Below are 103,910 nucleotides of genomic sequence, written 5' to 3'. Positions count from 1 at the left end.
AGTTTACATTTAAGTGTGTGCATGGTGCATGTGCACAAGCGAGAGCGTGTGCGCTCTGACCACAGATGGGAACCGGTGATCTATCAATGGAAAAGGTGCATGCGTAATGAGCCGACTCCAAAGACAAAGATGTGTTGCCATGTATCCTATTTAACCATTTTGTTGACAAGGTGTCGTGTAACATAAATCCAATGCTGATACTTTAATAATCGCTGTCTCCTCTCCAGTGTATTCACGCATTAAAGTCTCATTCTGCCAACAGTCATGTTGCGCGACAAGCGGGAGCAGTGCCACAGCTTTTACGCACGGCAGATCGGTTCACTCTGTAATAATGCTTGCTTTATGAATGATTATACCTTTATGTTGTTATGACTGCACTAGTATCTCAACTTAGCTATATTCTCTCAATAATTGTAATACTGTTATTACTCTCATTGCAAAGTGACATTTTTAAATCACACATATCTGGTGAGACGTGAAGACGAGGACATGCTTACTTTGGGAAGCAGTGACAAAGCCCGAGTCCTTGTGTCACATTTAAAGTAGATCCCCCAGTTCAGTCTTCTGATTCTCCTCTGTGTAAATCTCCAGTATCGATGAATTGCTTGACTGTTCGCTGTCCGTGGTGCTGAGCAGATCGTCTCCGCAGCAGCTCCCGGCTTCTCTTTCCCCCTCTTCAACTTTCATACAACACAGATAAGAGAGGGTGAGAGAGAGAGAGAGAGAGAGAGAGAGGGGGGAGAGACACAGACAGAGAGAGAGACAGAGAGACAGAGTAAGATTCAGAGAGGAACAGAAAGAGAGAGAGAGGGGGGGGGGGGAAAGAGGAGAGAGAGACACAGAAAAAGAGAGAGAGAGAGAGAGAGCTTCAGCATTAGAGGTAAACATGAAACCAAGCACATTTAGTTATTTTGTCGGTTGGTAGTTTGTAAGGTGATATAATCATCATAAACATTCGGATGCGCTTCAGATTAACACTAAATAGTCACAAACTCAGCCACAGGTGATTTAAAGGGGCAGTGTGCAGGATTTAGTGGCATCTAGCGGTAAGGCTGCAGATTACAATCAGCGTAATGGCCCTTCTCTCACTGCTCCCTTTCCAAGCGTTTATGAGAACATGGTGGCCACTGGGCGTTATGAGAACATGGTGGCCACTGGGAGTTATGAGAACATGGTGGCCACTGGGCGTAATGAGAACATGGTGGCCACTGGGCATTATGAGAACATGGTGGCCACTGGGAGTTATGAGAACATGGTGGCCACTGGGCGTAATGAGAACATGGTGGCCACTGGGCGTTATGAGAACATGGTGGCCACTGGGCGTTATGAGAACATGGTGGCCACTGGGCGTTGTGAGAACATGGTGGCCACTGGGAGTTATGAGAACATGGTGGCCACTGGGCGTTATGAGAACATGGTGGCCACTGGGCGTTATGAGAACATGGTGGCCACTGGGAGTTATGAGAACATGGTGGCCACTGGGCGTAATGAGAACATGGTGGCCACTGGGCGTTATGAGAACATGGTGGCCACTGGGCGTTATGAGAACATGGTGGCCACTGGGCGTTGTGAGAACATGGTGGCCACTGGGCGTTATGAGAACATGGTGGCCACTGGGCATTATGAGAACATGGTGGCCACTGGGCGTTATGAGAACATGGTGGCCACTGGGCGTTATGAGAACATGGTGGCCACTGGGCATTATGAGAACATGGTGGCCACTGGGCATAATGAGAACATGGTGGCCACTGGGCGTTATGAGAACATGGTGGCCACTGGGCGTTATGAGAACATGGTGGCCACTGGGCGTTATGAGAACATGGTGGCCACTGGGCATTATGAGAACATGGTGGCCACTGGGCGTTGAGAACATGGTGGCCACTGGGCGTTATGAGAACATGGTGGCCACTGGGCGTTATGAGAACATGGTGGCCACTGGGCGTTATGAGAACATGGTGGCCACTGGGCATTATGAGAACATGGTGGCCACTGGGCGTTATGAGAACATGGTGGCCACTGGGCGTTATGAGAACATGGTGGCCACTGGGCGTTATGAGAACATGGTGGCCACTGGGCGTTGTGAGAACATGGTGGCCACTGGGCGTTATGAGAACATGGTGGCCACTGGGCGTTATGAGAACATGGTGGCCACTGGGCGTTGTGAGAACATGGTGGCCACTGGGCGTTATGAGAACATGGTGGCCACTGGGCGTTATGAGAACATGGTGGCCACTGGGCGTTATGAGAACATGGTGGCCACTGGGCGTTATGAGAACATGGTGGCCACTGGGCATTATGAGAACATGGTGGCCACTGGGCATTATGAGAACATGGTGGCCACTGGGCGTTATGAGAACATGGTGGCCACTGGGCGTTATGAGAACATGGTGGCCACTGGGCGTTATGAGAACATGGTGGCCACTGGGCATTATGAGAACATGGTGGCCACTGGGCGTTATGAGAACATGGTGGCCACTGGGCGTTATGAGAACATGGTGGCCACTGGGCGTTATGAGAACATGGTGGCCACTGGGCGTTATGAGAACATGGTGGCCACTGGGCATTATGAGAACATGGTGGCCACTGGGCGTTATGAGAACATGGTGGCCACTGGGCGTTATGAGAACATGGTGGCCACTGGGCGTTATGAGAACATGGTGGCCACTGGGCGTTATGAGAACATGGTGGCCACTGGGCATTATGAGAACATGGTGGCCACTGGGCGTTGTGAGAACATGGTGGCCACTGGGCGTTATGAGAACATGGTGGCCACTGGGCGTTATGAGAACATGGTGGCCACTGGGCGTTATGAGAACATGGTGGCCACTGGGCGTTGTGAGAACATGGTGGCCACTGGGCGTTATGAGAACATGGTGGCCACTGGGCGTTATGAGAACATGGTGGCCACTGGGCGTTATGAGAACATGGTGGCCACTGGGCGTTGTGAGAACATGGTGGCCACTGGGCGTTATGAGAACATGGTGGCCACTGGGCGTTATGAGAACATGGTGGCCACTGGGCGTTGAGAACATGGTGGCCACTGGGCGTTATGAGAACATGGTGGCCACTGGGCGTTATGAGAACATGGTGGCCACTGGGCGTTATGAGAACATGGTGGCCACTGGGCGTTGTGAGAACATGGTGGCCACTGGGCGTTATGAGAACATGGTGGCCACTGGGCGTTATGAGAACATGGTGGCCACTGGGCGTTATGAGAACATGGTGGCCACTGGGCGTTATGAGAACATGGTGGCCACTGGGCGTTGTGAGAACATGGTGGCCACTGGGCGTTATGAGAACATGGTGGCCACTGGGCGTTATGAGAACATGGTGGCCACTGGGCGTTATGAGAACATGGTGGCCACTGGGCGTTATGAGAACATGGTGGCCACTGGGCGTTATGAGAACATGGTGGCCACTGGGCGTTATGAGAACATGGTGGCCACTGGGCGTTATGAGAACATGGTGGCCACTGGGCGTTATGAGAACATGGTGGCCACTGGGCGTTATGAGAACATGGTGGCCACTGGGCGTTATGAGAACATGGTGGCCACTGGGCGTTATGAGAACATGGTGGCCACTGGGCGTTATGAGAACATGGTGGCCACTGGGCGTTATGAGAACATGGTGGCCACTGGGCATTATGAGAACATGGTGGCCACTGGGCGTTATGAGAACATGGTGGCCACTGGGCGTTATGAGAACATGGTGGCCACTGGGCGTTATGAGAACATGGTGGCCACTGGGCGTTATGAGAACATGGTGGCCACTGGGCGTTATGAGAACATGGTGGCCACTGGGCGTTATGAGAACATGGTGGCCACTGGGCGTTATGAGAACATGGTGGCCACTGGGCGTTATGAGAACATGGTGGCCACTGGGCGTTATGAGAACATGGTGGCCACTGGGCGTTATGAGAACATGGTGGCCACTGGGCGTTGTGAGAACATGGTGGCCACTGGGCATTATGAGAACATGGTGGCCACTGGGCGTTATGAGAACATGGTGGCCACTGGGCATTATGAGAACATGGTGGCCACTGGGCATTGTGAGAACATGGTGGCCACTGGGCATTATGAGAACATGGTGGCCACTGGGCGTTATGAGAACATGGTGGCCACTGGGCGTTATGAGAACATGGTGGCCACTGGGCATTATGAGAACATGGTGGCCACTGGGCGTTATGAGAACATGGTGGCCACTGGGCATTATGAGAACATGGTGGCCACTGGGTTGTGAACATGGTGGCCACTGGGCGTTATGAGAACATGGTGGCCACTGGGCGTTATGAGAACATGGTGGCCACTGGGCGTTATGAGAACATGGTGGCCACTGGGCGTTATGAGAACATGGTGGCCACTGGGCGTTATGAGAACATGGTGGCCACTGGGCGTTATGAGAACATGGTGGCCACTGGGCGTTGTGAGAACATGGTGGCCACTGGGCGTTGTGAGAACATGGTGGCCACTGGGCGTTGTGAGAACATGGTGGCCACTGGGCGTTATGAGAACATGGTGGCCACTGGGCGTTGAGAACATGGTGGCCACTGGGCGTTATGAGAACATGGTGGCCACTGGGCGTTATGAGAACATGGTGGCCACTGGGCGTTGTGAGAACATGGTGGCCACTGGGCGTTATGAGAACATGGTGGCCACTGGGCGTTATGAGAACATGGTGGCCACTGGGCGTTGAGAACATGGTGGCCACTGGGCGTTATGAGAACATGGTGGCCACTGGGCGTTATGAGAACATGGTGGCCACTGGGCGTTGTGAGAACATGGTGGCCACTGGGCGTTATGAGAACATGGTGGCCACTGGGAGTTATGAGAACATGGTGGCCACTGGGCGTTGTGAGAACATGGTGGCCACTGGGCGTTATGAGAACATGGTGGCCACTGGGCATTGTGAGAACATGGTGGCCACTGGGCGTTGTGAGAACATGGTGGCCACTGGGCATTATGAGAACATGGTGGCCACTGGGAGTTATGAGAACATGGTGGCCACTGGGCGTTGTGAGAACATGGTGGCCACTGGGCATTATGAGAACATGGTGGCCACTGGGCGTTATGAGAACATGGTGGCCACTGGGCGTTATGAGAACATGGTGGCCACTGGGAGTTATGAGAACATGGTGGCCACTGGGAGTTATGAGAACATGGTGGCCACTGGGAGTTATGAGAACATGGTGGCCACTGGGAGTTATGAGAACATGGTGGCCACTGGGAGTTATGAGAACATGGTGGCCACTGGGCGTTATGAGAACATGGTGGCCACTGGGCGTAACATACCAACATGAAACGCTGCTGACAGCGTTGGGTTTGTCCGTTCTGCTGCAGGACTCCGTGATGGAAACAGAAACGGCTCATTCTAAAGTAATGAAAACACACGATTCTTTGTTTCAAGTCATTATACAATAATGCAAACTTAGCTATGAATATTAGATTTCTTTCAATAGATCCCCACCATACACACTGGACATTTATAGGTGCTTTTTAAGTGGAGATATCGTATAAACAAACAGTTGTGTTTACATTCAGTGGCACATGTACAAGTTTGCATTTACAACAGTAGAATACAATCAAAACAGGGACCCATTCATAACAACATGTCCCCATAGTAATGCAGTCATCTCCAGTATGAACATAAATAAAGTATGAACTATAGGAGTAGTTTTAAATAATATTTTGGGTTTAAGGATTTAACTAGACTTGTGTTGCATTTTGCCTTCATGAGACATCACAACAGAGACGGACACAGGAACCATAACATGCACCAAAGGTTGTTGAAGTCAAACCCGGGGGGACATTGCAGTTAAATACGGTCTGTCCCTTTAACCACACCCTGACCTGTGACACACAAGGGCTCTTCTTCTTAAAGGACCCATATTATGCCCATTTTTCCACAAGTTGATATGGTTCCTTGGGGTCTTAATGAAATGTTTGTAACATATTTTGGTCAAAATACCACAAGAATCATTTCGAACAGCACCCTTTTTACCCTGTCAAAAACACCTCCCCACAGATTAACCTGTTTTGAGTGCCTGTTCCTTTAAATGCTAATGAGCCCCCCCCTCCCCTCCTCCACGAGATGCGCTCGCCTAGCTGCTGCCTGCCCAGCTAGTCATGACCTTTGTAGAAATATGGCTACTGCAGATGAAGATAGCGTCGTGCAACCATATCGTTTTGAACCAGAGTCAGACCCTGAACAAGAAGAGGCTCCCGAACAAGTTCGAGAAGTTAGGGCTCAACAGGACGTTTCTGAATGTCACTTCTACATTTTTGTTTGTTTGTACATTGGCTAAGGCCTCAGTCTTGTTAGCGGTTTTGAGAGCATCGTGGTGCTAGAGATTCGAGTACGTGAATAGTTTGTGCATGTATGAGTATGTAACAAATACAGTGTGTTTATGGAAGTTACTGTTTGTGAAAGTGTTTGTGTAAATGCAAGTCACGGGAACGCCATAAAGATATAAATGCTACATGAGTAAAGTTCCATCTGTAAACTAAATTGTTATCTGACAACAGTAAGTGACCAAGCAGGGGCGGGGGTAACGTTTTACCTCCATTAATTAGCGTTTAAACCTTGTTTACTTATTAAATCGTTGTATTTGATGACTTATGACTTATTTGATGACTCATGTCTGTAATATGAACACAACTTTCAAATAAACTTTACCTGCAAAGTTGTGGTGGGGGGCGGTCCAAGGCCATGTAGCCAGACTCCCACATGGGTGTGCTTCAAAATCTACGTAGACGTTGGTGGTGATCCCATTGGACGCACTCAAGCATATCGTTTCTGACATAGAGGAACCACAACAAGCCGCGTGAGTTGTTTTTTTCCAGCGTTTTTGTGTTGGGAGACATGCCAGATACCCAAATTAACGTATAGAAGCACTAAAAAAGTGGAATTTTCATAATATGTCCCCTTTAATCATTATTATTTCCCACAATAAACAAGAAGAACTGTCATCTGTTTCTTTTGTTCCTGCCACGACAGTGTACCCGACATACTGTTCACGATTCGGAGTCGTGCTTGCTGCCACTTTCCATTACAGTGAAGAACCAGCCATCTGGTAATTGGTTCGAATACCAGCAGGGCAGACACACATGGGCTCTGTTCATTGTATTCTTCCTTTTATTGTATTTATTCCAACACTGCAGACAATATCCCACAAAATGTGGTTTGGATTGCAGCTTATGCGAAAGATTGGATCTAGTCTATTACCCCTACAGTAGGGTGGAGGGACATGGAGCGAAAGCAACGCAGCAATACTGTCAGTGCTTACACCGTCCTTGAGATAGATATTGTGTGGTGTTGAAATCAATGTCGGGAGGACATCGTTCTGCCACAGCATTAGACGTCCACTGCCACATGCTATAAGACGGCCCAGTAGACAGGAGAACAACAAGTTGTGAACAGTTTCCTTTCCATGTGTAATGTGAACATGTGAAGCGTGTTTAATATCGTGCAGGTGAATTGCTTTAACCGATGTCTCACGCATGCTAAATAAGATTTTTAAATAAAACCACACAGTCATTCCTGGAGGCACAGAAACACAGAAGCATGTAGATTCGTTCAAATCTCTGTTGATATTACTATTTGCAAAGTAAAGACTTTAAACTCGCAGTTCACAAACATCTGAATGTCGAATATTATTATATACGGTTTGTGCTGTTGTCATATCATTTAATTCATATTAGATGGCTCACATAACCCTTTCTACTGCATGTCAGATAATGTAATTGTAATGCCCTGTTCCGTTTCTCCTGTTTCTCCGATGTGTCTCCTCTGTCTTAATTGGTTAATTCCCTTCACCTGCCCTCTGCCACTTCTCTCTCCTTGATTGGTTAATTCCCTTCACCTGCCCTCATCCACCCCTCTGTCTCCTTGATTGTTTCATTCCCTTCACCTGGCCTCAGCCACTCCTCTGTCTCCTTGATTGGTTAATTCCCTTCACCTGCCCTCAGCCACCCCTCTGTCTCCTTGATTGTTTCATTCCCTTCACCTGGCCTCAGCCACTCCTCTGCCTCCTTGATTGGTTAATTCCCTTCACCTGCCCACAGCCACTCCTGTCTCCCTGATTGTCTCATGCCGTACACCTGTGTCCCCCCCCCCTATATATTGTGCCAGTCCTCCCCTTGTCTCCTGTCGGTTTGTTGTCTTTATCTCAGTCTCGTAGTGTCTCTGTTTCGATGTCTCACTCTCATGCCACATTTACACATAGCCGGGTATTTACAGAAACAAATATTTCTGCCCCTCCGTTTTCAAAAATAACGTTGTACACACAAGGTCGTTTTCAAAAAAGTTTCTGTTTATATGAACCCGCATAACTTCGCCCGGCGCCATCATAACTATGCCAAACCTGTAGTCGGCAGTGTAACGAGAAGGATAAAGACATGCAAACCAATCAGAATTCTCAAAACCAACAACAACTACGAAAAACACGATCAACTTCCTTTTCCTTTAGAGAGTAAATATGGCGCGAGGTTCATTTGTATGGACAGACAGCGAAGTGGAGCTGCTACTTCGAGTCGCCTTAGATTATAAGGCAAATAAAGCACTCGATAATGTGGATTGGGAATCATGCCAAACTAAATATAGGGCTATGTTGACATTGTTCTTAGAACAGTACCCGTCCGAGACCTCCGAGGAGTATCCTCATGTCAAGGAGGAAATAACTCGGGCGCACCTCAGCAAACTAACTGTAAACATAGGACGCTCACATGACGTGAAGCATTTTTAGTCGCATACTGTGACGTTTGACAACCTAAAACTCCGTTTGACTTAGTTCACACGCAAACACAAAAACGGAGTTTTCAGAAATCTCCACTTTGGCCGGAGTTTTTAGAAATGATCGTTTTCCGTGATAAAACCTCAGTTTTTGTGTAAATGAAAGGCCAAAACGCATGAAAATATATGCGTTTTCCCATCGTGTAAACGGGGTCTCAGTCTTGGTTTCCATGGTGATTCCTAGTGTTTTATGTAGTTGCTTTCAAGCAAGAGTTTTACCTTTTTCCGAAGTAAAGTGTTTTTTGTTTCACTCAAACCTGGAGTCCAGCCTGTCTCTCTGCACCTGAGCCTCACCCGGTGACAAACCCGTGACAGTAATTTATCATTTTATGTCATTGCATCCTTTTAATTCTTACTTCCTGTCACACTCTCCATTTTAATTTAGATTTAATATAACTGCTTGTTTCATGTGTATGCCTAAATGTCAGTCGCAAAGATGTGTATCTAACAGACTATTTCTGCCTGTGACTCTCCGCACACACACACACCTCCACACACACACACACTCCTGGACTTAGAGCAGCAGTCACATCATCTAAATCAGGATCCTCATACGCTTCACTCATCATTACATTGTTACTACCGTGTTACCTCTTGGTATCATAAGAACATGGTTGAACACACACACTTAAATAGACACACATTCTTCAGTTCGTATCGGAGTGAGTGTTGGGTAAAGACAGGAAGGCTATCTCGAGAACAATCCCCTGCGGTGAAGCTCACACAAGCCAAAGGTTGACCTTACCAGCCTGTCAGAGGACATAATTGTATTGTGGTCAGTGTGGGTGTGAGAGAGAATAAGACACCGCTGGCCATCTTACATCAATATATTAATCGAAAATATCAATGTCAGTGAAAACACGAGGGTGGCAGCTCAATACTCTACTGCTGGAAATATAAAAATAGAAAGTGTTTATTGAATATAGGCAAATCACAAAAAAACACAATAAACTACTGAGAACATGCCCAAGCCTACAAAATGAGGAATTATATATATGTTTAGGACCTGAGGATGACATCTTTGGACAACATTTGAACATCTAAAGGCTGAAAATAGTTGAGGACATATAAAATGACATTTAGAAAATTAATAAAAACACAAATTGTTGGAAAAACTAACTTAAAATGTTCACTCTTTGTTTTATTGCAGCCATTTTCTAAAATCAAGAAAGTTCATTTTATTTCTCATTAATGTACACTCAGCACCCCATCTTGACAGAAAAAATAGAAATGTAGATTTTTTGGCAAATTTATTAAAAGATGATGTGATATCACATGTGATATTTCAGTTTTTCTTTTTTAATAAATTTCTACATTTCTGTTTTTTTCTGTCCAGATGGGGTGCTGAAGGGGTCTGAATATTTTCCGTACCCACTGTACATTATTCTAAAATGTCCGTTGTGCATAATGAGTACTTTGATACTTTAAGCGTATTTTACTTGACTAAGATTGTTTTTCTACATGGTAGTATTTCTACTTTTGCCGAAGTAAAAGACCTGAGTACTTCTTCAGGTATAACTGCTGAGGAGATAAAGATGTATTTCACTGTTGCATTTCAACTCTTACAGTCGCCATCGCCTCTTTGTAAGATATTTTCTTCTATCCTCTCTTCTGGTTTCTCTTACTATCGTTGTCTCCCAATTCCCTCAATTCCAGACGACACCTCTTCCGTTCCTCCACCTCCCTCGCTCTCTCCGGACCCTCCCCCACCTCCAGCACCACCCACCCGCCTCTTTCTGTAGCCCTACAATAACACAGACGGAGGCCTCAGTAAGTGCTGTTTTCCTTGCCGAGCTGGAGGACCCTCCCCATAACCAAACAGGAGCCAAGCTCACTTTACCTTCACCCAGGCCAGCCTGAACCGGTCCGGGCCAGACAAATGCAAAATACTACATTTCATGTATTAGGATGAAGTGGTTCAGCAGTGCAGCTTCATTATTTGACTTTTTAGTGGTTGGAACAGGATGAATTAACAAGTATAGGCTGTTAAATGCATATCCTGAAACTATAAAGAATGTTCTGGTATCCATCTACAGTATGTAATCACCAGAATATATCTAAAATCAGACTTCAATAACTCATTGTGTTGTTTCTTGCCAAGCTAGCCACCACTTTTTTTTCTATTCTGGAACAACTATCAGATGGATTGCCATGAAATGTGGTAGAATCATCTCTCTCAACATGAGCTTTAATAACGTTGGATCCGTTCACTTTTCATGTTGCATCATTTAGTCAAAATTGGAATGTGTCTAACACTTTATTTTATGACCAAATATCTGCCAAAAAATCAATCATTTCAGTAACACTTTTATCTCTCTGTCACAAATCCTGTCAGACCTCTTTCACTCTTTCATTTCCTCTGCCTTGTTTCCATGTCACTGAACAGGTCTTGTCATTTCAGACCCATCTCAGCCTACCTACCTGTAAAAATTAGGATCCTGTAAGTCAATATATCTCATAATTCTGAGATAGTAACTCAAAATGATGGGATAGTATCTCATGATTATGAGAGTTGGATCACACTGATACAAAATATATGAGCTATGACAGTCTGAAATATGGTTTTAATGAACTTAGAGAGACAAAACTTATTGACAACAGTGTAAATTCATTAGTGTCATATACTCGCTGTGAGTTAAATGAGTTATTTGGCCTGAAAACATTTGATCCACTCCCTCTTCCATTCACACATGTTTTGCTTCTCAAAGTATAAACTCTGCGATGAAATCCTGCCAATGAGGATAAGCACGCACATGAGTTATTGTGGGACTCTTCTTTTCTTTGTGCAGAGCACCAGAGGCCTGCAGCGAAGATGGCTGGGCCCTGGCCAACGCAAATACACAGGAAACACCTCACACGTGCCCTGCACTGCTTCGGGAAACACTGCGGAGCGACAAGGGAGGGTGAAAGTGTGTGTGTGTGTGTGTAAAATAAATTCACTGTCATTTCACAATCAAATCACAGCAGATTTGTGTCATTTCCTCACTCCAGATGAAGAATTCCACATCCGTGTGGGTGAAGGAGGCCGTATCACTGCCTCGAGATAAAGGAATGCATCGTGGTCTCTTAAAATTCATGCATTCTTATGCTTTTTTATTTTTTGTAATTATGTCAGAATCCATGGAGGCTGTAATAGGGGGCACAACTTTCTACCACTGACATATAGTTCTTCTTCTGCAGCGATATTGAAACGCACACGCACACACAGACGGATTGTAACACCCTGTTCTGTGTCTCCTGTGTTCTGTGTCTCCTATATCTCCTCTGTGTCTTCTGTCTTGATTGTTTAATTCCCTGCACCTGCCCTCAGCCACTCTTGTCTCGTTACTGTCTGATGTCGTACACCTGTTTCCCCCCCTATATATTGTGTCAGTCTTTCCCTTGTCTACTGTTGGATTGTCGTCTATAGTTCTGTGTCCTTTTCCCGTCCAGAGAGCTGTTACTGTTACTGTTATGGGCCTTCTGGAGCACAGCACCATAGTGAGGACAAACCTTGTGATTACAATTCACATTTGAGTCCATAAATACACATTCTGTCAATCAGATGTTGTTTTTATTTGTATTATATGTGTTTGTATTGCTCATGCTTTTTAACCAACACTGGGTGGGATGAGAGAGCACAGTTAGTGATTGACGGATTTAATGAAATTGAACTTTGCACTTTGAGCAAGGCTGGATTATCAACTGCGAAAAGCAGTTTAGTGCCCCAGACCCTCAAGCCCCCTAAATACTATAATATTATTCATTGGATATCAGTTGATATGGAGAATCGTATTTTTTTAATTTGGTCGGGGAAATTCGGCTACTGTTAATATCAGTGGAAAGGTCAAAGGTCAAGTGTTAGTTTTTTTGTCTCACCAGACTTGCATTAGTCGTAATAAAAAAAAATTTGATTTTATGATGAGGTCAGTATTTGATCGTAATCTGTATGTTTATTGCTTTTTATGATGTTTCTGTGATAACCTTTTTCTCCATTAGTGAATAAATAAATGTAATTAATTCAAATGAAAAATATCAAATTGCAACATATTCCTCAATAAATATGTGATTAATCATGGATCATATAGTTTTTGCCTTGAGGTTCATGGCCTGTTAATCCAATAACTACCATGGTAAAAAAGAGACAAGCACACACACTATTAAGCAGAACACTGATTACATATGTTATATACTTCTTTAATTATGTATATTTTATTTTAAAATTGTGTTCAATATATGTGTGTGAGTATTGTAGATTATTAAAACAAAGTGCGTTGACATTGAGGAAGGAACGCGGGCCCATGGAGCAGCGTGCGGGCTCGGCGCCTAGCGGCCGCTCAGGGTACTGCATGCAGGGGAAAGAGGAGGAGAGAGGAAGTTCTCTCCAACTTTTTTTCTCCCCCTGAAAGAAATTCTGGAGAAGCTCCGTTAGATTTTCCACAAGAAGAGAACCCGCAGAGGAGATACCGGTGATCCCTTCTTCCACCTTTTTGTTGTTGTCTCCTCACATGAACGCCGTGGGAAAAAAGGGGCACGCGCGTGTTTGCCTTTGTCCAGTGCGCTGTGCTCCTTCCCAGACTCGAGAGGACTTACGCCATCAGAGGCGATGAGATGTGACTGAGCTATGCCTTGTGGAAATGGACAGACTTTATTATCCAAGCGAAAACATGGCGTCTGCGTCCCGAGGTTCAGCTTCTTCTCCGGTGTGCTGGTGGCGCTCTGCTGCCTGGAGGCGTGGGGCTCCGGGCCGCCGGGGGACGGCGGCGGGAGCTGCAGCCCCTGTCCCGTCAACTGCAGCTGCGCGCCGGCGGGGCCCCAGCCCCAGTCCTGCGTGGTCAACTGCTCCAACATCGGGCTGGAGAGGGCCCCGGCAGCGGCGGCCATCCCGCGGGCCACCACCGTGCTGTGAGTACAGTGAAGGGCGCGTTGACTCCAGATCATGGAGGAGTTTAAAACTCACTCTTATGAGGATGAAAACAAACCCCAATGGGCCACATTCACTTACGTTAACGTGACAACGTTTCCACTATATATGTGTGTTATTATTTTTGGACACATACATATATTTGACCTGTGGTTTGCCATGTGCTGACCTATATAACTGATGCTCTTAGACTGGTTCACCATGATTATATTTTGAACATGAACTTTTTTGCATCATTCACAATTGAGAGAAAGATAGTTTTCTATTTTCTATTTTTTTTTTTTGTGCTCTTGTTTTTTTGGTGTCACGCCTGAAACCAAAATAAACGGGTTGATCAGTGCAGTGCATTGATTGGTTCGATTGACTGAAAAAAAGCAGCAATTTTGATTATTGATGAATTATTATTAGTCTTAAATGTGTGTATTCACTGCTTTTCATCATTTTGTATCTTTGTAAATTGGTCATCTTTGTGTTTTAGAATGCATTATAATATATATATATATAATTATTATTAAACTTATGTATTTCCAAATGCTGTGTGTTTTTTTAGAAATATAATTTATATGTTATACAAATAATATATATATACATATATATATATATATATTAAATATTATATTACACATAATGATTAATTGATAAGATAATTTGCAGATTAGACAATAATGAAAATAATAATAATTTGTTGCAGCCAGAGGCATATATACTCTGACAGATGTGGGGGTTGGATAACAACAACAACAAAAAGTGCACCAAACCTGCACACTGGTGTATGTTGTTAAAAAAAAAAAAGAGAGAAAAACATATAAATTATATTTCTGGAAAAAACACACAGCATTTGGTTTCATGTAAGTTTAATACAAATTTAAAAAAGAGTAGGACTTTCTTCATTAAGGTTACGTGTGTGGCGCAGGCTTCTATTAAGGCCAGACTGCGAGTGGCCCTGTTTGTGTGTGTGTGTGTGTGTGTGTGTGTGTGTGTGTGTGTGTGTGTGTATGTGGGTGTGTGTGTGTGTGTATGTTATGTGGGTGTGTGTGTGTGCTTTAGTTTGGTAGCTTTTGTCGAGTTGGTCACCAGAGAAGGGAAGCTGGTTTTCATGGTGCAGATCAGCCTTCAGCCGCTGGTGCTGCTGCAGCGAGAACATTCTGTTATGCACCGACGGAAGACATATGTTATCAATTATTTATTTCCCCTCACTCTACCTTCATTTAGGTTAGACATTTACCTTAAACCAGGGCTAAAAGTCAAAGCACATAATTTTGGAACTTGCTTACTCCAAAAGACTCGACTAAATCCGCATATAAATATCATGTAAATTTGGATTTATAAGCAGATAAATAACTCACCACGTCACACTCTATCGGAGCGCTAATTGCGTCAGTCTAGATAAACTTCCTCGGCAGAAGCCATATGTGGAGGTGACTCACTGTGAACATTCCTGTCCTCACTAATTTGGCCTCTTGTCTGCTGCTCCCACCCTACACGCAGAAGCAGGGAACCAAAATCAGATTTTTAAGTTCATGCCATGCAATTTCATGGCTGACCGTGGCAGCAAGAGCAACCAGCCAAGATCCAGTGGGGAACTTCACTATATTCATATTATCATGCTGCAGGCAGGGCTTAACCTTCCTTACCCACTCCATATTTAAAAAATATGAAATATAATTTACTGACAGGGTATTGTCTGGGTAATATATTAGATATAAGCCCTCCTAAAGTCTATAGAGAACAGTTTTCCTTCTTATTAAGGCTATTCTGAATCTCTGCAATGTGTTTTTAAAGCTCCAGTAAATAGTGTCAAGTGTTTAGGTGTGGCTATAGGGAAAAAAGGTATGGCCTAGAACTGGAAAACAAAAAGCATTATTCTTTAGCTTTCGTTTCCATGAATATGAGTAGCGGGTGACATCATTAGATTTCACTCTTTGTGCTTTCAGTCCAGTTTCTCATTGGAACTGTTTTGAGACTTTGAGGAGTGAACAAACTGGATCTGCATTCGGTTTGTTGTCAAATGTTCTTCACGCATCAGACGAGGGAAACGCTGCACAAGTTGCGAGAGTGTGTGTTCATGAAGATTGTGTGTGTGTGTGTGTGTGTCTATTCACAAGCGTGTGTGTGAGAAAATGGGTGTGCAAGCCGTGAGCAGGCAGTTGACTTTTGACTCAATCACTAACTCGATCACTCACTCACTGTATCACTCATTCACTCGATTACTCACTTTATCACTCACTCGATCACTCACTGACTCGATAACTCACTCACTCACTTGATCACTCATTCACTCGATTACTCACTTTATCACTCACTCGATCACTCACTGACTCGATAACTCACTCACTCACTTGATCACTCCCTCAGTCACTTTATCACTCACTCACTCGATCACTCACTTATACTTACCCAATGTGAGGCAAAAATAATCTGTTTAATACCACAATAGGCCACTAAATATTCCCTTCACTACCCAAATAATATATATGTTTACTATCATGTGAGACAAAAAACTAATTGAATAATTGTGTCTCCATTGCAGACAGAGATCACACACATCTCACCTTATTAACAACGTAGTTACTCTACTGTGTGTCTTATTGAAGCTGAATTAACCACGTAGCTTATTACAAGGTGCTTCCTCTAGAAAACCATGGAATGGTTGTTCATCAATAGTGATTTAAATGTTTTGCAGGTGCATTATTCTGTGGTAAAATTATGAATTTATATATTTTTCTCGACAAAATCCACATTGGGATGTGACCTTCACGTGTCTGTCTGTGCGTGTGTGTCGGCGGTAGAGCGGGAGAGAGAGAGGCATGATTGAGTTACTGCTGAATTTATTTATATTTTTAATAACTTGTGCATGAACATTTAAACATTTAGACTACCCAGCAGTGGTTATTTAGCCAGAACGTGTGTACTTGGACTCTAAATTAGTCGGTATTTGTGATATAAGATTAAAATATATGATCATTTTATATTGTTTTAATAATTTTTTTTAGCATTTTGTAATCTTATGGCATTTATTAGAGGCTGAATTTAACTTTGAAGGTATTTTTCCTATCATAAAATATCCTGGTTCATGATTATAAAAAGTCAAGGATTCTAAATATTGAAACGTTAATACTTAAATATGCAGACGTGCTCCGTCGGCCTGGTCTTGTTTTCTGTTTAATGTCACAAAGTTGTTGGTAACCACACACTGCTGTCTAGTTTTCCTTTTAGTGAACAGCAACATAATTCCATCTGATGAGTGGAAAGGTTAGACGGTAATAAAAACAAAAGGGACCTAAAAGGAGGTGAAAGCAGTGCTCTTCTTCTTCTCCTCTACCTCGCCTCACATGAAAATGTTTTAGACACATCACCGGTAAAAAGAAAAGAGAATAATCTAGGGAACTATGTTAACATACCACAGAGAGCAGTTGGAGAAATTCCCATTACACACCAGTCCATCAGTCCCAACCCACACACATAAAACATATCTCTTAACACTTCATACGGACTGTTTATGCAATTCTGAAGTTACTTCTGGGAAATGCTTGTTGATTGCACTCCAAAGTCTCTGCAGTCTTTGTTTGGTATGCACATTGCTGTTACACAACGCATTGTGAGTCTGTCCTAGGAGATTTAGTCGACATCCATCTGAAAGTGCACAGCTTGGAACACGTAATTGAATGTTTTTTGACTTTCATTGCTGTCATTTTCCTTTTTAAATTCATTTTTATTCCTATTATCTTTATTTAAAATGCACCATGTGCAGGTAAAACATAAATGTCACCATTTGATGGCCTGTACCAGATTGAAGCGATACAGCTCATTTGCATATGTAGTCCCTCGACAGACCATAACAAACATAAAACAACAACAAAGAGTACAAGATAAGACACACGACAACAGTATATGTGGTGAGAAGATCACACAATACACACAATGCAAAGCTACAGTACAGCACATTAAAAGTAAATAACAAGGACAAGTTCTAACGGCTGGATCGCCTTGGCCATAGGTTATAAAAACAATAAAATATCCGTACGTACTTATGATAGTCTTTTAACCCTTCACACATACAGCACCTCCCAAATAAAGATCAGTGGAGTCAGTCCAAATAGAAAAGAACCCAGAGGCCAATGCCAGAGTGGAAGTGCATCCTTATTTTTATTACATTACAAGCCACAAAGACTTTTCATAAAACAAATACACGCCCACCGGTGCTCTGCACTTGTTGAGAAACAAACAAGTACGTGGAAAGCGCTGGATTTATTTGACTTTGTCCGACTTGAGTCTGTCGTCATCAGACTCTGCGTGGACCTTTTTGCCCTGCGCTGTGTCTGCAAGGAACAAAGCAAACTATTAAGTTTCCGAGCTAACTCTCCTGATGCTGGTGAGGACTTGTATCCGTCTTGGGATGTGCACCGTCTACCTGATCCGTAAACGCACTCACGGTCCTATCAGGAGAACTGTGTGGTGTTACCAGGGCAGCGATAGGCAAACACACACACACACACACACACACACAGTGCACACTCGGTGATGCGCTTCTCAGACACTTTTTTATTGCACGTCTTTCTACAGGCAGCAGCAGATTTAGGCTTTGGACTTTGTGCTGAAGCATCACAGCTGTTAGACGGACTTTTTGTGTGCCTTTCCTACCTCTGTTCCTCTCCTCCTCCAGAGGTGATTAGCATCCCTACAACCCATACACACACACACACACACACACACACACACACACACAGGCTTTAATGAAGTGGGAAAGGAAAGATTGAATCTACCAGCCATATGCGAGGAGGGAATGTGTTGTGTTACCATGGCGATCGTAACTCATGACATCACTCTCAGAAGCACAGACATTCCTCAGGGAAGGAACAGGGAGAGGAGAAGAAGACGAGACAGCTCCCATGCTCTCCTCCTCTCTGTGTGTGTGTGTGTGTGTGTGTGTGTGTGTGTGTGCCCATGCACTTAGCAATGTTTAACTGCTGGTAACATAAATGTCTTGGGTTATTATGAACTCATTTAAGAATTGGAGGTGATTGCACAGACTGAAGAAGGAACTCATTTTCTCGAGAAGGCCTGTTTGTGTGTGTGTGTGTATGTGTGTGTGTGTGTGTGTTAGTATTTTGCTTTTGAAGGTTTCTTAAACTTCTGTTTACTTTTTAGCACTCGTCTCTCTCTCCCTCTTTTAGCTCACACCTGCCGACACCAACACTATGACGACTGCCACAAAACACGCGTCTCTGTGACAGACCTCCGTCTGCATGTGAGCAACACTCGCATCGCTCGCTCTCTATCTCTTCCCACCGAAGCTTTGCCAGATGTGTTGTGTGATCACAGATAGAGAAGCCTAACAAAGAAACGGATATACAGACTGGGAACTAACAGGGTTACGTGGGATCAAATATGTGAGATAGTTTAAAGCAAGTGTTTGACAGTGAGAAACGTATGCTGTTAAATAAAAAACAAGTACATGTTAATTAGACTGTTCATGCACTACGATATACAGAGAGGGTTTGACATAAATAACTGTACAACACCTCTTCTGTAAAGTGATCAGAACATGCAGTATAGACGTGATCTTTGCCAGAGAACAGCAGCAGTGTCTTTTAAATATAGAATTAAGAGAGGAATCAGATAGTGACTGTAAAAACATATCCATCGAATCACTTTTGCAGCATAATGCAAAATACATAAGGAAGAGCATCATACAGCTTTTATGGTTTAGCTGCACTTTGCTGGACAGTGGAAACGTGTGTTGTTATGCTGGGGGAGCGGTTTGAAACGTTCTGAGAGGAATCCATTGAGACTGACACATTTCACGCCACCTTTACAGCCTCTGTTCACACCAAGAGAGTGTTGGACACTGAGAAGATGGAGTATCACTTCAAGAAGAAAGTAGCACTCATGGCGCATAGAAAAATGGCCCACATGTAGAATATAGACATGTAATAATAATACTTCCAATGTATCTATATAAATATTCTAGACACTCAAAGATGTTATAAACAAACAGAACACAATTAAATAGAAAGACAAGGAGCAAACATAAGAAAGAAGAAAAAGAAAAAATATATATATATATATATATATATGCAACTTATAACAATCTAAAAAACAACATAGATAACATAAATAAATGTAACCTATGACCTACAATAAAAATAAATTGAATGACATCTCATGTGCAGTCTAATGAAGTATGTAGCTGTGCGCCATTCAGCCAATTTGTCTTGTTGGCTTTCTGGTAATGAAGTAGAGATAAATTTAGCATACTGCCAAGCAACTCTGAAAACACAAATAAGTATGCTTACAGTTGCAAAGAAGCCCCCAATTATTATTGTGTTGGATTGTCTTTGCATAGCATTTTAGGAAAGAAGAACAACACATTTTAAATGAAAGATTAGATCTTGATTAGCTTTATTTTTCTTTTACTTGTTTCATGAAATGTTACCCTTTGGACTGGGTGGTGGTCAGAGTGAAACAGAGTGTGTGTGTGTGTGTGTGTGTGTGTGTGTGTGTGTGTGTGTGTGTGTGTGTGTGTGTGTGTGTGTGTGTGTGTGTGTGTGTGTGTGTGTGTGTGTGTGTGTGTGTGTGTGTGTGTGTGTGTGTGTGCGTGCATGCGTGCTTTGCAGTAAAATATGGTATCTAAATGTCAACCAGGGCCTTTAAAGCTGAAAGTAAGTAAACAAGTATTGTTAATTATATTTCCTCTAAATATGGACTTAAAACCTGCCAGAATAAGATGCTGCAAGTCGGTAGTGGGTTACATTTTCATTCAAAGTCACACCATCATTTAAATATGTAACTAAAAAGCTAATTTAGCATTGTCAAGTGATGGAACTTTTTTTGCTAAGCAGGAATATGTCCCGTGTCATTTTTGGACTGACGGTAACTTTTTTCACAGTTGAGAAAAATGCAACTGAAACATGATCACGAGAATAATGAAAATCCGTCCTCCGATTTATTCACAGAGGATCAAGCGACACATGAAACGGCAAAATACAAGTAAAAACAATCAGAAAGAGCAGAGAGCACATTGAAGGGATCAAAAGATGAAGTTGCGATTACCTCGCTCCTGGGCTGAGCCAAAGGAGTCTTTTCACTGGCTTATGGCGACCTCTGGGCTTTGCTTGTCTCGATGGTGTCGGAGGCTCTTTTACCTGCTGACATACTTCATTCGCGTTCTCACTGCTCTTTCTGTTTCACTTGTTGCATCGGTTATTTTGTATTTTTGCCTTTTTACAAACATGAAATAATTTCGACTACAGTCCTGCGTACACAGCCCAGTTGCTTCGGGCCAAATGCATACAAACCCTGCGTAGATGCAAGGCTTTAAATGTACATATAAACTTTGTCACTGTTTACACAGCAGCGCTAACATGATTTTGTTTTTAAAAAATGGAAACATTGTTCGTCTGTGTTTATCTTTTCATTTTTACCAGTTGATCTGCTGTTTACATGTAATCACCCCTGCTCCTCCCATCTTTAAGCCCCTCAGAAAAAGAACAAGGAAGGCCATCACCATGTCTGTGTGGCATTGGTAAGGTCATCAAAAGACACTAGATTGACACTTATTGCTATTCCTAGATACATTTTAAATATGTTGCTATGCTAGCAACGGGGCTTTGTGATTGGAAGGTCGGTGGGTCACTTAGTCGGTCCATCTTTTCATCCCAGACTAATATACCTCCTCAATTTGGTACAGACATTCAAGTTCTCCTACGATTGTTACTTTGGTGATTTCGTAAAATTTCATCGAAAAAAAAGAAGAAGATAAATGTGCATGCTAACACACCCAATTAAAATGGAGAAGATAGGCTATGCGACAACATTTACCCTCTGCACTTTATTTCCAAAGCATCTAAATTATGAGTAGATTCATGCAAATAGCTTCTATAGTGCTCTAAAAAGGCTATAGGGGAAAAGACTAACCTTCATTAAAATCCCACAATGCAATGCTTTGCATTATATAGATGCAAAAACAAGGGCTGTGGCGCTAAATGTCAATGCATTAAGTGAATGAGGTAACGAGGAGGAGCTTTCGGACACAGCCTTGGAAGACGTTATACCTGCTTAGCATCACAACGTTAGCATCACAGTGTTAGCATCACAACGTTAGCATCACAGCGTTAGCATCACAGTGTTAACATCACAGTATTAGCATCACAACATGAGCCTGTTGGCATGTTGCTCAAAGCAAAGCTGTCGGCCTCACGTTGCATTGCATTGTGGGACTGCTCTCACAGCTGGAGACTGCACATGAGAGAAGTTTCTGCCAGAAATCTCAACAAACCTCCCTTTCGGGGCAGAAAGCGCTTGTTTTTTGATTTGTACTTCCTGTTCTCGTTGAGTTTGAATATGCTCTATGCATCCATTTCACCAGAGAGCTAAAATAAATATACAATAAAAAGATTGTCTCCACAAGAGGTGTGTTGACAAATGCATGATTTTAAATACTATACATGAGGTCTTAATCATGTCATCTTGTCTCTACTGCTTGAAGATATAAGCTGAGCGTTGATAAAAACATATTTCATATTTGACTTTGCTTTCTTTGCTCATGAATTACACAACATTTGGGTTTAATTTATTGTCTCCACTGCTACGAAGCAACTACAAAGTCTGCTTCAGGTTTCAAGCTTAAACTTTGGTCCACCATCCTGCCATAAATACAAATAAAAATGTGAACAATTAGTATTAATGAGCAGTTTATTCATGTTTTCACTTGATATTTGACATAAAATAAATTATGTTTGCATTAAAGCATTAACATTGAACTAGCACGCCTCAGTCAAATGTGAATTGAAGGGACCAGATGATGTATTATAAATGCAAACACACAAACACATATGCCATAACTCTTATAGAAAACAGCATGTAGTGTGAGAATGAATGCCGTGAATATTTAGAGTGAAGTGGAGGCTGACAAAAGGAAGCTGGATATCCATTATTATTTTGTTCAAATTGTTTCAGTAAATGTGTATGATTTATAAATACACTAAGGTATTTACAAAATTGCCAACTAAATACACGTTTATAAACTTTAATTTATTATATTTGTGTGCTAAATTTGATTATATCCTATTTACCTTCTTGCATCAATGTGTGGAAGATGGGTCTACGATGTTGTAAATGAAGCAAGACAAGTAGAAGTAGAGTCTTCTAGTGTTTGCAAAATTAAGAAAACTCAAACTGGACTTTTGTATTTTATTTTAAATGATGTCATGACTTTTTGCAGTAAATGTCAATAAAATATAGTCACCACCTTCAATTTCTGTCATTGAAATTATGTGTAATTTAATTAATACAAAATGAATTCACTTTTTGAAGCCATTTCTCAATGCGGCCCAAAGTTTAGGACTTAGCGATGTGTTGGTCTCACACATTTACCAGAAAACGAGACAGTGTTACAGAAGTTCTGTTTACTCTTGCATTAAGTGACAGCATTTAAGTGTGTGTGTGTGTGTGTGTGTGTGTATTTGTGTGTACGTCTGTACATTGGTCTTTGAGTGTGTGTGTGTTAAACCGCTGCACTTGCCAGCTGGACACCAGACGATCCAGGTGGCAGCAGCTGGAAAAATGGACAGAATGTTCTAAAGAGGAGACGAGAGGAGAGGAGAAGTGAGGAGAGGGGAAGAGAGGAGGTTAGAGCAGTGTGCAGGAGACTGGCCGAGCTAGGACGGGCGCCCACAGTGTTCTCCAGACCTGGCCCGTGTCGCTCACTCACACATCCTCTGCTTTCCCTTCACATCTGCCTTATTCTCCTCTGACTCCATCATCCTTAAACCCTCCTTTGCTTTTATCCCGCATGCCCCTCTCGTCAGACTTGTGTACGTCTGTCCAGCCTTCGAAACATAAACAAAGCGGTGGAGGGGGGGAAAAAAAGTGTGGGGGGGGAGGAATTTGGAGAAGTGACTGGGAGAGGGAGGGAGCAACGGAGGAGTCGGGCAGGGAGGCTGAGGGGGATGAAAGCCGCCGCAGAGCAGCCTGTGTTTAGTGGGTTAGAGGAGCGCTGGCCTTCACTTACGGGGACTTGGACCACTTCGCCACCACGATACAGCAGATACCGAGCTGTCCGGCCGTTAGACCTACATCACAGTTCGCCTCACAAAACTTATTTTTTTTTCTCTTCTTATTTTTGTGCCTGTGGAAGAAGTGAAGCCGATATATAAATCTCGTCCTGTGGTTTACTTTGTGTTTAGTTTCTTCCATCGCTCATTCTCTTCAGATTTATTTTTTACTTTCCAGAGCCCGTACCCACTCCTCCTCTGTCGCTCCCGCTGCCCAAGCACAGAGTAGTCAATGAGGACTGTGTGTGTGTGTATATGTGTGTGTGTGTTCTCATCCTCCAGCTCAGAATAAGTGGCACCAGACAGGCCTTATAAGGAGTGGTTAGATCATTGGCCACACCGTTAGTAAAACAGAACCATATGTCTGCTGCATGTGTGTGTGTGTGTGTTTCAGTAAAACCTTGTGTGTCAAGAGGTAGCTGAGAGAACGGGAGCTTGTTACTAATAGACATAGTGAAGGTCACATTAAATGGTCATGTTAAACACACACACACACACACACATAAATACTCTCTCTCCACTTGATCCCCTCTTGTCCACGAGGCGTCGGCCGTGAGGTCAAAGACACGTTTCTGTGTAGTTAGTTAGATTTTGGCGTTGACGTTGAGATCATCACAAAAGGCGAGGTGTCACCCGAATGTGTGACTGATCAGCTTTTAGAGAGGAGGCCTCAGTGTTGTCCTGTTTCATCTGCTGATGGGTTTAGCAGATCTCTCTCTCTCTCTCTCCCTGTCTGTCTCTCTCGCTCGCTCTCTCGCTCTGTGTGTGTCTCTCTCTCTCTCTGTCTGTCTGTCGGTCTGTCTCTCCCGCTCTCTCTATCTCTGTCTCTCTCTCTCTGTCTCTTTCTCTCTCTCTCTCTGTGGCTCTGTCTCTCTCTCTCTCTCTGTCTCCATCTTTCTTACACAGCTTGTCTGGAATGTACAGATGTTTCCTTTTGGGAATGGGCGTCCTGCTCTGTTCACACACACACACACACACACACACACACACATAAAGAAAGAAATAAAAGAAAGAGAGAGAACGGGGTGTGCATTCCCATACAGTCAAACACACATTTCCCTCTCTTAGACTTTGATTTTTAAAATTGGAATTAGTGTAAAATGAACACACTTGATCTGTGACACACACACACACACACACACACACACACACAGGTCCACTGGCAGTCTTTTTTCTCTCCCCTTTGTTTCGTTCTCACACACAGTGAGAGGCACACTCAGGATCCCGAAGCCGCTGTCCGGCGCTCGACTCCCTCCCTCCTCTCTCCTCGGTTCAACCAATTCAGTTTTCTCATTTCCTGACAAGCTTTTCTGCCGGTGCTTCACTGACTCCCGGTGATGAGTAGAGAGTGTTTAGTTTCTGTGTTCATATCCTACTATAAACTGGTCTTAGTTTATTGCAGATTAAATGTATTGCCAATTTATAAATATTTATAACCTCACAATTATAGTTGCAATTGGGGAACAAAAAAATGCAATTGTCCTGAAATTATATTGATTCTGTCTCAACTGCATTTTTAGTCCTCACATTTGTCAATTTGAAAGTAACGTAAAGAAATACAGGACGTTTCTGAATTACACATCCCTGAGATTATGTAACGTATCAAAGTGAATCCCGTCTGATGATTCTCTTCATCTGTCTCCTCCCCTTCCTTCTTCTTGTCTCTGCTATGTTGAACAATGTGAGCATGAAGTGATCGATTGTTCCTCCCGTGTGTGAAAACAGAACCGAGGATTGAAAAAAGACGTAAATAGAATCCCTGAACAGAGCCAACCTGCTCTGGTATGGATCCGTTGTGAACATCGCAGACATTCTTCTCAGTCTCTATTTCTTCAATTAGGTTTCTTAACGAATCATCTCCAGATTATTTATTATATTTATGTTTATTCATAGTTGTAACTTGTAAATATACAATTTTAGTTTAGTATATTGCACTGTAGTACATAATATGCACCTAAATATGTAATTATCTGACTTAAAAAAAAAAAAATCATGTCTTGACAGCATTTTAAAAGACTCCTGAAATCACTTCTTCTCTAATCAATCAGTATTTTCCATATGGACCACCCATATAAGCCGGGGCCAATCAATATATAGCAGTGTCATACTATTCAAAAGGTCTATTATGATTGTCACCTGTAATACATATGCTACCTGGAGAAAGTTTTTAAGGCAATTTCATTTAGCATTTCTATATTTTGAATGTTTTTAAATATACAAACAAACGTAGAGGAAGTCTGTGACATGATTTAACCCTGATGACAGCGTAGTGATGTCATCAGCACGGGATGTGCGACTTTTTTTCAAACTAGAGGCTTATTTGAAAGAAGTTGGCACTTACAAGGCAGGGAGGGGCATACACATGTTTGATATTGCATTATGGGAAATGTAGGATCTTGTGTTTGCTATACGAGGAAAGAACATCGGCCTCAGGGGGTCCCCGAATGTTATACAAGAGTTTCATTCTTTTGATTAAGGAATTGGCTGTTACCTGTTGAAGGGTCTTGGTAGCTATATGGTCTAACACACACACACACACACACACACACACACACAAATCATCTGGGGACAATTTCTGTCACTCTCGACTAAAGGCAAAAAAAATAAAAATACTTCTGACTCGTGAGCACATTGACTGAATGAACAAAAGACAAAAGAACATCTCAAACAGGTTTATGTGATGTTGTATTATCATGTATCATAGTGAAAAATATATATATTAACCAGAACATCCTTCATTGTTCTTAGTATTGTGTTCTTTGGCACATCTACGTCATATTGATGTGTTTCTGGTTGTATTGATCTCCACCTCTATCCGTGTGGCATTTATCTCCTCTACTCCTTTGATCTCATCACGTTTCCCCAGCACTTAAACATCCACATCATACGGTCGATTACTTGCAGCGCCTGTGAGTGTGTGTGTGTCTGTCTGCAATCATTTTGGCATGCATTTTAAACGTGGACATGTTGGTTTGTTCCCTCAGAGATCTTTCCAAGAACCACATCTCCTCCCTCGACACCAGCCTGCTAGAACGTCTCACTGGCCTCCGAGAGCTGTGAGTATGCACGGCAGAATATGTTTGTGTTCACGCCATTTTACCCATATCCAATATATCTCTCTCTATATATATATATACACAATCATTAAGATATCTTGTAAATCAATCAATCGATCAACCTTTTATTACAGACTCAAAGTCCAGATAGTACAAAACATTCAAATATAATAAAATACACAAAATCACAAAGTAAAAAACAAACACTAAAGACTACACATGCATTATAAATAGACAGCTGTACCAGTGTATCCACAGCTGGGACTGGTAGCGTGTAGTGCTGAATTTTATATTTAATAAAAACATGATGATCTCATTTTCTGAGTCATCAACCCGGCAGATAAACTTGTACATTAGATTTCTTAAAACCGCTTTGAAAGTATTGACTCCTGCAGCCACAAACATCTCACTGGCACTAGTCCACCTCGGTCTCTTCAAATATATCTCTGTCTATATATTTGACTATATATGTATCTTTACATTACATTACATGTCATTTAGCAGACGCTTTTATCCAAAGCGTCTTACAATAAGTGCATTCAACCTAGAGTACAAACTAAGAACAACAAGAATACAGAAAGTAACATTTCCTCAACATAGTCGAACGACAAAAGTACCATAATAAGAGCTATTTAACCCTTGTGTTGCCTTCGGGTCAATTTGACCCGATTCAATGTTTCACCCTCCTGTCGCCTTCGGGTCAATATGACCCGATTCAATGTTTAACCCTCCTGTTACCTTTATATTTACTAACATATTTTACCCTTGAGGTCAATATGACCCCAGCTATTAAAATCTCCAGAAAATTATTAGAATTAATATTGTTTTCCAAGTTTAAGTGTGAGGTACTTTATGTTTGTTTGTTGACTCCCGAAAGAACACCGACATTAAACATTGAATCGGGTCAAATTGACCCGAAGGCGACAGGAGGGTTAAATATTGAATCGGGTCAAAATGACCCGAAGGCAACACAAGGGTTAAGTGCCACTGAAGTGCAAATCTGTGTTTTAATCCAGATATCTCTAGATCTCAGTATCTCTATATCTATCTATCTTTCAGGTATCTTCAAGGAAACCGGATCAATGTTCTCCCCAGAGGAGTTTTCTGCTGCGGGCCGCTGTCAATCCTGTGAGTACGAAGTCTGAAGAAGAACCCCAGACGGAGAGGAGAATGAGGAAGATGAAAAAGAAAGCTGTGGGAGAAATGCTCGGATTAGTCTGGATTTAAACAAGCAGACGTCCCTGGAGTGAGCTCGCTGGACCAGAGAGTTTAAGAAACACACACACTGTATTGCACACACACACATACCCACACAGTGACGCGCACACACCAATCACAGCACGATTACGTTCAATTACAGCTTACCGCTCCAGGCTCCCACTGAACCTCCCACCACCCTCCTCCATCTCTCCCTTCCTCCATCCATTACCTTTTTTCTTCCACCCATTTAATGGGCGCTTAAACATGGTTTGTGTGTGTGTGTGTGTGTGTTAAGAGAGGACTCTGGTGGTTTCCATTAGTTCCTTCCAAAAACCACCACACAACGGCCCCATTATGTAGCCTACTGGAGAGGGAAGAGAGGGAGGGAGGAGGAAACGAGTGGATGAGGAAAAGGGAGGAGAGGAGGAAAGAAAAAGAAAGAGAGCAGCTTGGAAACAAAGCGGAGAGAAAACATCAAAAGCCTGAATGCTATTTTATACTCAGAACTTTGGTTGTTCGGGATTTAGTAGTTTTTTTATTACTTATTTAATATGTTATTATATTGAGTTATATATTTTTAAAAGGTTTTTTCTATGACGTAGGAATGTCCACTTCTTTAATCAACACAAATCTAAAAGTTGTTTTGCATGACGACCGCAATTTACAATCAGATAATAATGTAGGAAAAAAAGAGTTTTATATCTTTATTCATCTGGTGACTCAATTAATGCCTTTAAGAGTCAATTCCCACCGCACGTATCACTCATTTTGCCAAAATGACAATATTTTAGTAATTGCCACAAACCGGTGCAGTAAAAAAAAAAGTGACTAAAGACTTAATGTTGTAATGTCAAAACAGTGATTTGTATCTTCTGTTTCCATCAGCGATCTGAGCAACAACCTCATCACCGCCATCGAAGAACGAATATGTGACAACCTCTGCAATTTAACTCAAATGTAAGTAATCCTATGTCATCATTGTGTCTCTTGTCCCTCCAATAAATATAGAAATATGATGATGTATCAAATATAATTAGACTATATTAAGATGCATTGGCTCAAACAAGCATACACATCTAATTGCACACAAGATGAATGAAGCTGTATGTCAGTGGGAGGTAGTGAGTAGCAATGTTTCCTCTCTAAGCCTTTCGATGAAGGACAAGTTCTCTTCTTGAGCGGAGTGTAATTTAACAGAATAATCGATAACATAGACGTCTTATTGTGTATTACTGAATATTTCTAAAGATTTATCACTATGGCTGTGGAGCAGGTCTATGGGCGGTTACCTTGTCAACCACCGCATTTATGAACGTAGATGATACGGTGAATTATTCCTCTCTGAGCCTTTCGATGAGAGACAAGTTCTCTTCAATTTTCTTCAACAATTATTGAGGATATGTCCACAATAGAGAGAGAGAGAGAGAGAGAGGGGGGAGGAGGAGAGAGGAGAGTGAGACACAGAGAGAGAGAGAGACAGAGAAAGACAGAGAGAAACAGAAAGAGAGAGAGAGGGGGAAAGAGGAGAGAGCGACACACAGAGAAAGAGAGAGAGAGAGAGAGAGGCGATGGCCGAGCGAGCTGTTGAGTGAATAAAGAGAAGCAGCGGCATTAGTTTGAATAAATCAGTGAAACATTGAAATAAAACTGAGTTTTCTGAGTGTTTCACGGCAGTTACGCTGCAAAGTACATATAAATAAATAAAGGCCGTGCACCTCCTCTCGACCGGGGAGGAGGAGCAGGGCCGGGTTCTTAAAGAATGTCTCCGCGGGGCTTCGTCCCGTCTGCTCCGCGTGGCTCTTGGGACGAACGGACACAGCTGCATAATATTCCTTTAAAGTGTGTAATGAAGCTAAATGGTTATGTCGGATGATTAATCAGATGATAAGGACATTTACAGACAGCGTGGAACGTAATACAAATAATAAGAATACTTTCAGGATGAGATCAGTGACTGTGAAGACCTCTCTTTTTAAAGCGTTTTGTACCTCACTATGTACTGCACACCTGTACATAGTCACAACAACTGAACACATCATTTTGTTTTAATTTAAAGGTGTATTTCAAAACTTTTTGTTCGGATGAGTCAGCAAAAAGTGTATTTTTCCAAGTATTATTTGAAAGCAAAGCTGAAATGTGTAACTTTTGTGTGTGTTTTTTTGTTGTGATGTGTGTGAGAGGTTAATCTCTGTCATGTTTCACCGTGACTGATCCCCTTTGACCTCTCCTCTCCTCCAGCGACCTGAGCGGTAACCCCTTCGATTGCGATTGCAAGCTGTTCCGGCTGGTCAGCTGGCTCCAGGAGAACGGCGTGCGAGTCCGTCGGCCGGACGCCATGCTGTGCAACCACCCTCCTAACCTGCGCCACCAGCCCCTCCTCAACGTCAGCCTGCTCACCTGCGGTACGAAAACCGCTGGACGCTCACGACGAAAATGACAATCACAAAAAAGTTCCCTGTTTGGAGTCCTGTCCTTTCAGGTTCATGCTCGCCATCATAGAACTAGTTGAGGGACTTCCTGGACCTAACATGAAGTACACTACCGTTCAAAAGTTTGGGGTCACTTAGAAATGTCTTTATTTTTCAAAGAAAAGCACTGTTTTTTCAATAAAGATAACATTAAATTAATCAAAAATACACTCTATACATTGTTAATGTGGTAAATGACTATTCTAGGTGGAAACGTCTGGTTTCTAATGAAATATCTCCATAGGTGTATAGAGGCCCATTTCCATCAACTATCACTCCAGTGTTCTAATGGTACATTGTGTTTGCTAATCGCCTTAGAAGACTAATGTCTGATTAGAAAACCCGTGCGATTATGCTAGCACAGCTGAAAACAGTTATGCTGGTGATATAAGCGATACAACTGGCCTTCCTTTGAGCTTGAAGTTTGTAGAACAAAATTAATACTTCAAATATGAATCATTATTTCTAACCTTGTCAATGTCTTGACTATATTTTCTATGAAATGTTCAATTCATTTGATAAATAAAAGTTTGAGTTTTCATGGAAGACACAAAATTGTCTGGGTGACCCCAAACTTTTGAACGGTAGTGTATCTCTAGCAAGCTCACAGAGAGACCTCAAGCAGGTGAACTGTTGTAGAAAACTGGTCAAAATAATGAATCCATGAAAATGCATAATAAAAGTATTCAATAGTAGTTTTTTTTTTTTTTTTACTTAGTTTTATTGATTTGATTCAGTTTCACTGGGAGAAAAAAAGAACGCGACAAAACATTGTCACACCCTCCTGTGGACTCCTCCTCCTCCTCCCAGGGTGTTACAATGGAGGTTTGTTCTTGGTGTTGGAAGAGAGTTGATCCTCGTTTGATTTATTTCGCTGGTTATGACCGAGAAGGTCTGATACCGATTCACGTTTCTGTAATATATATTGCACCGCATTGGACCGAACGCCTTTTCCTTCTTCCCCAGACGCCGCTTGTCTCGAGGACAGCAGCAGCGGGGGAGGGGGACGCAGCGAGCTCGTCATCTTCTCGTCCTCCACGCCCGGGAACTTCACGCGCGAGCAGTGCAACAGCGTGTGCTTCGCCGCGTCGCACCGCTACGGCGGCCTGGGGGCGAAGAAGGAGTGCCTCTGCAGCACAAACTCGGGGCCAAACTTCCTCAGCGAATCTCAGTGTTCGGCCGCCTGTACGAACCCCAACGTCATGAAGGTATGCGGCGGCGCCCGGTGTCACCATTGCAAAGAACGTCGGCCGTCAAAGAGCTCCTTTGAGCGCTAGTCCCGCCTCTTGGGTTGTGCCTTCTTTTGTAAACACAGCCTTCAGGATTTCCTCTACGATAACCGTCTATGACCTGCCAACAACTTCCTTCTGTGGCCTGAACGACTTCCCTACATCCTCAGATTAATCTTTTTCCGCCAGGGCTTTCTGAACACAGCAACTGAAGAGAATTTGAATTCAATTCGGTTTATTTCATATAGCCCAATATCACAAATTCCGAATTTGCCTCAGCGGGCTTTACAATCTGTACACATACGACATCCCTGACCTTTGACCTCACATCGGATCAGGAAGAACTCCAAAGAAATAGAAAAAACCCTTTCAGGGGAAAAAAGGGAAGAAACCTTCAGGAGAGCAACCGAGGAGGATCCCTCTCCAGGATGGACAGAAGCAATAGATGTCATGTGACCAGAAGGAAGCATACCATAGTTACATAAACACATTATGACCTGGGGGGGCGTCACCAGGCTGGAGACATCAGACACAACCAGGTCCAATGGATCCTTTGAGACGTGAACTCACAAAGACTCCAGGGTGGAAGCCGAGTTCGAAGAGAAGAAACTGGAATCCAGATGTGTTGATTTGTGAATCCGAGCGGTTCTTTCACACAGAAGCCTCCTCTTCCTCACACGGTTTCCCTCTATGCACAAACAGGACTGCGGCTGGACTCTGGCTCACGACGTGTTCGCGGTGGACTTCGCCGTCTCGCTGAAGACTCTCCCGCTGCAAAGCGTCCACGACGGCGTGCGCTTCTCCGCCGCGTCCTCCGTCACGCCGGTCACGCTGTCCTGGGACTTCGGTGACCTGTCGCCCCGAGTCAACGCCACAGAGACAGGGGTCACCACGGCAACTCACAAATATGGACTCCCGGGACGTTACGCAGTCAGTCTGGTGGCCTGGGCCGGACACAAGGAGGTGAGGGAGAACAGCATTGAACTATTTTTATGGGTTTTTTAAAACAGTTTTTTTACTTAATTCCATGTGATTTTAATATGATGCATATTTCGATGTGTTCAGGTACGTACAGCACGCGGAGAAGTGACCGTGACACTTCCTCCCCAACTGGAGCTGCGCTGTCCCCCTCTCGCTGTGGCCAATAGGAGCCTAGAGATCACACTCGTCAGCTGGGGTGCAGACGGCCTGAATGTAGACTGGAAGATTTTAAAGGACGGCGTCCAGGTTGCCAAAGGTAAGATACACCAAATGACACTAATGAACTAATCATCAAACGGATGCTGAGTGACTCTAAACTCCTCCTATAATCAACAGCCATGAGCCCTGTGGCTCTCTGTGGGAGTTAACAGGTTAAATATCTCATGAACTCCACAGTCACATCTATTATTGGGGTTGTTGTGAATTGTGAGTTAATTGTTTCATTGAATTATCATATATATCGTATATATATGCTTCCTAATAATCTAATCATGCGTGACAGGTGTGTGACAGCTTTGTCTTGAAAAGTCATTGATGTTTTTTAAATTTTTTATCTTCCTTCCATTCATCGACATCTTTTGTATTTTATTGTCTTGTTCGTGTTTGCCTCAACTTCTCATCAGCTTCTTTTTTCTAAATAATTTGATTTGAATGGAAATGGAGGTGCAGATGGACAAACTACTGAGAAAAAAAGTCACAATAGTTAATAACTCATTGCATCTTTATTTAATGTTGTGTCCTCTAGTATTGTTTCCCCTTTCACACATCCGTGTTTCCAATTTCTAAATGTTAGTATGTCTTTTAAAGAGACCGTCTCCAACTGAATAAGTGCACTTCTTGTTTGTACAGTACTGGAGAGTGTGTGTGTGTGTGTATTGTGGGATGAATTCTGAACTTTTTGTGCATTACAATATGTAAAGACATACACACTAAAAACTGTTGTCCCAATTAGGTTATGTTTAACCCAGCAGTTTTTAACCCAGAGTGTGTATAATAAGCAGTCGTATATTATTTTAAAAGCTTTAAAATTCATGCTTTTCTGTCAGATTTAGCAACACAATAACCATTGTGTCTTTCCATAATAGTGCAAGTGTGACTTTAAAACATCCGATAAATCCTGTGAATGTTCTTTGTGCCAGCCTCCCCTTACTGCCCAAAGGACGGGGTGTACCACGCCGAGTCGTCACGCTGCTTCCAGATCGTTCCAGGGGAGTCGAGCTGGACGGACGCTCGCCAGCAGTGTTTAGAGCGCGGCGGGGACCTGGCGTTAGTCCGGAGCGCCGTGCTGCGTAACCTGCTGGCCCCCAAAGTCACACAGTGAGTGTTTCTGTCGGTGTGGGCTGCAGAAAGGAGCTCTCAGCGTGTGTGTGTGTGTGTGTGGGGAATTGTGCTGTTGTTGTTCTTTTAAATAGCTCTGTATGTTGTCAGGTGCTGACAGATCACGATGGGCCTCACATTCTCTTAAAAGGCGTCTTATATTTTCCTCTTAATTAACTACCTGTGTTCAGATAAAAGGATTTATATTTATTTTGTAACCCTTTTAGATTACACAGTCCTCTTGGGTTACATTTGAAGCCTCCCATAATTCAGCGGTCCAATCAAATGTGAAGGATTGGATTTGAATCCACATCGCCCAAAGATTCTGTCACACCCTTTTCACTCACAGTTTCACTGGGACCTTCAGGGAGGAAATACGAGAAGTCAAGTCTCCAGATGCACCGAACGGTTTTTAAACTGCTTTTTCCCCATTTGAACCCACAAAAAATTAGACGCTGAGGCAGATTGTTTATTTTTGGAATAACGCCCCCTAAACTCTTTTTAACCGCTGGTGTTGTGTTGTGTGCAATAACTCTTTTTTTATTATTATACCATAAAAAAATATAGATATAGATAGATAGATATATACTTTATTAATCCCCAAGGGGAAATTTGTCGTCACAGTAGCAGCACCAATAAACTAAACACACGAGAATAAAATATTAAATATAAAATATAAAAAACAGAGATAAAAGATAGAGATGTATACAAGTAAAATATAAAATACAAAATGAAGTATATATATATGTACCGGTATATAAAATGAAACATATATGTATATATATATACACACACACAAACAAATATAATACAAATATAATAATACATATAGACATATATATATATTATACAAATTATACTATACATATTATACATATATATATATTCTGAGACATATAAATATGTCTCAGAAGAACAACAGTAGCAGCGGGAGTGACATTGAGGTACGATTAAATAATCTTAAGCAGCAATACAGAATCCTCTATACGCTTAGGAGAACATCCATACAGAAGAAGCCGAACAGACTCAATATCATTGAAGGATCAATGGACCAATAACATCTTATTTAATTAATATTCCAATCAATAAAATTATTCTAATCTAAATTTGAGTATACAGTATGATATTAATTTCCCCATGTTCCTCAAATGTAATGTTTTCTTCTGTTTGACAGTTTGTGGTCTGTGAAAATGAGACAAAATATTTTTCCTTATCTTGGTAAGAGTGCTCTCGACCACTTTTAAAATACTTAAGAGAAGAGCAGAAATATGCAAACATTGGTGAATATCACGGAACAACGGCTACTAACAAAATAAGAACAGATTGTGGATGCGAACATAAAAAGAAGAGATTTTGTTCTCATATCACTTTCTGCGCACGACTATTGTGAGAGACTCACAACAGATGTGGAGCGTTCACTGACTGACCATCACAAAGTACGTGGTTTGGATGTGTATGCGTGTGTTTTTTAAAGGCAGCACTTCATTTGTCATAATTTATTGTTCCTGAACTTCATGCCTTTAAGTTTTCTGCTTTTAGTATCTTCTCTGGTTTGTTTGTTATTAGTTCTTTGTCACCGTGACCAAAGACCGAGTCATGATAACTGTGCCTCTTTTCACAGAAATATTATAGCTTTTTTCCATCCCTGTACGTCCGTCCGTCCGTTTGTGTGATGTCCTCTGAATTTGGTTTGACTTCGTTGGGAGAGTTTCTGGACTTGTGTCGGTCCGAAAGCCGCTGGCTTTGGTGTTTGGGTCAGAGAGGGTTGCAAAAAAACACATCTGTAAAAGCACAGCTGCATTGTAACTTCTAACACCCAGGGAGGAGTCCACAGGAGTGTGTGTGTGTGTGTGTGTGTGTGTGTTGATGTGAGGGCAGAGGCCCTGCCCTCGTAGGCCAAAATGGATAAAAGAAGAAAAAAAACCTGCTGCAGATGGAGCTTATCCCCTCCTCTCCTCCTCCGCTCATACGTCTCTCCTCCCCCTAGCTTACATAAGGAGCGTCTCTTTGTTATCATCAGGTCTTGTTTTTTCCTTTTGTCTTGTTCTTGTCTCGGAAAATGTTTTTATGTGCCAGAAAACGACCAAGAAACCCAGAATCAAATAACACGTCTAAAATGTTTGACGCTTTTTCCCCCTCTAATTTCTTGTGTCCGTCTTTAGATCACAGTCATAACTTTTCTTTTGAAAAGAAAGAAAGAAAATCCTCTTGCTTCCAGTTCAGAGCTTGACGGATGAAAGCGAAAAAACTAATCTGTGCAGTCCATTAGTGGACTCAGGGGGTTCCTGTAATCACAGAGCGTACTCAATAACTGACATCCCCTCTCTTAACATCCCAGTGGGGTTCAATCAGAGCCCATTTTCAAGCTTTCCTGCAATCATTGATTCTTTGAAGGCAAGCTGGTATTATTCAGAAACTTTAGAGACACACATTGATTCAAAAATAAATTCCTTCCAAACTACACGTATGAATCGCTTCATTTCCCGTGCAATTATTATCATTTTCGGTTTGCTACGCCGTGTTGATATTTGTCTCGCCTATCTTTCCCTCGTTCCAGGGAGAGAGGGGCGTGGCTGGGCCTGAGTGACGTTGACTCTCCGGGGAAGCTGCGCTGGGTGAACGGCTCGGCTGCGCAGGAGGGCGAGGAGGGCCCGCCTCCTCGGTCCACGATCGCCCGCGGCAACGTGTGCGTGTCCCTCGATCAGCGCGCTCAGACCAGTTCTCACCCGTGCAACGCCAAGCGGGCCTACGTCTGCCAGTACAACCCCCAAGGTGTGTTCACACACACACACACACACACACACTAAGGGGAGGAAAATGAAAAATGAGTCACAAATTCCATGCAAATGTAATTAAAACAAAATCTAAATCCCTCTCGGCCTAAGTGGTTTAGCAGAGGGCAAGGAATGTGAAACTATGATATCCATTTCATGTAAATGAAGTGTACTAGCATAGAATGAAAAAGCGAACAGCCCCCCCCCCCCTCGTGTCAAAAACGATTCATAAGACACAAGAATTATAATTGGATGACACTTGGATAATTGATAATTGCCACAAATTGCTCGTCGTGTCAGAAGCTTCCAGAGACCGTTCTCTTTAATTTTCCGCAATAATATTCTGGTAATCCTTATTTTCAAGGAATAACGTTTTCAGACGAGCTGCACAGAGACGAGAGGGAGCAATTCTATAAAAAAGAAATGTCACAGTCGTGTCAAAGTCAGGGCCATTTGTCGAAACCTCTATCTGTAGATACAGCGTTCGTCGAAGAATCAAGCGTTATATTTATTTAAGCTCTTAAAGCTGGACTTAATAATAGACAAATGATCTTGTTGCCTGATTATCACTTCTAGATGTCAAATGACCAACATAATGCAGAACATACACAACCAGGAAGTCTTTCAACCGGCTGTGGGGCCTTTATTTTGAATTTATTGAAGAGTCATCGAATAGAAGACCTTCTTATGTCGTTAGAGTGATATTAAGTAGTTTCTATTACTATTAAGGGGGTACACGTCAGTCTCATAAAGTAACACATGATAATCTGTCTGCTTGTTCTCTCTCTCTCTCTCTCTCTCTCTCTCTAAGCAACCAGTTACAGAGTTGACTGTCGCTGCGCCTTCATTCATTATAAACTACTAAATCCTTGACTCCTCCCTCCTCTCTTTGTCACCTCGCCTCATGCACTGCTCTGCCTCTCCAGTGCGTGTTCCAGATGCAGGGGTTTACACCGTGGGCCTGGCTGTGTTTCCCTCCCACAATCCTTTGCACCGCGCCTCGTCCGCTCTGCCCACTGCTCCACAACCTCCCGCCGGTGTCATAGAGGTGAAGAGTAAATCTAAACCTCATTTATTAACTCATCATACTCCTCTAAACCTTGTGTCCGTCTTGATTCTCCATCATTCCTCCTCTCAGGTGCTGTTGTTCCCAGCTCTGAGCTTCGGCCAGGCGGGTCGTCTGTCCTCTCTGGAGTTTGTCACTCCGGAGCTCCGTTCACAAATCCACGTCCGATTCCAGACCTACAGACCTCACTGTCATCATCCCGGCCTGCACCTGCTGCTTCCCAGTGAGTCAGACACACACCCTCTCCCACACACACACTTGACACGTAAAAAATATCCGCATGTTGTTTGGTGAGTATCAGCAGGTGTTAGAAAAACATAAGCCATCTGCGCCCCCACGCTACCAGTTAGACAAGAGCATACACACACACGCGCACACACACGCACACACACACACACAGACACACTCTGACTAACCTTGTCTGAAGTTGTCAGGTGAGGTCAACATGAAAGTCTCTTTTGAATGTAAACGAAGAAGAGGAGGAACGCAACCACAGCAATGAAGGTCACCTCCCTGTCCTGACACGTAACTGCAGCACGGCTCACGGACAAAACATTGAGCTGCTTTCTGTGTTGTGTTTTATTGTTTTTGTTTTTTCCACTGAGACCTGAGGAGCAGAGAGCAGATGAAGTGATGAGATTATGAGATAATTAATGACACTAACAGCAGGTTACCTCTTCCCTACCTGGAGATGGATATATCAGCCCAGTTGATCATGTCCCCACTGCACACACATTCAGAAGGTCTTTTTTGGGGCTTTTTTTTGTAGATTTCATCTCTGTGTCTGTTTGAAGTGACCACTAATGCACAAATGACAACTCGGCTTTAGATTCGTGGTTTTTTCTGTCATCTTTTTTATTTTTCTCCTGAATTATAGCCTTTTGTTATTGAACAGAGAAAATGATCTATGATTATATACGGATAGACTTCACCTTGTGGTGCAAGTGATTTAGTTTTGAGGTACTTTTTGTTTTCCTTGAGTATTTCCATTTTCTGCAACTGTATACTTCTTTTCTAATATATTTCAGAGGCAAGTATTGTACCATTTCTTCAACCATATTTCAAAGGAATTAGCAATATCTATATATATATATATAATTTATATATATATTATATATATAATATATATATATATATATATATATATAGATATATATATATATATATATAGATATATAATATATATATATATATATATATATATATATTATCCGATTAGATTAGAAAACTTTATTAATCCCCAGTGGGGAAACTTATTTGCCACCAAAAGTCATACAAACAACAATATAAACAGCCCACAGTGCACAAGAAACAAGAAACAAGAAACACACTACAAGGAACAAACTAAACCAGAAGATGACCCATAAAACATGACCATCAGAAAGATGCTGAATCTAAATCTAAAAAAAACCTGAAGGTGTTCATTAAAAAATCAAACTGCTGCTGGAACAAAAGAGTTTCTGAGTCGTTCAGATAAACACTGAGGCATCCTGAGTCGCTCGCTGAATGAAAACACAATAAAAACGCAGAGTAGTGGCTGTCTTTATATATATAATATGTCTAAACTTCAATGAAAACGAAATGATTAAAACCTCTTGTGTCTCAGGTTGTGGGGGGCCGGCGTGTTCCCCGGTGGCTGTTTGTGTCCCTCATGACACCCGGAGCAGTGAGCGGCGCTCTTGCCCCCGACTAGAGCAGTGGTGTCCCTTCCAGCTCCGATGTCTGCCCCTCCTCAGTCCCTGCCGGCCATCTGCCTGTCCTAACTGCACACAGGGTCACCTCCTGCCCCCCGGGGCGCTGAGGCCCAGATACACCCTGCAGGATGAGGTGGTCTTCACTCTACCAGCAGGACCAGCTGCACACATACTGGTGAGAGGATCTACTTGTTATTTAGTGTCCATGTTGTTGACAGCCAGCTTGGTTTAACAGTGTAAGGAAGTGCAGCGGTTGAACAAGGCCGTGTTTACTTTACCCAGGTACAAGAACACCTGGAGGATCTGTTGGTTTCCCGCGGCGATATAATCGCCCTGCAGCACGATGCTGGCCCCGCCTCCCTCCTCCGCTGCCAATCGCCCCCACATTCGATGTGGGGACAACCTGTCTTTGCTCTCAACCAATCAGAGTGGTTCTGGATCAACAACACGGGCCAGACAACAGATGCCTCGGCCCCGCAGCTTGACCTCCAGGCCCGGGTGGAGGGCGGCGAGGGAGGCTGGCTGGAGGAAGTCGTCTGCCCCATCAGGCTGCTCTATGTGGGGCACAGTGAGATTCCGCTGGAGGGGCCACAGTTGTCTGCTGGTCTACCTCGGGCCGGACTCTACAGCCTGCTGGTAATACATCACAGCTGCTTCACAAATCCCAGCATGCAATATTTAAATTCAAGATATTCTGTTCACACTGGCTAATAAATCAGCATACAAGTGTTTGCTGTGCAAATGATGCATTTGTCCTATATTGGTAATTGATTAAAAATGTAATTGTTGAATTCCAGGTGACTTCAGCTGAACCATCATACCCCGCCTCGGCATCATGCCCGTTTCATGTGGTGCCTCCTCTGGAGTTGACGATCCTCCACCCCCCCCCACAGAATGGCACCTTCTACCTGCAGCCCAACGACACCCAGCTGCTGCTGCGGGTCCGCTCGCGCTACCCGACAACGGCCTCGCGGCGTGGCAGTAATCACAGTGTGACTTTCCAGCATCACTGTCCTGAAGAGTTTTCCTCTAGTCCAGGGGTCTGTCAGCCCGGGGCGAGCTCAGAGTCGGGGGCCGAGGGCACGGAGCCCAGCTTGTATGCGGTGCTGGATCTGATCTTGGCCGCGGAGGAGCGGAGAAGTCCAGTGCAGGTGGAGCTGGAGGCCCGTAATAATGTGACGGAGGCCGGCTTATCTGCGGTCGTCCGCCTGGAAGAGCCGCTCAGAGAGCTGGGGGTGCAGCCGCATCCGACGCACAGGGTGTTGATGGAGTCCGTCGTGGTGAGAGTCTGAGTGTGTGTGTGTCGCTCATACCGGATGCACTCTGCATGGTGTCTTATCGTCGCGTCTTTGTGTGTTTTCAGAGCTACACAGCGTCGGTGCTCGAAGGCTCCAATCCCACATTCAAGTGGACAGTGGATGACAAGCCGTACTTCACCTATTACAACACTGTGCTCAACGTCATCTACCAGCACGCGGCCACCTACAAGCTCACGGTGAGCTTCTTCCGACTGCCGGATGTCCCTTCTGCTCCCGTTCATACTGGAATATAAATGTGGTTTTTTTCCTATCAAATTTACACATGGTTTGCTTTTTGTTATGAAGCTTTTTAATCGGTCATCTCTCACAAAATCTTTGCAAGTGGAACAACTTGATTTGTGTTTAGCCTGAGGCGACTTTATATTTCCATTTAAATATATCCCTTGAAGAGTGAGATTTAACTGGGAGGTTCATCAGGACTGTCAGCTCACAGCAAGAGGGGCCCGGGTGTGTTTGCATGTTCTCCCCTTGGCGGTGTTGGTTCCCTCCGGGTTCTCCGGCTTCCCCCCACAGACTCTAAATTGCCCATAAGTGTGAACATGAGCGTAAATGCTTGTTCCTATATGGGCTCTGTGATAAATGATAAGCGGTTCGGCTAACTGAATGGTTTATCATTAGTTTCCAGTAGATTGCTGATTTTTTAATAATGCAATTACGTACTATTGAATATATAATCTGCAGACTACTTCATCAAATAACTGCTGCTCTATAATAATCCTTAAAAATGCCCTCAACTGTTTCCCAGAACTCAGAGAGGTAGGGTCTTGCTTTCCTCTGTCAGCATATACACTTTTCACATTTAAGAAAGTCTAAACATACCATATCTGGCATTTAAGCCTAAAATAATTATTACGAGGATTAACATATTATCTCATTGTGTTCTCTCACAATCTATCGTGCTGTACAAGACTTCAACTTCTCACCAGCTGTCTTCCTCTTGGTCATGTGACATCTTTTCCCAGGTGACGGCCAGCAACCATGTCAGCACCCTGACGGAGCATTTCAACGTGACGGTGGACCGGCTGCAGCCCATGGCCAACCTCACGGTGAAGGGTGTGCCGGATGTGGTGCCTCAGGGCTCCACGCAGACTCTCACCACCTCCGTGCTCGTCGACATGGCCGTGGCCGCCACCTTCCGGTATTGACAGTGGGGGGGATAGATTGTTCTGTTTTTGTGGGATAGATTGATCTGTTTGTGTGTTGACTGCCGTTTTCTTCTTTCTTCACCTCTATCTACCTTTCTCTTTGCTCCTTTCTCTCCTGTTTTTGGTCTTCCGTGCGCCGTAATCGCCGTGCAGCCGTCTCACCATGCAGAGCCCCGGGATTTATAGCTGTGCGGTTAGAGGAGCAGCTTGCGGACAAGAATTTTCCTTTCTGCTCGGCTGTTTCCTTCTGTAACCCACCCCCACCCCCACACCCTATTTTTCATCCACTCTTTCTCTTTTACTTTCTTCTCTCCCACCCTCTTTTACATTTCCTCCCCTCCCAACTATTGCGCACTCTTTCACTTAGTTTTCCTCTCCACACTCACCGTGCTTGTTCCAGAGAGACTTCCTGAGGTTGGAGTTTCCACTTCTCCTTTTTCCAAAAACCCTCCATTTCCTCGTCCGACTAGGTTTCCCACTTTCCAGCTATGTCCAGTGTGTGTGTGTGTGTGTGCGTGTGCGAATATAAATGTTTATAATGCATTCATAGATCTAATACCCATTTGTTTCTTTGATGGTTCTCATGTAATGGTTGTACTCTGTTGTGCGGCAGATGGTCTTTTGGTGACGGCGGATATGAGGAATTTGAATACAAGCCTCCCTACGACCCCGCCCAGCTCTGCCCAGACTCCCCCAATCAGGTCCTTCTAAGCAACAACGTCATCTATATTTACTCTCAGCCAGGTGAGCCATTGACCCCATCAGCAGCATAACTAATGGGGTTATGCTGCCAGTTCAGTTTGACATTGTTTAAATGTACACAAGATTAAAAAGTTTTAACCTACGAGACAATGACAAAAAGCTAATTTCTCGCCCTTTTTTCTTCTGCTCCCTTTCTTCTTCTGGACAGGGATATACACGGCATTGGTGTCGGTGTCCAACCGTTATGAGAACATCAGTCAGAGCATCAACATGAGCGTCTACAGCATCCTCACTCGCGTCGATATACAAACGGAGCCTCTCCTCCTCCTCACCGGCAAATCGGCCGATTTTGAGGCTCACCCCCTGCCCTCCCCCTATGGCATCCACTACGACTGGCACCTTGGAGATGGTTCTGCCCCGCTGCGAGGTCGCCGCGTGGCACACACCTTCACCCAGAGCGGCGTGTTTAATTGCTGCGTATCGGTCAACAACACCATCAGTTCCATGGAGGCTTGTGCCGAGATGTTCGTGTACGAGGAGATCGAAGAGTTAACGGCGGAGAGCTCCTCTCCCACAGAGCTCCACAGCCTCACCACAGTACGGGCACGCCTTGCATCAGGTAACAACATCACGTGGACATTCTCGATGGGAGACGGGACCGTCTACACGCAGTCCGAGCCCGACGTGTCACACGGCTACGAAAGACGGCAACTACACGGTGAACGTGACAGCCGCCAACGCCGTGAGCTCCGGCTGGACGATCCTCCCGGTGCAGGTGTTTGTCTTCCAAGTTGTGAAGATGGAGCCGTCCGGGTGTCTCCAAGAGCGGATCGCTGTCAACTTTCAGGCCTGGGTGTCGGGTAACGCCTCGGCTCACGTTTACGAATGGAGCTTCGGGGACGGGAGCCCGAACGAGACGCACCGCGGCGACCCCAGGGTGTCGCACACCTACTGGACAAGTGGGAACTACCAGCTCTCTCTGCTTCTGTCCAGCAGGGCAAACAAGGCCAGCAAGGCGAGCTTCCTCGACTGGGTGTGTGTGCAGCCGGCGTTGACGAACGTCAGCCTCAAACTGGAGAAATCACACTACGCCGTTGGAGAGGAGATCCGGTTCCAGGCCAGAGCCGAGCCAGAATTTAACTACAGCTACCAGTGGGACTTTGGTCAAACGAAAGACCTCCTGCTTGACAGTGGCTTTGAGAATAGCCTGAAAACGTATAAAAACCCCGGTCGCTACACCGTGACAGTCGTCGTCTTCAACAACATCTCCGCCTGTAACACCAGTGTTGGGATCGAGGTGTTGATGCCCATCGGTCCAATCGTTATCCGACATAATGGCACTAAAAACAACAACCTGACCCTTAAAGCGCCGTACGCCTTCACGACAACCTCCACGGCCTCCAATGTCACTTACGTCTGGAGCTTCGGAGACGGACATGTGCTCACGGGTCAGAACATCCTCCATAACTTCCACATCAGTGGGAACTACAACGTCACGCTGGCGGCGTCCAACACGGTCAGCAGGAATCGCACCACGTTGCCCGTCGCCGTGCTCGCAGCGATCCGCGGGTTGACCGTCAACTCCAGCTTGGTGAACGTGCCCCTCAACGCCTCGGTCCACTTCGAGGCCCAAATGGAGGAGGGAGACGGCGTCCGGTTTTCTTGGATCTTGTGCGACCGTTGCACCCCGATCCCGGGCACGCACACCATGTTCTACACCTTCCGCTCCGTCGGCACGTTCAACATCAGCGTGACGGCGGAGAGCGACGTGGGGGCCAAACAAGCCAGTATCTTCCTGTATGTCCAACGTGAGCTGGAGGGGCTGCAGATTCTGGCGGAGGGCGAGAGCAGAGGAGCCGGACGCGCGGGATCGGACGGTCGTTGCTTCGCTACGAACCGCGTTCTCCGCCTCCACGCGGGAGTAAAAGAAGGAACCAACATGACGTTCACTTGGAGCCTCATCAAAGAGCCGGACGCCCTCAGCTCGAGTTTCAACATAAGCGGGAAGACGGTGGAGGTGAATTTCTCCAGGCCGGGCCCGTGTAATATATTCCTGCGGGCAGCCAACCTCCTGGGCAGGCTGTCCGTCAACAGGACCGTCCACTTCCTGGAGCCGGCTGCAGGCGTGGACCTGCAGGTCAGCGACGACCCCGTTGCGGTCGACGCTCCGACTAACCTGACGGTGCTGAGTGTCGCGGGCTCAGACCTGCAGTACCGCTGGTCTGTGAATGGAGACCCTATGAAGTGGAACCAGCACTGGAAGACCCACGCCTTCATCAGTCCTGGCCTCAAGCGAGTGACGGTGGAAGTGTTCAACGAAGTTAGCTCTCAGGTTCAGTCCAAGACGGTCAGTGTCCAGGAAGTCATTTCCGGTCTCAGATTCACGGCCACGAATGTGACAGAGCAGAGTTATGTGGCGACGGGGGTCAACGTCTCGCTGCAGGGGGAGGTGCTGACGGGATCCGACGTGACGTGGACGTGGCGGTTGAAAGGAAGAACGGAACTGGGAAGGAACACCTCTCTCGTTTTCCAGGAGGCCAGAACGGCCGTCGTCAGTGTCAACGCGACCAACGACGTCAGCGGCCAGGTGGTTTCCAGAGAGTTCTTTGTTCAGGACAAGATTCAGGGCTTGGAGCTGAGGACGAGTAAAACCATCGCGGCGGTCGGTGAGAAGGTGAACTTAACCATCTCCATGGCGGCGGGCTCGGCCGTTCAACTCATCCTGAGCATCAGCGGCGATGCCACTGTTCGACTTCAACCCGACCAAACCTACAGCCACACATTCAGCCGGGTGGATACGTACATGGTGAATCTCACCGCTCACAACCAGGTAACGTCAAGTGGATAGCACACTTTAAGATAATATATGAGCACATTGTTGGCATCCAGGAAGATATTTGACCTTGCTGCTCACTTCAGTCAGTAAGTAGAATGTACCTAGCAGAAATAAGGAAATAATTGTGAACTTTTAAATGTAATTATCACTTAATGTGTCTTTCACACAGCGAGATTTAATCAAACTAATGCAGGGCGCATATTCTGTTCTGCAATATGACAATCCAGGTGAGTTTCAAGAGGCGGCACCTCCAGGTGGAGGTGATGGAGCCGGTGCGTGGGCTTACCATCCAGGGAAGCTGTGCCGCGATCCCCGTGGGCGTGAAGAGATTGTTTGTGGCCAACATCCTGACGGGCAAGCCCGTTCATTTCTTGTGGACCTTTGATCTACACCACCTGCACAAGACGTCGCACATGGGCAAAGAGGTCAGACCCATTTGAAGAATGGTAATAAATAAAAGAAATCTCATGAAAGCAAACAGCTGTTGAGCGGCGATGTGTCTCACACAACCCTCAGGTGTTCTACACGCCAGAGGAACCAGGCTTATTGACCATCTACCTGAAGGCCCTCAACGCACTACATGCTCAGAACGTCACCAAGCACATCCTGGTCCAGAACCTGCTGACGGCGGCCGTCCTGTACGCGGCGCCCGTGGAGACCTTCATCAACAAGACGGTGACCCTGATGGCGAATGTCAAACCCAGGTCTCATTCTGTGGCGTGCTTGTGGGACTTTGGCAACGTCTCTCCTCCCGTTCACACAAACACCACCACCGTGGGTTATGAGTACCGATACCCAGGACACTACTTGGTCCGAGTACGTTTGAACTACATTTCTCTCTATATATTCATCAAAATACGAAGCTGTAAGTGAAAGCTCGACTTGAGATTTGAGATTTCTCTTTGTGTTCTCCCCGCCAGGTGAACTGCAGTAACCTGGTGAGCTGGGTGTTGGCCAAAGTGGAGATCCACATCAGTGTGTTAGAGTGCGAGGAGCCAGAAGTGCAGGTGGCTCAAGCACCTCGTCTGACCATCTGGCGCTACCAGCCCACTCTGGTGGAAGCTAGTGTGGACCTGAAAGGCTGCGTTCGCTACGGAGCTCAGTACCTGTGGCAGATACTCGCCACGCCCTCCTGTGATAATCACAAAGGCCCCTGCATTCCCTCTGCGGGGGCCACTCGGCCCTATCAGTCCGTGCTCGTGCCAGTCGTTCGCCTGCCGGCGGAGGTGGATGTGCGGCGGCTACAGCTGTCGTTGCCCAAGATGTCTCTAGCTGCAGGGAACTACACCTTGGTGTTCTCTATGTCCTATGATGGCGTGCCGCTGTGGAAGGCCGCCGGTCTGCAGCTCAGCGTCATGGCAACCAGGTCAGTGGAGAGACAACATTTGGACTCTTTACTTTTTATTTATTTTATTTTTTTCTAATTCTGCAGAATGAAACTGAAAAGATATTCCACGAAAAGTCTTGTTTTGAGCAAGCCGGGTGCTTTATAGGTCCAACATATTCAAAAGATCTCCTAAATTAGGCAAATCTCATCGAAACAATCTGATGCATAGATCACACTGTCCCTTTAAATCTGGCATTTGTAGTCACTTTAGATTAATACGAGTTACAATAGATTAGTAATTTATATTTATGAAAACCACTCCTGCAAACTGCTCCTGCATCCTTGGGCAATTGAGCAAACCATCATGTAGAAGTCAGGGAACTGAAATCAAGTTTTAGAAATCACTACATACACGAAACGAGCGTAAAATAATTTTGATTTATCATTTGTAAATAGACAGTAGAAGTCATGTTGCAACAAGAAAGGAAAAAAAGAGAACATCTTCCACCAGGAAGTTTGATCAACCAATCAGGAGGTTTGCAAAGACGATGAAGCTGCAGAGGCTCAACGTTTTGATCCGTAGACCAATCACACGAGAACTAGCCGGGGGTTACATGGGTCCTTTATTTTTGTCAGGCTGATGCCCATCATAGAGGGGGGCACATACCGGGCGTGGTCCAGGACTCAGGACCTGAAGCTCAGTGCGGTGCAGTCCTACGACCCCAACATGGACCCCGACAGCCAGTCACTGCTCCACTACCACTGGGAGTGTCAAAGCACCTCGAAGGTAAGGGAGCAGCACCGTCAGAGGAGCTTCGTCTGGTTCAGTTGACGCTGTCTGTCGGCTTTCACACTTTGCATCATGTTTCCATTCACATGATATTATATTGTACGTTAATAAGCATGCACGTCCTCAGCAGGAACATGGCTTGTTGTGGTTTACAGTTTGTGTGTTGTTGTTGATTCTTTACAAATCAAATGTGCCAGTAGCCTGTTCTATAGTCATGACTTTTTATCAAGCGCCAGTGTTTTTTGCTTGAATACTTAATAATAATAATAATAATTGTATTTATCTACTGCTGTTCTTCCAGTGACATTGAAGTTCTGAAATAATGACAGGTCGTTAGAAAAAACTATGTTGTATAAATTCGAGCCGCACCCTGATATCTAATTCTTCTACTTGCTGAACACGTAGTAACGAGGAGGAGAGATGTTTAATGTGGAGATGGGATACAACGTGGAGGCTAACCTTGTGAACAAGGCAAATGCAAAAGATAACACAAAAATAACGGCAGCTACTCGGGTTGCTCTAAATTGCAAGCTTGGAGTTGAATAGGCAGCATCCATCTAAATTTCACTCTTGCACAATGTAACTGTTTTTGCTTTCCTCTGACATTCCTCACAGTTTGTAGTTGATGAGTTATAAAATTAATTTACAGACAATATTTTACATTTTAAATTCAAAGACTACAAAAATATCAGCCGACACATGGGTCTTAAAAGTCTGATTAAAAACAACACGCTTGCAATATAAGTTTAATCAGGGTCGTATTTTCAAGCCAATACAGTATAAAGTAACTTCAGAATACATATTTAGAGTAATTACTCATTGAATATTAAATAACACCTGTGTCCACTTTTTTCCATCCTGATGTCTAAAACTGTGATTGTTTATTGTTTTATTAACTTATTTTACTCAAACTCGGAGTATCCCAAAGTGAACATGGGGCTTTACATAGTTTGCGGGTATCACACCAAGATCTGACATTAAACAACTAAAAGCGGCCTCAACAAAAGTCTCGAGCTGTTCCTTAAGTTAGAAAGTTACAGCAGTTTTAATGGAGCCTCATGATGTCTTTTTTTAAATTTTTCAAATAACATAAATATGCATAAACAAAACAGTCCTAATTTCTGCTCGCAGGGTGCGGAGCACTGCTCCAGTCTGAACTTCGGACTGGGCACCAGCGACCCAGTGCTGGGAATCTCCGGCTCCGAGCTGGAAGCGGGCGTGGAGTACACCTTCAGACTGACCATCAGCAAAGACGGCATTGCACCCGAGTCAACCACACAGACGGTGAGTGCACTCATCCCACTACACACATTGATACATGCATGAACAATTATTATTCCAGGGGGCTATTAAGTGCTATATTTGCATCCCGTTGCTCAGAGGAAATTGCTTTGTGCTTCATCCGTCTTGTGGCACTCTAACATTAACGTGTTGAGCGTGTCAGAAGTGTTTTGTCATCCCTCACTCTGACTCCGCCCCCTCGGCTAAGAGGAGGGACTCTGCTGTCAGAGCTGTGTCTCGCTCTTCATTCGTGTTTTCTTCGGTTTTTAAGAATCAACAAGTGGATCAACTTAGTTTGTCTTTTATGTGTTTTTGGATGTTTGGGATTGGGGAGGCTCCACCGCCGACTATCACTGACTCAAATATCTGGATAGGATATCGGTGACAATGAGGCTCATCTATTCACTTCAATTCTACGTGTATTAACTCTACATTATAGACCGCAATTTAAATTGCTGTGTTGACCAATTTGTTGCTGCATTAAAAAGATTTACGGTTGACTGTTGCTGTTTTACTATTATTGTAATTATAATGAACAATTCAGTAAATGTATATCTATGGATCTATTTTTTACATTTTAATTTACAAAGTTTTTTAAGTCAAGCCTGATGTTGCCTTACACATAAAAGAAGGATCCCAGTCGATTCCACACTGACGCATACATCTCGTTAATGTAACACTGGTTTCAGACAGATATTCGCTATCTGCTGGTACCCAGAGCTCAGGGTAGGACTCTAAAGGTTGGATCGGTGTGTCCTTAGTTGGGATGGCACAGGTCGGCTTTCTTAGTGACTGCATCCGATCCACTGCCTGAATGACCTTTGACCACATGTGTGTGTGTGTGTGCTTGACAGGTGCTGGTCCAGAGTGGCCATATTCCCATGGTGTCTCTGGAGTGCGTGTCCTGCAAGGCCCAGTCCATCTACGAGGTCAGCCAGAACTCATACGTCTACCTCAGAGGAACCTGCTCCAACTGCCAGGGATTTCACCGTGGGGTAAAGGCACACACACACACACACACACACACACACACTCCAAATCACAATCTCTGTGTCACAGCAAGGTGATGTCACTTCTTTTTCCAGATCCGTTCCTCCCTCCTCCTCCGTATCTCTTCTTTATTCAGACTTTCCACAGGATTTGTGATGCGGACAGTTGTGTGTGTGTGTGTGTGTGTGTGTGTGTGTGTGTGTGTGTGTGTGTGTGTGTGTGTGTGTGTGTGTGTGTGTGTGTGTGTGTGTGTGTGTGTGTGTGTGTGTGTGTGTGAGAGAATGAGGTCATAGTACAACTGGAGCCAGAGCCAATATGTTTGTTCCTTACTAACACAGGGGAAAAAAATTTTTAGTCCCTGGGCCTCAAATTGCTCACTTGCTGACATACTTAGAAGTATTCAAACCAAGGTCACTTTTTTTATAACCACACTGGATTTTAATTTCCATACTAATAAAAAGGGATATTTTTGAATGTGCTACTCTTTGCATACATCTCACTAAATATAGTTCAACGTGAGTAGGTAAATATTATTTATATATAACACAAAAGTGCTGAACTTTATTTTATTGTGTCGATCTTGTGCCTTATTAAGGGCCTCTCTTGTCAACTAATTACCCTTTTCATAACCTGCTACCTATAAAAAATAAACACAATAAAAGCATTAAGCTATTATGATGAATTAGTTATGTATTTAATTGTCACTCATGTCTCTAATTGTTTGTTTTGAACCCAATAAATTAAAACAAGCATTGAAACAGAACATTTATCAATGAAAGTCTTGAAGCGGTCTCCTCATTCAAAAAGCATCCACGCTGTTATATTCCTAGATAATCTCTCAACGTGAAATCCTTCTCTCTCCGCCTCTCAGCGCTGGAGCGCGATGACGCTGCAGAACCAGACGCTGGTCCTCGACTCCTCCTCCACCACCACGGGAAGTGACGGCATGAATCTGGTGCTGCGGCAGGGCGTCCTTCGCCACGGAGACTCCTACAACTTCACGCTGCACGTGACCGACGGCAGTCTGGACGGCGCCGGCGCCGCCTCCATCACTCTGCACCACAACATGCCCCCGGCTGGCGGGGAGTGTCACCTGAGAGGGGGAGGGGAAGCGGGAACGGAGTACGGGGAAGACGGCGAAGGCTGGAGGATACGCACGCTGTTGGACCGGGTGCACTTCAACTGCTCGGGTATGAAGATGGACGATATGGCCTCCTTCTCTCACACACCGTGTTACCTTTCATTCTTTCCCTTTCTTAAACATGTTTTATTTTGTTAAATCTCTCCTATCCCTCACTTACTCCTCCCTTATTTACCAATTTCTTGTCTTTCTCCATCTCTCGCCTCTAGGTTACAGTGATCTGGGGGTCTCCGAGACTCCTCTGCTCTACGTTTTATCGGTGACGCGTTGCAAAGACGACTACTGCGAGGACTTCTGTGTGTACAAAGGCAGCAGCCCGGAGCACTCGGCCTTCCTGCCCCCGGGCTTCAGCTCGGCCCGCAATCTCGTTGCTTTATCCATCACGGTGGAGGACCACCAGGGCGCCGCCATCACTGCACTCAACAAGTACCCACATTTTACTCTATTTAAGTTAAGCAACATGGAGACCAACTGGCTAACGTATTACGTATACGGTGTCTGAGGGAGAGGTACCACAAGTCCTTCCTTCCTGCTGCTGTCAGGCTGCACAACAAACTGCAGTAGATCATGGAGATCCTGGCAAAATCAACACTTTACTTTGTTTTCCCCCTGTATATTTAATATTAGTATTTAGTTTTGTGTTAGGTGGGGCAAGGTTTGGAGCCAAACACAGCAGGCAGAGTTCTCAAAAAACACAGGATTTATTATTAATAACTAGCAGGAACAGGGACAAGAACCAGACAGGAACAAAAACGAACAGACACCGAACAAGCAGCAAGACACAGGTTAAATACACTGGGGAAACGAGACACAGGTGGAAACAATCAGGGCGTGGCTGGGAACAATCAGGACCGAAACAGACAAGCACAGGGAAGGAAGCGCAGGGAAACAGGAAACGAGACAGGGACTTCAAAACAAAACAGGAAACACTCAAAATCATAACAGTTTTGTGTTTTTATATTTATTTTCATTGATGTTCTGATGTGCACCGCTGCTGTGATTTTTGAAATTTCCCCACTGTGGGACGAATAAAGGTATATCATATCATATCACATCATCATATTACATTTTTTTAAGTGGTAAAATTATTCCACGGGTTTTGTTTTGTTATGTACGACCGAGCTTCCTGTGGAGGAAGAAACTTATTTTACTTCAAATCCTAATAAGGTTTCGCTGCTCTTGGATCAATTACTAAACCTTTATGGTTAATAAAAGATGATAAATGTTACTGTACATATGTCAGAAAAATTATTTTATATGTATACTGTTTTTGTAAGTGAATTTATTATGAAACCAACATTACTGAAGTCAACAAATTTCTAGAAATGTTAAAATCCATATATTCAATCCCAGTGCTTTTTGTCTAGGTCCATTGAAGTTGTGCTGCCTGACGCGCCACCTGACTACAAGAGCCTTCCCCATTGGCTGTCTGAGCTGACGGACAGCAAGCTCAAAAAGCTGTTAGAGCAGGGAGACTCCCAGAGAGTCCGAGAGTTATCGTTGGCTCTGATCACGGTGCTGAACGAGGTAAAGAGAGGCCTATCCGTGGAAATGATTCACCGGCTGATTATACGTGAAGCGTTCTTATACTTGCGTACTTACCTCCTTCCAGTATGAGCAGACCAGGGAGTCGCCGCGCGTGTCCCCGCACGAGCGCAGCTACCGACTCCGAATCCGCAGCAACATCACCAGAGCGCTGACCGCTCTCGACCTGATCACCGTCAACGACATCCAGCAGACCTCCGCCGCGTTGGCTCAGTGCACGGTGAGCGGGACGAGAGGGAGGGGCGAGGTGGGAAGGAAAGGAAAGGAAAGAGGGCGCAAGAAAAGAAAACAAAGATCTGAGAAAGAAGTGTTCTTGTTAAAACAAAGAATATGCAATTGAATTTATTTTATAGAGCCCAATATCACAAATTATTAATTAGCCTCAGAGGGCTTTACAATCTTTACACATACGACATCCCTGACCTTTGACCTCACATCGGATCTGGAAAACTCCCAAAAATTAGAAAAAAGGAATCATTACGTAAACACATTCAATGAGTATGACAGAGTGTATGATCCAGAAAGGCGGTAGGGGGGGGCGAGGCCATTAATATATATAGAGGGAGAAGAAGGAGACGCAAAAGCAAACAAATGACAAGTTGTATGTGTTTTTTTTCCCCAGGCGGTGAGTCGAGAGTTCATCTGCGAGGAGTGTCAGCACAGCACCCTGAACAAGCTGGAGTCCATGCTCGAGATCCTGCAGACGGACACCAAGCAGGGCACCGTCACCCCCACGGAGATCGCCGACAACATCCTGAACATCATGGGTGAGAGGCCATGTTTTCTGCGTCTCCGGACAGAGCAGGACGTCCTTTAACCAACGTTTCAAATCCACCCGGCTCCCCCGGTCCGCGCGTCAGAGCGTCATTGTGCCACCAGAATCCGAAGCTTCTCCCCTGGGTGCTCTACAAACGTGCACTGCTCCTTTAAATAATCGGGATCGGTTAAATGCTGGGATCACATATTGTTTACAGAACTTGTTTGTATATGACAAATGTAATAAAGTTTTACTTAGGAGCTTTACTTATTGGTCTATAAAAGGAGACAAAGACACAATAGCTTCTGTAAAATCTAAACGTAATAGCTTTTTTATACTGTGCAGCTAAAAATAGAGCTGTTTAGATCTGTTGATGTAACTCTATTTACGCTACTTGTTCTATAGGATACATATTATTTAGCACCACTCTACTTAAAGTTCTATTTTTTAGAAGATGTATAGTTTGTATGGTGTTTCTTTTTGTCCACGTCATATATTTCTTTGCTGTTAACCCGATCCTATATCACCCCCCCCCCCCGCCCCTCCAGGTGATCTGATCCATCAGGTGGGCCAGTCCACATCCCAGTCTTACCTCCAGCTCACCTACTTGGATTCCCACTCACATCCCTCCACGTCCTCTTTCACCTCCGGTGAGGAGCGAGGAGGCCCCCCGTTGGACCCCTCTCTCTCTTCGCTGGAGCCGCACCCCCTGCGAGTGGCGGCCAAGGCGTACAGCCTGTCCTCGGTCCTCATGCGGATCCTCATGCACGCCCGGGTGCTCAACGAGGAGCCGCTCGTGCTGAGGGGAGCCGAGATCGCTGCCACGGGGAAACTGGCGGACACCCAGAGCCTTCTCTGCTACCATGACAACAACAGTCCAGGTGGGCTTGTTGTGTTTAGTGTCTCGTGAGCTGATGGAAGTTATGTTTCTGTCGGTGGCAACATTGATCCTCTAATGTATTCAATTTAATTCAGTTTGTTTTATGTAGCCTAATATCACAAATTACGAATTTGCCTCAGAGGGCTTTACAATCTGTACACATACGACATCCCTGACCTTTGACCTCACATCGGATCAGGAAAAACTCCCAAGAAATAGAAAAAACATCAGCGGTGGTGTGGGGTGCATAAGCAGGGCCGTGGCAGGAGGCATCAGACCCAGCCAGGTCCAAAGGACCCAATGAGACGTGAAGTCACAAAGGGGAGGAAGCAGAGTTAATAAGGTGTGATGGAGAGATGAAAATTCATCCATAAGGAGAAAGAGAAGAGGAGATAGGTGCTCAGTGTATCCTAAAACTTCCCCTAGCAGCCTATAGCAGCACCTCTAAGGGCTGGACCAGGTGAAACCTGAGACCGCCCTAACTATAATCACTATTAAAGAAGTCTACTCACAGTCATACTAATATGTTCATGTTTATACTACCTTATGAACAGGAACGTGAGGAAAGACATGCGTGATAATAGTTTGTTTTCATAGTTTTCATCTTCTCTTCTCATTTATATTTCCAGAGTGCCAGCGGTTCTCCATCCCCCGAGCGTTCAACTCCAGTCTTGGCAGGGCTGCAGCCGGAACCAGCATCATGCAGCTGCTGTTCCAGGTAACGTGATGGTGGTCAGCAGGTCCGTCTTTCAACCAGGGGGTTGGCGGTTCAATCCCCGCCCTAGTCGATGTGTCCTTGAGCAAGACACTTAACCCTGAGTTGCTCCCTGTAGCCGTGTCTACGGTGTATGGATGTAACATGAGCATCAGCTAAATTAAATCTAATGTAAAGCTACTCAGTCGAATACAAAAGGATGTGACACGGCATGACACACACACACACACACACTTACTTCAGATCATACTTTCTCCACTGTGCACCTCCTCTCATGGTTATCTCTCCCTCCTTCCTCTCCTCAACAGGTGGAGTCAAACCCTTTCCCCTTCAACTACGTGGCCAACTTCACCGTCTCTACCGAGGTGGCGTCCATGGAGTTCCGCACCGAGAACGGCACCCAGATTCCCATCTCCGGGCTGGACGACAGTCTAGCCATCACTGTCGCTATTAAAAACGGAAGTAGCGGAGCAGAAGCAGATGCTGAAGGTTCTGGTACCAGAGGAATCCCCACAGCTGGAGCTGTTAACATCAGCCACTGTGACTCCGTCATCGTCAAGGTCAGCACGGGAAACACCAACCGAGAGGCGGGGGTGTTTGTGCAGCTCAACTTCACCACTCTGCCGGGTGAGCGCTCACACTCACCACATGATTGATGAATAAATAACCCGCTGGCTGAGCTTTCAGTGTTCAGTGTTCTGTGTAAACTGTGTGAGGAAGGTGTTTAGAAGCTGTCACAGCGGTTGTGATGTGTCGCCTCGTCATTTTCACTATTCCCACGTTCAATGTAAAATGTTGCTGGGATCAATAAAGATTCGGCCTGTGTTGATTCGGCCCCCCATGCAGCATGTGAGAGGTTTGAAGAGGCTCACATGGGCCACTTATGTAGATCACATACTCCCAATCCACACGTGACTTTGTGCCTGGTTTTGTCCTTTTGTGACCAAACACGCCTCCTCAACATGATTTAATGTTTAATAAATAGTTTGTTAATCCAGTTTTTATACTTTTAATTATGACCCAGATTTATTTAGTATATATTTTGTTTCCTCTGTATATTTAGTATATTAGTATTAGTATTTAGTATTGTGTTTTTTGTTTTGTGTTTTATTTTCTTCTTTTCATTTTTACCTTCGCATTGAAAATGCGGAAGGTTATGTTTTGATCGCCGTGTATTTATTTATTTATTTCTTTATTTGTATGCGTGTTATTCGCATAACAAGAAAAGTTTTAAACCGAATCGCATGAAATTTGGTGGGATGATTGGTTATTATCCGGGGACCATTTGATTAGATTTTGGAATCGATCGGGTCAAAGGTCAAGGTCATGGAAAGGTCAAAATGTTCATTTTAACATAGCACGGCCAATTTTTATCCAATTGGCATGCAACTAATGCCAAAATGTTCATAATTCAATGCCCAATCTTGTGAAATGCGAATGTATGCGCTCTACCGAGTGCCCATTCTAGTTATTAATGCTCTAATGTGCACCCGCTGCTGTGATCCTGAAATGTCCCCACTGTGGGACTAATAAAGGATTATCTTATCTTATTTTATCTTACTCTATTTTTTTCTCCCTCTTCCTGCTCCAGATGCCAGACAGAAGAGTACAGGAGAAGAAGATGTGGAGGAGCCCTACATCACAGCCTACCTGCATTCACATGAAAGACCCAATGAGTTCAACTCCACAGACAAAAAACGCATCACGCTCGGTATGACCAGGGGCCGCGACCTCGACCACAGGAAGTACACCTTCTTCCTGTCGCCAGAGTAAGAGCTCCTGTTAACCCACCGCTGCGTCACATGATGTGTGCTAATGTGCTGGTGGCACCCGAGGGCCTTTGGTTTTGTTTTCCGATCAGAACCAGATTTGTTTTCCTTCCCGTCCGTCACAGGACGTACGACACCACGCTGGACTACTTCATCAACGTGAGCACGGCCTGCAGCCCCGGCTCGCCGCCCGCGGGCGTCCGTCTGGAGGTCGGCGTGTTTGCCTCTCTGTGTCAGTACTTCAGCGAGACTGAAAAGCAGTGGCGGACAGACGGCATGGTGCCGCTGGCAGAAACCAACGCCAGCAGAGCGGTGTGTCGCACCAGGCACCTGACGGCCTTCGCCGCGGGCCTCTTCGTACCGGCCGACGCCGTCAGCTTCAAAGTGCCGGTCGGTACCACGACCACAAACACTTCATTTTTGTGTGCGCAAGATGAACACACTTTAAACTAGAACGGGCACTCGGTAGAGCGCATACCTTCACATATCACAAGATTGGGCATTGAATTATGAACATGTTGGCATTAGTTGCATGCCAATTGGATAGAAATTGACCGTACTATGGTAAAAAGAAGATTTTGACCTTTCCATGACCTTGACCTTGACCTTTGACCCGATTGATCACAAAATCTAATCAAATGGTCCCCGGATAATAACCAATCATCCCACCAAATTTCATAAGATTCAAGAAGATGTTGACCTTGTCATGACCTTGACCTTTGACCCGATCGATCCCAAAATCTAATCAAATGGTCCCCGGATAATAACCGATCATCACCAAATTTCATGCGATTCGGTTTAATACTTTTTTACTTATGCGAGTAACACGCATACAAATAAATAAATAAATACTATATATTTTCCATGCGAAGGTAACTATTTGTTTTCTTGTCCCTTCAGGAGCGTTCTGGGGCGCCGAGCCTGGTGGTGCTGTTGGTGTGTGTGTTGGGCTTACTGAGCTACGTGGTGGCAGCGGCCCTCCTGCACAAGCTGGACCAGTTGGATCTACGGCGGGCCGGTGTGGTTCCACTGTGTGGCCAGGACGGGCTCTTCAAGTACGAGGTCCAGGTCAAGACTGGCTGGAGCCGCGGAGCAGGTGAGTTGGACAGAGGGACAATTTCAGTCAATCTGTCAAGATAAGGAGGACTCCGGGTCAGTGGTTGCCGGTTCAATCCCCGCCCGAGTCGATTTGTCCTTGAGCAAGACACTTAAACTTAATTTGAGCTGTGTCTACGGTGTATGAATGCAACATGATTGTAAGTTGCTTTGGATGAAAGCTAAATGAGATGTAATTTAATGTGAACATGGTAAAAATATATTATTTAATAGCTCAATGAGCATTTACAGTATAATATGTATTCTGTTTTCTGCTGATTAAACTCCTATTGCAAGAGTTGTTTTTTTTAACAGACCAATAAGACGCATGTGTGGGCTGACATTTTTGTGTAATCTTTGAATAAATAACCCTCTTTTCTTCTGGAAGAAAACTATTATTATTATTATTATTATTATCTGAATTGCAAAATCTACATTACTACAAATTAAAACATGATCACAGTCACAATGACACGGCAATAACGCGCCTCTCTCTCCGTCCCTCAAAGGCACCACGGCGCACGTGGGCATCAGTTTGTACGGCGGGGAGAGCCGCAGCGGTCACCGCCATCTCGACAGCAGAGGCGCCTTCGCGCGCAACGCTCTCGACATCTTTCACATCGCCACGGACACCAGCCTGGGCAGCGTCTGGAAAACACGAATTTGGCACGACAACAAAGGTACGGAGTCGCACAACGGAGACCTGGCATCACACAGACTCACAAACCGGCTGAACAAATGTCTCGTAAACCATCGTTTCTTCACCTCCGTCAGGTCTGTCTCCGGCGTGGCTGCTGCAGTACGTCTTGGTCAAAGACCTGCAGACAGGAAGCAGCTCCTACTTCCTGGTTGAGGAGTGGCTTTCCGTCGACAGCGAGAGAACCGACGGACAGGTGGAGATCGAGGTGGAGGCCTCAGGTGAGAAATACAGCCGCGTCGCCCGTGATACGCAAATCCACCGATGCGGGAGGCCGCCGTCACTCCACTGCGCCACTTCCTGTCTCCTCCAGAAGAGGCCGTGCTTCGTCGGCTGCCCCGCCGTCTGCGCCGTGAGCTTCAGAGGGCGCTGTGCGAGAGTCACCTCTGGCTGTCTCTGTGGGAGCGGCCCCCCCGCAGCCCCTTCACCCGCCTGCAGAGGGCCACGTGCTGCGCCGCGCTGCTGCAGCTGTTCGTGATGGCCAACGCGCTGTGGTACAGCGTCGTGGTGGACAGGAGATACAGGTACAGGGAGGGACAGCCACTCGTTTTTTTCTGCGTCCACCTTACCGGTGATTCGTTCCGACGTGTCGCCGCCGTCGTGTGTTGCAGCCCGCGGGCCGTGTCGAGGCTTTCTCCGTTGAACGGAGAGACGGTGGCGGCCGGCGTGGTGACCTGTCTGATCGTCTACCCGCTCTACTTGCTCGTCTTCACGCTCTTCAGAATGAGCCGCAGCAAGGTAACGCAAAACCTTAAACTCCTTCGACGGTATTTTTAGTACCTTCCGTAGGCCGAATATGAAGCTGAATATTTATCTGTGTGTGTGTGTGTGTGTGTGTGAATATTAGTGTGTGTCGGTGGAGCCGGTGCCATCTCAAGTGGATCAGGAGTCGGTGGAGATTGACGACTTCCTGGACGACTCCGTGGCTGGAAGCTCTTTCCTCTTTTTTAACGGCGAGGTAGAAGCTCACGGGGAAAAGAATGGGATGGAAAGCTGAGTCACGCCTGTTGTGTATATTTGTTTTACTTGTAATATAATCAATTCAAAAGGGATATACAGGATTGGTACGGTCATGGAAAACCTGGGAAAGTCATGGAATTTGAAAATGGTTATTTCTAGGCCTGGAAAAGTCCTTGAAAAAAAATTTAAATCACAAAGGTTTTAGAGAAGTCATGAAAATGTGTTATATTCACATGTTCATTTACACTGAGTTTGAAATAATTAATATGTTTTTAAAAGAGGCTCAAAGTATAAGCAGGCACACGCTCTCAGACTCGTGTTGACATAGCAACAGTAACTCTTTCACACTATCATGTATACGCCGAGATCTCACAAAATTTTGTGTCATGAAAATGTGGTTTAAAGTCCTGGAAATCCATCGGTCAACATGTGTATGAACCCCCGGATATAGATTCCACAACTTTTAGGAAGCAATGCAGTCATGTTTTTTTTCTTGTGATTAGTGTGTGTCTCTTTCTCTAAATGTGTATGACATCCATTCCTCTCTGTCTCTCGGTCTCTCAGACCAACTCAGAGGAAACCAATGTGGATTTGCCCACTCCATCAACCAAAAGGTGAGCTAGTCTGTTGCCATGACATTAAGATAATGCATGACTTCAATTATTAGAAGGCAAATGCCAAGTGCGATTTCCAGCTGTCAGACGGAATGAGCGTTGTAGAAAATTCAAGAATAAAGTGCATTAAGTATGTGAAGAAAAAAAATGGAAATAGTTATACTTTCTTGGATGTCAAGTAAGGAAACAGCGATAAATTCTGAAGCCATAATTGTTTCAGCACTTAGTCTGGTATCGCCATTCTCCTCTGAAACTTAACAAGCGTCCCTCGCTCTGTCTTCCAGCGGGGAGAGTTGGGGCATGGCAGAGGACGAGATGGAGGACAGCGATTGGCCAGAGCTGTTGAGTGACGTGTCTGTAGCGGGAGGGGCGGGGCATGGGGCAGGGCTGCCCCGGCTGAAGAGGGGTCAGGGGAGCAGGCACCTAGGCGTCGACATGACCTTTAACCCTGACGACGCGGACCAACGCAACAAATACTTCACCTCTTCGGGTAAATGGAGCGGGACCTTTATTTAAAAGTTAACTTTTTGACTTGGTTTATTGAGTATACATCACAGGTGTCAAACACAAGGCCCACGGGCCGAATGCGGCCCACCACGTCATTTTCTGTGGCCCCTGACGACTTGAAAGACAGATTTTCTTTAAGAAATTTAAGAAAAATATCCTATGCTTTTATTTTGAAGGTTTCAAATTAAATAGATTTATGTTATACTACTTGAGAAATGTTCATTTTATGTGGCCCCTGACGGCTTGAAAGACACGTGATCACCTTTTCTTCAAAAAATGTAAGAAAAAAACATCCTTTATGTTGAAGGTTTCAAATTAAATGGATTATGTTATAATATTAGAGAAATTCTCTTATGTACAATATTTCTACACTCGAATAAACAATAATCAAATGCAAAGAGAGTTTCTTAACAATATGTTTGAGTAGTTTATCGTGTTTTAGTTATATCCCTTTGAGGGCGGCCGTGATGCCGATGTGGCCCACGGTGAAAATGAGTTTGACGCCCCTGGTATACATGAAGCATGTGGTCGTGTCATTACATCATCTGTGTACTGAAATACAAGCCGATGCTCTTTGCTCCCAGACGAGGATCTGATCAAACACATCCTGGCTGACGGACAGAACTTCTTTCCTCAGACGGACGAAAGTGAAATGGCTGACCTGTAAGTTTGATCTCTGAACATTTGTTATGTAATACAGCAAATTAGTTTGATTTAACTTTGGACTGTTTGTGGATTTGCTTTTAAGTTTATATTTATTGTGTTAATAATTTCCTCTGTGTGTGTGTCAGATTGAGCATTTTAGGAGATAAGACGGAAGTGATTCTCCGCCAGAAGCTGAATGAGCCTCTCCCTCTAGAATCTGTGAGAAGAGACCCTCCAAAAACTGCTTTCATCTCAAATACAGGTGTGTGTGAGTGTGTGTGTGTATGTGTGTGTGAAAATAAATTACATAATTAAGGAATAAAAGGTTCTGGGCCCTGAGTGCGCAACATTAACATTTAATAGCCACTTTAAAGTCTTCACATTGATGATCACATGTGAGCTTGAATAGCCAATCAGACACAATATGACCTTCATTCAATAACCATATTGTTTATTTCTTAAAGAAATCAGTATTATCTGAAAGCTGTTCTCGACACATGAATCACCCCATTTATTTCAAGATAAAACTCAAGTGTGAAGTTTGATCATTACTTTTTAAAATGTTTTTATATATATATATTTATTTTGATTTTACAAATTAACAAGACAAGACTTTAAGGATACAATACAAAGGGAAAGGAGAAATAAAATGGTAAAGAACAACAAAAAAACGACAAAAAGTAGCTAAAAAATAATTAGGAAAACCACAGCAAATAACATATTTAGGTTTACATCATCAAATCAAGTCGTCATCGGTACCAGTGTTTTTAATCTGGCAGGGCGAAGTCCACCCCGGAGGGGTCCACCACATCTAAGACCGCTTCCCATATTTTGACAAATCTCTTAACATTGTCATGGAGGGTGTGGGTCAACTTTTGATCATTACTTTTAAAAAGGAAAGCCGAGTAAGACTGTTCTACTTTTATGTGGTAATGAGCGCCGTGCTGCTGGTCATTGTACTTGTGTATTCAAATGAAAGTATTCTTTTCTTTTTGTTACCTGGATGTTTAATTTTTATCATTTTTTGTCAGAGAAAAAAAAAGTGACATCATTTATTCGTCTTTGGGGAACTTTATTGTTTGTAAGTAACTTTATTCGTGCGATGGACTTGTGGGTAAATAAAGTGTGTAACAATGTATTTCCTTTGGTAAAGTACATTTATTAAAGTAGATTATTATGACAAAATCCTCACATCTAAATTGTTAATGCTGTGAAGTAAAAATGTTCTTTACATGGTATCGCCTGATCACTCTATTGAGTTTACATGCTAAAGGGTCCTCTCTCTCTTTCTCTCTCTCTCTCTTCCTCTCTCTCTCCAGTTGTGACGGACGTGTGTCGTCCCCGGAGGTTTCCTCCCTGGTGCGGGCGCGCCGCCCTGTGGGGCAGCTGGGCGGGGATCGCCGTGGCAAACGGCGTGTCCATCTGGGCCGGTCACGGGTTCAGCCAGAGCGTCGCCGTGATGTGGCTCGTCTCCTGCTTCGCCAGTTTCCTGTGTTCCTGCCTGCTGTTGGAGCCGGTTAAGGTAAACACTGTTTACCTCACGCATAGATACTCTTTTCTAAATTCCCATCGCGTATGATGTTCCTTTTTTTTATTTTATTTAACGCTGCACTCAATATTTCTATGCAGCGAATGTCCTTTAAATGTACATTTTTTAAGATCAATTATGATGATGAGCCACATAGAATTATTACCAGACGCTACTATTCCTCTCAGCTCTACTGATCTTTTCAGTAAATATCGGACATGTCATAACATCACACACGTCTCACATATTAACAGTGATTTGTATCTTCTGAATAAGTAAATATGCAATAATAAGACATTTGCCAGAACACATTTTTAAGTGAAAAGTAAGAATCCATTTAATTTATATAGCACTTTTTAAGGTACTGAAAGACACTTTACTGTCATACACCCTAGAGAAAGCTACAGGGAGCAATTCAGGGTTAAGTGTCTTGCTCAAGGACACATCGACTCGGGCGGGGATTGAGCCGCCAACCCCCTGATTGAAAGACAGATCTGCTAGCCACTGACCCACAGTTGATGATAACGTGTGTTTTTACAGCTTGTGCTGCTCCCTTGTGGAAACAAATAAATCTATTGATTTAACGAATGCATTATCCTGCTGCTCTGGTGTCCTTGAAACACTTAAAATTAATTTTTTAAATGCTCCGACCGTTTCCTTCATTCCTGACACGCTGACAACTTGACAAGTCATACATATGCTGCAAACATCCCAAAGATTAAATTCATATGTGGCTGTTGTCATGTTAACGATTTATACTCAACAGAGATTTTACGAGTTTAACTTTCGGGCCGAGTAACTCCAACAAGCTCAAGAGTCGACAGGTTGTTCCTGCACCAACGGCTCTGTTGCCTCCCCGCCCAACAGGTGGTGTGTGAGGCGGTTTACTACGCCGTGTGGGAGCTGCGCCTGCGTCCAGAGGAGCAGGATGTGCTGGTGGAGTTCCCCCGGCTGGAGAGAGTGGTCCAGCGGGTCCACAGGGTGAGCCCTCCACAGGGCTTCGCTCTGTCTCAGGCCCGGCACCAGGCCCGCAAGGTCCACATGCTGCACACCATGCTGAAGGTGAGTCACAGAGAGAGAGAGACGGTTCTGGAGATTGTTTCAATAATATTCATTTAAATACACTAAAACACACTTAAATACACGAAAACACACTTAAATACACTAAAACACACTTAAATACACATAAATATACGTAACTTCAACTAAAATACACTTAAATACACTTAAATACACTTAAGCACACTTAAATATCATTTAATAAATGTAACTCTTCACCTTAAATACACTTAAACACACTTAAATACACTTAAATACACATAACTCTTCACCTTAAATACACTTAAACACACTTTAATACCCTTTAATAAACGTAAATCTTCACCTTAAATACACTTAAACACACTTAAATACACAAATACATGTAACTATTCACCTTAAACACACTTAAACAAACTTAAATACACTTAAATACACGTGTCACTTTAAACTGACTTACACTGGTTACATTTCTGTCTGTGCACTTTATCTCATACTTATATTTATAATTACTGAACTGTGTTTATTGTTGATTGTTGTTAATGTCGTTGTCTATTGTTGCACCACCCGCCATGACACATTCCTTGTATGTGAAAATAAACATGGCAATAAAAAGGTTCTCATTCTGGTGTCTTCACGCTGTGTGAGAGCTCCTCGTCTTCCTTTGTTAACACATTATTTGGATCTTATTTTCAGAACTTCCTGGTTTACATGTTCTTCCTGTTGGTGGTTTTGCTTCTCAACTACTCGGATTCGGCCAAAGATGCACACGGCCTGAGACTACGCACCCAGCTGCAAGGAGCACTACACACACCTGTGTACCACAACATCAGCAGGTACACACACACACACACACACATGAACAAACACACACCCGGACCTCATTTTCAAGTCATAAAACGATAGTTCTGAGCTCTTTGGTGTGTAACTGTGTCCCAACTGAGAACAAGAGGGGGAAGATTATCTCAAGCAAAGTGTTTCCCTCACTGCAGAAAGGTTTCCATCCAAATGTATCTCACATTTAAAAATGGAAAATTGGCAAAATAAAATGCGATGGAGCGCTTGTTTCCATCCACTAACGTTGTGCCATGAACAGGAGTTGGTAGGTGGAGGCAATTTTACAATATTCCATTGCTGAGGAAAACATTGCAATTAAAAGAGAACCTCAAGTTGAACCTCAAATGGTAAAAACATTTTAGAAAAATCTGTGTAAATATGATAATTGTAGAAAAAATACAGTTTTTGTCTCCTCAGCAGAAAGCATGTTTTGCTTTTATTGATACATATTTTAAAAAAATTAAAGGCCTTTCCTTTCAGGTTTTCTATAAGCATAAATTGAAAATGTGCATTAAAACAGGAAGATGGAAATTAATCTCATGTGTGCACACATAGTTGCTAATCAGCCAATGTTCATCCAGCATTGGGACAACTCTGTGTAGCAAATGGCAAACACACAATTTATGTAACCCTCCGTTTGTTTATTTTTAGCCGAGCTGATGCTCTGATGTGGCTGAATGAGTCACTGTTGCCACAGTTACTGGATGACTCCGCCCTCTTGAGAAACACAGGAAGTGTGTTGCTCGGCACGCTGAGGCTTCGTCAGATCCGTGACACACAGGGTAAGATTGAAACGGTCACTCACACCCATTCACACACTGATGGGCGGGGCTAAGGTACCAGCAGCCTATCAGGAGTCACGAACATTCATACACACATTCATACATCGCAGGCGCAGCTACGGGAGATATTTGGGGGGAAGTATCTTGCCCAAGGACACATGGACATGGGCTAGAGGAGCCACAGTCGCCCACTAGTGTCTTATGTTGTAGAAATAGGAAAACATATCATAGTGTCGTATGTTATTTAAATGTTTCAAAATGCGTCATAGCAAATCATGACATTAAAAAATATTCTGAGAATAAAGAATGTCATAAAAAGTCATAGTTGTAAAATACATCATAGCAAATCATGTCCTAAAATGATATTCTTACAGTAAAGTATGTCATAAAAAGTCATAGTTGTAAAATATGCCATAGAAAATCATGTCATGAAAAAAATATTATGACAGTAAATAATGTCATAAAAAGTCATGGAATGTCATAAGGATGTAATTATAGGGTGTTTGAATGTATGAACCCTTTGATAATTGATTTTATTAACTCAATTCCATCTCAATGTGCAGGCAGCTCCAGGGCCGGGGGCGGTGTTTTGCGTTGGGTTCCAGCTCCGACCAACGACGCTGAGAATGTCACGGCTTTCGGAGCCAGCGATGCAAACGGGTAAAGGAAGAATTAAAACCCTGGCTTTAACAAAGCAGCCGCTAAATTAACCTTTGGGTCGGTTTCTGTGTCTATTTAACATCTGGTCTTATTATTCAAACGTTTTTGTAGGGCGTGGCGTTTGGGTACGATGAGAGAGTCTAACGGGGGAGATGTGATCCAGCAGTTGAACCGGAGCCTGGCGGAGGCGTCCACCTCCTTACTGCAGCTGCAGAAGCTGCACTGGCTTGACTACAGGTAGTGAAAGACTGTTAATAATATATGTATATTATATATATATATATACTGTATATATATATATATATAATATACATATATACAGGACTGTCTCAGAAAATTAGAATATTGTGATAAAGTTCTTTATTTTCTGTAATGCAATTAAAAAAACAAAAATGTCATGCATTCTGGATTCATTACAAATCAACTGAAATATTGCAAGCCTTTTATTCTGATTTATTGCTGATTATGGCTTACAGCTTAAGAAAACTCAAATATCCTATCTCTAAATATTAGAATATCATGAAAAAGTATACTAGTAGGGTATTAAACAAATCACTTGAATTGTCTAATTAACTCGAAACACCTGCAAGGGTTTCCTGAGCCTTGACAAACACTCAGCTGTTATAAATCTTTTTTTTTACTTGGTCTGAGGAAATATTCAAATTTTATGAGATAGGATTTTAGAGTTTTCTTAAGCTGTAAGCCATAATCAGCAATATTAAAAGAATAAAAGGCTTGCAATATTTCAGTTGATTTGTAATGAATCCAGAATGCATGACATTTTGTTTTTTTAATTGCATTACAGAAAATAAAGAACTTTATCACAATATTCTAATTTTCTGAGACAGTCCTGTATATATACATATATAAATAAAAAAGCAACATTTGAAGTCACAGTTACACTAACATATAGAACTGAGAATAATAATATCCCAGCATCTTGGCCTTATTATTTAATATATATTATATATTACAAATTATGTAATATATATTATATATTAAATAATATTATATATATTAAATAATATTATATATTATTTCATATATATTATATATTAAATAATATTATATATTATTTCATATATATTATATATGAAATAATAAGGCCACAGCAATAATTAGCCTGTGAATACATTTACAAATGATTGACAATAAAACATAACTATGCATACTCGTGGCTTTATAGTTGTTTTATTTTCCCTGAAGTGCATTTTGTCTTTAAGCCTGCATTGAAAAGCTGCACATGATGACAATAGAAAACTATTTATACATTAAGAATGTGGGCTGGCTTTCAACAGTTGTTCTGAGAGTAATATCTAACGGCATAAACAAAACTTAAATTTCACATTTGGCATTAGGTTGCAGAGGGGGAACAACTGAAGGTCAACACAAAGTTTTCCACTTACAGCCCACGAAATTGTGTCTTCTGAACATGAACAATAGTTTTTTTAAAATCTTTTCATGTGAAATAAAACTTGCAGCTTAAATAGGATTCATTTAATAATAAAAATTCCAAAACCGACAGGTAACCAAAACAGGAAGTGACTCAGTGGACTATCTTGACTCGTGGTCCACTAAGTGTGGTTCTGTGTCGCCTGTGTGTGTTTCCATAGGACCCGTGCTGTGTTCGTGGAGTTCTCGCTCTACAACATCAACACCAACCTCGTGGCTGTTTTCTCCTTCTTCATCGAGTTTCCGGTTTCTGAGCGTGCTCAGTCCAGCCTTGACCTCCTCGTCATCACTCTGTGGCCAATCACAGGCCTGGATTTGCAGCTCCTTCTCATGGTAACCCATTGAACACATATTACCTACCATCGAGCTACGCCTGGATCCTTTTCCCTATCTAGTTTAACGTGTTCGCCTTCTCCAGATCGTCCTCCTCGGCCTGGTGTTGTACTTCCTGTCGCGGGGGATCCTGGGCCTCCTCAGAGAAGGCCACGTGTACTTGCTTTCCACCTGGAGACTCCTGGGCATCTGCAAACTGGTTCTGGCGGTGTCCGTGTGCGGGCTGCACCTGAGCCGCTGCACCATGGCCACGCAGCAGTGGGCGTCGTACCTGAAGCACCCTCGGGACGCCTTCACGGACTTCTACCCGCTGGCCAGACAGAGCCAGCTGTACACCGCCATGGCCGCCCTGCTGCTGTTCATCCTGGTGCTCAAGGTGACGGACGAAAAGGCCGAGGGAGGCGGGGTCAAGGTGTCAAAGAAAGGGGATGCACTTGCGTTATAATGAAAACAAGGACCGAGTTGTATTATAGTGGAAGTGTACACGTATTATTGCCCCTCACGCTCCCTGTCGGCCCCTCCAGGCGTCCCACCAGCTGCGGTTCCTGAGGGAGTGGGCCGTGTTCGGCCGAGCTCTGCGCTGCTCCGTCTGGGAGCTGCTGGCCGTCGCCCTGGCGTTGCTGCTGCTGGTGCTGGCGTACTCACACACAGGACACCTGGTCAGACTTCCTCTTCTCTTACTCGCTGGTGACAAAACATCATGGAAACAAACGCTACCGTTCGAAAGTTTGGGGTCAGCCAGACAATGTCCTGTTTTCCATGAAAACTCACTCTTTTATTGATCAAATAAATTGCAAAATGAATAGAAAATATAGTCAAGACATTGACATGGTTAAAAATTATGATTTTTATTTGAAATATTCAATTTAAAGGAAGGTCAGTGTTATAGCGTCTCTCACCAGCATCACTGTTTTCAGCTGTGCTAAAAATAAAAAAGGTTTTCAAGGGTTTTCTACCCCTCCATTAGTCTTCTAAGGCGATAACACAATGTACCATTAGAACACTGGAGATGGGCACCTATGCAGAGATTTCATTAACCAGACGTTTCCACCTAGAATAATCATTTACCACAATAACAATCGATAGAGTGTATTTCTGATTAATTTAATGTTATCTTCACTGAAAAAAAACTGCTTTTCTTTGAAAAATCAGGAAATGTATAAATTTATTTTTTAGGGCTGTCAGCGTTAACGCGTTAATCTATGCGATTAATTTGGCCGCGTTAACGCACTAAAATATTTTAACGCAATTGTTTTTTTGTTTTGTTTTTTTAAACCGCGGCAGTACGGTTTGACACTGTTTCCGTTTTTAAAACAATTATTTCTCCGCGAAAATAAGGAGCAGAAATCAGTTTAACTCGTGGATGAATCAGTCGGGTTTCCTCCTGCTCCTCCTTCCTCCCGTCTCCCCCTCTGATCCACAGAGGAACGGAGGAGCGACGTGTCGGGTGACGCGGCGCGGAAAGAACTTGTCACACGAAACCTTCAACGTGATTTGTCAATCCGTTTGTCTGTCAACATTTCGGGAAAAAAACAACCAATGAACACTCAGTAAATCACAAAGGACCTCACACCTCACAGGTTAGGCTCATTTAGCAGCCTGTCAGTCAGAGAACCAGAGAACACGGCGCGAGGACAATGAGCCTTATTTCAGAGCTGAGATTGTTCTGGAATGTTTGATGTATAACACGTGGGGGGGTGTCACATGCAAAAGACTTTAAACGGTGAATTTAATTTATTTTGTAAAATGTATAAAATGCCCCCAGCCTCCAGAGGGTTAACGTGACATATGTGAATGTCAGTCAGTTACCAAGGCCACTGGTTCTGATGCTGTTCAATGTTAAAGATGACAGGACCAATGGGGTCTCAATATACTTCTTTTTTTTTACTAATCTGATGTTTCACTGAAGAAACAATTTATCATCCACGATATTAAATACCTCGCTGGCACTTTATAGGTAGGAGCCTCTTTGAAACACAGCTCTGTGTGAAGTTTTGTCTTTAAAAAGAAGGAAAACACTTTTAATCGCGATTAATTAATCGCAATTTCAAAATGTGCGATTAATTAGTTAATTTTTTTTAATCGATTGACAGCCCTATTATTTTTATAAGTGACCCCAAACTTTTGAACGGTAGTGTACATACATACATAAACTACGTAATACAAGTATGCAGTATCCATCCAACCGTGTGTTTATTTACCTTTCATGCACAGTCATGCGTATTCTGTTCACAATCTACACTTTCTTCACAATGAGATACACAGAATCTACCAGAAACAAAACATCTTCATCCATAATGTTGTAATAACTATAATAGCAGCCTCGTGATGCCAAACAGCGATACTAAAAGAACAATAGGACATAATGTATTAGATATTTGCCGACGTCTAAAATATATATGCTTCACCTTAAAATGAGAATAACTGCTCCGTCAAGATACATTTTTATTGACCTTTTGTTTCCATGTTCTGGTTCCCTGTGAAGTTCTGCGAGGGATCAGCTGTTCTAACTTCTCCTTCATCCGTCTCCTCCAGCTCTTCCACTCCGTCTACGACGGCTACAGAAGCGTGAGCGCCGCCTGCCGCTCGCTGTTGGGCGCTGACGGGCGCGGCCTCCTCTCGTGGCGTCCCAGCTGGACAGTCACGGGTCCCTCGAGCTCCGCCTTCGCGTTGGTTTTCCACGCCAGCTTCGCCGTCCTCCGGCTCGTGCTGCTCTGGTTCGTCACCTCCGTGTTGCTGAGGAACTACCGGCGGGCGCGAGCCGAGCTGTACCGTCCGGCCGTGGACCTCCAGGACTACGAGATGGTCGAGTTGTTTCTCCGGCGGCTCAAGATGTGGATGGGACTCAGCCGGGCCAAGGAGGTACGGCTCCTGATCCTCCAGCGGTCATGTTCTCTGTTTCTGTAATGGATGTTCGTAAATTCACATTCCTACAGAGATAGACCAGTAAGCTTGTTTATTACTCTTGTTGGTTTGTTTTCAGCCTTGAGAACCACTTTTTTCATAACAGCAGTTGCTTTTTTTATTTTTTAGATTAGATATTCCTTTATTAGTCCCACAGTGGGGACATTTCAGGATCACAGCAGCGGGTGCACATCAGAGCATTAATAGAAAATAAAAATAAAACACAATACTAAATACTAATACTAAATATACAGAGGAAACAAAATAAATACACTAGGCGGTGACCAAAGTGAATTTCCAGCAGGTTAAAGTTAATCTGCTGAGTGTTCCAATTTTACGTTGAAAAAGAGTCTTTATGTTAGATTCGCTTTTTCCACCTTCATTTGTATATTTCCTGTGTTTCAGTAATTGTTTAAGTAAATTGTGAACTCTTAAAGATTGTTTTAATTTTTTTAAATGTTTTTTAATCAAGGTATCAAAGAGAAATTGCGATTTTGATATCTGTTATGAAAATAGGTTTGAACGATTTTACAGGGACAAAATGAGAAAACATGAATGCTTGGTGACACTCCGTTCACGCCTGTGTCTCTTGTACTATCGATAACGATAGACCTCCTCACACTCTTCTCCTCTTCTCAGTTCCGCCATAAGGTTCGTTTCGAGGGCATGGAGCTGCCGCCGTCCCGCTCGTCCTCCACCAGCGACTGTAAGTCCCTGTGCTTGCCGCCGCTGGACGGTCCCGACTCCTCCCCCACCCCGGACGGCGTCGACGCGGGTTCCGAGGCCTCGTGGCGTCCCGCCTCCTCCAGCCCCTGCAGCCTGACGGAAGCCCCGGGGATCGGCCTGGGACTCGGGTTGGGCCTGGGTTTGGGGCTCGGTCCGGGAGTGGTGATGGGGGGTACCAGCTGGAGGGAGAGGACGGAGACCGAAGCCTCTCTGAGGAGGCTCCTTCCCACCCTGGAAGCCCTGCTGCAACAGCTGGACCGTGTCACCATGGCAACGGAGGATCTGTATCACATCGAGTGTAGAATGGAGCAAACCCAGTGGAAGAGGCGGCGGAGAGAGAGAGGAGGTAGTGGTGGTGGTGGTGGTGGTAAGGGAGGGAGGAGCGAGGAAGGACAGAGAGGAAAAGGTGAGGACAAGGACTCCGTCGGGTGGAGAGGACGGAAGACTGGCAAGGAAAAACAGAAAGGGGGCAAAAAGGGTAAAAAGATGGAGAAGAGTGACGGTCGAAGGGACTGTGGAAACACCGTCCCCAACCCCAAAAAGACTCCAGTAGCCACACCTGTTCCCTTTTTAAAGCCCAGACCAGCCTCTGCCCCTACACACACGCCCACTCCTCAAACATCAGCCAAACCCTCCGTCAGTTCACCTCCTCCTCCATCGGTCACGGATAAATCCGACTCCTCCTCCCTCCCCGTCTCATCAGCAAACACTTCCCACGTCCCGCCTTCCAAAGCACCCTCTGCACCTACTTGTACGCCTGCACCGACACCTTCCCTGCCCTCTACCCCTGCCCCTACCCCCAGTGGGCGGGACTGGGAGCCCCTCCCCTCCTCCAGCCTGTTCAACCACCCCGCTCACACGACCACCAATCCGACACGCAAGCGAAAATGCAAACCCCCACCCCTCAAAAATAAGGTGCACCCCAAATCCTGAGGCCTCTGGATAGATAAGAGGCAACTAGAAAGGCAAGATGGTGGATAAAAAATTTTTTTTTTAAATCACGTAAATGTCATGTTATGGATGAGAGGAGCACAGGGGGCAGCAGGATCTGCCCCCCCAGGGTGCACCTCTCCAAACCCAAGTAGTGGATGGGAGCAAATAAGAGAATAGCACATGTTGAACACAAGCAGTTTGGGGTAATAAAAAGATAAACAGAGAGCAATACAATAAGACTTTACAGGTGTACAATAAGTGATCTGTTCAAATCCCAGTTCAGGTCCCTCTCAGAACCGAGGTGCGGGTCACCAGACGGGAACTGAGCTGGTTTTGTCAGCCGTGTAAAAGGTCAACATTGAAATACTCCTTCCATTTTTTCCTTATTTCATTGAACTAAACCTGATCCCAGGTGGCCCTGGAGGTCACGTGGGGTCACCGACAGGAGCACATGAGCGTGCTCACCTAAAGATTTAACCGGCTGAACGCAGACGACGCAATCGGTCTTTTATGTGATTATGTTTGTCAGTCTACGTACTTTTCGTATTGTATATTTTGGTCGCCGTGGGCCTGTTTGAAAATAGTGCTTTTAAATAAAATATGAATCCAAATTTGCATGCAGGCACACACACACACACACACAGTTATTATACACACATGCAGGTATACACACGCATGGTAATAACACTGTAGGCACAGACCCGCTGAGTGTAATGTGCCGTACACTTCAGTCCACTGAGGGACAAGAGAAAACTAAATAAAGCATACACACACACACACGCATACACACACACAAGGTTGTTGGGATCCCAGCAGCCAGTTTTTTTCAGGGTGCAGATATAACCGTTGCGGATGTACGGAGAAATTAAAAAGATACAAAGGTTAGCGAAGAGTAATGAGTGAGTGTGTGTGTGTGTGTGTGGGGGTAGTGCAGAAGAAAGTAGCGCAAGAAGCTGTAAAGACGAGATGAGGCTCAGCGGAGACGATCGCTTGGACAATAAAGTTTAGGAAGCAGGAAGGAGTTGCCTTCACGTACACAGTCCTGAACCGTTACACAAGTTCAGCCATCATAAAGCTAAACTGAATCCCAGTCCGATTCGCTTTTCTCAGTGTTGTTGTGATTTAAAAGCACTTTTGTTCAGATGTAGATAGTTGTGTGTGTTGTTAATAAGCTTGGTGTCCAAACCAATCGATGAAGCTTCACTCATACTGTGTCTTAACTATAAACGTCGCCAAAGCTTCTGCGTCATGTATGCATTCAGTTTTATCATACCAAGTAATTAATTCATTTTGTACTAGCACTTTATTTCCTAATGGAGCTGTTCTCCAACGCCATGTTTAACACCTGTCAAGTTTTTATTTACACGTCTTAAAAAGGCGTTACAGAAACGTCCCGAGTCCGTGTTGAGCTGTTAAAACCACAGGCGGCAGTTGTTTGTGTTCTCGTGTCTGCGCACAATAGTTTTAGATAACTTTTTTTTTTCCGTCTTATTTTGAAAAACATACGGACTTCCGTGTGTCCAGTGGGCAAATCTCAGGGATCCCACCCTCCCCTCCCCCCACCCAGCCTGGAATGACAACCAGGAAAACCAAAACTGGGGGCAAAATGGTTCTTAAGTGATAACAGATGCTTAAACCTTGCCAGTGTTTAGACTTCCTCTTCTCAGAAACTGGAGTTGCATGTCAGTGTCGTTTTGTTTTTAAAGGATATGAAAAGACATGCCTCTTCCAATCAAACCCCACCGTTGCACAACTTAACGCAAAACTGCCAACTCTAATTTAGCATTTTTAAACATTCTCTCCTTATTCCATCCCAATTACATGTAAACGATCTCACCCGTTTCTACTTCATCTGTGTTTGTACAGTTCTGTGTATATATTGGTGCTTTGTGGTGTGTATATTTTGGTTTTTCATGATCAGCATTGTTTATGTGCTGCAGTGGCATACGCATTAGGTCGAGCACTGGTGTTGCAAAAAAAAAATACACGTCTCCGAGCGAACTGAAGCACGACAGCCGAGGTGATCGATGCGTTCACTAGACACCGTTCTGTTCCTGCTCTGCGTGTAACAAGATGGCACCACAGTCTTTGCATTGTGTATTTTGCTTTGAAAATAATGTCACTAATGTGTCTGTATCTCATATCTGTATTGTTGCAGTTGTAGCACTTCTTTGCTTTTGCACTTGACAAAGTCGAATAAAGCGATTGACAGCTGCGCTGTGCACAATGACATCAAATATTTCAATCATACCCACATCCGTTTTACTACAGGTCTGTTCTCCAATGAAGCGACCACAAATATCAAACCTTTTTCCATGTTCACTTTATTTCACACCGTTACAAACACACTGGCTCTCAAACGTAGTGTTCTTTACCACTTTACTCACGCTGCACGTCAGAAACATCACGACTCAACACCATAGAAAAAGTGCAACGCGTGAAGCACTTTTTGAAGTCTATGCAGAAATTAGTCTTCACATATCAATATCTTCATCACAAAATAAGCCTTTATTGTTATTATACCACGAAGCTCATAAGTTTTCCCCAATGCAAATTTTCAATTGATTAAAGTCCAAATCTGTGTTTAGTCTGAAGAGTAAAACTCACCTCTGCTCTTAATGAGGTCTGTGCATGTCAGGAGGTCTATGCAGAGGTGTGTGTGTGTGTGGTTCCTTTTTTTTCAAACAAAATCTGTGAAATCATCCACTGTGGACACCAGTCTCTTCCTCTGCCCGGAGGCTTCCTGGCTTTGTGACGGAGCGCTCTGCTGAAACGACTTCTGCTGAGTGTGTCCTTGGGTCAGAGAGATGCCGGAGGTCGAGCGGGCCTGGATGTCCTCCTGGGCCTGAGGGAGCCGGATGGATTGAGATTTTAAAATAAGTCGACGCCGTGTCCGTGATGAACAACAACAACAACCTCCGTGTGTGTTTTCTTACCCTCGTCCTAATACGCTTGATGTGCCGTAACCGCGCCAGCCACTTGGAGGCGTAAGCATCAGAGGGGTTGGCTCTGTATTGATGCACCAAAGAGGCCATCTGCAGGTAGACGAAGAGAGTGAGTGAGTGAGTGAGTGAGAGAGAGAGAGTTAAGAGATAAGGGGAAGACTTACATTTGCATGCAAAGCCATCTGTCGGACCAGGAGTGGAAGGTTGCGGTCCGAAACGATTTTTGCCACCGTCGTGTCAACTAATGCTTCCAAGTCTGAGAGAAAGAGGGAAGAATGAGGAATACAAGAAAAACTACATATATAAATATAAGAAAAAACCCACTTTTCCCACAGTGACCGACTCACCTTTGCGGGCCTGCAGGGTGACCAGGTTGCAGTCAAAATCCAGAGGTTTTATAATGACTTCCACAAAGTTAAACTGACCCTAAAGGGGACGGCGTAAAAAAAGAGATTAGACTTGCTTCAAAGTCCCGCAGATTTCCGCCGTGCGTGTGTGTGTGTGTGTGTGTGTGTGTGTGTGTGTGTGTGTGTGTCTCCATGTACCTTAATGGTGCCTAGTTTGTAGTCCTCTCCAGAGTCATTGTACACCACCATGACAAAGTCGTTGCCGATGTGGCGCTTCTTGTTGCAGCAGCCCTTGTCGCTCTCCTTGTTGGGCATCAGCGTGGCGATGTGGAAGATGCCTGCGGAGACGGGAGTTCATCGACCACAAGCCAACTGGATGTGGAACACAAACCATGACGAAATGATCACGAGTACGGCTCTTTCCCCCCCCCACGCTCACCCTGCATGATGTCATCATGCCAGCAGTAGGTGAACTCTCCGTCGTCTCCGTACTGGTCGAGCCCTCCGAGGAAGATCTGGTCGGGGTCGCAGTCCTTCAGGTGGATTAATTTGCCCAAGCCCGTGAGGAAGGCGGCGTAGCGGTTCGACCCGTATTCATTGGACAAGATGGCGACCTCATTGCTGACCTGAAGAGACGTGGACAGGACGAAGTCACGATGGGGTTTACTCTGATGTACTTTATATGAATATCAATGTCCTCGTGTTCTCACCTGACCAGCTCCTACAAACACCACGCCAATCTTATGGGTGTCATAAGGAGGCATCTGGTCCAGGACCTTCACAGCGCGGTCAATCACCTATCACACAGAACAAACGCTGTAAAGGACACCGAACAGCACTGCAACAGATCCCAGGTCAGCCGGAGGAGTCAACTTGCCTGAGTTTTGGGCAGCAGCACAGGCTTGTTGGCTTCGTTTCCAAAGAAAGGCGAGTGGTAGAGCTGGAGGAACACGAAGCTGGAGACGACCAACAATAAATACCACGATGACATTTTAAAGCATATACATTTGTCATTTTTTCGATATTTATGACTTCTTATTCGTTACTTTACTACATTTGTTGGACATACTGTATACACAATGACACGTCCTATATCACAAACCATACAATTACCTTTTTTAAAGTACTTTAACATTCTTTAAGATGACCATTTTATGGCTTTTTGCAACATAGTATGCAAAGACCTTTTAAATAACTTTTATCATATACCACCTTTTACTACTACTATATAACTTTTGACTTTAAGACGGCTTTTCCAACAAACTAATTAAATTCAACAAACTATACAATGACTCATCAACATACTATGAATTTTGACATTCTATAGCTTTTTAAGACGTATATAAAGGACTGAGTTTTGAAAATTCAATGACTTACTTTTTTATTATTATTGTACTATAAAAAGTGTTGGCGGAAGGCAAAAGACCGTGAGGCGTTAACTCCAGCTTGGATTACCTGGGGCTCAGTCCAGAGATCTTCTCGGTGTAGCTGGCTCCAGGGCGACTGTGGTACGAGTCCCTCTCCGTCCTCCTCTCCCTCCTGGAGGAAGGCGCCGACACCGAGATGGTGTGACCTCGGGGTCGATGGCCTCCGCTCGGGGAGATGGGTCCAGCTTGTGCTGCTGGGAACTCTAATCTCATCCTTGCTCCTCCACTTTGAGACGACACGACGCTCGGCCCTTCACTGCCCTGAGTCTGACCTCCGGGTCCGATGACGTCTCCTCCCGTGCTGCCCTCAGACTTCTGCTTCTCAATCGGAGGCTGCCGAGGCTTGGCGTCTGAAGGCGCTCTGGGCCGCGACGCGTCTCCTGGCACAGTCTCGGACTCAAAAGCAGCCTTGGAGAACGCTTCGGGTAAAGTCTGGAGCTCCGGAGAGGAGCTGGACTTGTTGAGCCCATGACCCGGGGACTGAGTGTGGGTCTGGAAGGGAAGCTCGGGCCCCTGGCCGCCCGGGGTGGACGGTCCCGGGATGGGCTGATCGATTGGAATCGCTCCCTCGCTCACTTCCTCCAGCGTTGACTTTTCGTCATCTTGACTGGAGGTTGAGGACGACTGGAGGCGAAAGATTAGAGTCCATTTTAAAACAGGAAAGGGAAGACTTTTATTGTTTTTTTTGTGTTTGTTTTTAAAGGACCATACCTGTGGGTGTATTAGTTAAAAACATGCAACGCCACAGAATTAAAATGCTGGCATTCCCCTCATTATGCAGGAGCACGGGTAGGGAAAGCCTTTGAAAGTGTAATTGAATCTCTTATCAGCTGATAATGAAACAGCAGCAGGTGGAGTGGTGATGATGTATTTTATCTTTTCAGAGCTTGTCGCGACAAGTAGAGACCAAAACGCTGCCACAGGTCTATTCGTCTGTATTGTTGTTAACCATGGAGTTACACACATGGTATGTTGATTACTTGCCGGAGGCTCAAGTCAACATCAGACGGCTGTGTGTGTGCAGAATGAAAGAGAAGAGTGAACCTACAACCTACCCTGCTTAGCGTTCCAGCCGGGGGGGTCTTTGTGAACTTGTCCGCAGACATAAAGATGGGATCGGAGGGCATCGCCTCAAACTCTTCACTCTCCAGCCAATCGGATGGGGTGTGCGCTGTGGTGACCCCCGACCCCTCCTCCGGCACCACCACAGAGTCTACAGCAGGACAGAGCGACAACCGTGTGGGTAATAGTTTGATACACACACACAAACTGATGTAACCCTCCCTGCCACATGTACCCAGCCAGATACAAAAGGCATGTGCAGGTGTAAGACTCCCATCAATGATTTTATCAGTCTGACACATTCCCTCTGAAATTCTAGTACAGTACAAAATTAGTAAAATAATTAATCACATCAACATGAAGCAGACGTATCCACATTGATCAGACCAACTCAAGGCAGCAAGAAAAAAAACACACGGATGCAAATCAACATTAAGATCACAAGCAACGGAGAGCGATTAGAGATGGATCCACGCAGCATCTATGCTTTACTGGATCTGTTACTTAATTTTCACAGAACACATGCATCCGCCTGGTGGGTTCTCTCGGCCCTAAAGCTCTGCAACAGCAGCCCGGACTAAGTCCTGGATCTTCCAGGAGGGAGAAGTCTATTTGACACGTGAGCGATGGCCATCAAAGCTGCAGCTCTGAAAAAGTATTAGTTGGATGAGTTCTGGCCTTTCCTGTTAACAGCAAGGGGTCAAAGGTAAAAAAAAAAAAAAAAAAGGTTAACCAGGGACTATATTTCATAGTCAGAAAATTAGAGAAAATGATTAGGGAGGGGAACAAAAGTCATGGAGGGTAAAGAAATAAATGTTTAGTGACATGGGACCATTTGATCCAAAGGCAGGCACGCTGTCAGCGACTCCCTCCCGTGAGACGGATGGGTGAAGCAGAAATAATAAATTCCTTCACTTGCAAAGTTGAGTATAAAGCTGCAGCAGTCACACAAAGCCACCTGGGACAGGTCCTACACGTCATACATCACTTACGAGGAAGTAGGAGACATTGTGGGGAATACAAATTCACTTTCTAGCTGGGATGGATAGAAAACCTGTGTAACTGCAAACTGTCGTGTTTTATGGATTAAACCACAGACTGCATGTAAAAATGATGGAGCATATTAGCAGAATGTCAAACTATTCCTCTAAGATCCAAAGAATGTTTTTTTTTCCTCAATGAAATGTTTTAACCCTCCTGTTACCTTCAAATGTACTAACATCTTTTACCCTTGGGGTCAATTTGACCCAGCAATTGAAACCTCCAGAAAATTATTAGAATTAATATTGTTTCCCAAGTTTAAGTGTTAAGTACTTTATGTTTGTTTGTTGACTACCTAAATAGCCTTTTAAATAAATAAGTTGATATTTCTTATATATTTGACAGTGACAAACAGCCTGGGGTCAAATTGACCCCAAAGAAGAATATGTGTTCCCAGTTGACCACAAAAAATTAGGAAAAGTCATGAAATATGAAGCAAAAAAAAATGATGTCCATTTTTTTTGAGACCGTAAACATAGAATGGGGTCAAATTGACCCCAAAGGTAACAGGAGGATGAAAAGGATTAATAGCAAGTAAGAGATAATGTATGACCAACATTTAGAAGTTCCAGTAAAGGGGCTAAAATTTAAAAAAAAAATTATCAGATCTCATTCATGCTGGCAGACTCCTCCATCGTGCAAGTAAGAAGAAATAAACTACACCGAGAGTTTTCTGGAGGGGGAGAAAAGGCACACATGTGGACGGTACCTGCCCAGGAAATGCTCCTGTGCAACCTGCCGGGGCCTGGGGGGCCCGGAGGGTCTGGGGGGGCGGAGCCCAAACCCAGCGAGCAGAGAGAGCTGCCCTCTGCAGTCGGGACACCAGAGGACCGGTCGGTGGCGCATGACGCCAATCAGAAACCAGCATGGAGGGGTGAGGATGAAAAAACATGAAAACAAACTAAATCAGAACAAGGAGAAAAAAGAAAACTCAAAAAAGACAGAGGAAAAAAGAAAAAAAAGATTGATTGATGAGGTAAATAAAAGAGAAAATGTGAACATAATTAACTGGAGGCAGACGAGCCCCAGAGGAGGAGAGACAATGAACATCACTGAACACGAGGCTTCTGCAAAAAAGACATTTGATTGATAAACAAACGGCGTGTCAGAGCGGTGACCTTTGACCATCAATGACCGGCGCACATCCAGGCAAGTCGGCTCTTAGCTCCGTCCCTTAACGGACCGTTACCCACCAGCGCTTGAGCGTTGCATCAGGTTTGCCTTCCCTCCGACGTTGCTGTGCGTTTGGGTCGGCGGCTCGGCGGGCGGCGCTGGCGCAGCGGAGCTGGCCGGAGCGCTGGCCGTCTGGCCGGGACGCTCCTTCACGCCATCCATGGCCATGAGGACGGTGGAGAGCTCCTGCAGCGGCATGTTGCCGAGCTCGGAGGAGAAGGGACTGGGCGGGTTCTCCAGACACATCAGCCAGCTTGTGTTACCTGGGACGACAGAAAAGAATGCTTTAGGAAAACCCGTTTCAAACGGCTAACATACATGTTGCCCGTGTCCACAGGAACACATCGAGACAGACGACTACACCAACGATGGATAAGTACTTCACACAACCACACTTCAAATAAGAGTTTGGCCCGCTGGCTTCAAGCAAACTCAAACATGCAACATCTGCTGAAAAACATTGTGGTGTGTTGTAAATTCAACAACACACTTTTTTCAAACTATAAGGATGCTCTAGAATTTAAAAACTGAATATGAAATAACCCTGAAATGACAAAGAATGAAGTATAATCCATGTTGCGTTATGAATTAAAAACCTTTTTCTAGGTTTCAAGTTACTGCAACTTCATTGTTACATTGTCCAGAAAATAATCGAGGACAGATTAAAAGGTACATAATACAATATAAAAAGCACCTCCTCTGGGTTATAAATAGTCTGTTTTATTGTTACTTAGTTTATTTGTAGTTAACTGGGTCTTGTGTTTAAAAACAATCCTCAGAGACGTGGTGAGGGGTCATCTGTTTGCATACCAGACGGTCTCCGTATGAAGATCTCTGCCCAGCCCTGTGTGAGCATGGGGATGAACTCAGCCAGACTGGGTTTGTCTTTGAGAGGAGGGGGAGCAGACGGGGCGGCGGAGGTGGAAGAGGGAGGACCCAGACCATCCAGGGTGGAAACCGAGGGGGGAGACAGTGGAGCGGCCAACTCCCCCTCAGAGGGGGACACCAGAGGACTGAGACTCTGAGCGGGACCGGAACGAAGAGCGTGGCCACCTGCAACGAGAGAGAAAGGTCGTCATCATCAGTCAGCCTTTCTCCTTACTTTACCCTCATTAAATACAGTAAGCTCATTTTATAAGATATAAATATGATTTTTTAAATGTTGCATCTGCTTTAGTTCAACACTCTCCTGTAGACACCAAGACACCCAAAACAAAGATTAACCACATTAAAAGTTATGACTCCTTATGTCATCCAGAAATACTAAACAGACAATACAAAGAACAGACGGAACATAATGCATGGAAGATCAAAGCCAAGAAGTATAACGTTGCACTGGACTGAATAATGATGAATAACGCCACGATGACGTGTTTCTGACAGGAGGAGAGTGGGTTGCAGTCAAAAGGCCACGAAACAACAGACAGGCACAGATAAAACCGTGGCTGATAATATATGGAGGATAAAGGCCACCTGAATATTTCTCATTCCAAGACAGCGGGAAAGCAACATATTTTGACGGCTCTTTAAAATGATGCTTAAAATTTTTTTATTTCATAAAACAACATTTGGGCTGCAGACATCTTGCAAAAGAAAGTTTAGTTTGAGCTATTTTAGCATTATCCCACAAACTTTAGACTATTCTTTGATACCAAATCCATAGTCAGACTGCGGTGCATTGTGGGATGTTTGTTACCCGTCGAGCAGCTGAATGTATGCATTACCTGACATGGAGCGGACCCGTATGCGCGTGGCTCTGTTGTGCTGTTGGCTCGTCTGCGACTCCAGTTTGGCCGGAGCTTCTTTGGTGATCCGGGTGTGGAGCGACGGATCGGACCTGCAGGAAGAAATATTAAAAAGCAGCTAAAAAGAATAAAAACGCTAGAGCTATGCTGGCGGCGCTGTGACGTTTTGCATATCGAGCGGCGCGTCGGGCTAGATGGTAAACGTTTACACGTGCACAACAAGGACACGTTCAAGTTCAGCAGATTTAAATGTTTAGCGTGTTCATCTGCTTAGTTTAGCATGTTAATGTTCGCTAGTTAGCAGTTAGCACGACTTACAGCTGAGGCGGATGTCTTTGGTTTATAATCAAATGCCTGCAAAACTAAAGTATTGGACCAATTGAAATGTTGATGGCGCTCGATGCAAAATCAAGGAATGGATGAAGTTTATCCTCAAGGGGACAAGAATAGCTGGACCAAACTTCATGTCAATCCATCCAATGTTGTCGTCAGGACTAAAGGAGGCGGACCGACCAACGGACGACAGACAGCATCCCTCGAGTCACAGCGAGCTCGCTGAATATCCAATCATTGGTTTTGAAGCATGCTCTCACCTCGTCATTTCCCCTCCTCCTCCCAGGCGTTCAGCGATGTCCAGGCCCAGCAGCGCTTGCGCTCTGATCCCTCCTCCGGTTGTTATGGTCACCAGCTTGTTGCCCACCAGCCAGGTCATAGTGCGACCGCCCGCCAGAAGGAACTCTGCGATGGGAGACCTAAGAGAAGCGATAACGATGTTTTTACTAAACAGCACCAACATACAAACTGATAAAAAAATGACGCAAATACGTTCTTGCACACCTCTTGGGCAGGGCGGAGAAGTTGGAAAAGACATATCGTGCCATCATGTCCAGGCAGGTCTCCGTGAGCTCCAGGTGGACGGTCTTTAGCCCCTCGTCCGCCTGAGTCGCCGCGTTTTCATCGGCGGAGCCCAGACTGGAGGTGGTGGTCGAGGTTTGCATCCTGCAGGAGGAAGCAGAGACAAAGTTAAACAACAGCAAGAAGGACAGCGGTGGAGGAGGGAGGCACACAGGCTCTGGATGTAGTGAAACAGGTCATCGGTGAACACCAGTTACATGCAAGCTCGGGACATACAGACAGAAATACACCAATGTTTCTGTTAGTATCACATGCAGCACAATGCATCCACGTGTGGGTACAAGAAAATGCACCAACAGATAACTTTAGCCCCACACACACACACACACACACACACTGGGACATGGTATAAGTCGCTTCATAAGCTGCGTTACGACACGTTATTTCCCAAGTTGCTGATAATCTCTGTATAGAAAGTGCATACGGGCTCTATGGTGCAACACATGATAAATATGCTACAGGATGGCAGAGCAACCAGCAGGTAGAAGCTGTGTGAGTGAATGTGTCCAACTGTAAACTAATGAGTATTTGCTGCAGCCAAATCTCTTTATTGGTGTTCGATGTAGAGTGAGCTGCACCTCTTGGTGATGGTTGTTGTGGATACAGAGTGCTCAACCTGCAGATCAGGTTAAAAGAACCTTTACAGATGTTAAGATCAGTCTCATCAGGCCTCGATACTTCAGTCATAATGAGTCTGAAGCAAATTTACGACAAGACGATGGGATGACTGAGCCCAAATGTGAAGTCTGTTCATCTGTGTGGAGAGTATAGAAGGCAGGTAGACTGTTTATTCCTTTTCATTAAGAACCACAGAGAAGCTAAACACGGATCAAATAAGGATAATTTGTATACAGCGTTGCATATTGAACAAGAAACTTCGCACTTAGACCAAGTCCCAGCGTGTGAATAAACCACCCTATCACACAATTTGTACTTACCATTTTTCTATATGGATTCATTTTTCACTTCAAAGTCTAGCAGCACGGCAAACAACATGACCATGAAACTCACGACTGAAACAAGTGGCGTGTTCACCGCTTTCTGATATAGTTCATCACATATTTTGCCATTTCAATGCATTAAATAAAGTGAAATAATAACTGACTATTATGGCATTCATAAGGCTTTGCTTTCTTCATGCAGGTGCAGAAGAAATGTCAGTAGGGATGCATGAGCGTCACAACACAAGCTCAGCTTAAACAAAACATCTTTAGGGGAATGTCTCAATATCACGCGTTTAAAGTCTAAAAACTTAACATGGTCATGTTGTCTGAACTGAAACCCGTGAAACAGAAAACCTTTCAAGCCAAACCGTTTGAGAAAACAGCCGATTTGCAGGCATTTAGAAGTGTAAGAAGATCCACACTGCAGTTGTTTTAGGATGATAATGTGTCATGGTGAATTAAATTAACAAAATACTTTAAAAGTTTCAAAGTGCTGAGCTTTTGCTGCCGTCTGTTGGGCAGGACGTATTAAATATCTCACAACTGCAATGTTAGACGGTACATCTGACAAGCACAGATATATAGCTGGAGCATAAAGGTTTGAAGACGAGTCAAACAGAGTGTTTCTGTATATGTGCATACTGATATGAATCGATTTGAGTCAGGAACCAAAGATGTAAAAGCTCACATCTGCCCAGCTAGTTTAAACATGCCACACGAGCAGACTGCCGTGGTCGGAGCAGCACAGAGTGCGTTTGTCGGTGGTGCAAACAAAACAAAAAGTCAAGCAAGCAAACGAAGCCGTCGTGTTGCCGTCACTGGCCGAGGAAGCCAAAGTGACCCCGGCAAGGTGAGGCGATTGTTGTCAATCTGGATAGCGTGCCCTCGTTTCTTTGCGTCTATCCCTCCTGCCATTCATTGGTTGTTGGGCAGATCAAAACCAGTCAGAAATACACCCAGCAAAACAAAAATATTTGATGAAAATAAAAAGCACAATTGGTGTTAGAGCAAAAAACAAATGTTTTCCGATGTGCAAGAAGTGCATGCCAGAGCAAATCATGAAAACAAAATCTAAAACAGCATGTGTTTGAATGCAGACCAAAACCAACCAAAAAAAAGGTAGAGACACACACACACACACACACCTTCCTCCAGCATGCACCAAGCGCTCCAGGTGACCCTGGCAACAAACCACCCAACGGACCCGCAAGACAATGACCCGACACCCCATCCCATGGAGGAAGAGACAGGTGTTTGGGTTGTTGTTGTTGTTTTGTTTGGTTACCCAGAAGGCTCTTCTCTAACCTGCGGACCGCGTGTTCGGAGACACTGATGCTGCGGGAGCGGAATGCATCCATGGCTGACAGATCCCTCAGCTCTTTAACCGGAGAGCTGCTGCTATTGGCTACCGCTGCTGCCGCCTTTGCCACTTTCACTGCTCGCAGACTTGGCGGTGACGAGTACCCAACGGCGAACGGCAGGGGGAACGGGGCCGGGTTGATGATTTGGTGGTTGTGGGCAGTAAGGGGGTGGGTCATCGTGAGGGTGGTTTTGGATTGTGGGGGTCGGGGGGGTATGGAGGCGTATCAGGAGACGGTAGGAATTGGCACCAGAGCAAAGGGCACACGCCACGCATGGGTGGGGGGTGGATCAGGGAACAAAAAGGGCAGGGTAACAAAAGGTCAACGGGCAGAGGTCACAGGAGAAGGGAGGGGCCAGGAACAGTGCAAGAGGGATCCAAGATGACACGGACCAACCCCCAAAACCACAAGGCAACCAATCGCAGGATGCAGGGCAGGGGGTCAAATGAAGAATTGAAAGAAAACAAAAACAAGGTGAAAATTAACAGCAGTGAACACTGACTTAGATTACAGGAGAGCAGATTAACAAAGAGGATAAACAATCAAAAAAGGGATAAACAAGCTTTAAAAAAAGGAAAAACAGACAAGCTACAGCAGAGGGAAAACCAGCTTCTGCTACTCAGAAAAGAAAATGCACACAGAAATTATTTAGGAAAGCAACAAAATAAACATTATTTCACACAGCAGGTACATAGTGAAGCCGAGGACTAGTACAGGAGAAGTAAAGTAGGGATGGACTCAGCACAGGCCTGACTTAAGAAGGTTAACGGGAAGAAAATTATCCAACTGAAAATGAAACGCTGGGTTAGACCTGAGGGTTGGAGCACAGCAAGTCTGGACTAAACACACTAAGGGAGCCAATGAATGACAAGACGTTAATCTACTTATTCGTACATTGGTAATTTGATGTAAAAAAAGAAAGAAAAAAAAAAGTGATCAAGGCTTTTGGAAAACCCAAATTTAACCTAAAAGTTTCCCATAACCTTATAAAGGATTTTAGTAGAGAGGGGTGCTAAATTATTCAGATAAAATCAGACATGCAGCCCTCCAACCCAACAAGTGGGCTCTGAGCAGCACAAGGACGGCTCACTGGATGAATGAACACATAATATGGAACATTGAAAGTGTTTTTTTACATGGAAGATCAGGAAGAACTGATGTTAGCAGAGGCGTCAAGTATGGCTATGAACAGCTGGAACGAGGATTGTGCTTGATTGCAATGACAGCAAGGGTGTTGGGAGTTTTTTAAATTATTATAAATGAACCATTAGGTGTGAGCGACCTAACCAGAAATGAGGGGACTTGGAGGGGAAAAAGACGCAATTGCACAACAGAGAAGGGATTTAATAAAAGGCTGCAATCTCTGGGCAAAAACAAAGAAGCAAAAATGTCAATGGGAAAGCAGTGTAATAGATTTGTTCAGGGAACGGCCCATCCAGAGTGGAGTGTGGTCCCACATTACATTATTTTGGGTCATTATAATGTCCACTGTGGAAATATGAGATGAACGAGGAGACTTTTTAAATGCTTCGTTTGTATGAAAAAGACGTGAATACACATTGTGTTTTTATCATTGGGTGATGTTTGTAGAGCCAACAGGGGGAAAATGGCTAAATCTTTGTCGTCCTCTTCAGTTGGACCTGTGCATCACAGCAAACATCCGAGTCTCAGCTGATTAAGCATCCAGACAGAAGTTCGGTCCTCTCTGCGGTCACCTACACTGCGTTTGGGTCTTTTATCGCAGCTTATCGGGACGATGACGACACGGACACCGATGAGAATGACGCCTTGCTGAGAAAAGCTTCCTTATACCTGTGTGAAGGTGTGCATTTGTCTTTGTGTACTTTGTTTTTACAATGGTCATAAACAGTTGGATGGTGAGATGTGACATCAAGAGAAAGAAACCAGATTAGTTCTTTCCCAACGCTTAGTACTGGACTTTGGTACTCTACAGGTGGTGAACACGGCAACACAAACATCTGGATATTATAATGCAATCCACGACAATAGATTCCATTACCACCACAGGGAGGAATGAAAAACATCTGGGTGCCAACAAATCTGTCCACTCAGCCGTTGGGCTATTGCCTTAGACTGCAATATATTACGCAGGTGTTTCTGCTATTTTGTCCACCCCACGGATGTCATTTAAATGAGCAGAAGTGAGTTTTAAAACTTAAAAAAATAATTATGGTGGGAATTTCAAAATGTAAAAAGCATAAACAATAAATAAAACAAACTTATGATCACCATGGCAATCTGAGAGGAGTCACTGCAACCATCACGCCACAGTGCCAGTCACCTGTTGCCTTGGAAACCCCCCAATCCTCACACACGACAATGGCCACATGGGCTGTGTGTGGGGCTGCTTGTCTGGACGTCAGTGTGTCACCGCGTGCTTTACCTCTTGGGCCTCTCGTTGAGGCTGGTGCTTCGAGCGCGAAAGGAACTTTGCCCGTGACCGTCGTCGAATGGCATCAGAGCGTTGGAGCGCAGACCCTGAACACAGACAACGGGGTGAAAGTATTGAGGTGCATAAAATAAATGTAGTTAAGTTAAAGGGTAGTGACAACACCAAATAGTGTCGGAGGATTAGAGATATGACTCGTTCAGGGTAGGACATTTACATATCTCTTAGGGGGGGCATTTTTGCCCCCACCAAATGAAATCCAGGGGCATTTAAAAAGAAATTGAGGCACTTTTTTTAAACTTGTGAAATAATATTTAACCTTTGTTCAAAAATGATACTTATTTAGGCTCACAGTATATGAGCAATTATCATTAAAAAATGGCAATGATAAGATTATTAGGCAGTAGTCTACAGATTCAAAGTGTTTTCTTTGATTTATGTTTTCTGTTTGTTAAAAAAATCTGACAATAGCATTCAATTTTATTTGTATTTATATGTGGTCATTATTTATTACATTATTTTAACAACTATAACTTTTTTTTTTATAATTCGAAATTATATTTATTAATTTTGTTTTTTACCTACCTAATGCAGGTAATACAGATGGAACAGACACAACAAAAAGCTAGCAAATTATCGAAATTATGGGGGCATTTGTTGCCCCTCTTAGTGATATCAGGGGCAACATTATGTTTCTTAGGGGCAGTTTTGCCCTTTGCTCTCCTGTATTTCTGACACTAGAATCATTACATTTTCCAGATTCACTGTTATGCTTTAACATCACAGGTCTGCGGTTTGTTCCAGGAGGATTTCAAAAAAAGTAAAATGTTTGTAAAAGCGCTTAGTTGCATTCTTGCTAAAAGTTTGATCAAGTTAAATAAAGCTGTTGATTAATGTCAACGTACAATTTATACTCGTGTTTTTTTTATACATACACACGTCAGATGCTATATATATATATAAAATAGAATCTGCGCGTCATAAATAGGCCAATAAAAAAGAAAAAACCAGCGCAGACCTTCGTGATGTACTGAACGAAGTCCTTGCGGAAGGGGAGTCTGCAGCGTATGAACCACATGGCGATCACATGATGGGCCAGAGACACGATGTACTGGTTGAACCTGATGATGGAAACAGTAGAAACAAGCAGATCAGAGTGCGTCTGTGCGTTTGAGAATTCACGTGGTTGTGTATCTGCGAGGGCTTACTTGGAAGGGTTAGTGTAGGGCAGCGAGATGGCAAACACGCTGACGTACTGCTCAGCCACAAAGTTGGCATACAGATGGGGAAGGCGTACCAGAGCTGTGACGCGGAAGAGAAGAAACGCATCGATCATACACCTTGAACATTCAACGAGGAACTTCAAAGCAAAACACTGACGAAGTTTTTCCAGAAACGCCGTTTTGGGTGCTCACTGGAGAGGAACTCCAGCATAGGCGAGGCCATGGCAACAGTTGCAGAGATGTGGGTGAGCTTGACGATTAGAGCGGGGAGGAGCTTGATCATGATGTCAGGCATCTCCACGGTGCACATCATAAGAGCCACCACGCACTGCTTGGCACAGCGGTAAATGAGGCCGGTCTCGAGGCACTGAACCAGTTCTCTCTGTAGAGGGGAAAGAAATGTACTAATGTCATTCCAGCATGGAAACTAGAATGGGCACTCGGTAGAGCGCATACCTTCGCATATCACAAGATTGGGCATTGAATTATGAACATTTTGGCATTAGTTGCATGCCAATTGGACAAAAATGTATCGTGCTATGGTAAAAAAGGAGTTTGACCTTTCCATGACCTTGACCTTTGACCCGATTGATCCCAAAATCTAATCAAATGGTCCCCGGATAATAACCAATCATCCCACCAAATTTCATGCGATTCAAGAACATTTTGACCTGTTCATGACCTTTGACCCGATCGATCCCAAAATCTAGTCAACTGGTCCCCGGATAATAAACAATCATCCCACCAAATTTCATGCGATTCGGTTCAATACTTTGAGTTCTGCGAAAGATTTTGACCTGTTCATGACCTTTGACCCGATCAATCCCAAAATCTAATCAACTGGTCCCCGGATAATAAACAATCATCCCACCAAATTTCATGCGATTCGGTTCAATACTTTTTGAGTTCTGCGAAAGATTTTGACCTGTTCATGACCTTTGACCTTTGACCCGATCGATCCCAAAATCTAATCAACTGGTCCCCGGATAATAAACAATCATCCCACCAAATGTCATGCGATTCGGTTCAATACTTTGAGATTTGCGAATAACACGCATACAAATAAATAAATAAATAAATGGCGATCAAAACATAACCTTCCGGCATTTTCAATGCGAAGGTAATAACTGCTTCCATGTGTGTTTGTGTTGGTAATATGAGACCAGCCATAATGGGATGCTGTGGATCTTCTGGCAGTCAGTAAACCAACATGCACTACCGTTGAAAAGTTTAGGGTTTTCTAACCCTCCATTCGTCTTCTAAGGCAATTACCACAAGTTACCATTAGGACAGTGGAGATGGGCCTCTATACACCTATAGAGATGTCATTAAAAACCAGACGTTCCCACCTAGAATAGTCATTTACCACATTAACAATGTATAGAGTGTATTTCTGATTAATTTAATATTATCATAATTGGAGAGGAAAAAAAACCCACTGCTTTTCTTTGAAAAATAAGGACATTTAAGTTTGTTTTTTTCTACCCAAGTAACCCCAAATTTTAAAGCGGTAGTTTAAGAATATCCTTGAAACCTGTTGGGGAAGTTGATCCGTTACTTTCCCCGGACCGTCGAGTGTACCTGTCTCAACTGCTCCAGGTAGTTGTGGTAGGAGGTGATCGCTGTAAGGACAGGAACCACCGCCAACTGAACTTCAGTGCGAGAGAATACATCCGGGGTCTTCTTCAGACGCTCCGAGATCTGTCGATCCGTCACCTACGAACAAAACATGAGCAACTTACAGCATTGTGACATTTGATCACGTGTGGACAGACTTGCAAGTATAGATTTTTGTTGCTTGCGTCTATATTTGCTCTACCATGCAGCAGAGTGTAGAACAGAGCTGGTCCAAGCTGCAAGGGGACGTGAGCAGCAGCACTTTGTACTGCAGCGCCATGGGAAGTTTTTCGAGAACCAGCTTCAGGACCTTCCAATCGGTCTCCTACAAGAGAAAAAAGTACCATAGTTAATGTCTTTAAAAGTGCAAAGTAATTAGCTACCAAGGAGGAATAAACCTCAAATGCAATAGCAATACAAGAAATAGCAGACACATTTGTGCATGTTACTTATCAATGGATACAATAATGTTGCGCGTACCATCTTGAGGCACTGCAGCAGCACATTGAAGGCCGGTGCGTAGGGCAGGTAGGCCGCGCGTATCGAGCCCGTTGAAGCAGGAGGAGCAGCGGGGGGCGGCGGGCTGCCAGCAGGAGGAGACGTTGGACCTGCAGACTTTTTTTCACTCGCACGCTTCTCAGGCTCCCTGAAACAACAAAAAGGGGCACAATTAACTTATAACAATAGTTACAATCTAGTGGAGGAACTGGTGCAGGTCAGAGCTGTGCGTCCTCACCCGGTGTCACAGTAGCAGTAAGGACTGAACCGTATGGCTTTGTCTTTGTTGGGGACTCCGAGGCGGTGAAGAGAGTCTGCTCGCATCATCAGGAAGAAGTCAAACACCTGAAGGAGAGATTTTTAAAAAGGTAAAGGACCAAAAAAAGTGTATGCACTTTAGAAATGGAGTAAGACATGCAGAAACATCCGTCCTTACCTGTAGTCTAATACTGGAAGCGATAGCTGAAATGTACTTATTCTTGTAGTGGAGCTGCAGGTGGCCGATAAGCAACTCATACACTCGACTGGCGTGACCGGCTGGTAGGCTGTAAAGCTTGCTCTGCCAGGAGAGAGAGAGATGACGGTCACTCACCAGACTGATTTCAATTCACCACGATTCACAAAAACTAAATAATAATAATAATAATATTAAAGGGTACCTGTTGAGATCGCGAATATGTAGCCAGATCAAAAGATAATGTGTTTCTAAAGGTTATTCATGCACTGACGGTCCAGTATTCAATAACAATACGTAGTTTAGGCTGTTCAAAGTCCCTCAACTCCGACAAGCTTCATTGCACTGGTGCTTGAATATGGCGCAGGTGGTGTGACGTCACATCGTTGATAGATCGACAGCCAGCCACAGCGGATGTGTTCAGAAACCAATGTAAACAACGTCGAGCGCTCGCAAACAAATGCTGAGAACTTGATAATAATATAGAAAACGGGCGAAATATGGACGATGAAAGATTGTCTGATTCAGCAACTGGATACTTGTTTGAACCTTTAAAAGCAGACTATCCCCATTTAGTGAATTGTGACAGCGATAGCGATGATTCTGATGAAGTTGATGCCGAAGGACCGCCGGTCCAGATGCTTCACCGTGCGGACCGTGCACGCAAGTCGGCGGACGTTTGGTGCAGTTGTGGGAAATGTGTGCCACAAAAAACAGACATAGAGTGCATTTGTTGTAAAGAGCACGAACTTATGTCCGATGATATCGTGACATTAGACCTAATCTGCTTTACACAAAAGCGTGAGCTTGATAGCTACATCGCGCATAAGCCAGCGCTGGAGATGTCTTTCATTGATGCAATGTTCGGCCGACATGTTCGGGGGTGCTAGTGACTTTTTCTTTGCTCCGTCCGTCCCGATGCGCGCAAACCGGTGTCGGGAGCTCCGCGGCGGGCAGAGGACTGTCAACGCAACACGTAGAGACAGAAATGACGTGCTGCTGCTGTAATGTGGCGCTATAGAGAAAGTGACAGGGGGGCGGGCCAATTTTTTTTAATGTCATGCGATCTACCAATACTACGCCGCGATCGACTGGCAGGTCGCCGCGATCGACGTATTGAGCACCCCTGATACAGATTGTGTAATTCTTGAGGCCACCGATCTATCCCAAGAAGCAACGCGTGTAGAAGTGGCTCCGGATTGGCTGAATTCCTTTCAACGACTCTACGTCATAGTGACCTTTGACATGAGTAAATAACTGGCAAGATGTCTGCGCCCTGAAGCGTTCACGGACTCGGAATGTTGACAAAGAAATGTAAAGCCTCGGGCTATGCGTGACTTGTTGATAATAGCGGCGGGGAAAATATGATTTATTTGATGCGCCTAATGGATGTAGCACGTTGTTGTTTTGGGCTACAGGTACCCTTTAAGTAAATATTGTTCTCAACTCCGACACAACAAAAAAAAGTGTTTTAGCGCAATTATTTTGACATCAGGTTAAATGATAAAACTCAAGAAGTTTATACTAAACAAAAATATGTATCCTCGATTATGTTTAAAAACATTACTGATATGAAGAACCCGTAGGACATTTTTCAGGCATCTAAAAGTCTCACCCATAAACAGTTTATTTCCGCTTCAAGCCATTAAAAAAAAAGTTTAATATTTTTTAAATGAAGTTTGTAAGACATAAGAACAATATTGCATCTTAAAATGTTTGATCCTTATAAATGTCATCTTTCTGAAATGTCACTTTAGTCAAATGCAGCCATCGTGTGTACCTGCAGGATTTCCAGCAGGCCCAGTATAGCAGTCCTGACGTCCTCCACAGGAGACTCTGCTGTGGGGTCTCGCTCAGAAACCTCCAGGGGCCCCGAACACAGCAGAGAGCGATTTGACACCTAGACCAAACAAAAAAACACTGACATTACCTCATCAAGCCTGGGATTGACATGTAATTACCTCATTGGGGTTAAAGTGAGACAACATAAACATTAATTTATTTATTTGTGTGTGTAGGTGTGAGTCTACCCGCTCAATGATGTCCAGCAGGCTGGTGAAGTGGTGCGTGTTGCAGCCCTCAGCGAGGTCCACCAGGAGCTGGGTGGCCTGTTTTCGGACAGCAAGGTCTCGGTCTTCAGCTATCGCACTGAGCTGGGGGACCACCACCATTTCTATCAACTCATCCTGGAACAAGTCAAAGTAGAAAATATGAGGGGTTTTTTTCTTGTGGAATTTGATTGACCTGTACATCTGAGAAAAGAAAGATCAAAGTGAACCACACTTTCATGTACAACAGCAAAACAGATATGTAGTAATAATTACAGTGGCAGTAGATTTGATTGTTAGTAAGGATGCATGTGTGCGACCGTACGGACCTCGTAAAGCTGTCGGTTGGTACTGAGAACAAAGGACAGGATGTGAAGCACTTTGATCCGTATCACGCTGCGAGTCTCGTTCCTTTGAGAGAGAAATAGAAGATAACAGGAAAGATTACAGCACTATACAGGGGTCATGGGGAACAGAAGGGGACATGCGTAATAATAATAATCATTTATTTTATATAGCGCTTCACAAGTCACCCGAAGTCGCTTTACAGTCCAGAGTCCAGTAGTCACACACAGTCATCACGGTGGTGGTAAGCTACATCAGTAGCCACAGCTGCCCTGGGGCAGACTGACGGAAGCGTGGCAGCCAATCAGCGCCTACGGCCCCTCCGACCACCACCAACAATCATTCACATCCATACGAACCGGGGTGAGGCTGCGGTGCATGTCTTTATGATGGTGGGGGAAACCAGAGTACCTGGAGTAAACCCACGCAGACACGAGGAGAACATGCAAACTCCACACAGAAGGGACCTGGAACGACCGGAATTCGAACCCAGAGCCTTCTTGCTGTGAGGCGACAGTGCTAACCACTGAGCCACCGTGCTACCCGGAAAAACAACAAAAGCTTGTCCGAGTGACTTTAGATATCGTCACCAACCTCTTCATGTGCATCCTACCTGAAGAACTTCTCCATGAGGCGGTGAAGGCTCTGAATCCAGCCGTCCTTGGCTGGCTGGATGGACTGGGCCCGGTACGAGATGAGGGTCAGCACCGACGCATCCTGTCACACAAGAGTAAGATCAGAAACGTAGCCGCAGTAGGTTGGAGGACAGAATGAGAACACAGGGTGAGACTGAGGGATGGACATTTGAAAAGCACTAACGGGTCTCTTGTCGGCACATTTCTCCACCAGACTGAAGAACTTCTCCGTGGAGCCGTGGTAGCTGTTCTGCTCGTACAGCTCCTCCACTGTGGTCAGCAGCTCGTACACGATGGCCTTCAACTCCGCACTGCCGATCGTCTGTGACGACGGACCAGACGCCGGGTCAGAAAACAACTGGTGTGTGTGAGTGTGAGTGCGAGTGTGTGTGTACCTGGATCTGCTGCAGCAGTCGCTCCATGATTCCCAGCAGGATGTCCCAGGTGACCACCTGCAGCTCTTTGCCGTACTTCTTGATCAGTCTGGTGATCGAGAGGACGATTTCATAGGACACCACCTCATTGGCACACGACATGGCCTGAGTGTGAGAGGTCAGACGGCAAAAGTTATTGAAACTGATTTTTTACACTTACAGTATCAAGTACAGTTTCAGTCACAACCCACTCATTCCTCACCCTCCCTTTCCAAGCTTGTAGAGGAACATGCTGTGGCCTTCAGGTGCTTTCGCACCACCAAAATTCAAGCTGCCAGGTCAACATGAGAAACGTTTCCCCCCCTCTTTCTTCCAGTAGATCCCACCCCTAAATCCCACACATTGTTCCTTTTATTATCTTTGAGTTAGCATCACCTTAATTAAATTGATTTTCTTCTATGTGATGTTTTGTAGACAGAATTATTAAGATATAAGAGTCGGATCAATAAATAGTTAAAGAATTAATAAGATATAAGAGTCGGATCAATAAATAGTTTTTTTTTAAAACATTCCTTCTTTTTAAAAATAGGATTTTCCTGACTACGCCATCCAAAGTATGCATTAGTTTAGTTTCCATAGAATGTATGCCATGAAATCCTTTTGGCCAAGATATTAAGGTTTCCTATGAGCACATGCCTACTGGGAATGAAAGCATGTCCTGTATGCGTTTACCTTGTAGAAAGACGGGAGAACAAGAGTCGGCGTGTTTTTAAGGGCATTGAGTCTGTGCGCCCCACAGCGCCATCCCAACAAAGAACACAGCTCCTCTCAGCAACGGTGCGTCCTCCATGTACACCCTGGTGGACGTTGCAGGTAGTTAGACAGACGGATGCAACAGGAGAACCATACACCCTCCCCACCCCATTACAGAGATATATACACAATGCAGCACAAGCTCAGAATTATTCTTGAACCGTTTATTACCTCTCCTCCATTATGCGGCACATGGTGTAAATGGCACTGTGGCCGAGGTGAGTCCCCAGCACCTTCCTCATCAACTGCAGAGGCGCAGCACAACAAACAGAAGATCGAAGGAGGCGGTTGTGAATAATGTTCTTTTGCAACAAAGCTTCAGACAAAAGGTGTGCGTATGTGTGCGTATGTGTGTGTTTACCTTCCAGCAGGATTCACAAAACTCCTTGACGTTGACAGTACGACAGAGTGTGATGATGAAGACAGTGAGAGAGTCCGAGGGCAGGCAGTTGTAACACACCACTGCATCCAGTACTTGTAGTGCCACCTGGATCAGACACAACCACAAAGAACACGCGCGCATACCCAACCGATCAGGTGAAACAATTCAAACACCAAACAACTCTGGAGGTAAATAAATTAAGTTTCATTAGATTTGCAGTGTTATTTCTGCCGGTAATAAGTATTCATGATTAGAGGTTTAGATGATCCGTGTTGCTTGTGATACGGTCGTGAAAGTTCCCGTTTTCCTACCACATGGTTCAATGTTTAAGGAATTCCATCTCGGCATAAATGCAATCAGCGCTGTGAGAGTCCGTCGTGCTGGAAACGATTATAAACACGCTATGACCTCAAGACATCTGTGAGCTTTCACTGGTCTCCAATTATGGCAATGTTGCACTTGGCATGTTTCAAAACCTGTAGCAGCATGTTGCTGCAAATGAATAACACTAAGCACAAAGAAACTATTCCCACATTTGAGAATAAACCTGATGAAATAAGATTTCTTCACTCTGTGCATAAGATGTCTCTGGTGTCGATACATACGCATTAAGTAAACACGGTATTAATAGTGAGACATACTGTGTCCACACTACTGAAGTAGAATGATGCGTTTGATTTCAGGTTCATTTATTTAGCAATTGTATTTTCTACATTTACCCGATGCACTGTAAATAATGGCTTTGGACCAGTGATTTTGTACATTTGATGCAACTTTGGAAAGATTTCATAATATTTGTTGGACTTGTGAGCCTCTGACTCACTTAAGGACATACATGACTCAGTAACGTGTCTTATTATGAGTGAGAAACAGTAACTTTCTAGCAAGGACCGCCAGCACTGAGCGTTAAACTGTTTGAACAAAGCGCGCTAATTTGACTGTCACTACGGCTGACAATTGAAAACATATTAAACTGCATATTTTCTTAATTAGTAGTTTTAGTTGTTTCAGTTTAACACCAAAAAAAATGTAAATAAAAAAATACCCACCTCAATATCTGTTGAAGAAGTTGTTCTATTGCACAGGAGACAGATGTTCCTTCAGAGAGCACAACAGAAGCAAAAACATGTTAATAACATTTTCTGGAGAAAAACAGAAGTGTGTGTATGCATGTTGTATGCATGTTGTATGCATGTTGTATGCATGTTATATGCTTGTCTGCATCTGACTTACTGGACCATGGTGGAGACATTCTGGTCCAGGTAGCAGCTGTTGAACTTCACCAGGTTTACGAGAACATGGAGAAAGTCAGAGGTGAGACCGATGTCCATCCACAGGAGGACAAAGTGTGCTGGAGGAGAGGAAATAAGAGAAGAGACAAGACAGATGTGTAAAAGACTAGTCATGCCTTTTCAAGTAACACTTAGAAGCATTAGTACAACAGTGGTTCATATTAGCTTAAACAAAAACACACCAATGTTTCCCGTATCATTAAAACTCCCCCTGCCCCCTTGTAATTTCATTTATAGCACCAGATTATAACAGAAGTAAATTAAGAGTCTCCACCTTGTTCTTATATTAAACTAAACAGACGTATGTTATTAATCTATACAACGGCATGTCATTTCTGTCTCTACACGTCTCCTAATACCACCCATCTTTTTCTGTTGTTTTTACCTATGTCCTCTTCCAGGTAAGTGATGTCTTTCCCGTTCTCGGTTAAGGCCTTGAAGACTTCCAGCCTATCAGAAAGGTCCTCACCGCACGGCTGGTAGTCTCTGATCACGTTGAAAAAGTAGGCTCTCAGAGGCCCGAGCCGCTCCCCCTTCAAATAAACAATGAGCACGGCTTTGTGAAATGACATCAACTACAAGCACATGTTGTATTTGCTTGTGTGCGTATTGCGTCTCTCTACCTGTCCGTGTATAATGGCCCTCAGCAGTTGCAGGACAGCATGTCTGGCCTCAGGTGGCTGCTCTGGAGTCAGCATGTCCTCCACAGCTTTCCATAAGGCCTCCACCGCATGCTAAAACAACACACACACACACACAGATGTTTTACAAACACAGAAGTTAACGCATACCGCTGTAAAAAGAAATGCCACAACTGTAGCAGACTCACTTCCTCAAATTTCTTTGTTTTGGCAAGATCACAGACGTGGTTCATCATGCGAACACGGTTGCTAAGACCGCAGTCCGGGTGGAGCTCCTGGAAGCATCAAGGGGAAGAAGAAGAAGAAGAAGAAGAAGAAGAAGAAGAAGGGCGATGACACAAAGCACAACGGGATGGGAACAAAGGCACGGCGAGTTTGAGTGAGCAGGAAAATGCACAGAGGCTCATCTCGTCGGCACACCTTGATGATGTCAGTTGTAATGATGAACTCTGAGGGTCGAGTTTCACTCTGTTTGCTCGGTGGCCGCGGGGGTCCCAACCCAAAGATCCCCTTCACCTTGTCCTTCAGACTCTCCTTGCTCGGTTGTTTATTCATGGTCCAACCTGAGAGGCGTGACAGTCTACACAGGACTGATCTGGAGAAAAAGCAACGTGCATTTAGGAGATTTTGCATCACAGTTCGCTTAGATTACTCCAAAGCCATACATAAAAGGGTGGCTAAGCACAGAGACAATTCACCTAAATTACAAATTACGCTCTTAACAGTTTTCATAGGAACTATTTCTTCGCTGAAAAGTATTCCCATTAGAAACCGTTCAGAGTGAAGTATGCATGATTAACCGAAGTAACTGAGAAGAAGCTGTTTATGTATTTATTACTATGTTTAAGTTTTTTTAATATGCATTTTATTGTATGTATGGTCCGTTTTTATTTTGTCATCTATGGACCTTGATCATAGCATTATTATTATCCATTATGAAATATCACACACACAACCCATCCAGCTGGCATGCAGAGCACAGGGAGCCGTTTGGGGGTTCGGTGCCTTGCGAAGATTAATGCTACACATGTGAAGATGTAGTGATCCACTCCACAATTAAACTGAGGAAAACCATGAATATACACGTTACCTTCTGTTCTGGGGTTGGAATTTATAGTAGTTTTTTATTTAAAGTGTACATTTTCATGAAAGGGGTGCATGTTGTACTGTAACTTTCTGTGTGGTGGATATTGTCTATAAATCGTGCGCAAGGCTGCATCTAGATACCCCAGGAGGTAGACTGGTTGCAAGTGGCCAGTTGGTGTTATTCAGCTGTGAAGGTTGGAGTCCCAGTCTGTAATTACATAAACTTGGAGAGTGTCATGTGGACTTGACCGAGACATAGGGGAGGGGAGGGGAGGGGAGCAGACAAACAACGACTGCTCTGTTAGAGTGCAGCAGCAACAACAACAGCAGCAGCATCCTCAACCAGAGCGAACTACATCCCTGGACACTTGACTACAGAAGCATGCTGCAGTATAATTAGTTGGGAGAAATGCCCCATGGCACCATTGAACAATTAGCTCTGCTTCAGTCCCCGTCCTGCGCTAGCCTTCCTCTGCGGCTCTCGGGCTCTACTCGCTTTAAAAACTCGCTCCTCTCACCTGGCTGCAGAGCCTCTTCGGGGTCACTCGGCAGCCGCTCGGCCCTGACAACAGAGCCGCCTGCGTCGGTCCATCCGCGTAACTCTGAATCCGCTGCTGAACGCTGGTTCTCGTCCAGGCTCAGTCCGGCTCCTCCTGAACCGGATGACGCACTGAAGCTGTGACAGGGGCACTTCCTTTAAAAACACGTTCGCTGCTCTGGCTGGTGGGAAATGTAGTTCCGCGCGAGCTCGACCCAACTCTGCTAAAGCCCCTTTGTTAGTCCAGGTGTAAGCTACACGTCATGGCGACACGTTAAAGCCACAGTCCATGTTACCCCCACGACCTTACACAGCTGCTTACTGGTCGAATAAGTTGTACGTTACTAACATAAAGCGTTAGCTAACGTTACGTTGACTTGCAGCTCACTAGATATGCTAACTATGCTGAAGTCGGTTCCTCATTGGAGTCTCGCGCTGCAATGTGGCCTGGCGGCCTGCAGGGGGCGCTATGGGGAAACAAGTTCCTGTAATTGTAGTGCTTTTGAAGAAGAGAGCTTTTTGTTGTCTTACACAACCAGAAACAAGATGCATTAAAGTACTTCTGTGAACAAAAAGGAGAGACACATCTAGATGGTTAGGAACAGAGCGGTAGAACAATAGTATCCAAACTTATTTGTGTACCTTTCAACCTCCCCTGATTGGTGTAAACACAACATAGAAGTACTTCTGATAAATGTTTCTGTTTAGTGTGGACCCCAACTGACATTTGTGGCTGAGTGAAAAGGTTTGTAGATATCTCTGAAATAATGATAAATAATTATCTACTTTTAACTAAAGTTAGGCTGGTACACTTTTCATATCAAGTCACCCGACCAATGTAAAACTACAAACATTGTATTTTATCATACAACTCTTTTACTAAAGTATATAATTGAATTTGCTAGTAAGAACAAAAGTTAATATTAGTGTCCTCGTATATGCCCGTTTCAATTTAAATTAGTTGCAAAACTCAGGTTAGCAACCAGATGTCCAATGTCACTATGAATTGTTATCCGACTAAGATTATTTACATTAAGAACATTAGCAAAATACATTTTGCAAATGTTTAACAGTGCTAAGTTAAATATAGTCTAAACTTTAGAACCATTTGCATGATAATATTGAATATGTATTTACTATTTGAAGTTGCACCACTTGACCATTTTTAGCCTGTGAATTAAATAATATAGGAAAGTAATATATATATATTATTTTATTTTATTAAAAGTTTAAGAAGTTGTAGTATTTCCTGTCGCATTTTCTTTATTTGATTAAGGACTTTCCTGGTGCGCTCGTGACCAGAAACAACGAATGAGAAACTGACTTCGCGTTTACATGCTTCACGTCCGCTGCAGCACGAGGGTCGGTCAGGTAGCGCAGGTCGTCATTATGACTTCTCCTTATTTCACGCAGAGCAGCAGGTCTGTTGTCACGCGCAGTGGTGTTCAAAATGCTGCGAGCTCTCTGCGGTCCAAACTTACCAACAGGCGGAGTAATGTGGAGCCAGTTTCCTCTGTGGCCATGAAGGTGGAGGAGGAGGAGGCGAGAATCGGTGAGTAAAGACCCTCCTTGGCCCCCTTATCAACGGGCGTACGTTACTCACGTGAGCTTAACAGCACACCTGTGGTATTATTTACCAATGACACACTTAATTGAAGCACCTCCCACTACACACGTGTTGCTATGTGGCGTGTTTTCTTTCTGTATCGCCATGAAGGATCTGACAGTTTAGTGATGAATGCAGGAAAATAATATATTTAATTAATATTTAGAGGCAACACTGAGTAGAATCTGATAATTATTTGTGCTTTTATTTTTATGGTTGGTTTTGTTTTGTTTTTACTATAAGATATTTGCTTTCATTAAGTCTACACTCCAGATTAGTGGATGGCGGTCATTCACCGAAAGATGTTTGCCAACCGCCATAAAAAGCAATAGTAGTAGAAGAAGAAGAAGAAGAAGAAGGGCCCAACATTTCTTATCCTCTCTTCCCTTTGCGCTCATCCAGGTGACTGCCATCCAAAAACAGAAACGATACCATTGTCTTCACACAGCCGCAGGAAGAGACAGATAAAAGTGGAGTACGACCCGGACGACGGTGTCTCAAAGGTGAAGACGGAACACGGGGAACCTCCCGACTGGAAGAATCACCTGAGATGCATTCGTGAGATGAGGAGCGGCCGTGATGCACCTGTAGACAACATGGGAGCAGAGAAATGCTATGATTCAGAGGCTCCTGCACGTGTAGGTGGGATATATTTATTTATGTTTTAAAGCCTACATCATTTACTAGTTCAAATTCATTCATCTTTTTCGTCCTGTTTCCACAGGTGAGACGTTTCCAGGTGTTGATTTCCCTCATGCTGTCTAGTCAGACCAAGGACCAGGTGACAGCAGCAGCCATGCAGAAGCTCCGAGCTCACGGCTGCACCGTCGATAACATAATCGCTACTGATGACGAAGCCCTGGGCAGACTCATCTACCCCGTCGGCTTCTGGAGGGTAACGCAGAAGTCTTATTTTGTGTTTTACACCTTCTCACCCTCTGTGTTTCGGTTGTGCACCTTTTTTATTGAATGTTTTTTCCCGATACATTTCTTCTCCAGACTAAGGTGAAGTATCTGAAGCTGACGTCGGCCATGCTGCAGAAAGAGTTCTCAGGGGACATCCCAGACAGCGTGGAGGGGCTGGTCCGCCTGCCAGGAGTCGGACCGAAGATGGCTCACTTGGCTATGGACATCGCGTGGGACAAGGTGTCGGGCATCGGTGGGGACACACTCCCGAATCGTGCATGCGAGTCCACGTCAAATGTGGATGTGTGTGTGCCATCATTTGTCGTGTTTTATTTCTTGGTTTAGGCGTGGACACGCATGTGCATCGTATCTCCAATCGCCTGGGTTGGCTCAAGAAACCGACCAAGAACCCGGAGGAAACGCGCAAGGCTCTGGAGGAGTGGTTGCCAAGGTAACCGCGTGATTAATTCACTGCAGACCCTTTACGTTGGGATTAACACAGACCAACACATCTATAAAGACCTGAGTCGCTGAGAATGACCTGTAGGTGCATGAGACACATCCCTGACGTGTGGAGAAGGCACATCAATCGGTGCCGGTTCATTGTTGTGGTGTTCCTCTCCCACTCTGCCATAGGGAGCTTTGGAGTGAGATCAACTGGCTGCTGGTGGGTTTTGGTCAGCAGGTTTGTCTCCCCGTCCGGCCTCTCTGCTCCGTGTGTCTGAACCAGCACAGCTGTCCCTCCGCCCACAAGGTCTTTCCTCCAAAGAAGCCTAAAGCCCGATCCCCGCCGTCTCCGAATCCAACCTCTTCCCTTTCAATTAAAACTGAGCCTGAACACGAGAGGACAAAGACGGAGCCGCTGCCCACACCGGTTTCCTCCACCGCACGGAGAAGGAGGCTTAAACACAAGGTTAATCATTAATGTCGTTTTTGTTTGACCCAAGACCAAATGTTTACATATGTATAAACAATAAAAGTCCAATGTATTTGCACACGCACTGAAAACATGCTATCGAAGCAAAACATCAATGTGAGTTAAGGATCAGAGAATACATATAATTTAGTGTAGTGTTGTTATTTTTTTACAATTTCACTGTTTACACTTTATGAGATGACATGTTTTTGTACTGTTGGTGCTTAATATTTTATTCCCAAATAAAATATTATAAATATATGATGAGGTCATGTTTAAAGTTTGCCCTTTATTACACCAGAGTGAGTTTACCTGATGCAACAACAGTAAACTCATTTATTGCATTTTAATATACACTAAACTGTTGAGTTGACTGTGACCTGACCAGATGCAGCAAGATTAACGCAGACTCATACCAACTCAATTACTTGGTAAGTAACTGTATTTGTTTTTCATGGTAGTTTCGAATGAACCTCACTATTTTATTACTTCTGACTTTTTTTACTTTTAATTATTTTATAACTTTTTTACTTTAGTATTAGTTTTTTACTTTTTTTACATTTAATTACTTTTGTACTTATTACTTTTTTCTTTTTTATTACTTCATTATTTTCGGGGCTGTTTGTGATTGATCCAATAACAGTGATATTGATCCAGTAACAGAACTCAGAAAAACGATTCAAGCCCTTCTTAGAGGAGACTCATTAAAAAATGCATACCTGCAAACT

The 103,910-nt window shown here is 44.2% G+C and overlaps 3 protein-coding genes across 4 annotated transcripts; 2 read left to right on the top strand and 1 right to left on the bottom strand.

Moving 5' to 3' along the window:
* Positions 1-13,225: 13,225 nt before the first annotated feature.
* On the top strand, positions 13,226-74,652 carry pkd1a (polycystic kidney disease 1a). The gene is given in 57 exon segments (XM_056410045.1): positions 13,226-13,671; positions 26,730-26,801; positions 27,861-27,929; positions 28,887-28,958; positions 30,240-30,403; positions 31,436-31,677; positions 32,401-32,661; positions 32,764-32,935; positions 33,819-33,996; positions 36,554-36,768; positions 37,697-37,818; positions 37,909-38,059; positions 39,443-39,705; positions 39,813-40,166; positions 40,328-40,810; positions 40,894-41,025; positions 41,812-41,987; positions 42,608-42,738; positions 42,905-43,394; positions 43,396-45,526; positions 45,760-45,957; positions 46,049-46,348; positions 46,453-46,898; positions 47,496-47,646; positions 48,781-48,933; positions 49,785-49,925; positions 50,792-51,110; positions 51,271-51,487; positions 52,429-52,588; positions 52,674-52,826; positions 53,229-53,373; positions 53,912-54,244; positions 54,873-54,961; positions 55,267-55,585; positions 56,550-56,727; positions 56,853-57,117; positions 57,628-57,823; positions 58,332-58,502; positions 58,597-58,740; positions 58,833-59,043; positions 59,131-59,257; positions 59,367-59,477; positions 60,044-60,093; positions 60,378-60,583; positions 61,185-61,263; positions 61,392-61,507; positions 62,565-62,767; positions 63,641-63,835; positions 64,508-64,647; positions 65,300-65,430; positions 65,994-66,090; positions 66,202-66,327; positions 67,704-67,875; positions 67,961-68,251; positions 68,400-68,534; positions 70,411-70,737; positions 71,419-74,652. Coding segments are annotated over 57 exon segments (13,974 nt in total). The 5' UTR covers positions 13,226-13,390; the 3' UTR covers positions 72,439-74,652.
* A 90-nt stretch (positions 74,653-74,742) lies between these two features.
* Positions 74,743-99,869, bottom strand: tsc2 (TSC complex subunit 2). Its single transcript, XM_056410046.1, is given in 42 exon segments — positions 74,743-75,283; positions 75,375-75,473; positions 75,548-75,639; positions 75,731-75,809; positions 75,929-76,068; positions 76,170-76,356; positions 76,441-76,527; positions 76,608-76,686; positions 77,186-77,781; positions 78,213-78,370; positions 80,454-80,696; positions 81,244-81,486; positions 82,158-82,270; positions 82,772-82,930; positions 83,016-83,177; positions 85,343-85,483; positions 87,803-87,897; positions 88,827-88,929; positions 89,017-89,110; positions 89,224-89,413; positions 90,613-90,747; positions 90,851-90,973; positions 91,129-91,294; positions 91,385-91,491; positions 91,583-91,705; positions 93,381-93,500; positions 93,631-93,786; positions 93,978-94,059; positions 94,607-94,710; positions 94,813-94,950; positions 95,024-95,167; positions 95,735-95,792; positions 95,794-95,859; positions 95,987-96,060; positions 96,177-96,302; positions 97,247-97,295; positions 97,431-97,548; positions 97,875-98,022; positions 98,113-98,223; positions 98,319-98,405; positions 98,551-98,725; positions 99,735-99,869. Coding segments are annotated over 41 exon segments (5,595 nt in total). The 5' UTR covers positions 98,686-98,725; positions 99,735-99,869; the 3' UTR covers positions 74,743-75,118.
* A 1,179-nt stretch (positions 99,870-101,048) lies between these two features.
* On the top strand, positions 101,049-103,449 carry nthl1 (nth-like DNA glycosylase 1). Of its 2 annotated transcripts, none has more exons than XM_056410048.1 (6): positions 101,049-101,306; positions 101,763-101,998; positions 102,085-102,255; positions 102,360-102,519; positions 102,612-102,717; positions 102,903-103,449. In XM_056410048.1, exons 1-6 carry the CDS (start codon positions 101,090-101,092, stop codon positions 103,189-103,191), a joined length of 1,179 nt encoding a protein of 392 aa, XP_056266023.1. In that variant the 5' UTR covers positions 101,049-101,089; the 3' UTR covers positions 103,192-103,449. The 2 variants fall into 2 exon arrangements, with proteins under 2 accessions (XP_056266023.1, XP_056266024.1); XM_056410049.1 differs by having other exon boundaries at positions 101,219-101,306; positions 101,809-101,998.
* The last annotated feature ends 461 nt before the right edge of the window (positions 103,450-103,910 follow it).

The sequence above is a fragment of the Pseudoliparis swirei genome, chromosome 24, assembly GCF_029220125.1.
Source record: "Pseudoliparis swirei isolate HS2019 ecotype Mariana Trench chromosome 24, NWPU_hadal_v1, whole genome shotgun sequence".
In the NCBI taxonomy this organism is placed as follows: Eukaryota; Metazoa; Chordata; class Actinopteri; order Perciformes; family Liparidae; genus Pseudoliparis; species Pseudoliparis swirei.
This window is presented reverse-complemented; position numbering and strand designations above follow the sequence as displayed.

What these genes read in the sequence shown, in the direction of transcription:
- nthl1 (XM_056410048.1), top strand. Translation starts at nt 101,090, where the DNA reads ATGCTTCACGTCCGCTGCAGCACGAGGGTCGGTCAGGTAGCGCAGGTC. An exon ending in GGAGGAGGAGGCGAGAATCG is followed by an intron (nt 101,307 to 101,762) that starts GTGAGTAAAGAC and finishes GCGCTCATCCAG; the next exon opens with GTGACTGCCATCCAAAAACA. An exon ending in ATTCAGAGGCTCCTGCACGT is followed by an intron (nt 101,999 to 102,084) that starts GTAGGTGGGATA and finishes CTGTTTCCACAG; the next exon opens with GTGAGACGTTTCCAGGTGTT.